The sequence below is a fragment of the Acomys minous genome (assembly GCF_964271855.1).
Source record: "Acomys minous genome assembly, chromosome: 9".
Classification (NCBI taxonomy): domain Eukaryota; kingdom Metazoa; phylum Chordata; class Mammalia; order Rodentia; family Muridae; genus Acomys; species Acomys minous.
Window position 1 is genome coordinate 62991509 of NC_140490.1, and position 144179 is coordinate 63135687.

At 43.9% G+C, this 144179-nt stretch overlaps 1 protein-coding gene across 3 annotated transcripts; it reads right to left on the reverse strand.

The window, feature by feature from the left end:
• Positions 1-8299: 8299 nt before the first annotated feature.
• Positions 8300-111970, reverse strand: MBOAT1 (membrane bound glycerophospholipid O-acyltransferase 1). 3 transcript variants are annotated; one of them, XM_084795099.1, is made up of 13 exons: positions 111694-111970; positions 57564-57709; positions 56440-56517; positions 50210-50305; positions 36450-36505; positions 33247-33301; positions 31432-31615; positions 29827-30019; positions 23695-23798; positions 20016-20080; positions 16960-17092; positions 14016-14167; positions 8300-9545 (listed from the first exon to the last, which is right to left on the reverse strand). In XM_084795099.1, exons 1-13 carry the CDS (start codon positions 111787-111789, stop codon positions 9407-9409), a joined length of 1497 nt encoding a protein of 498 aa, XP_084651225.1. In that variant the 5' UTR covers positions 111790-111970; the 3' UTR covers positions 8300-9406. The 3 variants fall into 3 exon arrangements, with proteins under 3 accessions (XP_084651225.1, XP_084651227.1, XP_084651226.1); XM_084795101.1 differs by lacking the exon at positions 111694-111970 and adding an exon at positions 87992-88012; XM_084795100.1 differs by lacking the exons at positions 56440-56517; positions 57564-57709 and having other exon boundaries at positions 111694-111969.
• Between the last annotated feature and the right edge of the window lie 32209 nt (positions 111971-144179).

Genomic DNA, 144179 nt, shown 5'->3' on the forward strand with positions numbered 1-144179 from the left:
AAAAAAAAATGCTGCTCTATCTAGAAGGCTGCCCCCTCCTCAGTGGTTGGCAGAACTCCCGCATGAGGCCAGGCTCCAGAGGCCAACCGAGACCTAAGGGATCACACACAAAGCCCTTTACACAGCCCACTGACCCAACACTCTTTTTTTTAAACGCAGTTTGTTTTTTTTTTAATCAACATATAATCTGCTAGGTACCATTATGACGTATTTTGTGATTCTCTCTTCATCTCCCCAATTCCCTCCTTCTGTTCCCTTCCCATAGCTCCGTCCCCCACCCTCTTTGCCTCCCCACCCCCATCCCCCACCCCCACAGTTTTTTTTCATTGTTTATGCCACCTGTGTCCTTTGCCTGCCCCTTATCCTACTTCGATCCTACGTCATCACCTAATATCACCCTCTCTTGATCACCTTTCCAGATTTTTAGACTTTACCCACAGTTACACTTGTTTACACAGATTATATGCATACATTACGGGCTAGGGTCCACCTGTGAGGGAGATGCACGTGGGGTGCCTCTCTATTGGAGTCGGTGTTTAAACTTGGTTTAGTGTTATACCTTCCACGTTTATCCATTTTCCTGAAAATTTGGTGATTTCATTTTTTTTCCCCACGGCTGAATGATAATCCATTAGTATAGACCATATTTTCATTATCCTATTCGACTGTTGACGGATCTCTATCTAGGCTGCCTTGACACCCCTTTATTGTAAATGCTGCAGTAATAATCACGGATGTGCAAGTGTTTATGTAAGATACAGCCTCCTTTGAGTATGCCCAGGAGTGGGATAACTGGGTAGTATGGTAGATCTATTTTTAGTTTTCTGGGGAACCTCCTCACTGATCTCCCTAATGTCTGTATCAATTTGCATGCAACCCTCCCCTACTCCGTGCATAAGGGGTCCTCTTTTCCCACATCTGCTCTAAGGAGTGTTGTCAGGTTTCTGGGCGCTAGTCATTCTGACTGGAGTGAGGCAGAATCTCAAAATAGCTTTAATTTGCATTTCCCCAGTGACGAGGGATGTTGAAAACATTTGTAAGTATTTATTGGCCATTTGTTTCTTCTTTTAAGAACTAGACAGTTCGTTTCGCTAGCTCATTGGTTGATGGGCAGTTTTGTATCTTGGCTCTTTCATGTCTGGGGTTCCTTGTAGATTCTCGGTATTTGCCCCTGTCTGAAGTCTGGCTCGCAAAGATTCTCTAACACTCTACAGGCTGTCTGCGCTGCTGACAGTTTCTTTCGCTGTGCAGAAACTTTTTAATTTTATGTAGCCCCATCTGTTGGCTCATGGGGCTAGCTCCTGTGCTACTGAAGTTCTGTTCAGAGAGTTCTTGCCTACACAGATATCTTGAAGAGCATGCCCTGTTTGCTTCTAGCAGTTTTTACCTTTTGGCATTGAGTTAATGTCTTTGATCCACTTCAAGTTGATTTTTGTTTGTTTGTTTGTTTTTATTTTGTTTTGTTTTTGCATAGGGTGAAAGATGTGGCTCTAGTTTCATTCTTCTACAGGTGGGGTCCAGTTTTGCCAGCTCCATTTGTTGATTAGGCTTTTTTCACTGGATGTTTTTGTTACCTTTGTAAAGAATTAGGTGGACATAGCTTTGAAGGTTTGTTTTCACATCCTGTCTTCTGTCCCATTGGTCTGCCTCTCTGTTTTAATACCAGGCTGTCTTTGTCACTATATTTCTGTCACATAATTTGAGGTCAAACCATAATGCTCATTTTAAACTTTTTTTTAATTTAAAGTGTTTTAAAGAATTTTTATACATAGATGCTGTACTTACATCGTTTCCACCCTTGCTGTCTCCCACTAGCTACTCCTGAGTGCCTCACCAATACACACACACATGCGTGCGCTGAGTCCATTTAATGTTGCTCATATGTATATGTGTTTAAGGCTGACCACTTGGGATTGGATGACCTGCCAGGGTGACTATATTAATTCTCCCTTTCTCAGCACCATTGGCTGCCTGTAGTTCCTCATATAAGGCAGAGACCCTGTAAGAGCTTCCCATCCATGTTGGCGTATCAATGGGTGCTGTCATAATACAGGTCGTGTTTACATAAACATCATGTTGAGATTTCATGGGTGCAGCTTGTCTGTCATAGCTAGAAGACATTGCCTCTCAGCACACTTCCTGGTCCTCTGACCCTTCCATGGTCTCCTCCTTCCATGATGCTCCCTGAGTCTTAGGTGTAGGGATTGTATTGTAACTGCATCAGTTGGGTTTGGGCAACAACTGGCAACAAATGCTATTGAGGATGCAAGGAAACGGGGACCCTCAAGTCACTAGTTCTCTGCATTTGCTCCGTTGTGGATTTCTGTAAGCCTCCATCTGTAGCAAAAAGAAGCATCTTCAGAAAGGGTGAAAGCTACGCTTGTCTAGGTATGCAGACAAATATTTAGAAAGCAGTTAAAACTTATACTGGTTTAGGAGAGTGACAGTAATAGGGTCTCCTCTAGGGTCCATGGCCTCACCAGCTGGGCTAGGTTCATAGCACTAGGCGGGAATTCCCTCCTATTGAGAGAGAGGGCCTTACATCCAGGTAAGAACACTACTGGCGATGGCAAAGATGAGCATGTCATTAATGTGCCATTAGGGATAGCATTAGGATGGCCATTGTTGTGTCTCGGGCTTTTTACAACTGGGGAGCCCAGCACCTTCAGGTACTATGAGAGCTAAGCCCTCAGGTGGGAGGCTTGCTGGTCAGTGCCAGCTCAGTTCCCCCGGTCCTGTGTCTGAAGTCTGTGGTGTCTCAGCAAAAGGGTCTTACCTTCAAGTTCCAGAAGGCAATCAGGGGGGTTAATTGCCTATATGGTTTGGGGAATCCCTCAGATGCCCTGACCAAGAACTCTAGGGGAGGCTCTCCATCCTATGTCTAGTTGTTTTAGTTTTACAAAATCTTGCTCATTAATTGTTGGCTTTAATTTCTAGGCAAACAAAGTCCTGTTCAGAAAGTTCTCTCCCGCACTTTATCTTGAAGCGGACTGCCTTTGCTTTTCTTCTGTGTTTCAGGTTTCACGTTGAGCAGACACTCATCCTTAAGGCTACAGGAGGGTAAAGAACAGAGAGTTCTTTTTTTTTTTTTTTTACAGAGAGTTTTTTTGGGGAACATTTGTCCCAGAATCAAGGATGTGTTAGGTGTTTTCTACAGAAAGAAAACATATCTGTGAACATATATTCCAGTGCATCAAAAGCCTATGCTTCCACTCTCATCTCAGGCATGAAGGAGCCTAGTGACGCATTTAGCTGGGCCCTAAAATGCCTGAGCATTTCCTTACATGCAAACATGCCATAATTTCTGGCCCTGATTACCCATCACATGCAGAATTATGTAGACAGAGAACTAATAATGCTAACTCTGTCATAGCCCCAGACTCACTCAACCATGTTATCTGCAGAGTGAGAACCTAGGATGTTTGTAACCAAGAATCCATGAAGGCACCTGTTAGGGAGATGATGAAATTGAGTGAATATGTGTGGATGGCATGAGCACGGCCATGTCAAGGACACCAATGCCTCAGACCCATGGGAGTGACAAAGCCTTCCCCAGGTCAGAAGCCAGCATGAGCCAAGGCCTTCCTCCGGTCCTTGTACGAATGCTTGGATCCACACATACTCCTCCCTGATGTTTACAACCTGCAACTGCTCCCCTAGAGAGATCTTCCACAGAGACTAGCTACCCCCTCCCCCCTTGTGCTGCTCATAACGAGCTTGCTGAGTTTCAGGGTTATGAAGTGGGTTCCCTGTCAGGGCAAGCACAGCCTATCCAATTCCAGGTTGTCTGTATGTGTGTCTGTCCTTTCTTCATCCATGGCTGCCCATGAAAGGGTTCCAGGACCAAAGAATGAAGGATGTGGCGGGCATCCATTACCTTCATATCCCAAGATCTCTTGCCTTATAGACATGCTTAGAAATGCAAACAATGGGTGCATAGCAACCTCCGAAACCAGACGATATCTTAGCCAGTATAACCTCAGATCCTTGCAGGAGTCTTAGCTAACTCTTAGAATATCTTGGTCCAATCTTTAGCTCCTTCTGTGTTCTCTGCCTTGTCCAGACTTTTCTCTTGCCAACGTTAAGCAAAACTGGAATGAAGTATATAGCCTTTTCTGGGATTAGGAACATTTCTAGTGATCTGTGGGTGTGGCTCAGGGATGGGGCACTTGCCTAGCAGGCATGAGGTTCCAGCACTGCAAACTGTCTCTCTAGCTAAAAGACAACCTGGTAACTTGTCACCTTCCTGTGCTTAAAGGTCACCAGACCAGTCTACCTACTACTTCCTTCTCCTTTGGACCTGAAACTTCTGCCATACCTTTGTTCTGCTCCTGGGTGCTCTGTGCTTAGACCTCCCATAGCGGCATCCATTTCTAGAAAAACAACTTGCTTTTCACAACAGGTTTCGAGTAGACAAAGTCCAGGCAAACCTTTGAACCTTTAACATATCTGAAAACAGATCAAGGACCTCATTAAATAAAATAAAAGGGGCCTCTAGGAGCAAAGGGGTTGGCATAAGGTCCACATCTGTAATTTCAGCTACCGGGCCAGCTGGGCTTCCACCCTCCTCCAGTACTCCTTAGCTCCTGGGCCCTGGGCAAGAGAGGTGAGGATTAGCTAGGGTTGCAAAACACGGCTCTCAGCCTAAGGGGAATATGAGAACAATGGTTCCGAGCCACACATGAGTGACGGCTGCCTTGAGTGACCTGCTCCCGAGAGTGACCTGCTCCAGTGTGGAAGTGGCTGCATGCCCTTCTGCAGCACATGTGTGTCCGCTCTTTGCACGTCCAGTGTGGCTGGGCCAGTCAGCCTGCATCTGGAAACCTCTGGGCCAGGTGAATGCTACAAGCAGAAGCCAATTGGCTCTCCAGCTGAATTTGTCATAATGTCGTCTTTTGACACCTGTAGTCTCTGAGCCTTGGCTTCCATCCCTCAAAGAGAAAGCCACTGCCAGCTTCCCAGAACTGTAGAAGGGAAAAACAAGAAGACAAAAAAAAAAAAAAAAAAAAAAAGCAGCTGTTCCTAGGTGCTTCTGTTCTTCATGTTTGGGAATAGGCAAGGTAAGAAAGTCTGACAAACCTCATGTGAGCTGGGACTTTCCTACAAAACTAACTTTCCTCATGGGTCCCATGAAGTCACTTGCAGAGCCCGTGGGCAACCATGCAAGCGGAGCACAGTTGATGCCCTGGCTGTTTGCTTGAGGTCGACATGTCTTCAGACAAGGACAGACTTAACTTTTCAGGACAGCAGGCTGGCAGATGGTGTAGTTGCTGGACTGGGTAGAGCATTAGCTCTAAGAAATAGACACTCTAACTTTGCAGGAAAACAGGGATAAGGCCACCAACCCAATTGCTTTCTGATTTGGGAGTGCTGTATACCCCCCAGGGCATCCTGGTCACACAGGGATCTGAACTACATCTTCCTAATATACTGTATAGGGCAGAGAACAGATCTCCAGCTTCTTTTATTTGCAATGTCTAAGAGTGGCAAGCCCACACCAAATGAAACACATCTGATAAGTAAGCAGTTTCAGACTATGTAAACTAGTTGTTTGCTTGTTACCCACACTCCCAGCCCAAGAACTCTCTGAAAACACAAGCCTTTACTACAAAAACTAATTTTGATAAGCAGGAACATTTCCCAGTGCAAACACAGCTCACTCAAAACTTTCAAGAGCAATGAAGCATTAAACTAATCCATTCAATCCTTCATTCACCCAACAAACACTTTCTCCACCTTCGTCACCGAGCAGGCACTATCCCAAGTACCATACACAATGGAAGAAAAAAAGGTGACATTTCAGCCAGGCATGGTGACATACCCCTGTAATCCCAGCATTCAGGGAGGCAGAGGCAGAGGCAGAGGCAGACGGATCTCTGTGAGTTTGAGGCCAGCCTGGTCTACAAAGCAAGTCCAGGACAGCCAAGGTGACACAGAGAAACCCTGTCTCGAAAAACCAAAAGGGGAAAAAGATGAAGCTTCTAGACCACCAAGGCACTTATTTTTTTTTTAAAGATTAAGTAGTTCAGATGTACAGAGGAGGAAAGAGAGCAAGTCACCTCCTCATTGCCCAGAGGATGATGAGACCCTTCCGAGAACTTACGGCTTGAGCACCGGCAGCTCTAAGAATGCCTGTCAACACCGATGTTCCTGTCCCAGTGCCTCCTGCTGCCTTCTCGTTTAACCAGTTGGAATCTCAGACTGAATTCCCTACTGCTTCTCTCAACTACCAGATAACAAGAACAGACCTGGCAGAGCTGCCACTTCTCCAATCCCATCACTGGGGAGGCAGAGGCAAGCAGATCTCTGAGTTCGAGGCCAACGCCCCCCCCAACCCCCCAACCCCCGACAGAAGTCAAGTACAGAAACCAAAACATTAAAATAGAATGTTTTACATTTGTCTTTTAAAAAAAATAAATAAATAAAACCAAGAACTGGGGAGATGGGTCAGTAGGTAAGAGCACTTGCTGTTCTTGCAGAGGACGCAGGTTCAATTTCTAGGACCCACCAATCATCAGTAACTCCAGTTCCAGAAAAAAAAATCCATGCCCTCTCTGGCCTCTGAGGGTACTAGGCACACACATGGTACAGATACATCCAGGCAAACACTCACACGTACAAACCTTTTTAATTTTTTAATCAGAAAATGTATTGATCTCAACCCAAACCTCCCCATCCAACTGGTTTGTATTAAACACATCTTCTCTCTCGATATAGCCTGGGAATCTAAGGCAATGAATATAGTTCTATGTACTAGTTTAAACCCTGGTTGTAAAGAGAAACCATTGGGGGAAAGGCTTATGGGGAGTAAGTCCAAGCTCCCCTGGGCTGTCCAATTAGAGCTGACAAAAAGCCTCACAGGAACAAGATGGTAGCCCAGCATGCACCTCCCATCACCAAGTTTCTTCTCTCGGAAGTGAAGACACATAGATACAGGAAAACCTGGTAAGACAGACCAACTCTGCAATGTGGACGACTCATGTGCCACGCCAACCCTGCTAGCTACCGCTCTCTTCAGCATGAAGTCTCTTTCATGTTGGTACCTCACGATATTCCTGCTGGAGGCTCGGGGGCATGTTAGGCACCTGTATCCATCTTCGATCACACTGGTTCTCAGCCTTCCTGACGCTGTGTGACCCTTTAACACTGTTCCTCACGGTGTGGTGACCCTCAACCATAAAATCACTTCGTTGCTAGTTCATAACTGTAATTTTGGTACTGTTGTGAATCACAGTGTAAGTATCTGATATGCAACCCCTGAGGGGGTCGTGATCCACAGGGCGAGAACCACTCATCTATCACAAACACTGTTCCCGTAGGGCCAGTATATTCTTTCTGGCCCTTGATGCTCAGCTGAAACCTGAAAGGCAGCTTCCCACTGGTGGTTGCCACCTTCCCAGCTGCTCCAGCTTCCATAGTTTTTTTTTTTTTCCTGGCCTCTATTTCCTCTGGCTTCCCACTGGCCCATTCATTCCCATTCCTGTTCCCGTTTCCATTATATTTGGAGGAGGTGGGGCATAGATATCTTTCTTCCTATTCCCTAAACATCACACAACAACAATAATTTACCCAGAATTTACACTGTATTACCTATTACAAGCAATCCACAGACTAGTTAAAATACACAAGAGATTACGCATATGTTTTATGCAAATTCTATGCCATTTTACATAAGGAAGTTGGTCATCATTAGGTTCTGGAATCTGAGAGTGGTTCTGGAACCAATCCCACTGATACCCCAGGGAGGAACCTCTGCCCTCTTCCCCAGCACCAAGACTGGATAAATGTTTTCAAAGTCAAGGTAAAAGACTCTCACTTCACTGTCTTAAGACACATGACCAGAGTACCTCATGGAAACTCCCATGGCTAGCAGCTCACCAAGAGTGCCCTGGATTTAAGTCTCAATTCTATCACTAATTCGACAACTCGGGGCCACTGCAAATGTCTGTCATCCAGGGTCCCTTCTTTTTGGGGAGAAATGAGCCATACCTACAAAGCTGTGAAGGAAGATAAGACATCACATAAAGAGGCCAAAACCACCCCGTTCCTGACATACATGGTGAGTCCTGACTATGCTACCATGCTGGAACTTAAAACAAACAAACAAACAAACAACCTTGAGCTTTGCACACATTTGTGAGAACACACACAAGTCTCGACACAAACAAAAACAATTCTTTCTTTCATAAGGAATCATTTCCTAAAATAGAAATGTATTATTTATTCAGTGAGAAGTTAATTTTTCTATCAGAAAAAAATTTTCTGATCAGAACAAATTTTCACCTCCCACACCATTCAGTTGAGGGCACATCACTGAAACATATATTTTATTATTATTATTTATATTATTATGATTTCCCACATTTTAAATATTATGTTTCCTTCTTTCACATAGATTATTTTACCCAAAGGAGCCACAGCACATTCATAATGAAGACAGAGCAGAGCACTGTCATTCAATTGCAGCCTCCCAACATGACAGTTCACCTAAAATAAAGCTGAATTTAATCCATTACAAAAGTCAACTTGTGTCTACACGTCAGCCATGATCATTGACACTTCCATGATATGCAGGGAGCACAGCATGCTGAAAGCAATTATTTCTTGAAAAGGCATCAGCCATCTTTGACAGTGTCAAAGTATCTGGGTACCTTCCCAGGGTCAACACAGGTTCAGCAGATCAAAGAAGATGAAATGGAAACCAGTAGCCCCCAACCCCTCACCAGTAGCCACTACTCCTTCCCCGGCTCCTTGGACATGCGGGCAGGAGACTTTCTGATGTCCAGTCTTGGCTCAATTCAGAAGGAAAAGGATATGGTACAATCCTGGGGCAAGGGGGGGGGGCAGGGGTGGATAATGCAGCCTGTTTGAGGGCACATTCATCCATTCAAGCATTCAGGGTTAATCTTCCCAGTTTGTGAGTTGTTTTTTTTTTTTTCCTACACCCTGGAAGCCTCCCTCCATAATCACTTTCTTTCCACCAAGGGCTTCTGAGAGTAGGAGTTGGGTCCACACAACCTGGTAAGTCACACATTCAAGGGTCTGGAGTTGCCAAGGAAAAGTGATGCCTGGGAATGTTCTGATTTCAGAAATCTCGGACCAGTCATCTCAGCAGACAGCTCCTAAGGAGGAGGCCACACTTGGATCCATGCTTCCAGATTTTAGTAGGCGGAAATGATTTCAGAAGAGCCAACCTAGTGGGCCTGTTCTCTACACTGTGTCACTGAAAGGCCCTGTAAAGTATGAAGATGAAACTAGACATGGTGATTTAACTGTACAAAAAATACCCATAAAAATATTCCCTGCAGTGAAAAAAAAAATGTATGTAAACATCTCCTCTAAGTCACTGTCCGTTTTGTCTTCCCAGTGTCCTGCAATTCTGTCGCTCAGCTTCTTTCCATGGTTATCAGTCCGCCTTCTTCTTTACAGAATTTGGACTGTACATTTGGACTTTACATTTGGATAGCGTTTGAGGCTGATGTGGTTTGATTGGCAGGAAAAGGATTATCAGCAGACATATGATGTGTAAGAAAAAGAACATGGACCTAGAAGTAAAAACACAAGCATTACCTTTCAAAGAAAAGCATACACAGAAAACATGTGTGATGACATCATTTTCAGCAGGGCAAGGGGAAGGCCCTGTGCTCAACAGTAGAGCAGTGAGCCCCAATGGCTCGGGATTGCCAGTACTTACTCTGCTTTGGTAGGCGAGTGGGCCACAAAGCTGGGTGAGGCAGAGATGGACAGACACAGTACTGCCCCATTGACATAAACAGACCAAGAGAATGAACCGTGTGAAAGCAGACATTTCTGCTGTTCAAAAGCTGTAGATGCACAGAGCACACCGAAGCTCATTCTGTCTTCTAAGCCTGATCTCCCATGTGCGTCTCAAGACTGAAGAGTTCTGGTCGACCTCAGGAACTGGAAGGATCCTGGTTTGTTTGTTTGTTTGTTTGTTTGTTCACTTTTATTTTGTGATTCGTTGGGAGAGAGGCTTGCAAAGAGATGCCACAGGGCACGTAGGGTCAGAGGACAATTTTTAGGAATCAATTCGCTCCTTCTAGCATGAGTTATGGGGATGGAACTCAGGCTGACAGGCTTGCCCACCAAGTGCTTTTAGGGGCTGAACCATTTCGTTGGAATTTGACTTTGAAAAGACCGTTTAGAGCCTTGAAAATAATTTTCAACCAAACCAAATAAGAAGCAAGTTTTACTTTTGAGAATTGCTGAGTGCCAATGGCAGGGTGTAAATGCCAGGTGAACTGTGCACAACCTGCTAATAAATACATGTAGCCAGAAGTTGCTTTTGTCAACATAACTCTTCCACATCTGTTGAAAAGGCTAAATTAATACTTTAATCCAATTCCCTCAACCTAGCTCGCCTGCTCTTTCCCCTCCCCCCCCCCTTTCTCCCTTCTCTTGATGGTTGATGGTTGGACTTAAACCTAGGGGTTTTGTGTTAGGCAAGTACCCCATCACTAAGCTGTTTCCCTGTATCCTCAATGACTCCAACGGTCTTGGAAGATCAAAGAAAAACAGTTCAAAGACAAGGGATTCATTCTCCAGTAAGGGCAAGGACAAGTGACTCAGATCTACCCTAAGCTGTTCCACCTTTAGCAAGAGGAATGGCTCACTAAAAAATGTTTATGGAGCAGTCAAGAGCGCAGCCGTATATTTTCATTTGCTCCTTTGTCCCTTAAACACCACCTGCTTACGATGGGTGAAGCATAGGGCCAGGGTGTGACTGAGTGAGCACGTGCTGGCATATGTGGAGCCCTGGCTTCAATTGTCAGCACTGAAAAAAAAAAAAAAGTACTAAACTGGGATTTCAAAAAAAGCCTGAGTTTCTGCCCTGTCCCCTGGGAGAAGAGCCACAGGAAGGGCACAATGGTCCTTCGGTACCCACAAGGGGGTTGGTCCCAGGACCCATGCTCGAACCAAATCTCAAGACACTCTGGAGAGGAAAGAGTATCATATGATGCTCCCCTGAGATTCCAACCATCTCTCCCTCCATGTCAACTATGCACAGGATATAAGATGGACAAAACTGCCGGGAAGGGGGGTTGCTTTTTAGTAGTGAAGGCAACGTGCAAATCATTGATGGTTTTGTAAACAACCACAATAAATTCATCTACTCCCCATCCAGACTGGAGGGGCCTTTCTTTGATCTGCCAGCTTCTTTTCTGTCTGGGGTGCAGATGTTTCTTTATATCTTCCAAGGAAAGTCACAAGAGAGACATCAATAAAGACACAGCTCATGGGACTGGCAAGATGGCTCAGTGGTTAAGAGCACTGCCTGCTCTTCCAAAGGACCCAGGTTCAATTCCCAGTACCCACATGGCAGCTCACAACTGTCTTTAACTCCAAGATCTGACACCCTCACACCAACGCACATAAATTAAAGTTAAAAAAAAAAAAGACACAGCTCATGGATTGGAGGATCCATTGTGTATAGTGAACAGCTATTAAAACAGCAAAGGAGTAGTAACCTAATTACCGTCTAACTTAGTGTATAAAGAACACCTAGAGTAGCTGTGTGTGGTGGCGCACGCCTTTAATCCCAGCACTGGGGAGGCAGAGGCAGGCGGGTCTCTGTGAGTTTGAGGCCAGCCTGGTCTACAAAGTGAATCTAGGACAGCCAAGGCTACACAGAGAAACCCTGTCTTGAAAAACAAACAAACAAACAAACAAAAAACTACTGAGAATGAAGGGGCCTCTTAAAATAAGCCCTGGGCTCTTAGAGGTCAGAGGCAGGGTTACAGTAAACTACAACTTTAAAGGGAATACACCTAAGATACTCTGTTCTTTTTACTTTGTCCTATTTCCCATGGGACATAAGACAATTAAGTTAAATTAAATCTAACTACACAATCAAAAAAAAGCAAACTTCAGTATCCTAGTAAAGTTCAGTGGCCTTTCCTGACAGACCACATCTCCTCTAAAACTTGATAGAATGTTCATCTTTCTATTATAAAAAGTCTCAGCAGCAGCCATTGAGTGAGCACACTCAGTATTAACTTTGGGACTCTAGATATTAGCGGTGTCTGTTCTCAAAGATCTGGCCATATATACAAGTTGTTTACAAATTTTAACCTTTTTATAATGCGATGCTTATGTGTACATCTGTGTGTGGAAGCCAGAGTTCAACTGTTTTCTTCAGAAATACTGCCCCTGAACTTAGATCCCAGCAAACATGTTTTTAAAAAGTGTTTAACAAGCTGGACATGTGAGTACGGCCTTATGTACCTGTCACCCCAGAACTGGGGCAGGGTTTTTGGCTGGGGGATGAATGCAGGCCTGCCTCAGAATGATCACATGGGCTTGCTAGCCAGCCAGCCTAGCCAAACCATGACCAGAAAAACGGATGGTCTGAGACACGTTCCACATGAGCTCGGGATGTGGTGTTAAATCTAGTCTTTCAATGTGAAAGTTGATCTTCTGGGACACTTGGACCTGAGAATGAGGACATACATCCAGCGTCAGCTCTGTCTTACACTTTGGAGAGTAAAAAGAGGAGCAGGGACTGGGAAACAGTCAGAGAGGTTTTGGTTCCTTTAGTTCAAAGCATCAACATGACTACACATCATGCCTGAGGTACTGTTCTCTGAGCACAGACAACTGCACTGTTTATTTCTAGGTCACTTTTTTATAACCAACTATGTTTTTTTTTTTTTAATTAACCTTGGGGCTGGGTAGATGGCTCAGTCACGTGCTCGCCACATTAGCAGGACCTGAGCTTGATGCTCAGAACACACGTGTGCTTGTTACTGCATGCTTGTCATCCTGTGTGAGGGAGGTGGAGATGGGAGGGTCTCTGGGGCTCACTGGCTACCCTGTTTGGTGAGCTTTAGTCCAAATGACAGACCCTGCCTCAGAAAGCAAGGTTGACAGGATGACCTCTGGTCCCCAAACACATCATACACACACACACACACACACACACACACACACACACACACACACCACAACCTCATGCACGCACACAAAAATTAACCTGGAAAGGCCTGTGTTAGCCACTAAGCAATTCATGTTACCGAGTAACAGTAACACTTTTACTAAGTAGAGGTCCTAGCCTGTGTCCCCTGCACGTTCCCCGCACAGTTCTCACACCCAGTCCTACTTGCTAACAGGGCTGCTTTGAGTCTATCTTAGTCTCCTTTCACGGTGAAGTTACACAACTTCCAGGCCAAAGGCCAAGCACTCCACGGTGGGAAGAAAAAAAAATTAAACATGAACATGAAATTAAAAAGCATACAACTACAGGTCGTAGTTATTGGAGCGCAGATTTTCAAATACAAGGCCTGATGGGTCTTTCCTTAAAACTTTCTGGTCCCCATCCTTGGCTCTCATATCCCCACCCACCATGCACATCTGTGGATATAAATCCCCACGCATATGCACCAGTATCACGTCTCAGTTAAAAAAAAAAAAAGCACAGAGTACTTCTACAAACTGTGCAAGTTGGACAGCCAGCAGCAACAACCTAGCACCTACTACCGCTGCATAGCCAACTCTCCAACACAGCCCAGTCCTCAGGGAGAGGAGCCAGGGCAGGGCACCCACCCTTTTGAGTTGGGGGCAGGCATAGGTATAGGCTCTTTTTTCACCCTTTGGTTGAGATAGGCGCTCACAGTCCAGGCTCAAGCTCAAGCTCCCCCTGCCTCTCCTTCCCGAGTGCTGGGATTACAGGTGTGTACTGCCAAATCCTCTGCACCTGAACTCCATATCTCACCCTTCCAAACGCACTGCCACAGAGCCCTTCACAGCACCAGGGACGATTCAGGGAACCTCGACAACCATCACTGTAGGTGTCGGTGCTCTCGGTGCTCTCGAGGGTTGGCATCTTTGGGACAGTCGTTACCTCGTAAAGCTCCTCTTAGCATTTTCACAGTCAGTCACATTTAGCAATTCTTAATATTCTATCCCTTAGAATGTTGATTCAGTTTACCAATTCCGAAGTTAAAAAAAAAAAAGGTAACCATACAAGGCATCAACCGAAAACAATGGAAACTTACTTGTATAAACTGACGGTTGGCTCAACTGCCAACATGACAAAGGGCGCTGCCGTGTAAGAGACAGCCAGCTGAGTGGCGGCCCAGGTAAGCACGTCGTAAGCAAACTTTTGGGCTTTGGAAGAAAGGAAGTGATGTCTGTAGTTGTTCCTCACCTGCACACCGAAAGGCAGAATTAAGAGGCAGGAGTGAAAACTGAACTAACTTCCGTTCAATCACATACAAAGAAGTAGGAACCGGAGGAGCACAGGCCGAGGAGCACGGCACAGGCTGAGGAGCACGGCACAGGCCGAGGAGCTCGGCCACCAGTTGAGTTCTAGTTTCAGCCAAAACCACACCGTGGTTTTCTTAACACACACACACACACACACACACACACACACACACACACACGTATTTGTATTATATATTTATATATTGTGTTACATACGTGTGCATTTATGTAATGTATATATTTATATCCTTTTTAACCACCCCCCCAAATTGTCACAGAGCCCTCCTAAGCCTTTTCTATTTATATGTACTTACATTTATATTCTTGATGGCACTAGTGTATTTTTTTTAGCCTATTTGATGTAATCTGTTAGAGATTTTTTTTTTGCCATGTCCATAAATATTAATCTTCAGTGTCATTTAAGGTCATTAGGGGAGCGTTAGCTTGTCTGTCCATCCCTTGTTTGGCTGTTACAATTTTGTGGTGCACACTTCCACTGTAAAGTCTCTATGCTTTGTCCTGTTTCCATGGCTACAGTAGTACAAGCATCCACTTATCATCACTACTGAAAGTAACTGCTATGCACTGTGCACCGTGTCTGTGCTAACACTTTACACAGATCGCATCTGTTGAGTCTTCTAGCAGGACACCCACACTACCTGGTGAAGCAAAAGACCTTCCTTAGGCTGGGGATGTGCTCGGTTGTTAAGTACTTGTCTACGACCCATACAACTCTCAGCTCAGTCCCCAGCACCTCTTAAAAACCAGTCACAATGGCATAGGCCTATGATCCCAGCACTCCAGAGGTCCAGACGTGGAGGCAGGGGTATCAGAAGTTCAGAGTCTTTTTTTTTTTTTTTTTTTTTTTGATACACAGGGAGTTCCAGGAGATAACAATTAACCAAAACAAAAACCCCAACAACAACAATGACTCATTTTGCCTGCTCACGCTCACCTTCTCAAGAACAGTCTGAGGTTCCACCCATTCAGAAATCCTGGCAACAGGTGTCAAGTTTTAACAGCAAAGGAGTTATTAAAGTCCAAAGCCAAGACTTAGTGACTGCTGAGTTCACTCTCTTATTAGAAAAAACTGGAAGCTCTGCTCCATCATTCCCTCTCTTTCCTCCCGCTCCCTCGCTTCCTTGGGAGAAGCTGTTTCCAAGGCTGCAATGGACAGGATCTGTATACATCACAGCCCATGCCAGCAGAGGCCACCGGGGCACAGATATTTTAAGGAGTGACACTCTGAGTGCATCAACAAAGCACGGCGCTGACCTTTATTCCTTCGTTTGTTCTGGCAATCTGTTCTTTAGTTGTGTCAGAATCTAAGTATATGAAAAGCAAATAAAAGGTCTTTCCTGTTTCTCATGTTCAAATATGTATTTAATTTTTAGAGTTTTTAAAACTATCCCGAATGGCAACTTTCTGCCTTGCTCATATGTAGAATTTAATATACTCTTTGCTCTGCGTAGTACGGGAACCTCATGGGGAGAGCTCTTGTGTGCTGGGATAAACAGATGCCTGTGTGCAGACTGGCCTGTGACAAGGCTACTGAAATAGTCGTAGAAAAGAACACCGAAGAATGCTTAAACAGCACGAGCTTGGAAGATAAGCTGGCTGTGAACTGAATACCCAGAACCCACTTTAAAAAAAAATAAAAGCAAAACAGCCAGGCATGGTGGCATCCACTTGTAGCCCTGACACCCGGGAGGTGGACACAGGCAGATCTCCCTGAGGCTCAGCAGCAACCAGCCTAGCCTGCTTTTGAGTTCCAGGCCACTGAGAGATCTGTCTCAAAAAAAAAAAAAAAAGTAGGGGTGCCATCTGAGAAACAACACCCAAAGCTGTCTTCTGTTGTCCACATACAAGTGTGCCTACACACACTGGCCAATTCACACCCCGACCTCGACCCCGACACACACAAAGCTCACAAAGTGAGTAAATAACAAAATTTACACATAGTACAACTAAGGCCATTGGAACCTCTTGGAACCTGAAATAAGAAATGCCGTAATCATGATCAAAGAATAAAATGGAGCCGAATATGAAAGTCTGTACTTAACACAGTTTTAAGCTTTGATTAGATCAGACAGATGGGGTGAGATCTGTCTCCAGTCAACTCAGCTCCCAGGCAGCTTTCTCACTGACTCTCAGAGCCACAGTGAATTACTTCTAGGCTTAGTAAAATGGCATGAGAATATTCAGCAGGGTATAAGCAAACTGAAGTCTGATAGGGCCTGCATTGATTAATAAACATCATCATCTGTACAAGTACATTCGATTTTAGTGACTAAAAATGTGTCCATTTCTCAAGGGAGGAATTTGTTGCTCATGAAATTCTTATTGTTCTACTCCCTGCATGTGAATCAGTTAGCCACTTTTACAATGACAAGTCCCTAAACATTATGTAAGTATGTCTGCAATAAGACAACTTTTTGTATATTATTTGATTTTTTCCAGATATCATCCCAGGGGGAAAAAAAAAAAGGATTATTCCAGGGAGGCACTCATTACTCTGCATTAAAAAGTCACTTCCAACTCCCCCAACTTAAACCAGAGCAATACATACACAAACACACATGCACACACACACACACACACACACACACACACACACACACATGCACACACATGCACACACACACACACACACACACACACACACACACACACACACACGCACGCACACGCCAGACTGCTAGAAAGAAGAGCCAACACCGGATATAAGCTTACCGCTCTAGCTGCCAATGTGACAGGGACTCCAGTTAGGAATGTGAAATAGTATCCAGGGTAGACGCCGTGCCACAGAGCAGACAGGACAAAGGTGAGCACGGTAGGGTACCAGGGAACACGCTCATAGCACACGCTGTGAAGAGAGGAAGAACCAGCAAAGCCCTGGTGAAAACACTGCATGCTGCCAGCGACACCTGCATCTCACGGAAGTCCTTAGCTCCGTTCTGAGAGATGCCTGCCTGCCTCTTAGCAGGAGCTTGCCATGAAAGCAGGCAGCCCGTGCTTCTTTGGCACCCTTGAGCACCATCAGACATGCAGTTCGTGGTCCTGCTATAAATTTTAACCTCATTAGGCTAAATCGTCTGGAACCCATCTTGTGGACACGTAAAGGTCTGGGTGGTCTCTTTCGACTCAACACAAGTTCTTGCCTTACACAAGCAGGTTTCACAAAAGGGCAAATCCACTAAGGGTACTGATACAAGAGTCAGCAGCATTCAGACACCTGGACTCCAGATTAACCAAGCATAGAAATTATCTGCATTTAGCCAGTATTAATTTAACTTTCCAGCAGGCCCTTATGCTATCTGACTAATTGACATGACAAGACTTTTCATCTTTCCGGCAGGGGCTCCAGGGAGAAATTAGTGTGCCAGTCAGACGACCTGCTCAGAGCCAATCAGATTTTTAAACAACCAAGACAGAGGCTGAGTGGCCCTTACCCCAAGTGCCTGAGGCAAGAAGCCTTTTTGATTTCTGATTTTTGTTTTCAGAGTTCAGAGTGTTTTCAAACATATGAATTACCGTGGAGATGAGACCCAGGTCTAAAACACAAAGCTCATTTGTGTATCATGCACACCTTCCGTGCACAGCTGGGATGCAGCTACACCCGACACTAGCATGTGTGTTCTAACTGCCATCTCTCAGGAGAGGTCAGATGTGGAATTTTCCGCTTAGGACATCATGATAGTGTTCAAAGGCTTCAGATATGGGGACATTTGCAGTTCCAGGTTTTCAGGTCTAAGTTGCTCAATGTGGGAACTATACTGTGAGAAGCAGGAAAAGTCAGCTGATTCTCTTGAGATCTTTGGCTCTCACTGATTACAATAAGTGACAGAAAGGGATGGAGGCTTTCTCCCCCAAACTCAGTCTATGCATTGCCAGTGGCAGTCAAAAGTGGCCACTACACACTTCAGTAAGTGACAGTGTCCTAATAGAAAATAAAATCGTAAGATCAAGAATCCATGTCGTGAATCTATTACTGGCGGTTCAAAAGTAACTGATATTATTATTATTAGTAGTAGTAGTAGCAGTAGCAGCAGCAGTATTATTATTGTTGTTGCTGCTGTTATTGTTGATATTATGGCTTTTTGAGACAGTGTTTCTGTGTAGCCTTGCCTGTCCTGGACTCACTTCGTAGACCAGGCTGGCCTCGAACTCACATCCATCTGCCTGCGTCTGCCTCCTGAGTGTTGGGATTAAAGGTGTGTGCCACCACTGCCTGGCAAAAGTAACTGATTTACACTCAGATTGAGGGTTCCATATCTCTTCTCATTAGAGGAAAACAAATACAATTGGGAAGAAAACCACGGGATTAAAACTCTATTCTCAGTAAGATTTATTTTTAATATGAGGACTAGGCACGTGCATTTTTTTTTAACATTCTCTGTATCTTTCTTGCATGAGTAAAGTATTTTATCTCTAAGATTTCTCATTTTCAGTCATCTTAGGCTGTGGATTCCTAATGGAGACTGTATGACTCCAGGGGACTATTTGGCATAAAGAAATAAATGCTGAGTCAGGCAGGGTGGCACACGCCTTTAATCCCAACACTCTGGAGGAGAGGCAAGGGGATCTTTGTGAATTTGAGGCCAGGCTAGTCTACAAAGAAAGTCTAGGACAGCCAAGGCTGTTATACAGAGAAACCGTGTCTCAAAAAAACAAAAACAAAAACAAAAGAAAAAATAAATAAATAAATGCTGGCATTAAAATGGCTTGCAATATTAATTTAAAGACAACTTTGCTCATATCAGAATTTAAAACTTGCAGGAGCAGGCAGTTTTTAGATAGCCACACATAAGCTTGATTTGAAGAATTTCTATATTGTGTCTCCTTTGCTTCAGTAGTTTTAAAGGCCTGTGTAATTTGTTTTAAATACTTTTTATTTTTAAATAAAAATGTGTTTTAAGATAGTTTTCAAGATATGTTTTATCTCGGGGGGGGGGGGGGGGCACATGAGTGAACATGCCTTGGAGACAAAAGGCACTGGATCGCCTACAGAGCTGGAATTACAGGTGGTTGTGAGACACCCATGTAAGTGATAGGAACTGAACTTGGGTCTTCTACAAGAGCTACACACTTAATACCCAAAAGAACCATCTCTTCAGCTCTGCCTCGGTGTGTTGATTTGTGAAAGACACCGCTCATCCAAAACAAAACTTGAAAAACCTTAATATTTCCATACTGTCTCTGCACTTATTTGAGGCACATTCACTGGGTGGAGTTTTCTGTATATTCAGAACCTCCCCAATAAGTAATCTTCTAAATGTATAACACACAGAAACAGGTCAGAGGCATGCCAACACAAATGCAGGCATGTGGGTACCATAAATGCTCTCAGATCTGGGACAAGCAGCAGCCCTTATCAGGGATTTCACATGCATAAAGACTTCCTAAGATCTGAAAACTAGACTCTCCAGGGTACCAAGCCTTACAGCAGAGAGGCCAAAAGCCTCGCTCTGGGAACAGACTTTTGGCCTTGTACCTGTCACTCACAGCTCTGTGACTTTGGGCATGTCATGTAACCCTTCTGTTTCCCTTCCCACGGCTATTCAATGGAGTGATAAAACTCGCAGGATTGTTACAAGGAAGAAACGAGTCAGTGGGACAGAGCAATGAGCATTATGAGATGAATCAGGCTCACCAAGGATCCTCTCAAGTCATTGTCCCTACAGTGGACATTAATGCCCAAGTGTCAGATGGCGTGACTGGCAGGCAGCTGTTGCTCACCTAGGAAGTCCCCAAGCACACACCTGCCCTGAGCAATAAGGTCCCCTTACCATTTCAGCCAAGCTGACGTCTGAATATTCCAGTTTGCTAAGTACATCTTGAAACTCGTGGCAGTCTAGAAACAAGAAAGTAACACCTACCATTAGCTTGAGAAATACCTGAGCAGTGCAAAGTCCTTCCCACAACTCCCTTGCTCTGAGATGGTGTGGATTTCAAGCGGGATTACTCATAGTTCAGTCAGGCAGCTGTTCCGACACAGGCAGTAACATTTTCTGGCATTTATAAGATTTACTTTGCAGCCAAACCATGGCTTGGAGACTTAAGCCTGCTCAGAACTTATTTTTACATTAGAGCAAAACTGAAGTGAAGTTCTGTCAATTCCCTCCCACTCTGTTGTTTTTTTTTTTTTTAAAGGAAGTCAAATGACTTAAAACTACTCTAAGAGGAGGCTTAGCACAAGGAAAGTTTAATCATCTGATTGTAGGGCTTTAGGAACAAGTTAAAAGAAACTGTTATCTTTGTACTATGTGACCATGTGCAAACTAGGTCAGCCTTTTACAGTCATTTCTATAAATAGCATCACAGTCCCAACTGTATCCAACTTGGCCTGGAATAGTAAGAGACTTCATGCATGAAGAGATCACAATGCAGAAAAGAAAATAAAGAAAGATCACCCATCTGGCAGTAGCGTAAGCCAGTCAACTGCCAAAAGAAGACAGCCCCAAATAAGACATGAACTATGTGTTCTCACTCGAAGAGTAACAAGAAATAGGGGTTTTCCCTGTGGAAAACCTTCAGCCGCAAGAAACCCTGTTTATAGAGGGAGACAAGGAGGAGAATCTGTAGTCAGAGAATAACACATGAGAGAAGGGGGCGGAGCGAGGGAGGGAGGGGAGAGGGAGGGACCTAGTTTATGAAAGGAGGAGAGGAGAGGAAACTGCCGTCAGAATGTAACATATGAGAGAAGAATGGAAAAAAAGGAAGAAAGAAATCCTGTTTCGGCCACACACTCGCCTAATGTGATATGCTTAAAAGGAAAGGGTAGAGCAATAGAGCTAAAAGATAGATGGAAGATGGCCTCACAGATGATAGGTAGATAATACAGATGACAGAGAACACAGGTTGGATAGGCAACAGATGATAATAGATAGATGATGTATAACAGATACATACATGTATGCTTCCTAGTTTTTTGTCCACTTGAAAGAAGCTAGAGATATTTGGGAAGAGGATCTTCAGTTGAGAAAATGACCCCAATAGATTGTCTGTAGGCAAGTCTGTAGGTCGCTTTCTTCAATAATGATTGGTGTAGGAAGGCCTAGCCCACTGTGGGCAGCACCATCCCTAGGCAAGTGGTCCTGAGATATGCACGGTAGCAGGCTGAAAAAGCCATTAGTGACCAAGCCAGTAACCAGCACTCTTCCTCTGGGTCAGCTCCTGCCTCCAGAGGTTCCTGTCCTGTTTGAGTTCCTGTCCTGACCTCTCTCAATGATGGACTGTGATGTGGAAATATAAGCCAAATAAACCCTTTCTTCCTCAAGTTGCTTTTGGTCATAGAGTTTTATCACAGCCACAGAAACTCTAAGACAGGTAGATAGATATGGATAGCTGATAAGTAGACAAATGATAGATAGTTGACTGAAAGATAAGAGGAAAATAGACAGATACACAGATGACAAATGGAAGGTAAATGGATAGTAGGATGATGTTTGATAGATTGTTAGATTTATTATTTATTGAGTCTTATTTTGAAATCCACTTTGTTTCTATTTACATAGCTAATGAATGCTATAAACATGGTCTTGAAGCAGTGTAACTAAACCAGATTCCCTTGTTGTTCCTTTGTTCTTGCCCCATACCAAATACAGTGGAAATCAGTATTCCCATTTTCTCTTCCAACAACTATATAACTTAATTTGACCCCAAGCACATGCCCATAATGAAAGAGTTCTGTCTTTTGGTGTATTGTTGGGGTGCATTCATGTGCAGCCAAAAACCAATGGGGTCAGCTCTGAAACTTGAAGCGAATGAAGTCCCCAAGCCCTAGGGCCTTGTCTGCCACCTGCATAGGGAAGAGAGGAACCCAGCCCAAATGTTTTCTGAGAATGGCAAAGGTGGTTGTGATGTCTGGAAACTTTCTATGGGGGGGGAGTGGTTTACTGTAACAGGGCAAAGTATCACCGCCTCCTCAGGACCAGTTCCAAATTTGGGCTTTTTTTTTTTTTAAAGCCATATTTGCCAGAGCTTCCTGACCCAAGGAGCCCTCAGATTGGCTAGAATCCAAATATCATCACTTCCCCCCATAGTGAGAACTGTTTATGCAACCTGGTCAGCTGGAGGCATCGAATAGCACCATGAATTTAAATTGAATATATGATGCAATCTAGTTAGGTAACAGGTACAAAGTGCTTCTACTTCTTTCTGTCCATTCTCCTTTTAAAGTAACAGTGGAAGAAGAAGGCGGGAGGAGGAAGGAGGAAGGAGAAGGAGGGTGAGAAAGGGAAGGAGGAGAAAGAAGAAGAGGAAGAGGAAAAGTGGGGAAAGGAAGGAAAGGATGGGGAAAGAGGAGAGCAGGAGGGGGAGGGGAAGATAGGGAAAAGATGAGGAATAAAATGGGGAGGAAGAGGAGGGATAAGAGGGGAGAGAGGGAGCAAGAGAGATAACAGGAAGAGGAGGGGGAAGAGGAGGACATCTTACCCTCCTCATAAATTTTTGTTAGGTGAAAGGCAGGCCACCTTCCCTCTGCAGGCCTTCTAAATGCAAAATTCCTCAGGCAGGAGATGGTGGAGGTTTCCTCAGTGGCTCCTTTTAGTCAGCCACACTCAATGTGGGGGGAAGGTGCTCAGTCTCCCAGGCTGCCTGTCCTCACACCTGCCCCAGGGTAGGTGGAAATCAAAAGCTAACAGCCACCCTGAGCAGGCTGGCTAGGGGACCAGTGCTCCTGCACGGTGAGAAGCTTGGCCTTCCTCCACTGCTGCAGGACAAAGGCTCTAGGTAGCCCTGTCCGTGCTAGAGTAAATAAGGCAAAATAAACTTTAATGATGTGGCCCAAAGGGAGCCATGTCTGTTTCCAATGACACAAAGAGAACTGTGATCCAAGAATAAAGACAGGGGAAGAGACACACTAACCCGGTGGCCTGAAACGTGTGCATTGAGATAGTTATTCTCAAAAAAAAAAAAATTAAAATTGTTTCCAAGAACCCACAGATAGCCAAGCATGTTGAAGTCTAAAGGCACAAACCTCTGGTCTACACACTGACCCAGAACCCAAGCCGGATGCAAACAAGAGAAAATTACATGTTCACTTTCTAGCTGGTAGAACAAGAGTTAAACAACAGAAAGATTTTCCTGGCTCCTTTTCAAAATTTTGGTGTCATTTTTCCTTGAGTAATTAAAAGTGTCAAGAACATCTATAATGTGATCTCATGCCCTCTTCTGGTGTGCAGGCATACATGCAGACAGAACACTATATATATATAATAAATAAATCTTTGTTTAAAAAAAAAAAAGAAAGTAGGTATCCTGAAAACAAGATAACGATAATGTGAAGGAGGAAGAGGAGGAGAAGAAAGAAATCGGAGAAACAAATGGTGAGGGCACTATGGGGCGGGGCATCCCTCAGAACAGCTTTCCCGGACACCCTGACGAAGAACATTGCAAATCCCACACTCGCAGCAACAGCTTGCTTTAGTCACTGTGGCCGTTTGTTCCAGAACCCGATATTCTCACCTCAATCTTCCAGATGTTCAGGTTAGACAGCAGATCCCAACGGGAATTCCCATCCGCATCCACGCCGCTGAACCCAAAGCCAGCTGCGTTGTGCACCGCGTCCGCTGTGGTTTGTAAGACAAAGCGTCAGGATCCAAGCAGAGGTCTTTAAAGGAGTGCAAACATTTGTCTAGTTCCAACAGCAGAAGCCTATTCGGTAACCTCTTGGAAAATGAACCAAAACACACATACACACACAAAGGTTTTGGCAGCATTATGAATCGGGCTGTTTGGTGACCTTGGTTTTTATTCATTTGCTATGGCCCTAAGTGAGTGCTTGCTAACGGGCACAGGACAGGATGTCCACAGAACGGAGAGGAGCATGAGGAGGAATTAAGAAATGAGATGGAGATGTTAGCAGGAAGATCCAGTGACTGGCAGGGTATTAGAAGATGAGAAGATATAATATACTATAATCTATAGAGAATATATAATATTCTATATAAGATATTGAAGGCAAAGTATACAACTGCTGAGATGCAGGCATCAATGAGGAACATGATAAAGGGCAAACATTATCACTAAAGATAAGAAGATGCTGGATTTGTTACTCTCCCCCTTGCTGTGACTAAGGTAATTTTCAGAAGAAAAGGCTTATTTTTACCTCTGAGGAGACATGGTGGTAGGGGTATGAGGCAGCTGGTCACACAGCACCCTCAGTGAGAAAGGAGAGAGAGGAATGCTGGCTCTCTATTCATCTTCTCCTTTTTACTCAATACAGGACTCCCGACTATGGACTCACACTCACGGCAGGCCTTCCTTCCTCAGTTAACCCCCCCTGGAAATACCTTCAGGCATACTCAGAGGCTTCCGACCCAGGTGATTTGAAATCCCACCGAGTTGACTATCAACCTTAACCAGCTCAAGTGTTAAAGGCCGGGTGTGTTGGATCAGGAAAGACCCAGTACCGCCAGGAACCAGTCGCCCTGGACAAGTTGAATACAAGGGGCTGAGAAGTTTAACACAAGATGCAATTGAGAAAAGTTTAAACCCACAGGGTAGAGTAGCCAAGCTGGGAACTGGGAACCAGCCTCACAAGTCAAACAAGGACACAGTGATCAACACCCTCCGCAGTGCGTTTTGGCAGAGCTTGCAAGGTAGGGGGCAGAAGGATTAAGATTCTGGGTTACATAGCAAGTATAAGGCTTGGATGACACAGAAAAACTCCATCTCAAAAAGAAAAGAAAAGAGGAAACCATCTTACCCACACAGTCATTCTGAAAGCCTCAGCTTCCATCTTTATTTACTTGACTAAACTATAAGAAAATGGTCCCCAAAGGAACAATTTACCTCAAATCAATGACTTAATGAGGTGTTTTGTAACCAACTAGAGTCCTGACAAGCTCCCACTGTTATGATAAAGACCAAGAGACTAATTTCCTCCTTTATCATATTCCGAGTTCTGTTAGAATATACTCTTCAAGAAAACAGTCATTAATGACTCAGACTAATTAAACCCCAGTGCTTTACAGTTCTAGATCTGGAAGGAGACCTCAGAGGCTTCACCTATAAAAGTCCAAGTCCAAATGCAGACAGCCTTCCAAACCCACCGGAAAGGAGCCCACCTACACACTACCATTCTACAGGAGTTGGCCTTCTCCAGGTGGGAGGGTGGCTCTGAGCTCAGTGGCCCGACACTTGGCCAGCACTCGCCTTGGATTTACTCCCCAGGACTGAGAGGGAGAAGGGGAGGGGGAGGGAAGGGGAGGAGGAGAGGGGCGAACGCAGTTCTATGTTTATCTCCTCTATTTTTAGAGTACTTGATGATTTAATGATGCTTATCTTAGACTTGGCTTCAGTTGAAAACTATCTGGTTTCTTATAGGAGGAAGGATTTAAGAGGACAGAGCCCCATGTCATCCTCTCTCCTCTAGAGGGAAACTCAGTAAAGAAAAGGAAAACAAAGAAACCAGATGCCAGGAAAGGAGCCTCATGGCTTCATATGAGTGAGAATAACCCTATGAATGACAGACATCAACTAGGTGACAATGAAAGTCACAGCTGGACGGCCCAGAGCAAGGGTGGCAACAGCAATTCTTACCTTTCCATCTCCACCCTTAACTATGTGCCCACCACACAGAGCCGAAAGAGCCAAGCAACGAACATGGGCATGAATGTGTGTTTTCTGTGGTCATCATCTGTGACAGTCAGATAGTCACAAAACACCAGAAAAAGGCCACTTAAGGCCAGAGACAGGTCTACTTCAGCTCAGCCCCAGATGTTCCAATCTATCACTGTAGGGAAGGGTGTGTGAGTGTGTGTGTGTGTGTGTGTGTGTGTGTGTGTGTGTGTGTGTGTGTGTGTGTCAGAGACGTCACATCATGGAGCCCAGGAAGCAGAAAGAGCAAAAATGCCCACGTTCCCGTCTTTTTCCTTCTTCCCTGTCTTGTCCAACCGGAGGCCTCAGCTTATAGGTGGTGCTGGCAGCGGCGTGCAGAACTGGAATTCCCTCTCAGCTACTGATCTCTGGAGAGGCCTGCACAGACACACCCAAACGTGTACTCCAATAATAGCTTATATGCTTCTGGACGTCAGAAAGCTGGCCATCACAGTAAGCCTTCATACAACTTCCTGGGTCTCTGCACCCAACACCTTACAGGAAACTCCTATTTACGCTCGCAACAGCGTGATGAGGTTCACTAAGGGTAGGCTCAATAGCACACACAGGCTAGAGGATGTGACCAACTTGTAGAAACCTATTCCCTAAGGATAAAAGGGATATAACAATGGCACCCAAGCTAAAGAGCTCTTCAGCCGGGCGTGGTGGCGCACGCCTTTAATACCAGCACTTGGGAGGCAGAGGCAGGCGGATCTCTGTGAGTTCAAGGCCAGCCTGGTCTACAAAGCGAGTCCAGGACAGCCAAGGTTACACAGAGAAACTCTGTCTCAAAAAACCCAAAAACAAAAACAAAACCAAAAAACAAACAAACAAACAAAAAGAGCTGTTCAAATGTGTATAAAGCACACAGCACAGGGCCCATCAAAGGAAGCACTCAAGAAAAGATGGCGGTGGCCATTTTTATTACAATGGCCTCTGCTGCTAATGTGAGGGAAGCCAAGATTGGAGGTGTTTTTTTCAATTCACATGCAGACCATTCCAGTGTAGGCAGCACTGAATGCGAAGGCTGGGGCAAGTCCACATCCTTAAGGGTTAAGAGCTCCTTTGGAAGATAGCTGGCTCCCAGAATGACCCTATTTGGAGAGGCAGGATTCCCTGTTCTGCACCGGGCTTTCTGCAGAGATTTATCTAGGATTTCATCATGACCCAGAGCAGCCAGAGTGAGATGCTGACTCATAGCCCCAGACTGGCTGCCCTTTCCCCGTGCATGGTGTAACTTGCTATGGCAGAGAAGCTGAGTTGAATAACCCTTTCTTGGAGTTTGTGGTCCTCAGGACACAGCCTACACTACAGTTGAGTGTGCTGAATTAGTGCCAGTTAGTTGGGGGCGGGAGGAATCAGAGCTGGATGTTAAATCCAAAGGAAATTGTTTTGCCATTTCAATATAAACAGTAACTAGAGCAAACCTAACATGGTGCAGTGCAGCGCAGCAGAGATCCAGGAGAGGCCAGCTTTGAGGATTAAACTGATAATAATTTATAATTAGTACATCAATTATATGTAAATGGCATTTTAAAGGGCTAGATAAAACAACTATTCGGGTCCGCAATTTAAATGTTTCCTAATGGACTGTTCATTGCTTCTTTATTCATAAATAATACAAAGGCTCACTTCAGACTAGCCCACGTAATCTAAACTGGAAAAACTTCAAATCAAACCTATATGACTTAATAAAGTGTTTCCACCAACCAACCAGGTAAACATGAAGGCAGGGCAGAGGGGATGGGGAGAAAAACAAACCCAGTGCATGACAAAGCTGTCCAAAAAAAATGGCACCTGCATTCCAAAGAGGACAAAATGACGTCCTGTTCCCTATCACCCTTCCCACCCAGACCCGGTCAGCACAACCCACCTTGCGTCAGACTCTCCCCAGGAGGCCAGGGAATGGCCTTTTTTCCTCCTTAAATCTGTGGCTGATACAGTCCAAAGTCAGCCCTTAAGCCCTGAGATACAAATGTGGGAGCAGGAAGGGTAAGGAGAGAAGAGAGAAAGCAAAGTGAAAATAGAGAACGCAGTTAAAGAGAGGGCGCCATTTTCATTCTCTCTCTCTCTCTCTCTCTCTCTCTTTCTCTCTCTCTCTCTCTCTCTCTCTCTCTCTCTCTCTCTCTCTCTCTCTCTCTTTCTCTCTCTCCATAAACACACACACACACCTGCACACATCCATACACAGGTTAGAGTAAAGAGAAAGCATTAACTATTTTGCATGGGAAAACATATAAATGCAGGGATCCAAGTAGATTCCCAGGTACACAAGACAGAACTGCCTAGCTCCTAAGGAAATAAAGAAGGCAGCTTTTTTTTTAAAACTAGCAAAGCAACAGCAGAATCAGGAAGGAGGGGAAGGGGCTGTTGAAACACATTTTTTTCCCTCCATCTTATGGCCACTGAGGCGGCTCTTGACACCTCTTGCCCAGTTAATGGAGAGGTCTGTTTTCCCACAAAATGTCACAGTCTTGAGATGCAGAAGATATTTCCCAGCACAACGCCTGGTGGTCAACAAACACCTCTAAACTAAACTTAATGGAAGTGTGACCGAAACACAGCACACCACAAATTCTAAAACAGCTCTAATGTTAGGTGTGGTAGTTTACAACTTTAAGTCCAGGCACTGGCAGGCGGATCCGGATGTCTGAACCAGCCTGGTCTACAGAGCGAGCCCCAGGCCAGCGGGACTACATAGGACGATCCTGTCTCAAACATAACAAAATAAACAGCTCAAAGTCTGATGTCACCGGCCTGTCATTAGGGAAATACTGCATTTGCGCTGAACTTATGCATACCTATTTTGGCAACTAAAAATAACCTGGCCCCAGGAAGAATTGCTTAATGGGCACAAAATTTGTGCTTGGGGCAATGACAGTTTCTGTCTCTTGACATACACACTGTCATTAAACAAACAGCAGCAGCAGCAACAACAACAAAAACATACCAATGCTGGAGTACATACCTAAATGCCCAAAATAGTCTATTTCGTATAACAAATACTTGACTAAAAAGAAAATAATTTTGCTTCTGCAAAGAGTAATTTACAACTTAAGACACAAGGCACAAACTAAGAAGAGGACCTGAGTCATGTCCTGTTTCTTAATCTGCAGTCTGGGGGCAAATCACCAGGAACTGTTGAATGACAAATTTAACTTAGGAAGCCAAGTACCCAATCACTCTGACCTTCCTGTCTTAAATCACAACCCTTAACTAGCCTTGGTAAGTGCATAAATTCTCTTAGCAAAGTGTTATAGCACTCTATCTCACATTCTTTCAAAGGAAAGAGATAAAACCTAGAGATTAGCTAGCACTCCCCACCCCTTGCAAAAAGAAGTGTGATAGAAATCAAAGGAAGCTGACCTTTTTTTTTTTTTACCAGAAAGAGGAAAGCCTTGAACTCAGCTTCCTTCTGAAGTGGCAAGCTCAACCAGCATTTCCTTCAAGATGTACTACCCAAATAGGTGTGTGTGCTAGTAAAAGTCACTGTACATACATACAACCCAGAAAAATGAAAAGAAAGCCAGGCTGTTACTGGAATAGTTTGGTTTTTCTGTTGAGACGGTGTTTCTCTGTGTAGCTTTGGCTGTCCTAGAACCCGTTCTGTAGACCAGATTGCCCTTGAACTTCTAAAGATCCACTTGCCTCTGCCCCCTAAATGCTGGGATTAAAGGTGTGTACCACCATCCCTGGCTTGTACTGGAATTTTCTCTTAACTTTGCACTGCACTCAGTGGCCAAGTTCAGTGGTCGGAAGCTGTTATGAACATTGGCTTTAAACACCAACCCAGACATCTTCTCACCGATAGCTGAGGTTAAGGAGGGTAGAAGAGAGAAGTGTAATGTCAAGGGTGAAAACTGGCACTGGCCTCACTACCACCCACGAAGGACTGGACTTTATTATGACTCAATGATGCAAACGATATTCTGGCCAAGCCGTCCGTGGAGGACCATTTCATTCCTCATTCATCTGCGGCCTCTCCGTCAAACTTACCTAATGTCCATGCAAAGTAATACTTGGGCTTTGCGGCTTGCATGACGACATATAAGTACCAGAGACGACCCAGAAAGTTGGCTTTATGTACAAACCAGTCATCGGTAAGGAAGGTGACGGGAAAGGACTTAGACAGTGTCAAAAACAACAGGAGAGACATCAAGGTCATGCACAACTTCTGTATCACAGCTCCCTAAAAAAATGGGAGGGAAAATCCATGTAACTGCTCAGGTATGGGGACCACAGTTTTGGCAAGAGCATCTGAAGAGCATGGCTACCAATTGCTTCCCTAGAAGGAAAAGCAATGAGTGTGGGTTTTCTTCCTCCAGACACAAATCTGACAGCATTAGGTGGAGTGCTGTACTTAGATGCAGAACGCACAGGTAACCCTGAAGACAAGGGGTAGTCACTCTAAACATAGGACATATCTGAATGTTGTTGTCTAAAACATAAGGGAAATGAGTACCATTATAGGGTAGCGATTTTCCACCACAAAACAATAACTATTTACTTTCCACTAGCACAGCCTGCAGAGCCAGGAAAACATGTTTGTGTCACCAGCCAGGAGGTAGAGACTTCCAGTATAATGGATTCTTCGCTGGCAAGTGAACATCTGAGGAGACAGTTCACAGGCAGATAATGGAGAGCCTTAGCTTCCAAAGATGACTCAAATGTTTAATCTGGTATCATTGTTAGCTGTCACTTTGGAATAAACCAACATTTACCAGGAAATGGGGAAGCTCAGCTGATGAAATGCTTCCACCGGGTTGGCCTGTGGCATGTCTGCGGGGCCTTCTCCTAATTGCTAATTGATGCTGAGGGCCCAGGGCCACTAGGCACTTGCACCTGGGCGGTAGGAAGAAAGGCAGCTGATCAAGGAGCCTGCAAGCAAGCCAGGAAGCAGATCTGCTGTGGTCTCTGCTTCAGTCGGTCCCCAGGTTCTAGCCTGCAGCTACTACCCTGGCTTCTCTCAACTGTGGACTCCACCCTGCAAGCTAAATAAGCCCTTTCCCCCTCCAGATGTTCTTGATCATGGTTTTATCACAGCAACAGAGACACAAAATAGAACATCTGGGATTAGGAAGTGCTGAGCTTTCAGTTCGTCAGGATTCAGTCATTGTGCCCAGTTCCTCTGACTTTCCAGGAAATGTCATCCTACGTGTCTGTAGTTTCCGGCTTCCTAAGAGTTGGCACTTTGCAATATGGCACAGCAATGGCGTCCTTCCCAGAGGGCATTGGGCATTACGTGACTGGACACGACAAGGAACTAAGAACAGTGCCTGACTCCAAACTAAGTGATCTTGTTCAGAGAACGGCTTAAATAATTGCCTGTATTTGATTTTAAGCAAGTAGGACAGGGATCTCTGTTAAGAGATCGTGCCATGTTCTCCATTAAGCTGCTTGACATTCGGTTGTGACTGTTTCCTTTTTCCGCTCTGGAGCTCAGCCTCAGGATCGCAAGCATGCTGGGCAAGCGTTCTATCACCAAGCTACACTCTCAGCTATGACATTTTCATTAGAATGCCTATTAGCAAGGAGACAGCCCTGAGAATGAAACCCACTTTTTGAAACTCCAGAAAAATATAGTGAGTACTAAAAACTTACAGTGGGGGAAGGCTCTGGCAAACCGTGGAGACCTCTTTGCTTCCAGTTCACTTCCAGCAACTTCATGTGTACATGTCTCCCTTCAATGAAGGCTACATAGTCCTTGAAGTTGTTACAAGGGCCAGCTATGACACTCATAAAGTTGAGATGGTAACTCAAGTACTGCAGAAGCGAGGGCTTCTCCCTGTGAATACAAGCAAAGTTTAAAACGAGTATTCATCTACATTCAATTCTTCATCAGAACACGCCCATACACCTGAACATTACTATTCATGCCAAGACCTTTAAATTCTGTTTTCTCTAAAATCTGGCCAAGACATCTTTAAGGCAGGAACTGTGGGTGAGATAGGCCATTGAGATGGTCACAGTCACCCTCTGCTGGCGGGGACCACGAACACTGAGGGAGGGATCTTGGGCTATTCTGAGGCTTGGAGCTGCTCTTCTCTCATTTCCTCTGTCTGCCTGCATCACGAAGTGAAGGTATGAACAAAGGCAGGGTGAGAATCTGACCTAGTGTCAGCTGCTCAGTTGCTCCAGACAGGGGAAATTCTCTCCTGACTGCCAACATAAATACAAAGTAAATGGTGGGAAGACCCGGCCGGTTTCCACTTGGAAGCCACACAAAACCAACTGTGACAATCTATTGTCTGCTTCGGTGTCTAGGTCCTGAAAAAGGGAGCAGGGGAAACCTGGAGTGCGAGACTCTGCTCAATGCTTCAAGGGCACGCCATCCAAGTAGGGTGTTATCTTAGGGAGGGAGCACTTGAAACACTCATCAGACAGTGCCTTAAGCTGTTAATAGCCACAGAGCATTGAGCAAGAGACCGGGGACTTATGAGAATCCTCCAGAGCTTCACAACTGTTTCCAAGTCTCAGCTCCTTAGTGAAGGCACCACCTGGGACTCCTTAGGGATGCCAGCTAGCTCTCTGTACCCTCTAGCAGGAACCCATCCCCCAGCTGTGAGCCACCCCAGCGGCCTTTCCATGCCAGCAATGCTTTTCTCCTGGTCCTTTAGGGAGCCTCCCCTTTCTCTCTAACAACATTCCTTTCTTCTGCCCACCCACACTACCCAAAGACCATCTTCGGACTCCCTGCAACTCCTCAACCTGGATTCTCTTCTGTCCTTCTTATTATCATTCCTATTCCCCGTACTGGGCATCTCATCATACTACAGGCATTGGTAATTACTATTTCGTAAAGGCCCCAGACACAAGTCCTGTAAAAATAATTCTTCAGTAGACACGCATGCACGCACGCGCGCGCGCGCGCGCGCGCACACACACACACACACACACACACACACACACACACACACATCCTCAGAAAGGTGTATCTCACAGGACTGACAAAATTAGAGACAAGATCCAACTTCCCTTGACCTCTGCCCTACAGCAGACCCAAACACACACAGAAATAGTATATATGCAAGGTTAACCATTGCTTATCATGGCCCAAAGGCAAGGATTAGTAGACAGAGAAGAGCCCATCAATAACAGATTGAGTAGTAGTATCATAGCCATATAATGAGATTAATGCATGAGTATTGTTAAAATGAAGAAACTTTAGACCAGCATTTCTCAACCTGTGTGTCATGACCCCATTGGTGAGTTGCACATCAGACATTTATATTACAATTCATAGCAGTAGCAAAAAATTAAAGTTTTTGAAGTAGCAAAGAAAACGTTTTTTTTATGGCTGAGGGTCACCACAACATGAGGAACTGTATTAAAGGGTTGCAGCATTAGGAAGGTTGAGAACCACTGGGCTAGACACATGCACAGGGCTTGAGAATGTTCTGCTAATCGCTAACTTACTTCACAGCAAGGCGGTGTTGCTCGGCAGAAAGGTCTTCAGCTTTTCGACCTAATCCTAAGAAAATGAAATGAAATTAGGAATAACATGTTTAAGGAGAAATAAGGAACTGATCCCAAAATCATCTTCCCAAATTCATTTGGGGGGAAAGCCGACTATTTTTCGCTTAATCTGCTATAGTCTCTGGTTTTCATTTTTCAAAAGCCCTGCCAGAGGAAGGCATTGGTTGACAATGAGCTTAGCACCCACGAGGCCCTGGATTCCATCTTTATGATGGGTGTGAAGTTATTCTGGATCAGTTACCCATGAGTCCACATGAAGAGGGAAAGTCTCCATAGGTTTGTATGAACAAGAGGACATTCAAGGTCACTTGTATTTCATTTATTTAGTAGGATGTTAGCTCCAGAGAGCCTTGCCCATTCCTTACGACATGACAATCCAGTGCCCTAGCAGCTGTATGAGTGCCTATCATGGGCTGAGCCAACCCAAATGTCTCCCTCATGATGCCAAGTGGGAAACGGAGTGATGTCAAGAGTAACTGTCCCCTGGACAGGTCCTAGAATCACCCAGGAGATGAGCCTCTGGGCACGCTTGTGAAGGACTGTCTAGAAGTGGTTAACTGAGGCAGGGAAAGCCACCTTAGCTATAGGCAGCACCACTCCAAGGGCTGGGCTCTTGGGCTTGCTAAAAAAAAAAGAAAACATGAGCTGGGCACCGGCGTGCATCCCTCTCTGCCTCCTGACCTCAGATGCAATGTGACAATGCACTCATGTGCCAGCTGCCATGGCCCCCTTCCCCAACCATGATGGACCACATCTCTAACCGTGAGCCAAACTAAACCCTTTGTCATAGCAACGGGGAAAAAGAACAATTACACCAGAGAACTGGGACAGGCTGTAACAGGGAAGCTGAGGGGACCGGGATGAGATACAATGAGGAAGAAACAAGAACTTTCTTCTTCAAAACAGCAGAAGGGATATAACCCTAACTGCAGCGAAAACACAAAGGATTGTCAGATTTTTCTTCTCCTTTCTTCAGACTCATCCACAGCAGAAAAACTTCCAAGCACAAGCAATGTTTGCTTCCCATAAATGTGCTTGCTACCTTGGAGCAAAGAAACTTTGTGGATTTGTCCCCCTTTTGTTTTTGTGAGATAGGATCTTACTATGAGGCCCAGGCTGGCCTTGAACACGCAGCCCTCCTGTGTATGGTGTCCAAGTGCTGGGAGTACAGAAATGAGCCACATATCAGCTCTGAAGCACAGTAAACAACATAGGAGTCTAATTCTGCCTAGCAACTGTGAAGGCAATTCCACAAAGCACTTAAACTAGGTGTGGTGGCTCAGGCCTGTAATCATAGCCTGTGGAAGGCAGAGACAGGGGGATCAGGTTTCAGGACAGCTAGGAAACATAATAAGATCCTGTCAAAAGAAAATGCCTAAGAAAAGACAGAGTGTTTCTGGAATTCCCTCATTCCTCCCACACACGAAGTGGAGAAAAAGAAAAGAAAAAAGTAAATAAACACTTTCCTTCGTGCTAGGAATATTCCAGGAAATGTGGTAAAGGGAGCATGCTTTAAAATGTAAATTTAAGCCCAAAGTTTATTTCAAAATGAAGAAGGAGGAGGAGGAGGAGGAAGAAGGGGAGGAGGAGGAGAAGATGGAGAAGAGGAGGAGGAGCCTGTGTCAAAAACAAAAAACAAAAACCTCTACTCACTCCAGCCTAGTATGGCAGCACATGGGAGAAAGTAGGAGGGTTCCACGTTCAAGACTAAACTGTGATGTACATTGAGGCCATGTCTACACACACACACACACACACACACACACACACACACACACACACACACTGGGTGGTAGGTGAGGGAGAGAGGGAGGGAGGAAAGAAGCCAACAATAAAACCCTACTGTGTTTCCTTGAGATCTCAGTAAGTAATACACTCGTGACAATTTGCAGAATTGACTTTGACAATTGGTTACGTTGCTTCTGTACACTGGTAGGCATGTCCAGCCTTTTGACATGGCGTCATAAAGTTGTCATGTATAAAGTTTACGCTCAAGAACAGAACAGCATAGCTAACCCCTACCCCACGCCATCAAATCTTATGTTTTAGGTAAGTTAATAATTTGGGGCAGGGTTATATTCAAAGCTATCTTGGGCTTCCTCAGGCCCATGGGCCATAGGGTAGGTAGACATTCCTGGCAGCTACTACCAAGCAGGGTTTCCATTTTCCTGGGACTTTCTGATTTTGACAATGAAAGTCCTATTTTGGGATGTGTCTGGGTCCTGAGCAAATCAGGATGGTTGGTAACTCTACAAACACCCCATTCTTGCTATGAAAGACCCCCTATTTCCTGCTATCAGTGACCCAGCTAAAGGCAGAGTAGCTAAAGCCCTATGTAGAAATGAAACACACTAGGTCAAATGACTCACAATCTGTTCCCATTAATAAAATAAGGAAACTAGTTGTTGGAGAGAAATCTTCGCAACCTGTCCACCATAAAGACATGGCAACAGCTGACATTGGTCCTTGAGCAGCATAAACCACAGAGCACCTGCCCATTGCCCCTCTTAACCCTGCCCTGGAATCTTCCACCTGGCTGCAAGCCTTTCTCCCTGCCATGGAAAACCACCCTAAGGATGTAAATCACATGGTCTGAGCATTGTTAGGAAGAAGCTAAGTGAAAAAAAAACAAAAAACAAACCTTGTTTTACCCAAGCAAAAGGCTCTTTCTTCTCCTAGCTTTTTATAGGTCAGGCTAATCTTATCAGATGATTTTTTCCAAGCATACACCTCCCCCATGGGGCTAAAAACTAGCATTAAAAACCAATTAACCAGCCAATGCTGTTAAATTTTTTATTACCCTCTAAGTTTTTCAGAGATGAAATCAAAGCAAAAAGGAAGCCATTGTCTTAATAAATTTGGAAAAGGTCAGAGGGCATCATGAATTAACTTTAAAATGTAAACAAAAGCTCGCTGTTCTTGGAGCCAACGGTTTTAGCAAATGTAGACTCTAGATTCAAAGAGGGAATGGGGAGTGATGGCCCAAAAAGTAGAAGGGTGTGACTGAGGAGGCCTGGAAACTTTGAACAAGAGAGCAAGGCCTTTGGTGTTCACGTAAAGCTTGGGCTGTGTGAAGCTTGGGCAAAGCATGCATGGGAGATCCGGACACCTGGCTGAAACCAATGGGAAGACTGTTTTCTCACCATCATGAACTTGGAAAGCCAAGGTTGTGATCTTCTGAGTGACAATCATCAGGGGCCTAGAAAAATGACAGAAAACCAAAACTGATTTAAAAAAGAAAGAAAGAAAGAAAGAAAGAAAGAAAGAGACTTTTATTTCTTTGCATGGCAGTTTTCACCCTGAAGTTTACTGAATTAAATGCAGAAATAACAAATCCAAAATATTCACTTTTATCCCCTTGCAAGTTGCTCTACATAAGCAGACATAGCACTACTTGCTGTGACCCTTTGTCCTTTGGGCAGTTCACATGAGACCTGTACACAGGTCAATCTGCACCGCATCACGGAAAGGGGTAAAGGACGGCCAACAAGATGGACCATTCTTCTCCATGTGTCTAGCCTGAGAGCTAGCCCACACAGTTTAGATGGTTGGTACCATTTCCATCTGTATTAGTGCACTCTGGGATGTTCAAATAATGACAAAATTAGCCAGTAATACCTTTCTCAAATCATGTTCTCAATGCTAAGAGACATGGAACTGCTATCAGCTTCTTCATCCGCATCTGCTACCGTCTGTTTTGTCTGGTTAAAGGGAAACTTGCATGCCCACACAATGAGACATATTTTTAAAATACAGCTGTCTGTAAATAGGTAACTTTAACTTGGTAAACCACTGGGACCTTTCCTGGGGGACATGAACAAACTTTTATTCATCCCGGATGGGGCGCCAATGAAAGTAAAAAAAAAAAAAAAAAAAGAATTCTCTCAGGTCTAGCTTGGTGAACCGGTGAGTTTAACTAACATTACTCAAAGGGTTATGGATGAAGAATTACCAATTGGAGTGCAGGCTTCTCACAGGCAGCTACTAACTGCACCAAAGAGAACCCTTCTCTGCCTCCGTCTCCCCTACCAAATGTCGATCCCTTGTATATGCTTGAGGAGGGGTGAGATCTCCAGGGCTTTAAGGGCCATCTTGGGAGGAACCTCACACACCTTGTTAGCAGACCTTGTCATGTGAGAGATTTGTGGGCATAACTGCAACAGCTCTAATTTGAAAACGGCAACAGCCACGTCAAGCACAAAGGATAGAGTCTCACAGTGTGGCCCAAAATAAAAATGCACCTGGAAAAGAAAAAAGCTAGGAACATTAGATGAGGGTATAGGTCATCGGTTTGACATTTAGCTACATCTATCATACACCTGGAATCCCATCTCTTAGGAAACTAAGGCAGGAAGGGCAAGAGCTGGGGGCTAACGCGGGTTATCTAGAGAGAACCTGTCACAAAAGAAAAAAATAAATGTTTGTGCTTCAATGTGAAAATATTTGTAAGTCATGTATTTTATAACTTAATAACAGTTAAATTTAAAAGTAAGCACAGAATCTCAACAAATAACTGTGTGTGTGTGTGTGTGTGTGTGTGTGTGTGTGTGTGTGTGTGCAAATGGATAATAAGCACATGAAGGATAGCAGTTAGTAATTAGCAGTCATAGAAATTCAAGTGGGGACCACAGCGAGGCATCTTTCCCAAGCACCAGTACAGCTGTACTTAAAATGATGGACAATGACAAGTGTTTGCAAGGATACAGGGAAATCAGCACCCTTAAAGACTGCTGGTACGTGATGGTTAATTTTGATCATCGACTTGATTTGATTAAGGAGCACATAGGAAATTAACGAAGCACACTTTTGGCTGTGTCTGTGAGTGCATTTCGAGAGCTTTAACTAACGAGGGAAGATTCACACTAAATGCAGATAGCATCACAGCACCGTAGCATCACAGCATCATAGCATAGGCTAGAGCACCAGACTGAGTAAAAAGGGAGCTGGAGCTGGAGAGATGGCTCAGAAAAACAACAACTACTTTTTTAAATCCTCCCACACCTAATGTTGTGTTTGCAGGCACCCAATAGCCAACAGGCAGGACCTAAAACAATATCATGGTGTGCTACAGGTCTGGCCAGAAGAGGGGGCAGGGGCTCTGTGCTCTTGAAGAACAGGTACCAAGAAGGAGGTCACCAGGTCAGCCTCTCTAGGGCAGCAAGCCATGCCACACTCCCTTATGTTGAAAATAATTGAACTTCCTGGTTTTAGTCCTTGTACTAAGGGCTACCTCCACGCTTCTAGAATGCCAACTTGGTCAAACAGATCCATGCAGCTTTGTAGCTCACCCGCTTGATGTTCGACACGACCTCTGACCCACAATGTACAACAAAGGCTGCAAGCTATTTTTCTTAAAAGAGGTTCGCTATATATAGGAATGGCACTGAAGGTGGTTTCTAAATATGGCCTTCAAAGCATCATAGTTTTCTTTCCGAAGCCTTTCTGTCTGCCTTGGCTTTATTCTTGAAGCCTGGAAATGCTAAGGATCAAGCTTCCTATGCAAATCCGAGCATATGTTTTTTAACTGTGTGTGCCTCATTCTGCATTTTTGCAAGCCATGTAAGGCTTCGGGGTCAATTTAACTCATACATTTGCCAGAGGGTCTGAACACAGGCATATCAGTAAAGTGATAAAAAAAAAAAAAAGATAGGCAGGCGGATCGCTGTGAGTTCAAGGCCAGCCTGGTCTACAAAGTCAGTCCAGGATGGCCAAGGCTACACAGAGAAACCCTGTCTCGAAAAAAAAAAAAAAAAGATATGGAGTTAGGCTAGATTTCCATCTCTGTTTAAAAAAAAAAAAAAAAATATATATATATATATATATATATATATATATATATATATATATATATATATATAAAACATTTGTTTTCATTAACCAAGGGGCTACAGTAAATTTATTCCATTGCACAAACACTTAATAGTCTAATATGCACAAGTATCTCCCTGCCCCACCCTCATATTACTGGGGATTAAACGCAGGGTCTTAAGTACCCTAGAGCAGCACTCTATCACTGAGCTATATTCCCAGTTCTTTCTTAAGAGTGTCATTTAGTTGCACAAGTTTGCTTTGAATTTATTATGAAACTTAGGCAGGCCTTGAGATGCTCCTGCCTCAGCCTCCTGAGCAGCTGGGCTGGTGGGCCTGGTTTAAGTGCCTATCTTATTTGAGACACTATTTACCCACATCAGCATCTTCCCTGTGTAGGACGAGAAAAAACATCTCTCCCCCCAAAATCTCCTGTACATCTGTTTCCATTTGAGCATCGGCTTCTCACAGGATGCAGCACAGAAAGAACAAAGGAGAGCAAATGGTTTCCCCATGCAGCTGGTGTGCCTCCTCACCACAGCGAGGCTTCTGACCTTCAGCATCAGCACTCAGCTACATCCTCAGATTTGCACACATTCATCCATCTCAGGTTGTGCCCTTGGGCCCTGTAGGAGCCTCTGAAATCAAAAGCCCAGCAGCGGCAGCGGCGGCATCTCCTTTTTGTGCCATTTTTATTCCATGATTAAAACAAAAAACAAGTAAAATCACACTTTTCCTTCTTGAATTTAATATGATTGGCCTAATTTGGATAAAGAAATATAAGTAAGAAAAAAGAAACATAAGCACAGAAATGGAGTAAGAAAAAAACCAGGCAGGTAAGTATAAGTTTGGGGCAAGAAAATCCCCAACCACCACCACCACCACCACCATCACCACCACAACCACCACCACCACCACACACACACACACACACACACACACACACACACACACACACCTCTTTTCAATGATTAAACTCCATTCTTTGGCACTGACAAAGAACACAGTCACCATTTCTCATTTCAACAGGGCATTGGACAAATGGAAATGGCATGACTTTTGTCTGCAGAATTAAATTTTAAACTCCAAATGACTGTACTTAAGACTGACAACCTAGCAATAGCCAGAAAGAGAAAGATGTGACAAAAAGCTGTCCTTGAAATCTCTTTGCATATGCTTTCTCTTTCCAGGTCATAGAGGCCAATTATGTGGACGCTGGGTTGAACATCAGATGGAGTGGCCAGATGTCATAAAGCAACAGAGGAGAACTCTGCCCAGGGACAATGGGGTGGTGGGTGGCCGCCCCCAGGAGGGGGAGCAAAGTCATAGTTCTAATGTGCACTCCTGAGATAGCCCCGGACACAAATGGTGTCTCTTCCAAATGTCAACTATTAATCTCCACGATCTTGTAATACACATTTAAATATATTTAAATGCACTCCAGGAGCTTCCATTAGGATGCTAATAAAAACAAATATAACATCACTAGTAGTGGTCTTCCTAGGAAAAGCTGTCTGACACTTTATTTCTTTCCGTTCCTTTTCTATAGATATCTACATTCAGAGAAAGAGGCAGAATTCTGGCACAGATTCATTTTATGTGCCTTAAAAATATTTTCCTCTTCCTCTGCTTTTTCTTTCTTTCTTTCTTTTTCTTTTTTTAATCTTCCTTTCCTTTGTGTTGGAGTCTTCAGATAGGGTCTCACCCTGTAGCCTACGCTGCCCTCCAATACAAGCCAGTCCCCCTGCGCTAGGATTGCAGAAGTGAGCCATTACAGCCAGCTCAAAAACCTCACTGCCAATGGCAGCATTAATTAGCTCTTTGATTTAATGGTTCACATTTTCTTAGACCATTTAGGATACTGCCAGTTTTTCACTATTGATGATAATAGCTAAAACTCCTTGTGAATAAACTTATTTCCTTACAGTAATTCAATTCCTATTAATTTAGTTTATAATAGAATATACATTTTAAAAGTCTTTTTTTTTTTTTTTACTTGTGGGAAAATTGCCTTTGAGAGGGTTGTAAGTATTTATACTCCCACCGGCAGTGTGTGAGCGCTCTCATTCCATGTTTTCAAAAACCACTTGGGTGACCTGAATTGTCAACATCAGGGGGAAAATTATCTGCCTGGATCTGGCCCAGACTGGAAAAAAAGAAGTAAGACGTTTGGCTGCTGCCGCTGGAAAAAATAACTTCATTTGCGCCTTTCTGTGAGTGGAAATTTAAGAATCAATTTGCTATAATAAACCCTATTTAAAAAAAAAAACAAACAATTTTTTTATTGTAGTTACTGAGCTTCCCCAGGGAAAGAGGTGCATATTTTAATGCCTTCTGCAACCACATCCACAGAGAAAACACAAAGACGTTCATAGCCATTAATACGCATCTCCATTTAAACTGCATTAGCAGAACTGACAAAGTGCTTCCTGGGTGTTTTCTTTACTGGTCCAGCCCATGGCAACTTGATTACTTTTGAATGATAAATAAAATTTTAAGTCCTGAAATAACCTAAAGTCCAAGTGCATATGTTCTCCCAAATTAAAGATATCCATATATGTTACAAATAAACACCAAACACACTCGAATCAACTAAACGTCTGTCTGTGTTCTTAGACTAAAGTATTAAAGAGTATTAAGCGTTAAGATTTGCACACGTGCTCAAAAGACTGATGCTCCCACACCGGGCTGCTTTGTGACACTGCATTCCACTCCGAAAGCAGTTTATGTCTTGACAAAATCTGAAACACATTTCAGTTGAAAGAAATAGCAAGGTTAAGTCAATTCTGTTCTGAAAGAAATCTTGTGGCTGCCGCATGCTTTTAGTAAAAACCCGCATTCTGGGCCAGTGAGATGGATCAGACAGTAAAGGTGACTTCCACCAAGTCTGATGACCTGAGTTCGTTCCTCAGAACTTACATAGTGGAAGAGGAGAACTGGCTCACACAAATTAGCTTCTGACCTCCAACATGGGTGCCGTGTCACTCACACATGCATGTGAACATACATGAGCACACACATACACAAACTAAATAAGTGCAAAATATTTTTAATGTTTAAGAAATAATAACAACAATGATAATTTTTTAAAAGAATCAACATTGGTGAAGATGCCCTGTAATTGCCAATTTGTGATTTAAACACCTTGCAGGGGTGATGGCTACTGACATTAGCCAGGAAGATAGGTTTATATCTGCCATTTTCATTTAAAAATAAAATAAAATAAATGCAAAATAAAAAGGAAGAGTGGTGGTCTTACGGAGCGAGTTTCAGGACAGCCAGGGCTACACAGAGAAACCCTGTCTCTAAATAAATAAATAAATAAATAAATAAATAAATAAGAAGGGGGGAGAAACAAACCCCCATGTAGTAGATAGCATTGCCACTTAGTCATCAGAAAACTAAGTCACGTACAGCTTCCAAGTACCAGGCCATGCCTTTGTTTCTGCTCCCTAACCATGCCCTTGCAGGCCGGAACAGTTTTGCATGTAACCTCCAGAGATTTCTTACAGGAAATTTTTTAAAGCCACAAAATACACAACCACTTGAGGAAATTCACCAAGACTCAGCTTCAGAAAGTGATGAAGACGGGAGCTGATACGAACCTTCCTTGTAGGCAAACACAGCATCCGCCATGGGGTGCAGGCACGTGACTGTTTTCCCCAAATGCCCTTGAACTTTCCCTTCTGGTAACTTTCCACGATCTTGAACATGGAACTACAAACGATGCAAAATCTAGCATACATCTGAGAGGCTGGACTGAGAGTGCAAGCCAGCTTGTGCTATGGAGAACAGACCAGTCTGGAACACACAAACAAGACTATCTGAAGTGGGGTACAGTGGGGTGAAGAAAGGAAGAAAAAGAATAAAGGGAGAACATGTATGGTGTTAACAAGACAAACGGAGGTGGAGGAGGAGGGATAGCAAGAGCACCCAAGACATGAATAGTGGGGTGCTCTTAGCCCACACGGTCAGGAACAGGAGAGGCGTGTTGGCCCATCAAAAGATAAAGAATCACGGGTCAATGCGTATGAGCTACTTGAAGCTGCTACAACAAAGCTGTCACACTCCAGACGGCTAATGACGACGTAATTTGGGTTCTGATTTTTAAATTCACAGCAAAGTCCAACGCCAATCACATGTGCACGGTGGTGGCTCTTTGTGGATGCTCAGCAGGGCAATCTGCCCTGATTGATTCTTCCTGGCGTCTGCTCGCTGACAAATCTCACCATGGCTGGCTGGGCCCAGGCTGCACCCCTAATTTCTCCCACCATCTTCCTTCTATGTGCGGCTTGGGTCCATCTATCCAGACCTTCCTGTAAAGACGCCGGTCAGACTGCATCTAAAGCACATCTTTTAGTTCAGGGTCACCTCGTCTTCACTAAGTACACCTGCAAGTGGAAATGAGGCAGCCTGAGGCTGGGGTGGCCACGCGTTTGGGAAGGGCACATGGAACCCTGGACACGATATGGAACATGTTAGCTTTCTATGTGATCTAGAAATGCGAGCGCACATACACTCTGCGGCTGTGTTCATCCCTGTCCGTTTCATCCGTGCCTGCTGTCCGTTCCCAGGCTGTGTCTGCTGACTAGCGAGCGAGAGCCTTTGATGCAGGCCTTTCCTTGGAGTGTAGTCCCCTTGCGCAATGGCAGGTCTTGCATAAACCCCACCTGATATCGCTAAGGTCATTTCCTCTAGCATAAAATAGTGGTAGAGGGAGGTTTTAAAAAAAGGTGCTTGCAATGTAATCTGAGCAAAGAAACCTTGATATTTGCACTGCTCTCTCATGCTGCCAGCAGCCTCACCCACATTTAATCCAACAGTCATTTTTAATGTACTAAACTTCCTTCAATGGCTTTCCAGAGCCCCTAAGCTGGCCTTAGACAAACTACTATCTTTCTTTTCATATCTATATATCCATATTTATATATTTACATTTAGACACACACACATGGGTATTCAGCGTCTGTATAAGCTGAGATAATTAATTTTTGGTGTCAACTTGATTAGATTAAAGAATGCCCAGACAACTGGTAAACCTTCTTTGGGGCTATGCGTATGAAGAGGTGCTGAGATTCAGTAGCGTAAGTGAAGACTCCCTGGCCTCACTGATGGAGGTGTGGTCTAGTCCACCGCAGGCCTGGGTAGAACAAACAGGCAAGGCTAGTGCGAATTCACCTTCAGGTTCGGTGCTGCAACCTCCTATCATCTTCTCCCGTCAGACATCTGAACTAGACTCCTGGGCCATAGGCTCAGACTCTGAGAGTTTCTGTTGCCGTGACAGAACTGCGTGACCAAGAACAACTTGGGGAGGAAGAGTTTATTCAGCTTACACTTCCATATCTGCTCATCATCAAAGGAAGTCAGGACAGGAAGTCAAACAGGGCAGGAACCTGGGGGCAGGAGCTGATACAGAAGTCATGGAGGGGTGCTGCTCACTGCCTTGTTCTCCATGCCTTCTTCGGTGGTCTGCTTTCTTATGGAACACAGGACCAGCTGCCCAGGCAGGGCACCGCCCACAGTGGGCTGGACCCTCCCCCACTGATCCCTAAGAAGAAAATGCCCTATAGACATTCTTATTGAGGCATTTTTCTCAGTCGAAGCTTTCTCCTTTCCACTGACTCTAGCTTGTGTCAAGTGGCCATAAAACTAGGCAGCACAGGCTCTGAGATGCAAGAGCAGCCCCCAAGCCTCATTACCATCAGCCCAGGTTGGGAGTTTTAGCATCAGGGAGTGGGTGGGCTCCTTGGTCTCCACACTCACATGAGACAATTCTCTTAAAAATCCCTTAATATGCATGTGTGTGTGCGTGCACACACGTTCAGGCACACAGTTATCTCATGTTGTTCAATTTCTTTGGAGAGCTCTAACAAATATACATAAGCACAACCGGAATAAACCAGGGCAGAAATCACAGAAGACACACATAACTTAGCTGATAAAAGATGTACCCACAGCTGTCAGCTCCAGCACTTGCTGTCTATATAAATGGACTTTATTGACAGGCAATGGCAACCTGTGACACCCAGGTGACAATTCTCTTGCTGCCCAGGGTAAAACTGCATGACAGTGTCAAGGGTCAGGTGGGGAAGATATACAGGGTGGCCATCAGGGCATGGAAGCGAAGAACTGGCCTTCGGTTAGATATTTTTAAATAACCAAGTTCCAAGGCTGCTCAAGACAGGAAAGGGCCTTCTACCCGGATTCTTCCAAGCCTGGAGGAGTGAACTAGACCAGCATATGCAGCATATGTTTCTAAGTCAAATGGTATGGGTGGGAGATGGCAGCAAGGAAGTGAAGAGGGTGGCAGTTCCTCATCACTGTCAGCTTTAAAGGAGACCATCTCTCAGGTGATCTAGGACCTCACATGTGCCTCTCTCACACTCTGTGCTCTTACAGAGCATTTTCCTCTGTCTGGATATCCTCCCTGTTGCCTCGTGCAGAGGGTCTCTGCAGTGCCTGCTATGTTGGTGGCACTAAATTGCTGCACAAATCAATGCACAAGTATTTCCTGACTAAAACAGGAAATGGGTAATATATATTTTGAAGTAAAAAAAATATTTGATCTCCATCAAATCCTCGGGGCTCAGGGAATAACTGTGAAAGAGGCAGTGTCCTCTGCATATGCTCTATGGCTTCTAGTTTAGTGTTTTTATGGGACCCCTGAGTGTATGAACAAGTTGATCTCTATTTCTTGTGCCTTCTCTTGGGATCTTTTGTTTCTGTTTGTTTGTTTTGTCCAATTCTAATGGGTTGCTTGTTGTTTTTTGTTTTATTATTTTTTTTATATTTTAGTTTGTTTTGCTGTTATCCATTGGAAGTCTGTTTGTTTTCTAGTGAGAAACAGAAAGAGGATGATGGGTCTGGATCAGAGGAGAGGCCAGGGGGACTGGGAGGAGTAGAGGAAAAGGAAGATGTAATCAGGATGTATTGTATTTTGAGAGAAGCCTATTTTCAATAAAAGGAAAAAATTGGTCACTCCCAACCACTAATATCTGAATAGGGCTATCTATTAATCTCCCAAAACATTGAAAAACAAGCTGAGGGGTTTTTATTTTGTTTGTTCTTCTTTTTTCAAGGCTGAGTTTCTCTGTGAAGCCCAGGATATCCTGGCATTCACTTTGTAGACAAGGCTGGCTTCAAACTCACAGAAATGCACCTGCCTCTGCCCTCTGAGTGCTGAGACTAAAGGCATGTGCCACCAAGCCCAGAAAACTGAAATTTTGTTTTTGGGATATATAGCCAGCACTGGGTGCACACACAAGAGTTAAACCAAAACGTGATTAAACTCTACAGGCAGTTGTCATTCCCGCTAAAAGCTTAATTTTTAAAAAAGATTTATTCATTTTTATTTTTTATGTGTATGTGTGTTTTGCCTACATGTATATCTGTACACCACATGTGTGCCTATGGCCTAAAAGCCAGAAGAGAGCATCAGATTCCCTGGAACTGGAGTTACAGATGGTTGTTAGCTGCTTTATGGGTGCCAGTAATCAAACCTGGTCCTCTGAAAGAGCCGTTGGTGCTCTCAATCACTGAGCCATCTCTCCAGCCTTCAAAGGCTACCTTTATTTTTTTTTAAGATTTATTTATTTGTTTATTTATTATACAGTGTTCTACCTATGTACACATTAACACCAGAAGAGGGTATCACATCTCATTATAGATGGTTGTGAGCCACCATGTGGTTGCTGGGAATTGAACTCAGGACCTTTGGAAGAGCATCCTAGCTATTTTGTTGTCTTCGTTCCTTCTCTATTGTCCATGGTTTACACATCATTAAAGAATAAAATTAAGTGTGTGTACTGGTTTCAGAATAATTGAGGGAACATTTCATGATGTGAGGACAAGATGTTGACAGGTGAGACAGGAAGCTGTCTCCAGCCTGTCAGGGGCCCAGAGGTAGGAAAAAGTGACGATCAGAAAGACAGTCGGCGACCAGACAGTGATCATGAAGATTTAAATAGAGCAGTTCCTTAAAGAATGCACTTTTGCCTTCCAGAGCCTTTTCTACTGGGACAGCTTTGTGACCCAACTTATAAGTTCCCAGGAACGATCCACAATATTTTATAGGACTGTGTCACTAAAACCTCAAGCAAAACAGGACTGTTGATTGGTATTTTGGACATCACCTGGCCTAGCCCCCTTCCATGCTTGAACACACATGTTTTCATGAAAACTGTACCATTCATATGCTCCAAATGCCCAGGTTTTTCAAAAGGCAGCATGCTTACCCAAGGCTGCAGCCTTTCCACTCCTTTACTACTAACTGCAAGCCTGGCACTCAGGGGCACACCTGTCTTTACAGGCTTTTCATTGAGCCCACAAACAAGTCATAGTCCAGCACCCCAGCCCTACTGATTCAGTTACCGTTTCCTGATGCTGTGACCAAATACCCAATGGAAACAACCTTCAGGGAGGAAGAATTAACTTGCTCAAGGCACAGAGGAGACCGCTAGCTCATCACAGCAGGAAGGACTCGGTGGGGCAGCTCACCTCTTGGAGGACTCAATGACTCGAAAGCAGAGAGAGCAAATGTGAGTGTCAGCTGACTTTCTCCTTTCTCCCATTATTTTGTGAGGGTCCCCATCCCATATTCAGGGTGGGTCCTAGCCCATTGGTTTTCTGCAAACACACTCATAGACATACACGTCAAGAGGTGTACCTCACCAATCTCCTGAAACTAATCAGTTTCACAAAGGAGCTTGACCATCATAGTTGCTCATCACAGGCATCATCATTTCCCTTATGGCTGTTTACAGCACAAGCACCACTTATTTCACACATTTAGGCCAGTCCCAATTTTTAACCTTATTTAACATCAATGAAATAACCCTCTTTTAGTTAATGTTGTTAAGCACCTCATACTTGGTGGAATAGCCAGTCATTATGGTCTATATTACTTTACTTATCCCCTCTTCCCTTAGAGCAAGGCCTATTCACCAAGGATTCACTGAACAAGATGCAATCTAGCTGGAGGGGAGAACTCGGGGGCTCCTGATCCATGATGCTTGTGAGGCCAAGCTCCTGGGGAATTCCTATCGGAGGGCATAGAGTCACCAGGAACAACTCTGCTTTCTTTCTGTAAGAGTCATAAAAAGCTGCTCTTGAACTAACATGAACAGGAGAGAGAGAGGCCAAGGAGAGAGAGAGAGAGAGAGAGAGAGAGAGAGAGAGAGAGAGAGAGAGAGAGAGAGACAGAGAGACAGAGAGAGAGGCAGAGAGAGACAGAGAGAGAGACAGAGACAGAGAGAGAGAGAGAGAGAGAGAGACAGAGAGACAGAGAGACAGAGAGACAGAGAGACAGAGAGACAGAGAGAGACAGAGACAGAGAAAGAGACGGAGACAGAGGGGGGGAGGGAGACAGAGATGGAGGTGTTGTGTGTGGAATGAATGCAGGCTTAAGTGGAGGCCAGAGGACAACACTGGGTATTGCTCCTCAATTACTATCCTAGTTATTTGAGATGGGTTTTCTCACAGCCTGGAACTCTTCAAGTAGCCTAGGCTGTCTGGCCAGGGAGCCCCAGGAATCCACTTGTCTCCATCTCCCCAGCATTGGAACACACTCACAGGTCACCATACTTGGCTTTTGATACGGGTACTGGGGATACACTCTGGTCCTCATGCTTGCAGGCAAGGAATTTACTGACTGTGCTATCTCCCCGATGCCATGACATAGAATTAGTAGTGGCTTTTACCAGAGGGCCAATATGGAGAGAGGTGGCCCACCAAGTCACAAGTCACCGGCTATACTGAGGACTTCCATTGGAGTTGACAGAAGTCAAAAGAATCTGGGAATAGAAGCATAGGTTCAGTACAGCCAAAGGATGCTAAAAGCAACCAGGGTACCACCTTTTTATTGGCTACTATGTATTATTAACTAGTAAGAGATAAAATGCAGGAGACTAGAGAGGTGACTCGGCAGTTAAAATGCTTGCTGTTCTTCCAGAGGATGCAAGTTCAGATCCTCTGGCTGGCCCCATCTATAACACCTGCTCCAGGGACCCACTGTCTGCTTCTGGCTTCCAACAGCACTGCACTCAAGTGACATACACTTACTTAAACACACACACACGTCTCTCACTCACTCACTCACACACACAAATAAATTTTAAAAATCGTTTAAGAAGAGATAAAATACATAAAGAAAGTATGCTAGAAAGTTTCATGTCAACTTGCCGTAGCTAAAGTCATCTGAGAGAAGAAACCTCAATTAAGAAAAAATTCCCGTAATAGCCAGCTGTAGGGCATTTCTTAATTAGCAGTTGATAGGGGAGGGCCCAGCCCCATTGTGAGTGGTGCCATCCTTGGGCTCCCAGTCCTGTTTCTCTGTGAAAGCAGGCTGAGGGAGCCAGTAAGCAGCACCCCTCCATGGCCCCTGTATCAGCTCCTGCCTCCAGGTTCCTGCCCTGCTTTAGTTCCTGTCCTGACTTCCACCAACGATAAACTGTGGTTTGGAAGTGTCAGCCGAATAAACCCTTCCCTCAGTAGCCTGCTGTTTGGTCATGGTGTTTCATAGCAGCAATGGAAACCCGAACTGAGACAGAAAACACAGTGTACACTTCAGTGTTTGCAGGCTGCCACTGTAGTACATATTCGAATGCCGAACTGTGCTCAATAAGACTAAATAAGAAAACGAGAAGGTCAGGAGGCAGAGGCAGGCGGATCACTGAGTTCAAGGCCAACCTGGTCTACAAAAGTAAGTCCAGGACAGCCAAGGCTACACAGAGAAACCCTGTCTCGGAAAAAAAAAAAAAACAAAACCAACAACAACAACAAAAACCTAAAGGGATGAGACTCCTGGATTGTATTTTCTTGCTACTTTCTGTGATCTCCTCCTTTTCCTCCTCCTCCTCCTCCTCCTCTTCCTCCTCCTCCTCCTCCTCACAACATTCAGAGTTAAAGGTTGCACAGAGCAAGCATATTTTTAACCTCCCCCTCATTAGCACCGTGTCTCGCTGTGATTTAGCTGGTCATGATAATCCTTAGTGCGTACTCGGTGTTTATAGACCCTCAGAGACTTAGTCAAGGTCATTAGTCAAACACTCCCCACTCCAATTAAGATACTCACCCAGAAAAAAATATATATACTCACCCAGAGAAATCTGTAGTGAGAATCCCATAGTGGAAGATGTATATTCGGCTGATGTGGCATATCGTAAGGTAGCCCATCGCTACCAAAAAGGAATACCTGGAACCCAAAACACAGGGGACCAGATTAATGCACGCGACAGTGAGATACTCAGTAAATGCTCTCCTTGTCCCCTCTCTCCCCTCTGCAAATGCCTGGTCACAAAGTCACGAATGTTCCAGCTACATCCTAGTCCATCCCGTCCTCTGAGCCCCTTCATCTTGTCTTACCCAGTCTACAGCTTTGGCAGGAAAAAGGCATCAACTGGAAGCTTTACAAACTGCAAACCCCTGGGCTCTTCCTCTAGCTATTCTGGTTTAATTGTTACCAGCTACGCCTGAGCATGTTCTCACTCATTCTCAGCACAAACCATTACATTTATGTGACAAATGTCAGTCACTACATACCTCTCAATCACCACTATAAGCACTGACCACTCCCCCAATGACCACTCCCCCAATGACCACTCCCCCAATGACCACTCCCCCAATGACCACTCCCCCAATGACTACTTCCCACTGACCACTCCCCACTGACCACTCCCCACTGACCACTCCCCACTGACCACTCCCCACTGACCACTCCTCCAGTCCTCTGCTCAGGACTCTCCCTCAGGCATCCATTACCATTCATGCACACTCCTTTGTGTTTTTCAGAGAGATGCCACAAATGATATGACATATGAACTAGCAATACCCACCTATAGCACATACACACACACACAACACACACACACAACACACACACATATACGCACACGCACGCACATGCACACACCAACTGCCTCTGCCTCTGCCAAGGGCTGGGATTAGAGTCATACCCCACATATGTGGATATGTATGCATATTCTATTGGTCTTGCTTCTCTAGAATATTCTACCTGTTACCCCAGCCCTGTCCCCCAAGGCCAGCATCCACCACTGCTCAGCTGCTTGAAGTCTTCTAAACTCATCCATACGAACATCTGCTCTCCCAACTCACTGGAACCCCGAGCATCACAGCCCTGCCTGACACATGGGTGGAAGTAGGGAGGGCCTCGGTGACTATTAGTAGAAATGAACACACTTAACATTTTAAATGTCTCGGGAACCCAACAGACAGAGGCGTAAATCCAAAAGCTGTAACTTCTGACACATGTCATAAACGAGGGAAGATGAATATTCTGACATTAAATTGTGCTGAAACTCATGTATTCGCATTAAAATAACTCGTGGATCCTAGGTCAGCCCAGGGAGCAGTAAAGACGATGACCAGACAGGGAGCATAAAGAGTTCTATAAAGCATCACGCAACATTAGGTTCTCCTGGATCTTAGTTGTGGAGGACGATGTTACAGCTGAAGGGCTGTGTGTGGGCATCTGGCTCCTGTGCACAGAGACCTGCGCCTGCTACTCAGCATCGGTAAGAAGTAGAAGAGAAAACAGTAAGAGTCAAAAAGTTCAAAGCCGGAAGTGTTCTAAAATGAAAAGTACTCCATAATAACATTAAAAAAAAAAAAGAGTGCTGCCATGTCGGCCCTCAAAAACATTCAGAATATAAGATTTCCTATCTTAAGGTTTCAGATTCAGACAGTCAAACCATTGAGTTCTATGCTCATGTTTCAAAATCTTAAAGCCTTCAAAACTAGAAACACTTCTGTCCAAAACACATTAGGTAAAGAAAAGTCAACCTACCCCACACAGAAAGGCTCCCTTTGCCTTGAATCCCTCCTAAATCCCTTCCAACCATGAAGACGCTCAACAAAGCCAAGGACCAAGAACAAGTGCCCTGAGGAGCTGGAGCAATGGGGGAGGGAGGAAGCCTGGTGCCCTGGCTTCCACTCACTTTCTCCAGAAAGTTCATGAACTCCAGACAGAAGTACAAAGCAGATTCAGCAGAAAATAGATTCTTCTAGAACCGGGTTAACTATAGCTACACTTGTTTCTTCCCTGGCTTACAAGGTAAACAGATTCAATGCTGTGGTTATAATTAAACCACAGCTGTCAATAACAGGCATAAGCACCGAATCCTAGTGCAACAGGGCAGGGCATTCTTGTCCTGGATGGATCTGAATTCCTTAGTGGTGCATAAAACATATTGTGAAGACAAAATAATACAAATGCAAACCCTAGCACTCGTTAAAGTAATCCTTGGTATGAATACCTGGCAGGGTGGCTATTTCTGGAAAAAAGCGTATGACATGGGGACAGGATAGTTAGTAGTGTTTTCTTATTGACATGGCTGGGTGTCATGTGTGTGTGTGTGTGTGTGTGTGTGTGTGTGTGTGTGTGTGTGTGTGTGTGTGTGTACCTGCACTTCTTTACATAAGCACTCAATTCCTCAATTCAAAAACGGAAAGAATATCTATACTCTACACACTTGCTTTAGAAGGACGGTATTATCAATTATGAACTCAAAAATCAACTGATATATTAATCATTATGTACTGAGAATAATGCAGTACATTAAAAAGAGCTTAGCCTAGGATGCAGCACAAAGCAAGGGCTCCCAGAATCAATTAAGTACATCACCAGTTGTCACAAAAGGCCCCCTTCCTGGAAGATACGAACCAGGTCTGCTTCAGCTGGTCCCTGACATCTGTGCTACCTCCCTAATACTGAGACTTGGGATGCAGACAGATGTGGTACCCCTAAGAACTCTCTCAAAATGTCCTGAGTAACACCTAGGCCAGAAATGGGCTCATTGCAGACAGCAGCCAACACTACCTCTCTGTACCTCTTCTCAACCACAAGGTGGGAACTCTCAACACGGGACATGAAAAGGAGAGCAATACAAATGGGATCATAAAATCACAGTCCTCGGAGTCTGCATTCGAGGGAACTGAGAGGATGGCTCGGTCGGTAAGAATGCTTGTCTGCAAGCATGAGGCCTTGAGTTCAAAACCCCAGCACCCATGTAAAAAGCTGGTCATAGCTGCATTTGTCCATAATCCTACCAGTCGTCAGTGGCAGAGAGATGATCCTGGAAGCTTGCTAGACAGCCATCCTAGACAAAAAAAAAAAAAAAAAAAAAAAAAAAAAAAAAAGCAAAAACAAAAACAAAAAAAAAGTGAGCTACCAGTTTCAGTCAGAGACAGCGTTTCAAAACAATGAGGTCTCCAGCAATGAGACAGAGAAAGAGAGAGAGAGAGAGAGAGAGAGAGAGAGAGAGAGAGAGAGAGAGAGAGAGAGAGAGAGAGAGAGAAAGAGAGATCCATAACCATCCAGAAATAGTCACACACTTTTCTTTAATTAAATAAAAAAAAAAAAAAGGAACTGTCATTAACACTTTTACAAACTCCACACCTCACAGGAGTAAGGGAAAGCTCATACACAGAAAAGCTACCCCACCTACCTGTATTTGATATTTTCTAACCTCAGCCTCAGAGGAAACAACTTGGAGACATGCTTTAGCGTCGAGTTCTTCCTTTGGGAACTAGACCATTCCCTGCGTCTGCAAACTGGCAACCATTCAAACAAACAGAAAGAGGAAGAACGAGTTTGGGCATCTTCCATTTTCACTCTCACAGGAGAGCTTTCTGCTACCACACCACTGTGGTGATGAAAGTCATTGTCTGTCTATGAACCACTCAGCCCCACATCCAGCTTGGAGTATCCCGTTCCCAGACTACAGAATGGAATATGGAAACCTAGGCCAGCCATGGAGCAAGGGCTCATATAAGTTTTGGACCCCCTGAAATCCAGAGTGCACCCCCATCAGTGTCATGTAAGTATGGGGAAGAGCGGACAGATTATCAAGGGGAGGTAACTGGCAAAGTCCCACCGCTAAACAAGCTATTTGCAGTTGTTAACTGGTGGGAGAGAGAAAACCAGTTTTCTTCAATGAAGTGACACTGGGTATTGTATCAACCACACACTTAGGGCAGGCAGACTGTGTACTCCTGACCAGTTGGCTAACACTAAACAGAATCTATGTGCTGTTTTGTTTGATTTTTTGTTTTGTTTTGTTCCTGCTGTGTTTGTTCAAGGAAAAAATATGAAGGCAGGTAGGGGCAGAGATCTAGGAAGAGCTGGGGCACAGGAAGAATATGACCAAAATATGTTGCATGAAAATTTTTTAGAAATAAAGAATAATAATAAAAGAAAAAACAATGTGACAAACTGGAAAAGAGGAAAAGAAATGTACTATAAAATGTAACATCATTATTCATTTAAAACCATGTTTAAGAAAAGGCAAGGAAACACACACACACATGCACACACTGCAACATAACCTCTTCAAGGCTCCTATAAGCATCATACATATTATATACAAAGAAGTTGTCAGAATCATCCTCAAATTAGTAAACGGGCTTCCTAATATTCTTCCAAAAGAAATGATACTATCTTTTCAAGTAGAAAAGAGAGGAGGGAGAGATTAGAAATCACATTTCCACAGCTCGTTTGGATACAAAGTTGAAAGACTATGAACTTTACAAGCATGTAAAAAGACTTTCCTCCAAAAATGAAAAATGTATTGAAACTGCAAAGTTATATATTGAAAAGTTACATTTCAGTGTTTTTAATAGATGTGGTAATGGCCTCACTAGTCAAGGGGCTTCCTGAAGCCAGAGGAGGCTTTCCAGAGAAGCCATGAACAAAGAAACAGTAAACACAAGTGTCCTTTTTCTTTCTTTCTTTCTTTCTTTTCTTTCTTTCTTTCTTTTTTTTTTTTTTTTTTTTGAAACAGTCTCTCTGAATAGCCCTGGCTGTCCTAGAACTCCTTATGTAGACCAGGCAGGCCTCAAACTCACAGAGATCTGCCTGCTTCTGCCTCTCCAGTGCTGGGATTAAAGCTGTGCATCACCATACCTGACCTGCACCCCATCCATTTCTTCCACAAATATTTACTGAGCCTTCCCTCTTGCCTGAATCTTTCTAAATGCTGAAAATGCAACAAAAGCAACTAAAATGTTTTTATATTTATAAAATACCCTAGAGGCTGAATTGGTGCCTCAGCAATTAAGATCCCTTATTGCTCTGACAGAAGACCCCAATTTGATTCCCAGAATCTACATCGTGGGGCTTATGACCTCCTGTAACCCTATTCCCAGAGGATCCAGTGCCTTCCTCAGGCACCTGTACACACATGGGGCACATAAATTCACACAGGCACATGCTTTCATATAAATAAAAGTAAATCCTTAAAATTTTCTTTATTTTTAATTGTATGTGCACATTAAGTATGTGCACATGAATGCAGGTGCCCATGGAGACCAGAAGAGGGAGCTAGAGTCTCTGAAGCTTGAGTTACAGGCAGATGTGAGCACCATGCATAGGAAATAGGAATTGAATTTGGATCTTCTGGAAGAGCAGTGTATATTTTTAACCAGTCAGCCTTTTCTCCAGCCCCCCAAATAAATTTCTTAATTGAAAAAAAAAAAAACTACAAAGTCACAAAAGATGGAGTCCACAAAAAGCAGAATCAATACTGAGTTTTCAGACAGACCACAGGAAAGACACTGTAAAGCACACACACACATACACACACACACACACACACACACACACACACACACACACATTTATCTGCTGATCATGTGATCACACAGACTTCAAGGAAGAATTAAAGTACTTCGGTGTCATAAAAGCAAACATCACAGCAAAACATAGCCCTTTCTTGCTGATTAGTTTTCTTATATATTATTCATTTACATATCCAAAGTATACAATTAATGAGGTTTGATATATGCAAGCACTCAAAAAACTATATCCAAATATGAGATTGGACTTTGCCTCACCCCTGCAGCCACACGTGCGTCTTTTCCTAACCCTTGGTCCATCTCCTGGCACCACCTAATACCAGTCACTTCCCATTCTCTTGCCACCATAGATTAGTTTGCATTTTTAAAACCACAATCTAGGTACCTTCTTTCACTCAACACATTTCTCTTGAGATGGGAACACGTCATTCTGTATCCCCGGTGCTTTCTACAGCTGCAATGCACTCCACTGTGGTAACTGTGTAAGTTGTGCCCAGCTTGAGGCTCCTGATAAGTGGATGAACCTTCTTTCAACTGCATCCCACTTTGTACATTTTTTCATAAAGATTTTAAAAATCTTTCTTCTGCTTCTCTTTTCCTGAAGATCCCTATCGTCCCCACTCCCTGACATCCTGGAGGCACTCAGACATATCACTTATGGGGGAAAAGCAAAACACATCTCCTCCAGGAGACCACAGAATTCCTGCTGAACCCTGCTCAGTCCCAGGATCTTACCTGTGAACGCTGGATGCACTTGCTGTGACCAGGACCCCATAACACATCAGCACCAGCACAAAGAGATGAACAGAATACCTTCAAGATATAAGAAAAGGGGACAGGAGATGCCGAAAACATTCTGACCTGCTCACTGGATCCCCACCCTCACCCATTCCATGAGAGAACATAAGTCAAATTGCTGCTCTACAGAATCAAAACACTGCATCTTAAAAAGACTCTGGGAAACTTAGGCACTGTTTGCAATTAAAGCCCTAGAAATGTCCGGAATCGGTAAGTGGGGAAGTTCACGGCTGTTTTACATCCATATAAAATTGAAAGGCCAAAGAGAATTCTTTTGGATGGACTTTATGTTTTTAAGTCTCAAAGCTATTTTTGTAAGTTTCAAAGTACCAGTACCAAAATCCCACTCCTGATCCCACTCCTGATGTACAAGGCTTTTTTTTTCTTTTTTTCTTTTTTTTTCTTTTCTTTTTTTTTTTTTTTACACAGTGGCTGATTCAAAATATGAGTCTTTACCAATGGTTTGTGGGAAAATTAGAGCAGTAACCTGGTACCTTCACCAAAGTCACAAATTTCTTGTAAGAGTCACTTCTGGATATGTTAGTGTCTATAGCATGAGGCCTAAGAAGAGCCACTCTCTAGGTATTCTCGATCTTGGAGTGACAGCAGGTGTCTACACTAGGCTAAGTCTTCCATCTGATGGAGAATGACTCAGATCCCTAATGCCTGCACTGAAACCTTCACATTAACACCGAGCCTCCAACAAGAAGACAAGAAACATCTGTGAAGGATAAGGAGGGTCCCCTGTGGGGAAGAATTAAACCTTATAGCAGTCCATCTATATGACTCAAGGAAGTCTGTAAAGATTTCACCTTAAGGGGGGGAAAAAAAACCAGACAGCACTCTCAGTGGTCAGTCTCTTTGTTGGTTCCCGTCTATGACATGAGTGAAGGCTCCCACAGCATCCCCATTAGTTTACAATAAGGTTCGTACAACATTTACAATCTCACCGGGCTTTTCAATACACGAAGGATTTCACAATGCCATGTATTTCTTACCAAAGAATCTCATCACAAAACATCCAAGCAATAAGCTCTAGACTTTATGAGGCTCATACTCACCAGCCAAAACAAAACACAACAAAATAAATGCCCAAAATGGTGGCCAGCAGGTGCCGGACCTCAGGGCTGGCTTTACCGGGATGTAAGTAGATCCTGAACCAGAAAGCGGCCGACAAGGCGAAAAGCTGGCAAGCCACAAAGTTAACCTATGGAGAAGAGAATAAAGACCTTTTCAGTGCTTTGCCTATGTATAAATCTGCTTCTGGTTTTTCAGGTATCTATACCAAGATGCATCTGAAACTTATACTTTTACCCTCTCAGGTGAGTGTCTGTATGGAGGAGGGCCGAGCAACAGAAAAAGAACACTACCTTCACATGGTGTAATAAGCCTAGGGCTGGAGCAGTGGCTTGGAGGTTATCAAGACTTGTTCAGTTCCCAGAACACACTGGGTGAGACATGGAGGCTCTGAAGCATCAGAAAGTCCATTCCCAGGGGATCTGATACTCTCTTCTGGCCTCCTTGGGTACCAGACATGCATTTGGTGTACAAACTTACATGCAGGCAAAAGGGGGGGGGGAGAGAGAGAGGGAGAGGGAGAGGGAGAGGGAGAGGGAGAGGGAGAGGGAGAGAGAGAGAGAGGAGAAAAAACCGAGTCTCTTCTCCAGCCCCTTCAAATCTTCGAATGTTCTCAACCTTTCTAAGGCTGAAACTCTTTGATACAGTTCCTCATGGTGTGGTGATCCTTGACCATAAAATTATTTCATTTCCACTTTATAACTGTAATTTTGCTACTATTATGAATCACAATATACACATCTGATATGCAGGACATCTGATAGGTGGCCCCCATAGGGGTCGCAACCCACAGGTTCTGCATGTATGAGGTCCTGGACTTGAACCCCAGTATAACAAAAAGGGGGGAGTAAGGCAGAGAGGAAGAAGATGAACAAGAGAAGGAAAAATGAAAATAGAAGAAGAAGCCGGGCGTGGTGGCGCACGCCTTTAATCCCAGCACTTGGGAGGCAGAGGCAGGTGGATCGCTGTGAGTTCAAGGCCAGCCTGGTCTGCAGAGCGAGTCCAGGACAGCCAAGGATACACAGAGAAACCCTGTCTCAAAAAACCAAAAAAAAAAAAAAAAAAATAGAAGAAGAGATGGGGGTTTTACCTAAAACATTAAAAGCTGGGTATTGTGGCTTATGCCTATGACCTCAGCACTCCGGAGTCAAAGCAGAAAGATCAGGAGCTCAAGGTCATCACCGGGCTGCATATGTGAGTCCAAGGAAAGCCTCGGCTATAGATGCAAGCCAAGGAAAAAAGGGAGGGAGGAAAAATATATAAAAAACAATTCCTCAAAACTCATGGGAAAGATCAGCTAATTTTTGAAAGAGAATTAACACATGTCTTTGCAGGTTAAACTTAAGGCAAATCACATTGCAAACATGTTGAGCGGTTTAACCATTATCAAAAGCTAGAAAAGTAACGTAAATTCTTCAGAGCATTGAAGATAAAGATCAGTCACTTTGAGGAGGAGGAGGAAGAAGAGGAGGAGAAGAAGAAGAGGAAGAAGAAGAAGAGGAAGAAGAAGAGGAAGAAGAAGAGGAAGAAGAAGAAGAAGAAGAAGAAGAAGAAGAAGAAGAAGAAGAAAGACGAATAAAACCACAGGATTTCATCAGCACTTGTTCAAGCCTCAAAGAAGGGCAGCTGTTTTGAGGTTCATTCATTATGTACTGGGATGGAGGAGAAGGAAGGAGAATGCGAGGGGAGAGGGAGGGGAGAGGGAGGGGAGAGGGAGGGGAGAGGGAGGGGAGAGGGAGGGGAGAGGGAGGGGAGAGGGAGGGGAGAGGGAAGGAGGGGCACCATCTCCACTTGAGTTCATTTTGTTTTCTCAATACAAAGCAGCAATACTTTAAATCCCTTATAGAAAATTTATAAAATGGAACTCTCTGGAACTTTGTGTTCTTTGATGAGGCTGAATGGTGTTTCCTCTCTGTTTAAAAGATTATATCACCAGACACCCAAATGCACCTGTTCCCACTAAACGCCACCTTTACTTATTACCTTAAAAGACGCAGAAAAAAAGGGCTTAAGAGCCTACTATGAAAGTTTTGATCCTCTTTTAATCTAGGCTAAATGAACAACCAACAAATGGCATGTACACACACAACACAGAGTAAGGATCTGGTAACCTTGTAATCCCAGCAGAGGGGAATATGGCAGTGGGATGGCTAGTTTAAGGCCAGCCTCAGAGTACATAATGATATCCTGTTTTAAAAAATAAAAAGGAGTGTGTGTGTGTGTGTGTGTGAGGGGGGAGGGAGGGAGAGGGAGGGGGGGAGGGAGGGAGATACATCCTCTCCTCTCTACCCAGTGAGTAGTCAAAGTAGGGCATATTTAATCAGGAAAGTGATCAGAGGGGAATTTACTCCACTCTTTCTGTTTGGCCAGGAAATATGGAACATTTGGGGATTTTTGTTTGGTTGGTTGGTTGGTTGAATTAAGAAAAATCTCTTTAATGACAGCATGCACTCTGCTCTAGCTAATGCTCAATACTGCCACCCTTAAGTCTCTTTCAGGCTCAGGCCCAAGTTATGTTTTGTACAATTTTTTTCTTTTTTAATAATTTTTTTATTTAATTAGTTTATTCAGATTACAACTCAATTGCTATCCCATCGCTTGTATCCTCCTGTTCCTCCCTCCCTCCCACTTTCACCCCATTTCCCTCCCCTAGGTCTATGACTAAGGGGGACCTCCTCCCCCACTATATGGTCATAGGCTATCAAGTCTCATCTTGGTAGCCTGCTTATTCTTTCTCTGAGTGCCACCAGGCCTCCTCACCAAGGGGAGGTAGTCAAATATGGAGCACCAAAGTTCATGTCAGAGTCAGTCCCCGCTCTCCACATAACTGTGGAGAATGTCCTGTCCATTGGCTAGATCAGAGTAGGGATTCAATGTTTACTACTTGGATTGTCCTTGGTTGGTGCAATAGTTTGAGCACACCCCCTTGGGCCCTGAGTCACCCGTCATGATGTTCTTCTTCTAGGTTTATGGACCCTCTGGATCCTTCTATTTCCTAACATTTGTTCAGGAGAACTGATCCTGGCGATACAGCAGTATTCTTTAGAAAACTGTTGGGACAGTAGCAACAGCACTGCCTGTTGGAAATGCACCTAGACCTCTGAGTCGGGACACTTGATGAGTGAGAACCAGTAACACATGTTTGTGTCCTTCTTCACTCCATCAAAATCCACTTTGAAACACTAGTATGAGCCAAATGATAGTGATGTATGCCTTTAATCCCAGAACTTGGGAGGCAGAGGCAGGCGGAATATGGCTGTGAGTTCGAGGCCAGCCTGGTCTACAGAGTGAGTTCTAGGGCAGCCAGGGCTGTTATACAGAGAAACCCTGTCTTGAAAAACCAAAAGAAAAAGAAAAAAGAAAGAATGAATGGAAAGAAAGAAGGAAGGAAGGAAGGAAGGAAGGAAAGAAAGAAAAAGACTGTTATGAAATAGAAAGAAAGCTTTCAATGGGCTAAATATTAAACAACACAATCTTGCCAGGCATAGTGGTGTGTGCTTATAATTCCAGCATTTGGGCGGCAGAGGCTGAAGGATTATCACAACTTTGAAGGTTGTCTAGTATTTTTTAGGCCAACCACGCTACATAGCAAGACCCTATCTCAAAACCAAACCAAAAGGAAACAAAACAAAAAGAATACAGCCTAAAAGTGAGTGTAAGGTATTGTCTGAACTGACAACGATCCCTCGCTTGCCCAAACTTCACTGAGGTTGCCGAATCTCCAGATCTACCTAGTTTTAGCAAGAACCACACCCCACCCTCCATGCCTGATCACCCTCAGTGTTTGATCAGTCTCCGGCTCCACCATCACCTAGGGTTGTCTTTGGACTGAAGAAGCTAACTTCTATGACCTCTTGAAGCAGTGCGTGTGCTCTCTGTCAGTCTACGTTCCCAAAGTTAACATGTGCCCAAGTCGAGCACAGGATGAGTTCACCAGCTACTGTGGGATTGTTTCAAACTGACCTCTCTCCGCAGCCTCTTTCTGCCTGCTCTATACCCAGTCTCTCTCCCATCCAACATCCATTCACATGGCAGCCCAAGTCACCTTCGTCTTTTCCTTCTGTAGGGACAGGCAGTACAGCCCTGAACCCAGTCAGCCTCTGGGTTCTCAGCGCCTATGGTGCATTTTACAAACCTACAGTAGAGGCAGACCTGAAAGAAGAAAGTTGTTTTTTTTTTTCTTTTTCCTTTTCATTCTAAAAACTTGTCTTGTGAAAAGGGTTCATCATACACCAAATCCCCCAAAAGGTTAAACCCTGCCCTTTAGAGGACGCACGGATGAAGACAATAGTGGTCTCGCATGGTGCTTTCCTTTATTAAAGCCTTCGCAATTACAAAGAACACTAGCAGGATAGATAGTTCCTTTTCCAATGCTGTGGCCTCCAGAGGCATGCTGGGGGCCGCAGTTTCATTCCCGAGTTCTAATGGCACTGCACCCACAATTACAGTATTGTATGGACCCCGCTGTACAAAGGCGAAGCAGAGGGCAGCTCTGTTGCTAGTCAGATTCCAAACACAAGCTAGCCTGGCATAACTCAGATCCCGCACAGTCTCGATTTCCACAGCCTTTGCAAGCTTCCAAAGGCACTTGGCGAAATCCAAACACGCCCTCAAAGCATGTGCTCTTAGCCCACCAGCCCAGGGTGCTGCTGTGCTGCCATTTCAAATGTGGCTCGTGAATAACCCCCACTGCCCTCACACTCCGCTAGGAAGGGGATTCCTGTCTCATGGCCTTCATGGCTTTCAACTAAAAGCAAACTGTGTCAAAACCTAAAAATATTGCCTTCCTCCTAATTGAAGAGAGGCAAGCACACTATTTTTAACAGATAGCCGATATCAACAGTCCAAAATGATTCCGCCTCCTCCAGCAGTGTGCCGAGGAGGGGCGGGCAACGGGGCAGGCCTGGACCATTCTTCCTCAGCAAAGCCGATTTATATGCAGCAAAGACAAAACCAACATGATTAAATGGCCCCTGCCTGACTCACTGACTCAAAGGAAAGTCATTCTTTCACCACAAACAGTACTCTCTTGCCTTGCACGCCCTCCCGCCTCAAAAAAAAAAAAAAAAAAAGGAACTCAAACTCCTATTCCCTACTGTTCCACAGAACAAAAAGTGACTGTCCCACACCCTGTAGCTACTTTTCACTTTCAAAGAGATCCTTATTCCAAGCACCTTGTGGAATGTCAGCGAGGCATGTTTTTAAATCTCCAACAAGGCTATTTTTCCCCAGCCCTTGGATAAGCAAGTGTTATTAAAGACAGATAATCGGTGTGCATAATTTTACAACCCAGCAAAGTTTCATTTGCTATCTCCTCTCATCCTGAACATAAACGTCTTTTATTGAATGCTTACAATGGGTGGAGGACAATGACAAACTTCACGCTAATGATTCTGACATTCGGACAGGTTTATGCAGTAGCCTGCCTCCCTAGACACATGGAGACAATTAGGAATGCCACCATGAAGTGCAAAGGCTGAAGTCACAGCGAAGTCCATGACGGTCACTCACGGGCTCAGTCCCTCGCATTCTCTGCCACGCACACCACCTGGGAAAATTTGCTGGCTGCCTATATTCACTTCTGCTGCTGCCATAACAAAGTACCACAGACCAAGTGCTAAACAATAGAGACATCTTAGCTCCTGATTCTGGAAGGTGAAAGGCTGGGACCAAGATGTGAGCAAGACTCGCTTCTCCGGAGCCTCTCCTTACTTAGCTTTATATCTCGCTCTGTGTCCTTACATAATCCTCTCTGTGTATTGGTGTCTTGGTGTTCCATATAAGGACACCAGCTATATTAAATTCCATATGGCCCACCCTCATCACTGCCTCTTTAAAAGACCCTCACCAAACATGGTCACATTCTGAGACCCTGGGGTTTATGACTTGACTTCAGCATGTGACTCTAACCTGTAACATGCCCAATAAAAACCCTCTTCTCAAGCCTATGGGCTGAAGCGGACGTTACTGTCCTTACCCTAGAAGGTGGAGAGCAGGCAGAACCCAAAGCCAACACGGCTATAGGTCTCATTATAACCTGCAGCCAGCTACCTAGAGGCTACCAATGGGGCACCCAGCTGCAGGCCCTGTTTAGGTTTTTACTGACAGGCGTTGCATCCATACAATACACAAGATATTCTTGGGGCAGCCCATGCCGTCGAACACTTGATAGTTCATCCTAGGTTTGCACATGTTGGGAAAGTCCACTGTCCTATGACCTTTGTTTCTAACACAGAAGCTTAAAAAACAGTGACCAAATAAATAAATAAATAAATAAAAGGCACTTTGTAAAACTATGTGCATTCATGTACACGTGCATGCACTGGTGCCCGTCTAGCACTTTCCTCTGTCCATCCCTACCTCATCCTTCCGGACAGACTCTCTGGCTAAACCCGGAACTCACCAATTTGGCTAAGCAGCCTGGCCAGGAATCCTACCTATCTCAGTGGCCAGCACTGAGATTACAGGTGAGCGCCGCTCACACCTGGAGTTCTGACGTGAGCTCTGGAAGACAGAAGCCGGCGCTCCATGCTGACGTGGCAAGCAGTTTCCCTACTGAGCCATCCCACCAACCTGGCGATCAGCATTTATTAGAACATATTACGCGTCAGGGGCTCAACAACTGTCAGCTGTCACTCAAAGCAATTGGCATCTATTATCCTATTACGTCGTCTCAAAGACCATCGGTAACTGCCGAGGGAACTAAACTGCCAATTCCTTAATACACTCGGCCATGTGGCAGCTCTCTGAGGTAAGCCAAGGCTGCTCCTCATCACCTGGCAAGACACTAGTGTTGTCCAGGGGCATCTGAAGTAACAATACCAGGGCTAATAGCCCCTGCTAATGACTGGTTTTTTTGAGGAAAACTCTCCAAATCTCCAGAGACTGTATTCTCACATACCAAGCCTCCTTCAGCAGTTCTGAGTAAAATGAGATTATCCCTCTTAATTCCTTTAGAAACAACCTGCATGTACTTGGTTACAGTTTAAATTGCCCTCTCCTGATAATATCACGGCACATTGTATTAGTTACAACTCAGAGTGAAAACCATTTAATAGCTGACGTTATGGGGGAGAGGGGGCTCAGCAGCAAATGATTGCGGGGTCTATTTAGCCACTACAAGGATAATCTACCCAGAAGTCGTATGTTTATAATCCTTGGCTTAGTAGACAGAGAAAAATGAACAGAATTCAGGACCATGTAAGAACTGGCAAACCCTGTCTTCAAACACGCTCTCACCCACCTCCTCTGAAAATAAAGCTCAGGGCTGCTGTTTGCTAGTGTGAGAGGCCAGGAACAATGACGGTGTGGCTAGCACTGATGTCACCGAGCACACGGCCAGAGCCTGCCTAACTCCTCTTTCCTATCTAGATAAGACCTTGCACCTTCACAACTCTAAGGATATATGAAGTACGTGGTAAACGAGGAAATTAAGTTACAAAGGGGTTTAGAAATTTATCAAAAGTTCGCATACCAGAAAGTCAGTGGCCATGCTGGATTTGAATTCAAGGAGTGTACGGCTAAGAATGTGGCTCATTTGGTACGGTGCCTGCCTAGCTCGCACAGAGCCTGGGTTTAGTCCCTAGCACTGCATAGCACCAGGTGTGATGGCACACACCTGTAATCCCTGTACTGAGGAGGTAGAGGCAAGAAGACTGGGGTTCGGAGCTATCCCCAGGTATTGGCCAGCCTGGGCTATGGGAAAGCTTGTCTTAAAGAAAAACAGCCCAAGGAATCTGGCTCCTGAGTCCACCAATGGGCATGTTTAACTCAATCTCACTCAATTCCAATACCTCATTTTCCAGATGAAGAAACTCGAGCCTGGTAAGTGTTCTGGGTCACATAGCTGCGAGCCTCAGAGTTGGGACTAGAACCCAGGCATCCTGTGTGAAGTCGGCTTCCTGTGGCTATAACACAGACCTGGAAGAAACCATTTACAAAGAAGAAAGGGATACTTTGGCTCACGTTTTCAGCCCTTGGACAGTGAGCCTTGCTGCCTCAGGCACAGGATGGCACAGAACATCACAGCAGGGGCTTGGAGTAAAGGAGCTCTGCTCACCACATGAGGTCCAGGACACAGACAGGGAGGGGCAGAGCTCTCAACATTCCCTCCAAGGGCATGCTCCCAGTAATGTAGCTTCCTCCAACTACGACTCACACCTTAACACATGGGTGTTTGGAAGACATTTTGGGTCCATATACAGCTTCCTCACTCACAGCCCAAAAGCCTTCCTATGGTTCCCCACAGCCTTGGATATGGGTGGAAATAAAACACAGTTGGGAGTCAGAGAGGCCCATGTAGGAATAGGGACTTATCAAAGACCTCTGGACATCTGGAAGGAGGGATGCTGAAGAGGCCTGGAAGAGAATGTGGAACATTTGTGGATGATGTTATGAGCTTGAATGTGTCAAGAGAAAAAGATCCCTACCACTAACAGGGATGTATATGAGTGTGTGTGTGTATGTGTGTGTGTGTTTGTGTGTGTAGTACATATAGATAATAAACACTTGTATAATGTCTAATATAAAACATTAGCATTATGCATGTTAATATAAAATGTACATGTATACACATATGTTGCATAAAAGTGTATTTTTATGTGTAGTATATATTTTTATGAAATCGGAAATTTTCCACGTGACTCAGTTCCACCCAGCTGGGAGAAGCTGAAGTATTCAACTTCTCTCAATCTGGTTGACTAATGAAAAACAACATCCAGTAGAGAACCGCTGCTATATTCTTGGTCATATGAGAAAATAACATCCACCCACAGAATTGTAATGGGTATTAACTGGAAAGTTCTAGCACTTTCTGAGTGATAAAATTCCACATGAATTAGCTGAGCTACAAACTGTAACGTTAGCTGGGCAGTGGTGGTACACACCTTTAAGTCCTAGCACTTGGGAGGCAGAGGCAGGAGGATCATTCTGAGTTCGAGGTCAGTCAGTTCTATAGAGTAAGTTCTAGGACAGCCAAGGCCACACAGAGAAACCCTGTCATGAAAAACCAAACAAAAATAAACAAGCTTATAAAGTAAACTAAATAGCAAAACCACCGTAAGATAAAGACTCTCAACTGATCACTAAAAGGAATGTTAAACGAAAAGTTTAAATAAAAAAAAATGTTTTAAATTAAGCTAGGCATGGTGATACAAGCCTGTAATCCCAGCACTTAGGGAAGCACAGGCAGGCAGATCTCTGTGAGGTGGAGGCCAGCCTGGTCTACAAAGTGAGTCCAGAACAGCCAAGGCTACATAGAGAAACCCTGTCTTGAAAAAAAAAAGTCCCCCAAAACAAAATTGAAAATGACTGTTGCTTGGGCCAGAAATGACTCATCAGGTAAATGCGCTGACGGCCAAACCTGATGATATGAGTTCAAGTCCCCAGGTCCCATGTGGTGGATGGTGAGAACCAATTCCAGAAAGTTCTTCTTTGACTTTCCAAAGCCATGTGCCAGTGCACATGCTTAAGAGTACACTGGAGCACCCACCCACTCACTCACACATGCATACACACACACACACACACACACACACACACACACACACACACACATGAGCGTAGATGAGAAGAGATAGGAGTATATGCTACAGTGATTGAAGACATTACAAAAACATATCAGACTCTTCATTGATTTGGTCCAAACCCTTCAAGCAGTCCCCAGAGGGATGTGGGGACCATGGCTACACTCTCTACAGAAGGAAGTGGAGTCTCCTGGCAGCCACATCTACTTTGACTGCCTGGCCAATGGGAACTATGACGTCACTGAGACCTTTCCGTCATGGCACTCCTATGTGCTGGCTGAAATCCTGAGTGCCTTTGGTTAGCTTTCCCTTCTCCTCCACATCCCCTGCTATACATATTGCAAGAAGGTACAAGGAAGACGCAGAACATTATGGACCTAAGTTTTTACAAAAGGCTTAAAAACACACAGGGAACTTCCTGTCTCAGCCCCTCAACAGCACTGGGTTGCAGGCCAGGAAGGCCATCCCTGCCTTATTACGTGAGGGCTAAGATTTGAACTTAGGCTCTTGTGCTTTCATAGCAAGTACACTTACCTTTCTAAAGGTTTGGTTTTTAAATACTGTTATAGCTGAAGATGTCTTTAAATATCCTAAACTCTGTATGAAAGAAGTGTTTCTAGGTTGTTCTGAATAAAATCGTAATATGATTTGAAAGTTTAAAAATGAACAAATAGAGAGATGCTGTTGGGGGAGGCAGTTCAATTGATAAAGTACCAGCTATGAAAGATAAGGTCTGAGTTTGGACTCCCAGGAGATGTGTGTGGCATTATAGAAGACATCTGGTGTCAACCTCTGGCCTCTACATATAAACACAGATACATATACACACAGAGGCATATATATATAAACATGTATAAACACAGAGAGAGAGAGAGAGAGAGAGAGGAGAGAGAGAGAGAGAGAGAGAGAGAGAGAGAGAGAGAGAGAGAGAGAGAGAGAGAGAGAGAAAGCAAATTGTTCCATATGGAGTGTATGAGGACATTCAGACAAATTAAAACTATTATTCTGTCTTCCAGGAACATACTGTGGGGACGCCACACTCTTTCCTTCTTCTATGCATCAAATAAAACTGCATTGAAATGAAGTTCATCGTAAGAAGCCATGTGAATTTTCATTGGTTTCACTTTATCATAAAATCCATAAATGTTCACATTAAATAAAATGACAGGAATCTATATTAAATAAAAGATGTAAAAAAATTAAATGAAGAGATAATCTCACCAACCACCTTTCTCCTTGCATGAACTGAGAACATTCCTTAATACGTTTTCTATATTTGATTTAACTATGAAGAGGTAGTTTCGATTCACAGGCATTGGTTTCTCCTTTGGCCTCACACACTCATGGTAGAATGACTACCCTGTGATGTGGTTTTCCACTCAGCTATGAAGACAGGCATCTTTCTCATTGTGTTGATTAATTCTGTCAAGTTGATTGCATTAGTAAATGCCTAGGGCATTAGTCAAGCACTCTTCTGGGTATGCCTGTGAGGGTGCTTCCAAAGAAGATTGGCTGAGAGGGAAAGACCCATCCTGAATGTGTGGCAGCGTGCCATGGACTGGGATCCAGACAGAAGAAAAAGAGAAAGGGGTAAGTCAACTGAGCTCTTGTCTCTGCTTTCTGATCCACCATGATGTGAGCCAGTGGCCTTCTGCCATCACAGGCAGGGCTGGCTCCACAGCCACTATTCTCCTCTAGGCTAGACTGTATCTCCTGGATTGTGAGCCTGGGTGAGCATCCCTTCTTCAAGTAATTCCTCTACAGCAATGGGAAAAGCAACTAACACAGGAAATCCACTCATCTCGAGTAAACCTGTGCTTTTTATAGCTAAAGGCTTAATGAATATTCTTCACTCCTTAGATTTTTACAGATAGCCTGTCATTTCCACTTCATTTTGAGCAAGGTATATCAGCCAGCTTTGGGTTGCTGTGACAATATACTTGGGGTAAGCCATCTTAAAGGAGGAAAGGTTTTGTGGCTCACAGCCTCAGGTTTCCATCTGTGGCCACTTGGTTCTGTAGCTGTGGTCCTGTAGCAGGGCAGACCACCATGGTGGAAAATGCATGAAGTTTGTTCACCCAGTAAAAGCTGGGAAGCAAAGTGGAAGAGAGGAAGGGCCAAGGTCTCCATTAGCCCTTCAAGGCTAAACAAAACCCCCAACCCTTTCACCAGTCCCCAGTCTTGCAAAAGGTTCCATCTGACAGTGCCAATGGTTGACAACCAAGCCCTCAACACAACAGCCTTTGAAGGATGTTTAAGATCCAAACCATAACAAGGAAAATGCATTTCACTTCCTGTCCATCCTGAGGTATCCCCAGAGAAGGGGGAATGACTTAACAAAGGGAAACACTGAGCATGCCCAGTCCAGGCCCCGAGAGCTTCCCTCATCCAGAACCAGCCTGCCTACCTGAGGCATTCTCAATTCTGTGCTCCCTAGGCATTAACCCACCCCAGGAGCCTTGCTGCTCAGCAGTAACAGTATGTAGGGACAGGAAGTCGGTTTCTTTCAAGAGTAATGACATATGGCCTAGAGGTGTGGAGGCAAAAGGATCATAAGTTCAAGGCCTGCCTGAACTACATAGTGAATGCAAGGCTAGCCTGGGGAACTTGGAGAGGTACTGTTTCCAAGTAAAAAGTGAAGAAAGGGGCAAGGCTAGATATTGACTTCAGTGGTAAGAATGCTAGCTCCATATGCATAAGGTCCCAGGTTCAATTCCTCAATACTCCAGCAACAATAATAACTAATAATAGTAAGCCCATTGTCATCAGCTAGTTCCATCCTTATTAAAGTAATGTTTTAATCACTAGTGGTAGTTTCCAAATCGGTCCTATATCTAGGAGAAAAAGCAAAGCACACTGTGTATCAATTGCCTTGGATGCCATGTACATGGCGGAATTCATTCAACCAACCAGTCTACAAACTCTCATTTACTTAACAGCTTTTGTTCTTGTAGACTGTCCCATACAGAACACTTTTCTACAAATAACTACTCGCTGGGGAATTCATGGCTGTAAGACAACGCCCTGGCTTCACCAAGTGATAGTTACTCAAAATCTAAAGTCCTGCTAGTTCTGTTTTCTAAACATTGAAGCCAGTCCCAGCTTCTACTAGCCACATATAAGGCTGCTTCTTGCCCCACCCCCACCCTCTCCTGTGACTGGCATCGGATGGAGAACTCTGCCCAGTTTGTTTGTGTTGTTGTTGTTGTTGTTGTTGTTGTTGTTGTTTTCCCAATCAGGTGGTTAGAAACTGAAATGCACTCCTTTCACTTTCCCAATTAGTGGCTGAGCACATGTTCATGCCCAGTTGGCCATCGGCCAGGGAGTTTCGTGGTCTCTAGACTAACATCTTCAAGTATTCGCTACAGAGGGATCATCACCCAGATCAGCAGAGGGAGCCCAGTTCCTCAGTCAGCAGGAACTAGGTAGGAGATGGTAAAACAACGGCCCAAGTGTAAAAGTGGCTTTGTGAAACAGAAGCCATCTTGTCCCCTGGAACAACCTCAGCTAAATCATAATAGCCAGTGTCTCTATCAAGTGAGAGTAGGGCTGGCAAGATGGCTTAGCAGGTGTTTAAAAAACAACAACAACAAAAGCCTAAGATCTGAGTTCAATCCCCAGGACCCATGTAGTGTAGGAACCCACCCACACAAACACACATGCGCAGATAAACAATAAATGTAAATACATAAGATGTATGTACACAAAAGTTGGAATAGTGTAGCTGCTCTCACAGAATGGAATTAACACATGGCAGGTGGTGAACACAGCATCTGGTACAGCCTTAAGTGGGCGGGCAACCCATGCTAGGTATTACAACTTACGCAGTTTTTGCTCCTTTGAATTGTTTTTCTGACACAGAACAGGAAGGACACTCAGAGGCACTATTTAGAGGCCATCAGTTTCTCTAAACAACCCTCAGTAGGAATCACGCACAGAATGAAGAGACTGCCCCCAAGTCACAGCACCCTAACAAAGAATAAACTCCTATACAGTTTAGTAACGGATATGGTCTATGTGTAAAAAGGTAATCGGACTGCCCACCAGCTTTCCCAAATGACATTCGGGTTCATAACTGTGCTTTTAAAAGACAACATTCACAATTCAATTCCTAATCTCCTCTTTAGTTTAAAATTTTTAAGTATTTATATTTATGTTTGAAGTATAAAAATTAATTTTAAAAATGGGTCCAACCAGCATCAATAATGTGATAGAGTAGTGCCCTATAAAAACCAAAATGTGAGCTCTCTCTCTCTGTCTCTGTTTCTCTCCGTTTACACACACACACACACACACACACACAGAGTGTTTAGCTGTTTCCTGTCACTAACAAGGCAATCAGGAAAGCTATCATCCCACTGGGTAAAATGAAGGTTAAATAAGGTAAAGAAAAAGAAAAACAAACTCCCAAGTGGCTTCTTTGCCCCATAACCTGTTGTCTCCTAAACAAGCAAACCAAAACTAACTATGAACAATCTTTTTCTCGGTGAATTTAAGATAAAACTTTAATACTTCAAAATAAGTTTCTCCACAGTAATACCACCAATAAAATAATAATAATAATACTAACAGCAACAACAACATAATTGCTACTTAAGAGCTTACCATGAGTGAGATCTTTGGGGACAAAGGAAAAGCCAAGGGAGGGCTGTTGTCTTATGCAATACACAGGGGCAAAACCAATTATCTCAGAATATGTTGTGAAATTCTCAAAAGTCCCAAAACAAAATTAATTTTAATTTGGTTTAATTTGAAAGTAAAATACTCTGCCATTTAAGTTTTGATAAAAACAAAGCTCTCGTGGGGGCAGCTAGAAAACAGCACAAATGTCATTTCTCCAAAGGTGGAGGGACTCGAAGGCTCGGTGGCCACTGTGGAATGGAGGAGGATGGCTGTCAGAAGAGAGATGCTGGGACTGTGTGCATTCCCTAGGACCTATGCTATTCTGGGCTCTCGTTACATCATCACCTGCTCCAAAATAGTATGTATAATAAAAAGGAAATCAACACAGACCAAGAGGCAAAGCAGCTGCCTGGACCTAAGAAGCATCCCGTCCTCAGATGCAAAGACACAATTGCCAACTATGGGCTGAGTTTATTCTCAATAGCAAGCAAGCTTTTCTTTAGTGTGCATTAATTTTTCCAACCTTCTTAGCTCTTGATTGGTCAAAGGAAAAAGGGAATTATTTGAAGTTTTTTGTTGTTGTTGTTTTATTGTGACAGGGTCTTGGTAGCCCAGGCTGGCCCAAAACTTTCAGTCTTCCTGCCTCAGCCCACCAAAGGCTGTGATTACAGGCATGTAACACCACACTCAGTATGCATTTACATTTTAAAAATCAGACCCTATTATTGACCCCTGCCCTTTCACTCACAAACTATAGAATGTTCATAACCTCGCACGCCTGCCTTGGCCAAGGCCCAGATCCGCTTCCTTCACTAAAGCTGGTGAGTGCCAAGGCTTCTCAGCATTGCTTGTCCTCACATGACTGTGCTCTTTGCTCTTGACATCAGAGCCACCCTCTCCTGCTCCTCTCTCTTGCCGTTCTGGTCACTGCTATTTCCTCTTCTTTGAGGATGCTGCCTCTCAGAGCTCATGCCAGGCCAGGCCTTCCTTTTGCCACACTGTAAAAGCAAAGTGATCGTCCTATGCCACCAAAACCCAGCTGCCACTTTCAAATTACCTTCCCTTATACACCTAAATTTTTGCAAAGAAAATTCCAACAAGAACTACAGTGAAAAGCAACATAAGCGTAAAAATAACATGCATCCTCACTCAATACACCAACTGACACTGCTAGACCTCTACGTCATAAAGGGGAAAAAACCCCTCCTTATAATAAATCTAAGATTTAATTCTCAAACTTCCATAAAAAGTCATAGGTTAAACAAGTTTTGAACAATACCACAATCTCATGGAAATCTTTCCTTAGAAATGATGAATTCCTCGTGCTAGAAAAAAAAAATACCATAAACTAAGTCCAAATGCATTTGTCTGCTTGCAAACTGGAGCACACAAAAGACTGTTTGAATGTGTTTGACTGAAGAAGAGGTAGACCAGAGATCAGACAACTCCTCAAAAATCTGAGAACTGCATGTAGAATTGGGCCATACAGGTAAATATTTGGAAATACAGAGTTTAAAGGATGGAGGATGGAAAGGTGTAAATGTTTGGGAAGGAAAAGAAATAAAAAGCAGATGGGGGGGGGAAAGAATGTGGAAACAGCCCATCTTCTCAAGATAGTTGTAAAGCTCAGATGAGATGCTAGCACGCACAGAATGATGAAAGCAATAAAAACTCTAGACAAAGTCAGAACACACTCCAGGTAGAACCGGGTGGGGTGCACTTCCTCCAAACCAAAGCGCTTCCTCCTGGAGCCAGGATGGGGCTCCATGAGACTCAGAAAGCTAATGAGACTTCTGAGGATTGGGAAACCCACGAAAGCTACAGGATCCACAAGACTCCATCCGAAGGCTGCAAAAGCCATGGGCCATTGCTGGAGAGAGGAGACTGTGTCGCAGCTGGCTGAGATGGAGGGAACTGGGAAGGGAGCCCCAGAGACGCAACTCTTGTGAGCCATTACCCATACGGTGACGTTCGCAGTGCTGCAGATATCTTTGAGTAATTCCAACAAACCCGCTGGTTCGCCATGCTGTACTTGGGAGCGGTGGTTGCTGTGTTCTGTCAAAGCTGCCCTATCTAAGGTGAGCAGATGTTAGTTTGTACCTTCTTAGCAAAAGTCGCACAACAGTCTCATTCATATGAACCTAGCAGCTTGTTATTCTGTGGATCTGCATACTTTCACAAAGAAGAAAGCTAAAGGAAATCCGGGAGAAAGAAAATCAGAGTATTAAGATGAGCCCAACAGGTATCGATGGCTCCCATAACTAGATAACTAGTGGCTCCAAGGACAAAGCCCTTCTCCTTTTTGACTTGGCCTTTCATAAGCCATAGACTCAACCATGAAAGGCAGTCATTCTGCTTCAATGAACGGGAAGACCAGCTTTCTTTTATCTTCTTTAGAGCTGAGAAGCAAGGGGAAACCTAGCTCACTGTTCACAGCACCTCACTCACCTCTTCTCACTTCTCAAAGGTTCAATAATGCCGCAGGGAAGCAGTACAGATGAGAGAGAGAGACAGACAGAGAGAGAGAAAGAGAGCAGCTCCCCCACACAAGTTTACACGCTACATGAGAGAAGACAGTAACACAAGCCAGCCACTTTTTATAGCATGTAGCCTCAAATGAAAAATGGGGCTAATAACCGTTGGGTCTTCTGAAGAATTTGTGTGCTTTAAATAAAAGGATTCGAAGGAAAGCTAAAAATAGCAGTACACCGAACAAATCCAGCACTAATCACAATCCCAGTGGTACATTCTGGATTCACTAGTGTCTAAAGAGAACATATATACATAAAATTTCAATGGATACTAGGGTCCCCATGTCCACCTTCTAGATAGTGGTGATGTACGTTTTATTTTTCATAGCGAAAAACAGAGATTTATAATACAGTTGTTATTATGGCTTGAATGCAATGTGGCTCCCAAAGGCTCATGTGCTGGAAGACGTGGTCCCCAGTGCTGGGGCATCAGGAGGATGTACACCTTTTGGAAGTGGGACCTAGCAGAAGTTGGTTAGATCATGGTGGGAGGGGAAAGGACCCTCTTTAGAATGGATTAATAGAGTTCTCATGAGACCCAAGACTATCTTTAGAAAGTAAATGATCAATTGAGGCCACCTAAGCACTTTCAACCTTCTGCAAACAGCTGCTTCCTTTTCCACCTCCCTGCCATGTTATGTCCCACACAAAGGGACCCTCCTCACCAGAGGCCAACAGATGTGGCTACCCGGTTTTGAACTTTTATCTCCAAATCAGTGAAGGCATCTCGGTAGATAAGGCTGCCTGCTGATGACCTGAATTCAATCCCCAAGATCTCACACAGTGGAAAAAGAAACAAATATGAAAAATATTGTGGAAAACATTCAAGAAATCAAATCACCTTTAGCACAGACATTGCTTTTTTTTTTTTAATTAATTTATTCATATTACATCTTGATTGTTAGCCCTTCCCCTGTTTCCTCCCATTCCTCCCTCCCTCCCACTTCCCCCCTTCTCCCCTCCCCTATGTCTGTGATTGAGGGAGACTTCTTCCCCCTATGTATGCTCTAAGATTATTGAGTCTCTTCTTGGTAACTTGCTATCCTTCTTCTGAGTGCCACCAGGCCTCCCCATCCAGGGGACATGGTCAGAAAAGGGGCACCAGAGTTCACGTGAGAATCAGATCTCACTCTCCACTCAACAGTGGAGAATATTGTGTTCGTCGGCTAGGTCTTGGTAGGGGTTCGAAGTTTACTGCCTATTTCTCCTTGGCTGGTGCCTTAGTTTGAGGAGGACCCCAGGACCCAGATCTGCCTGTCATAAAGTTCTTCTTGTAGGTTTCCAGGACCCTGTGGGTCCTGTTATTTCCCCATTCTTCCATGCTACTCTCGCCTAAAGTCTCAATAGGATGTCCTCTCCTCTGACCCACTTTCTTGGTAAGTAAGGTTTTTCATGGGACGTATCCCTTGGACTAGTGTTTTGATATAAGTGAGTATATACCGTTTGTCTCTTTTTGCTTCTGGGTGAACTCACTCATTATGATAATTTCTAGGTCAATCCATTTGTCCACAAATTTCGGGAATTCCTCGTTTTTAATAGCTGAGTAATACTCCATAGTGTAAATGTACCATAGTTTCTTAGTCCATTCTTCTACTGAGGGACACTTAGGCTGTTTCCATGTTCTGGCTATTGTGTATAAAGCAGCTATGAACATGGTTGAGCATATGTCCCTGTTGTGTGTTCGAGCATTTTCTGGGTATATTCCAAGGAGTGGGATAGCTGGGTCTTGAGGAAGCCCTATTCCCATTTTTCTGAGAAAACGCCAGATAGCTTTCCAAAGTGGTTGTACTAGTTTGCATTCCCACCAGCAGTGAAGGAGTGTTCCTCTCTCTCCACATCCTCGCCAACATGTGGTGTCATTTGAGTTTTTGATCTTAGCCATTCTGATGGGTGTAAGATGGAATCTCAGTGTCGTTTTGATTTGCATTTCTCTGATGCCTAACGAGGATGAGCATTTCTTTAAGTGTTTCTCAGCCATTTGATATTCCTCTGTTGAGAATTCTCTGTTTAGTTCTAAGCCCCATTTTGCAATTGGGTTGTTTGGTTTTGTGGTGTTTAATTTCTTGAGTTCTTTATATATTTTGGATATTAAACCTTTCAGACATTGCTTTTTAAGTACAGTACTGGAGCTTAAGTTCTCAAAACAAATCTTTTTTTTTTTCCCTTGAAGAGAAACTGAAGGCACAATACCATCTGTTGAAAACAGTGATTGTGATGTGTCATGTAGCCCTAGGGCATCTTTACAAGTGTCTGCAAGGAGTGACTGAGAGCCTGACCGTGAAGTGAGCCTTGTTTTTGTCTCTGTTTTAAAATAAATGAAGTGTAGGGGCTGTGAGCACTGAATCTGGAGCCTACTTGGATCCTCACCTGGTACTCACCGGCTACACAGCACACTCTCCCACATTCAGAGGAAGTGAGGTTTCACCACACTAAGGTACATAAAATAGTAATAGATCAGTGCCGTCAAGGACTCAGTTGATAACGAAAATGACGATATTTTATTTCAAAACCAGCTAAGTGTTTTAGACTGAGCCTTTTTAAGTTTTTATTACATTTTTAATTGTTTGTGTATGTGTATGTGTGTGCGTGTGTATGTGTGTGCGTGCATGTGTGCCTGTGTGGAAGTCAGAGGATAACTTCTTAGAGTCAGTTGTTTCCTTCCACCGTGTGAGCGCTGCTGATCAAACTCTGGCTGTCAAGTTTGATGGCAAGCGCCTTTACCTGCCGAGCTATCTCACCAGCCCTTAAATCTGGACCCATTATATGATTCCAAAAGTACTTACTTTTCAATTCCATGACAAAGATTATGAAGAGGTGTGTATTCATAATTACAATGATAATTATAAGGAGAACTCGACCACTTAAGAAGGTGCTTCACACAGAGAAGAAACCTCACATCCCTTAGCAGTCGAACTCGCCCATCAAGGATAACAAGCTACCCTCCCTCATAACTCAGAAGAACACACTAACAAAGACCTTGCTGGGGAGGAGGTTCAGCAGTGAAAACCAGGCCGATATTGGCCATTTTCTGCCAACAATCCAGTCTTTGATCTTCAGGAAGTTTCATCTTTTCCTGTTTCTTAAGCAGCAAACAAAAGGCCTCTGATCGACCCGCAGATGCTGTGATAACAAATATGACTATTTTTAAAACCCACCAAGAAACGCAGCTATGCACAGCAAGTGCAGCGGATATCCAGATGTCTCCTAGAATCTGGTGGTTTTGACAGAGCCATTTCCTAAGAGGCCAGCTTGGTCTGACGCTTTTTTTTTCCCTTTTCTTTTCTCATTTCTGTTCCTTTCCTCGAATCTCAAGCTGTGTGGTTCTACCCCTAACGGCTTCACTTCCCTTGTCCCTTGACCTCTAGGACAGTTCCACCAAGTCCTGGTGGCACAACTGAGCAAGCATCACTTGAGAGACTCACACCCTGTGGCTGTTGAAAAGGTCCTTGAACTGAGCTGACATCAGGGCTACTCCCACCAAGAGCAACGGTGCACACCTCTAACCCTGGCACTTGAGAGCCTGAGGCAGGCAGAGGATATGTATAAGGCCAGCCCACTACATGTTGAGTCCAAGGGCTACCATGGTGGGACGCTATCTCAACAAACGGTACTCACTCCTCCAGAACCCTTCGAAGCCAATTTGTAACTTCCGGTCTCCCATGCTAGCTCTCCTCACTCTGTTTAACCTTTGAACTAGCTCATTTCACACTACAAGCAAAGCTGCTGACTGCTGCTGCTAGCTAGTTCCCAGGAACGCAAATGCTATCAGGAAGGAGATAGTGTTGGGCAGTGGGGACACTTGGATACTGGGAAAGAGGACATGAAGGTCCCTGTAAATCTTGTTTGGGATGTGACCTGCCCTGCCCCCCACTTCCTTCTGAGCAGAAGCTAGGCTTGTTAGAGCGACCGAGTAAAATGAAGACTCGTCGACACAATCCTCATCAAATGGCTAATGCCCTAGAAACATGCCAGTGTGAAGACTCATGGGAAATAAATATGTTAAAATTGAGAGTTGCTGCTGGGATCTGGACAGATAGGCCAGCAGTTAAGGGCACTTGCTCTCTAGGAAGGAGCTCAGTTCTCAATTGTCTCTTACTCTGGCCTGACACCCTCTTCTGGTCTTCTCGGGCACCTGCACAAACATGGTGTACATGTACTACACACTCAGGTACATACACATAAAATAAATAAATATTTCTTAAGAGTTACTACTATTTTAACAGGATGGTCCTTTCAAGCATATTTAGTGTTACAATGAGGTCACTGGTTCCCTGGTTATCAAACTGCCACTAACTAGCTCTTTGACAGAAGCATGAAGAGTTGCTGTCAATGTCTGGTATGAATTTCATTAGACAGCCTTTAATGGAGATGCGACACACACGGGTGCAACAATGCTGACTTTTGTTTTTTTTTTTGTTTGTTTGTTTTTGTTTTTTTGGGGGGGGGTTGTTGTTGTTGTTGTTGTTGTTGTTTTGGTTGTTTTTTTTTTTTTTTGGCATCAAAAAGAGGTAAAGGCTGAGGGCTTGCCTCTCTCCATCTTAACCTTCAGTGTCAAAACGCTCTGAACAGGAAAATCTGGATCTCAGAAGAATAATCTATAAGGTTTCCATTGACCTTAAAAACACCCTATAAAAGTGTTTAGTAATTTTGTTGAGGTAAAGTGACTTATCTAGGAAAGTGGGTTCATGGCCACTCTGACAGCAGATGATGAGCTGACTAGCCACACAATCAGTGTATTATCAGATCTACTGTGTGCAGACTCCATGGAGTAGGAGCAAGGTCATCCAGTCAAACATCTTCTCACCAGTCACGATCATGTAAGCAGTTTCTAGCATGTAAGAATTCCCAGCACAAAGATAAATGAAATAGAAATTTCCACACAAGATCTGGGAGAGAGGAAAGTATCCAACCTTTGCCTCCTTCCAATGATTGCAATAACTGACATATGCCAATTTTATTGTGCCTGGGACATCCAGTCTGGGACATTAAGCACCTCCATTAATAGACTGTGTGATGGTTAATTCTGACTGTCAGCTTGATTGGAGGCACATTTTTGGGGGTATGTCTGTGGAAACTTTTCCAAAGAGGGTTAACTGAAGAGGGAAGATGCACCCTGAGTGTGGGCAGCACCTTTCCATGGGCTGGGGTCCCAGAGGAAATAAAAGGGGGAAATGGGGACCTAGCATGGTGGCTCATGCCTTTAATCCCAGCACTCAGGAGGCAGAGGAAGGCGGATTGCTGTGAGTTTAAGGCCAGTCTGGTCTACAAAGCGAGTCTAGGTCTACAAAACGAGTCCTGGACAGCCAAGGCTAACACAGAGAAACCCTGTCTCAAAAAAGGGGGAGAGGGGATGGAAAAAAGTGTGCCGAGTGCTGGCTTGCCTTCCTCTACTTCCTGATCCATCATGATGTGACAAGTCTCAGCACTATGCCCCCCTTCAAGATGAGCTCCACCATGAATGCATGCACACACAGAGACACACTCAGACACAGAAATGCACACACACACACACACAATGACTATACTCTTTTAAGCTATGAGCTAAAAATAAAAAACAAATCCTTCTTTCCTTAAGTTGCTTCTGTAAAGAACTTTTGTCACAGCATCAGGAAGTCACTCATACAGACTATACCGTCCCCGAAGAAAGTCTTACTTGGCTGCTTTTAATGTCATCCAGGAAGTACACATTTTCATGTGCTATATACAGCAATTCAAGACATCTTCATCTCCTCCCACCTGCCCTAAGGACTCCTTTCTCCAACCACGCCCACTTACCCTGCCCTCAACACATCATACAGTCTCCAGGGCTACTCTCCTTCTCTTCCAGCCCATAACTTGCCAAGTCCTCACAGTTGCCCCCCACCACTTCCTCCTAAGAGTATCCCCAGTGTGCACTCTCAGGACTCTGGCTGCTCACTCCAATAAATCCCAGCTCAGGCTACCCCACATCCTACTTTCTGACCCTTCCAGAAACATCTGCTTCAGTATTCTGCTAACGAAGCTTAAGACCCATCAACACTTTGAAAGCTGCCAGCGAAAATCCACCTTGGGCTGCCCTTGGCGCCATGGACTTGGAAATAGAATTCTGACTTCTAAATAGGACCCCAACTCTTCCTTCTGCCACTTAAACACCAATTACTTGTGACTTCTTTTTCTAATCCAAACAGATAATTTATCCATGCGTAAATGAATTTGATTAGAAAGTTCATTTACTAACCGGCCTCTCTTAAGGAAACTTGCAAGCTGCTTTAAATTGGAGGTATACAAAAGCTTAATTAGAATTTAAAAATTGAGAACAAAAGAAAATGAGCTAACCAGAAAGCAGTTGGATGGAGCCCAAACTGACTTTTAATGAGACACGTAATTAAAATAGATATGCCATCGACTAGAAATGCTCTCAATTTAGCTAGCCTGGCTGGCCAGTAAACTGCAGAGATCAGCCTGTCTCTGCACTATCCAGTCCTGGGATTACAGAGATGTGTACTGTGCCCAGTTTTATAGATAAATGTTGGGAATCTGTGGTGGTTTGAATAGGTATAGCCTCCACAGACTCAGGTGTATTGCTTGGCTCAGAGTTGGCACTATTAGGAGTTGTGGCCTTGTTGGACTAGGTGTGGCCTTGTTTAAGGAAATGTGTCACTATGGGGCAGGCTTCAAGGTCTCAAATGCTCAAGTTATGCCCAGTGTGGCATGCAGTCTCCTCCTGCTGTCTGCCTACCAAGATACAGAACTCTCAGCTCCTTCTCCAGCACCATGTCTGCCTGTATTCCAGCAGGTTTCCCACTATGATGATAATGGACTAAACCGATAAAACAGCAAGCCAGCCCCAATTGAATGTTGTCATGGTTATGGCATCTCTTCCCAGCAACAGAAAATCTAAGACAGGATCTGGACCCGGGTCTTCAACTTAAACAGCTAGCACTTTGCTGCCTAAGCCATCTCCACAGCCCCTGCTTTCTTCTTTCCTAAATTCTAAAGTGAAAGAGCAGTAGTCATGGGTCTACTGAATAAAGTCAGGATCCCACAGAGCTCAGCGCTGGGTTCAGGACACACTGTGCATGTTACAAAATGGCAGGAGCTTAAGTACCACCTTCTAGAAGAAGGGATACAGTGAACACCATGGGCCACTAATAGGAGAGTCATCCTCAGTGCCCAGCACATGAGGTCCAACCCATGCAATGTTCATGTCTCCATGGAGATGCAAGATAAAGAAAGAATTGCCTAAAATGGAGACTCTGTGTGGTAGTTTGAATGAAAATGACCCCCCTATGTGCATATATTTGAATTTTTAACCCCTAGTTGGTGGAACTGTTTGGAAAGGATTAGGAGGTGTAGCCTTGAAAAAGATGTGTCACTGGGCCTAAGCTCTGAGACTTCAAAAGTCAACATGCCTCCTAGTTAGCACTCTCCCCGCCACCCCTGCCTGCTCTCTCTCTGCCTATGTGTGAACTGGGATGTAAGTTCTCTGCCACTGCTCCTGCCCCATGCCTGCCTGCCACCGTGCTCCCTGCCATGATCGTCATAGACTAACCCTCTGGAACTGTAGGTTCCTAATAAAGCCCTCTTCTAATAAATTGCCCTGGTTGTGGTGTCTTATTAGAGCAGCAGTAAAGTAGCTAAGATACCATGTTTCCAACAGCAAACACTAAGGAGAGTTGTCTAACGGTCTAATGCCTCAGGTGACTGATGCCTACCTCGCATCTGCAGTGAATTCAAGGCAGCATGCTATCAGGAGATGACGTAGGCTAGACAGTCAGAGTACTTGTGCTTAAGTCTTTGTTCCCCTACGTAGATGGCCAGTGACTCAAGACACACTGCTCAAATTCCTTAGCTATAAAACGCAATGATAAATCGAGCTTGGTGATATACACTTTTATTCCCAGCAGAGGAAGATGAATCCCTGTAAGTTTGAGGCTAGCCTGGTCTAGGCAGCAAGCTCCAGGACTGCTGAGGATACAGATAGACCTTGTCTCAAAGAACAAAAACAAAACAGACTAAAAATAAGGATGATGATGATGATGATGATGATGATGATGATGATGATGATTAGACAGAAATATAAATACCCCCATGGTTACAGAATTATATGAAAAGTACCTGACAGTTATCTTGGTTGTTTGTGCTAGTATAACAACTCGCCTTGAGTTAGGTAATTGATAAACAATAAAAACAGTTCTAGAGACTGGAAAGACCAAGGTCAAGTTGCCAGTAAGCTTTGTGTCTCCTCCACAGAGCCTCCTCTACTTGACAGGAGTTCCTTCCACTTCCTATTATAGGGACATGAATTTCCTCCAGTAGAGCAGCTCTCTCTCTCGATACTACTGCATTGATCATGTGGTTTCATTACATCAATTCCAGAGAAGACTCAAGTGTTCATACCACCAGTAAAATCAAGCAGGCTATCAATCTTTCTACCTGGGTCTATACGTTAGCAGGCGTACTCCATTTCCAGAACCCTGAAAAGTGCCCTTCTCCCATTCTCCCTGTCTTCAGTCACCTCAACTGGGGGAAGGGAAGGATTAATATGAGGACACTCTTCCTTCCTCTGGGAAGACCAGTGTACCAAGGACTCACCCTCTGACCCTCACTCCTACTTCCAGCCAACAGGCTGCTATCACCCTCCTTTTGAGCGAGCACTTACGCACGCATGCGCACACACGCACAGGAACACACACACACACACACACACACACACACACACACGCACACGCACACGCACACGCACATTCACATGTTAAGCTCCCTGAACCACTCCAGTAGCATTACTTGCAACTGAGACAGATTAGCTTATCCCAGCATGCAGAAGCATCTACTTAATCCCTGGGTCCATATTGACACCTCTGTTAGCTTTGCTGGGATGTGGAGGACTGATGAGGTAACACAGTGGTTAAAAGCATTGGATGCTCTTCCAGAAAACTCAGGTTCAACTCCCAGCACCCACATGGCAACTAACACCATCTATTACTTCAGTCCTAGGAGATCCAGTGTCCTCTTCTGACCTCTGCAGGGACTCTACATACCTGGAACACAGACACACCATCATGGGTAACTTAGTGTGTCCGTGGATCAATTTGTAAAGGATTAGAGAGATGGCTTGGTGTTGCCAAGCCTGATAACGATTTTTTTAAAGCTACATCCCTGGCACTCACTGCTCATCTTGCAGGTAGCTTCGCTAGGGGATCTTCTCTTCTCCAGCAATCATTGACTGCTTATATAACCTTGGGGAGGGTCTGTGAATCCCGTAACTTTCTGGGTTTCCTGAGCCTTGCAATGTGTCATTAGATTTCCGACTCTTGTGAGCCTATCCTCCTCCCTCCAGGACGGAGAGTTTCAACTTAGAGGAAATGGTTATACAACCCCTGGTACTAAAAGAAAAAGAGCTGACTGTGTGGAGATGACCCACTGTGCTTAGGCTGAACAGGAGCCACAACCCCATGAGCCAATTATCAGCTGGGGTGAGAGAACAAAGGAAAAGAAAGTATGGTCCTAGCTAAGGTGATGTCATGTGATAATCAGTGGACAGAAATAATCATCCAATGTGACTATGCTGGGAGGTCACACAGGGCTACAGGTATTCAAGGGACAGGCAATGACTCTCAACAGAGAGAGCTCTAGTGCCAGCATCAAGGCTGAGGGCTACGCCCCCTGCCAAGAAGGATGACCTTCCCTCTGTCTATCAGTCTCTCCCGCTTTCATGGTGGTCAGTCTGCACATCCCCACACCATCCTCTACCAGATGGACTACAGAGCACTCTGGCCTACCTTTTCTCTTCTGGACTTAAAAGCCTTTCAGGTATCTCCCCATAATCTACAGAGGGAAATTCTGCCATCATTTCACCATCTGGCTGCCTCCTTGATCCCCAGGCAACACAACACCTGCAAGGCTAAATGTCCACTAATCCTACCTCTACACTGTCTGTGTGGATTCATTCTCTGCCTCTCTGTCTGTCTGTCTGTCTGTCTGTCTGTCTGTCTGTCTGTCTCTCTCTCTCTCTCTCTCTCTCTCTCTCTCTCTCTCTCTCTCTCTCTCTCTCTCTCTCTCTCTCTCCTCTGTGTGTGTGTGTGTGTGTGTCTGTCTGTCTGTCTCTCTCTCTCTCTCTCTGTCTCTCTTTCTCTCCCTCTCTCTCTCTCTCTCTCTCTCCCTGTCTCTCTCTCTCTCTCACTCACACATGCACACACACACACACACACACACACACACACAGCAAGTGCATGGTTGCTAGATTTGAGTTCTCTGTAGGCAGCGAACACATTTTGGTCATCTTTGTGAATGTGGTGGCTTATTTTATATGACAATGTGTCTAAACCAAATTCTGGTTAATTAATTTTGTTGCAGGAGTATATGTTTTCTGTCATGTGCAGCTCTCCTAAATCACTCAGGTATCACTTCAGTGTTATTTAGATGCTTCTTTGAAGGCATATTTTAGACAAGATTAACATTTAAATGGATGAAATGAAACAGCTTGCCTTACTAAAATTAGTCTATTAAAAAACTTTTTTTAAAAAGGGGGTGGGCCTCACCCAACAAGGACAGAGGCTCCTACCAGCAGCAGTCCTCCTTTGAGCCTGAACTACAGCTCTTCCTTGGGTCTCCACCCTGCCAGCCTTGCTGTAAATTTTTGGACTAACCAGACATCAACATCATATGGGCCAATTCTTTAAAATTAACCCAGATGGACAGATGGAGGGATAAGCAGATAATCAACTATAGGAATATGCACTCGAATCTCACAATTTCTCACTAATACAAGTCACAACGTGCATAGCGATACAAATTAATCTGATTCTTGAAGGCTGGCAAGATGGTGCAACGATTTTTGCTGCTGAGCTAGTGTGGTGGCGCATCCCGGAGAAAGAGGCAGGTGACCTTCTCTGTTGAATCTGAGGCCAATCTGGTCTAGCAAGCAAGTTCCAGGCTAGCCAGGGCTATGGCAGACTATCTAAAAACAAACAAACAAACAAACAAACAAGCAAACAAAAAACAACTAGCCAACCCCCCCCAAAAAATCAGTCAGTTCCCAGCACCACCCACACAGGTGGCAGGTGGCTCCTCTGACCTCCACAGGCACAGGCAGGCATGTGGTACACATACATACACTCAGGCCCAGATACAAACAATAAAAATAAGTAAATGAAGTATTTCTGAACACAGTGATTTCATTCTTTAGGATCCAAGGGCTTTCACCGTTTTTTTTTTTTTCATTCCATCACATGAACCTACGAAGTAACTGTCACCTCCTTTCAAAAGATGAAGGCTAAGACTTAAGGACTGGCTTCATGGCCAAAGCCTCACCAGTTCTGATACCATTCCAGCTGCTTCTGACTCAAAGCTTCAGATCACTGTGTGATTAGGGGGAAGGAAAAGAACTCAAATTCACTGCTGGCACGAACTTGCTTGCAGGCACTGGTCATAGACAGAGAGGATGCAGCCTCCTCTGCTGCGTGTATCCACAGTGCTGCATATGGCAAGCCCTCACTGCGTCTTCTGCCTCTACTCCTCCTCCCAGTCCAAGCACTTGAAGACCCATGCAGATGAGGACTTGAGAAAAAAACAGAGAGAGAGAGGCCAAGTAGGGTCCTAGGTAGAATGGGAGGCGGCCGGCTTAAAGTGAATGACTTGAGACCCTGGCTGGCTGCGAGGCTCTGAATCAGGAGGGTCCTCAGAAGGCCAGCCTGAAATTCCATCACTCCCGGGCAGAGCCCATGGGGGAACCCTTCAAGATGTGGCACATGTTGAGGTCACAGTGTAAAGGGGTGACAACTGTGTCTGGCTGTGGGATTTGGAAGAGCTACACAGGAAAGAAAACATACTCTCCTGAATGGAAATTAACTAAGCAGAAAGTCAGAGGGAAAAACCACACCACAGCATCTGGGCTCAGTCACAATGATCAGGTCTCACTCATTTCACAGCTCCAGTCTCTGCCTTCCAAGGAGCAAAGCAGAAACTTGTTGGCATGGTGACCTGTTCAGCTTTGGGCAAAAGCTAAAGCTTGTAAACACAGTTATAAACTACTTACCAAGCTGGTTGGAAATGTTTATGACAAATTTAAAAGTCTTTAGGGTAAAAATAGCTTTGCATATTTATTCCTCTAAGCCATCGGCAACTCGTTCATTCAGATATTAAAATAAAGTCTTTCCAAGAACACCAGAGAGAATTCCTAAGATGCCTGTAATGTTAACACCAATCAACAACTCCATTTTCAGGAGCCTAATTTGGTTGTTTAACCTTCTCTTTTATTTTCCTTTTAAATTTTTACTTACTTACTTATTTATTTACTTACCTATTTGAGACAGGGTTTCACTGGCTGACCTGGAACTCACTGTGAAGACCAGGCTAGCCTCACACTTACAGAGATCCATCCTCCTGCCTCTGCCTCCCCAGTGCTGAGTTTAAAAGTATGCACCACCACCACCACCCCAGCCTAACCTTCTTAGTGTGGCACCATTTTCCTCCTTCTGAAGAGATGAACAGAATAGAAAGCATGCAAAATTGGAAAGAATGTGACTTCTGTGTCAAAAAAAACCAACAACAACAAAAAATAAAAAATAAAAAATAAAAAAACCACACAGCTAGCTGGGTGTGTTTGGGCAAGGTATCAAACTATGATGAGCCTGGATGTCTGATTTCTCAACTATAAACAGAACTAAGTTGTAAGAGTTTTTAAGCTTCTTAATAAAAAACAAACAAGACATGACACACACACACACAAACACACACACACACACCCCTAATGACCCATCCACAGCACACTGAACAAGGTGTGGTCACCCAGGCACCCAGGCGAGAATGCTAGGCTTCCCAAGCATTTCCATGCCTCTTCCCATAGGCTGTCTGAAAAGTTTCAAGTTCTCGTTTTACAAATTGAAGACAATTTGTAGAGCCAGAGAGATAGCTTGGTCATTAAGACTGCTTGAAGCCAGCCTGGTGTACAAAGTGAGTCCAGAACAGCCAAGACTACAAGAGGAACCCTGTCTCAAAAAAACAAACAAACAAAACAAAACAAAACAAGACTGCTGGAAGCTCTTACAGAGAAACTGCATTAAGTTCCCAGCCCCTACATCAGGCAGCTCACAGCCACCCGTGACTCTCGCTCGGGAGAACCCAGTGCCCTCTCCTGGCCTCCAAAGACAACCCACGTGTACATACCCCAGCACAGGCGTGTAACACATACACACAATTTCTTAAATGCTTAAAAATTATAAAACCAAGAATTCAGCAATCTCTGCTTTCAACAGTGAAAGGCGAGGGGGGCGTGACTCTGGACTCATTTGTGAGTAAAGTACGAAAAGGATAATGCCCTTGGGCTTTCTCCTTACAGTTCTGATCCAAGTCCGGTGGTGCGCATCTGAGGTCACAGCACTTGGGGCATGAAGGCAGGAAGGACAGAAAATGAAGGGCAGCCTTAACTACTTGGCAAGTTTGGTGTCAGCCTGACCTACATTGTTGAAAAGAGAGAAGAGGAAAAAAAGAATGGGAAAGGCAGTGGGAATAAGGGATGAGCTGGCACGCGGTGTGGAAGGACAGGAAAGCATTCAAGCTAGAGGAGGACTCGAGGGTGTGCACGGGTGAAATGGCAGCCGACGACAGTAAAGAAAACCAAACACAGACCTACAGTGCAGAGGCTGGTTTTCGCCGTGGAAAAGAGTAAGCTGCCTAATTACTATGGCAGACAGGAAATTTCCAAGTGAGTAAAAATTTAGAACAAACCCCTACAGGGGTAAAAGCTCAAATTACCCTTTGTACAAAGCTCAGACTTTGTTTGTGTCCTGGAAAATCCTGCTTCCTCTTTCAGCCCCTCAGAGCTCCCCAGGCAGCCCCAAAGCCTCTCAGGAAGATGAGATGCAGACAGTGGTGTGAGAAGGTCCTGGGTCACTGTGGTGGCGAGCAGCACTGCGGGCTGGACTTTACACTGAGGAAAGGCTCCAGCCCCTGAGAGGCCCCAGTTCCTTCTGGCTTTGGGCCCCACCTCATCATCTGACTACTTCTATTTGGTTCTTTCTTAAGGAAATGTATAAACATAGATTTTAAAAAGGGGGGCACTTCAGTGCTCTTCCGGTGTGTACCTGGAAGTGACTCTAACTCACCACCGACCCCAACCTCCTCCCAATGTGTTCAGTCCATCAAACTCCATATCCAGCCTTTTTCACATTAGCTTCATTTTGTCTCTTACAGCTTCTAGGGGTTTGTAGTTTCTTCGCCTCTGTCTTCCAATATAGCCAGTTCCTTTCTCTCTTTAAAAACATTAAACAAAATATTCTTGCCCTCTCTGCCATCTTCACCTCTCTTCTTTGAGGCCAGGCCTCCCTGTGATCAGTCCACAATACACAATGGTCATTTCCTCTCACCTCATCCCTCCAAAACTCGGCTCCCAGCTATCCTCACAAAGCTCCCTTCTCTACTGACCCCAACAACTTTTGTTTTAGAAAACTTTAACTTTGCCCTTCTGGACTGTAACATCCATTTTCTTGCTAAACGGCCTCTATGGCTCTCGCTCTCTCTCTCTCTCTCTCTCTCTCTCTCTCTCTCTCTCTCTCTCTCCCTCCCTCCCTCCCTCTCTCCCTCCCTCTCTTCTTCTCTTCCTCCCTCTCCTTCTCCCCTCTCTCTCTCTCCTCTCTCTCCTCCTCTTGCCCTCCTTCCCTCCCTCCCTCTTTCCCTTCTTCTTCTTCCTCTCTCCCTCTCTTCCTCTCTCTCCCTCTCCCCTCCCCTCCCCCCTCCCTTCCTCTCCCTCCCCCATCATCCTCCGTTGCTGTGACAATACCTGCTCTAAGATATAGGTTCAAGGTCCAAGGCTTTGCTGTCCACTCTCCTTCAGCTACATCTCGGTGAGCTAATGTCCTTCTCAAACTCCCATGACCCACCTTACAGAAGAACACGACTTGACTTGCGTGGCCCAAACACTGTTACCCACCTGCCCAGCTACCGTATAACCTTCAAGGAACAATGGTGCAGAGCAAGTCCCCTGGTCATTGCACAAGACAAAGCAGGGAGTTACCTGGCTGCTGAGTGTTCGTTCTGGTGTCTCCAGGCATCCAGGCTTTGAAGCATAGAAATCAGTGAGTACGTTAGAATGGAGGTTTGGAATCCACGTGGCCTGGGTCAAAATTCTGGCTACACTGCTGGTCATTGATGGAGCCAACACAAGTCATCTGCCCAATGGGGCTTTTATGGATGAATGTTATTTCTTACCACATAAAGATGCTTTGCAGCTCAAAAGAGCTACAGATACAGTAGTATAGGAAGCCCCTAATTTGAAAGTCTTACTCACAGCTCTGTTAGCAATACATCCAGAAGCTGAAGGCAATATGCTCCCATGTGATGGAGTGAATAAGGGTACCTCAGCCCAGACCTTTTCAGGAAGTAAATGTATGTCCAGACCTGGGCATGGTGGCCCACACCTGTGACCCCAGGAACTGGGAGGCTGAGACCAAAAGGAAAACGCTTGGAGATCAAGGTCAACCCAAGCTAAATAAGTGTGCAAGGTAGCGTGGACTACACAGCGAGACTCCACCTAAAAAGACAAAAATCAGTTTCTTTTCATTAGAAGAGGCAGAAATTACATCTTTTTATGTATCCAGGTGGCTAGAGGGAAAGAAAAACTGGTGATTCAACGGCTCAATGTCTGTTTCAGAAGACACTGACTTCTCTTCCTCAGAATTTCCACAGGCATAGCCACTGGGGAGGTGAGGACTATGAACCCACTACACTGACAACCCCACCATCTCAGAGATAAGAAACAATCTTTATCTAACAAAAAGAGCCATTACTTTGAGAAGCTTTGGTACCTCCTGCATATACCAAACTTCCTTGAATTCTGATCATAAATCCATTCTCCAATTTCACTATAATCCAAACCTTCTTTTTCTTCCAATTCGTCATTCATATACCTTTCCCTATTCCTTCTCTTGCCCTACCCCCCTTTTTTGCCTTAAAGGACCTTAAATCCTTTTATCTAGTCATTAGCCCTAAGTTGCATTTTCTTTTTCTTCTAAAAACACCCAGACACCTCTCTCACTGCCTCCCTGCCCCTGTATCCCAGACATTCAGTAAGGAAGCTCCAAGGACAGGATGAAATCTAAGGTGATGCAATGGAGTTGTCCAGCCTAGACCACTTAAAAGTAAGCACATGGGGGCGCAGGTATAGCTCAGTGATAGAACATTTACCCAGCATGCACAAAGCCCTAGCTTCTGACCCCAGAAGCACCAAAATAACTATAAGCAAACTCTTGAAAGATAAGATGCATGGCAACATCTGCCAGAAGGCTGAGGGTCCAGAGCTGGTGAGGCAGCTCAGCAGTGAGGATCATATCCAGAGGATCTGAGTTTGGGTCCCGCATGCATATCAGTAGCTCATGGCTACCTGCCACTCCAGCCAAGGGGGAACCCGATGCCTCTGGTCTCCACAGGCACCTGCACTCACAAGGAGCTCGCAGAAAGTCCCGTGATACCAAAGAAAGCTACACTGAATTCTAGGATTATGCAGCTAGCATTCATTAGAGACTTAGAGAGAGGTGGGTCTCTGCACCTCAGGGCAGAAGGTAGGGGCTCAGATGCAAGACTACACAGAACCACAGAACGGAGCTCAAGCCAATCAGAACGCTCTGACTTCTCGCCTCTCTCAAACCCTAGCAACATGTCAGTGTCAGGTAAGAAACAGGGTCAATGGCTGTCATGAAAGTCTTGGCTATCTTAGTAACTTTGTCCTTCAAGGGTCGGGACACTTGCCAAAGTCACCTAGCTGGCCTGATGGTGCTTACAAGTAAGAGAGCTGTAATTATCTCAAGGCAGATACCTGCATCCCTTCCAAGTACAATACGCCCCCAGACTCCTGTTGTTTGCACAGCATGCACTAAGAGGGCTCTCTATAATAATGGAGAAGGGGTAGGGGCCACATTTAAAAATCATTTCCAAAGTCAAAACTTAAGGAGAGACTTGTGAACAGTGGCAAATGCATAAAGGGTTATCTGGGAAGGTCTCTGTTGTTGCCAGATAGAGAAAGAGCAGTGGTTTCCTTATTTGACAACTGTTCATTCCTAAAGCTAACCCATTCGGGAGCCTGAAGATATAAGATGAGCTAAAGGCCTTTCGTTATCACAGAAACGACTTAAGATGTATACAGAGAATGTAATAAACCAACTGTAAGATGAAAGTAAGACTAAGCACAATCACATAGTGATGCAACTGCATATTACCATTCTAATCTTTTAAGTGGAAAATGCACAGGAAGCTGGGGATATAGCTGCTCAGTTGAACAGCACTGCCCAGTGTGTGCCCTGAGCTCGATCCCCAGCAGTAGGGAAAACAGGAAAAGGAGAAGGGGAAGAAAAATAGAGGTGGATGGGAGGAAGAAGGAAGGAAGGAAATAAAAAAGAGAAAGAAGCAGGGAGGGGAGGGTAGGAAAGGAGAAAAGAGAGGAGAGGGAAAAAGGAAGCCCCCCCCCCCAAATACTGGTCCTAATTCCATTTCCGTCATTATGGAAGATAGGATGTTCATCAGTAGAATTTAACTAAGGATCCTAGGTTATAGTTAGAAGGCATCAGGATGGGCTTCATGCAAGAGTCTCAGAATAACAAGATGTGTATCACAGTGGTAGAGTTCCCACACTTGCTCTATCAACATCTCCCACTAGTTGATGGTCCAGTCAATGAACGGTCTTGACACACTGTTGCAATCAGATGAAAGTTAGAGGCTCGCCATTTTAGATTAGTCTCCTGCATTGGATCCAAACAGAACAGGCTAAAAATCAAAAACAAAGTCACTGTGGAAGATCTCTACCACTGCATTCCTCATCTGCACTAATGCTGGTTTCAAGAGGCACCATAATGAAATTCTCTCTACCACCATAATCCTTACACACACACACACACACACACACACACACACACACACACACAAATCTGATACTAATTAATTAGCTATTTTCCTAGCATTTTATCTTCTACAGTTTCCATCTTAAATGTATCCCAAGGGCCCATGTGGCCAGTGGCATTATGGGATGGTTGTTGAGCCGTTAGAGGTGGAGCCTGATGGAAGGAAGTTAGGTCATTGGGGCTATACTCTTGAAGACGATATGGAGACCTCAGACCCTTCCTGCCTCTCTTTGTTTCCTGGCAGAAACTCCTCTGCCACATGCCCAGTGGGTTAGACTATGACACAACACCCCAAAAGCAACATGACCAGAGGACCTGAGTCCTCTGAAGGCAAGATTCATAACAAGTCTTTGTGTTTTGTGAAAGTCTCAGCAGGACCCACAAGCAGACAAACAGCCGCTCGTGGGTCCTGCCTTACAAGACAAGAGGCTAAAGTGACCCTTCTATGCTTTTGGGTTTGTTTCTGCACAGTTAAAGAGTTCTGCCCCCAAAAAATCAAAACCCTTTCTCAAAATCACAGAAATACTTATTCACTTTTATGGCATTAGATGTTGCCTTGCTCTACAATTGAAAACAAAACCAAAAATAAGTAGATACATAGGAAGGTAGATGGACAGACATAATAAATAGCAGACATAAAAGATTATAGATAGATGATAGAAATATGGATTTGTAGAGATAGATAGATAGATAGATAGATAGATAGATAGATAGATAGGCAGATGATGGATCGATAGAGAGATGATAGATAGTTTTAAGGAAGTAAAACACCAAACAACTTTAAAAGGACGAAAAAAGATAAACCCATTTAAGCCCCTTAAATTGTTTAACAGGAACCTTTTGCATGAGTAACTAACATTCATACTTTATTCTGATTCCTGATTTCCCTGATGTCCTTCTCTGCTGAAGGATGCCAGAGCACCACATGTAGCTTATTGACATTTGCGACTCCACTGATGTGATGGTATCTCAAATCTTCCTTGGTTTTGATTATTACGACAGTTGTATTCACTTGTGCGTTAGGTGTACTACATTTACACTACACAGAGCCCTGTGCGTTAACTTTAACATACTACATACTGCCTGGTGTGTTATAACATGTATGCTGTATACCACCGATGTGCGAAGTTTATCACATGCACACTACACACCATCCCATGTGCTAAGTTTAACACAAGCACACTGCACACCATTCCACGTGTTAAGTTTGAGATAAGCACACTCCACACCACAGGCTCGCTTTGGTCGGTTCTTACGAATCCAGAGCTGGAGGTACACACAATATTGTGCTGAAAACTGCATGGTCTCTGTCTCTTTCTCAAGGTAAAGCTTGCTTAACTTTTTCATTCTAAAAAAAACAAAAAAACAAAAAAAAACCTCACACTTACATAGAACTTATGCTTTATCCATGTCCCCCAAGAGGAACACCTTACATGACCATGTTCAAGGCCATGGAGTTAACTCTGGCTAAACAGTGTCCTTAGGTACCAGTCTGAACTTACAGACACTCAGTATACATATGCATAGTGTGCAGTGGGATGTTTCAATATAGGTAGACAATATGTAACAATTAAGTTTGAGTAATTAGCATATCTGTCCACTCACATTTATTATTCCCTGAAGGAAGAATGTCAAAAATCTATCCCCGCTTTGAAATATACAACATATTATTGTTTACCCCTGAAAGCTTCAGAAAATCTTCATAGAAACTCTCAATTCGTCTGGGTGTGAGTGTGCAGCCTCTGATCCCAGCACTTAGCATGTAGAGACGGGGGAACTGAGCTGAAAACAAAGCCCAGCTACATAAAGTCTGAGGTCCGCCTGAGCTACACCAGACTCTATCTCAAAAAATAAAACAAAGTCAGAAACTCAGCTTAGTAACTGGCCTGATACTTTGCTCATAATTACACAGGATTTCGGGGTTCAGGGTTTTGGCAAGGAAGGTCAGAGCATTAAGTGTCACTTGTACATGTTGACAGTGACCTGCTGTGGGCACAGCCACCGCACCCGGTGTGAGCACTGGCTAAGATGATGCCTACCTGGCTCACGGGCACAGCCACCGCACCCGGTGTGAGCACTGGCTAAGATGATGCCTACCTGGCTCACGGGCACAGCCACCGCACCTGGTGTGAGCACTGGCTAAGATGATGCCTACCTGGCTCGTGGGCATAGCCACCGCACCTGGTGTGAGCACTGGCTAAGATGATGCCTACCTGGCTCGTGGGCACAGCCACCGCACTCGGTGTGAGCACTGGCTAAGATGATGCCTACCTGGCTCGTGGGCACAGCCACCGCACCCGGTGTGAGCACTGGCTAAGTTGATGCCTACCTGGCTTGTGGGCACAGCCACCGGGTGCCTACCTGGCTCACGGGCACAGCCACCGCACCTGGTGTGAGCACTGGCTAAGATGATGCCTACCTGGCTCGTGGGCACAGCCAGCGCACCTGGTGTGAGCACTGGTTAAGATGATGCCTACCTGGCTCATGGGCACAGCCACCGCACTCGGTGTGAGCACTGGCTAAGATGATGCCTACCTGGCTCGTGGGCACAGCCACCGCACCCGGTGTGAGCACTGGCTAAGTTGATGCCTACCTGGCTCGTGGGCACAGCCACCGCACTCGGTGTGAGCACTGGCTAAGATGATGCCTACCTGGCTTGTCCACTGTAGGGTTACTTGCCCCATCCTGTTCCCACACTATACTCTTCAGAGCTGTAATGGGGGGGAGGTTATAAATTTATAAACTAACTAGTGCTCTATAGAACATCCTAGATGTTCTGTATAAAAGGCATGGTATTCTATAGATCTCTTCTGTGCTTAGTTCTCAGCTGCCCTCCACTTAGTTATCTAGGCATTTATCTGTGCAGTCTCACTTCCTAGTGTGACCATACAGAATGTTTACTATATACTTTTTTTTTTCCTTTTTCAAGACAGGGTTTCTCTGTGTAGCCCCGGCTGTCCTGGACTCACTTTGTAGACCAGGCTGGCCTCGAACTCACAGCGCTCCGCCTGCCTCTGTCTCCTGAGTGCTGAATTAAAGGCATGCGCCACCACCGCCCAGCCAGCTATATACTTTAAGGTATACTGTGGAATGTCTATCATCTGTATGTATGCCTGTGTTGTTTACTTCCTTAATATAGCCTCCCCTTCTCTTATATTTGTTGCTTTATTAGTTGCTCACTTTGTTTCAGGAATCCCCATTTGCAACTGGCTCCTGCAACCATCTGACAGACCACTGTCATGTATGACTTTTTTATTTTTTCTTATTTTATTTTATTTTTTTTTTATTTTGGTTTTGCTTTTGGGTACTTCTATATTTCCAGAACTACAAAAAGAAAAAGAAAAAAAAATCCAGGTTTATAGGTTTCAGTTGAGTGCTACAAGTATTTCTCCAAGGACTCCAGTTCCTTGAGATGAAGAACAACGTTAGTAACCATGATCTAGGCTTAGGCTCAGCCTCCAACACAACGGAATATGTGTGCTAACCTTTGAATCTTCAAATATCTACAATAACTTTCTGTATTTAAATCAAGATAAGCATGGGTGTATAGTGACAGATTGGTCATTTTCATGTACACCTGATCTAGTCAAATGGAGAATTCCTGGGGCGAGTGAGATGGCTCGGTGGGTAAAGGCACTTGCACCAAGTCTGATGACCTTAGTTCAATCCCAGGATTGACATGGTGGAGGGAGAGAACCGACTCCCACATATGCATATGCAGGCAGAGACAACAATGCAAAGACGCCCTGAGGACAACAGTTAACTTCACATGTAGGAAATGCTGTTTAAATGAGCCGATTTTAAGGGATTGATTCCCTGCGTATTTGGCAGGAGTAAAGCCAAATTCTGTCAAAAGGTTTGCCCTGTGTGCCCGGGTCTCAAAACGTTCCCATAGAAGAACTCAGACATAGCATAAGGACCCAGGCAAAAAACCACCAAAGACCCTGGGTGTGAAGAGGCCAGTCACAAAGAATCACACACGGCAGAAGTCCATTTAGAGGCAGCGTCCACAACTGGCAAAGTTATGTGGCCGCTTTCCCTGGGCTAGCAGGAGAGGAAGGGCAGAGGTAGGGTGTACTAGGATGAAGAAACTACTAATGAAATGGGTCTTCTTTTTAGAAGGGATGGAATGTTCCAGAATTAGATTGTGACAATGGTTGGGCAACTTTATGAGTACATTAAAAAATATAAAATAAGTGAATTATGAGGTATGGAATACTAGACCAAGTTCGAGGCCAGCCTCGTCTACAGAGTGAGTACCAGGACAGCCAAGGGCTAAAACAGAGAAATCCTGTCTTGAAAAACCAAAACCAAAACATAAAATAAAATATAACTAAATAAATAGGACAATAATAGAGAAATTAGTACAAATCAAAAACTCTGGGGTTATTTAATCCTTATGTCATAATGTTGATGGGTTTTAGTTTTTATAAATATAGTAACGATGATAGAACATTCTTAGGAGCTGAAGAGTGTTCCTTAAAAATTAGTGGAACAAAGATGCTGCTCTTCATGTTCAAGGTCCTCTTCAGGAAATGACCCTCACTGACACCCCACCCTACCCCATTGATACCCAACCCCGCCCCATTGATACCCAACCCTACCCAGTTGCCTAAAGACCATGTTGAGGTTCTTCCTGACCCTGACCTTCCTGGGTCCTTCCTGATAGTGTTCCATGATCATGTCGCTTTGCATCCTTTTTAGTCAACCCATCTTCTTCCTTCAGTTCGCTTCCTTCAGTTTAGCAGTCTTTAGCCAGTCTGGTTTTCTAAGAGCCATTTTCCTTGCTCTTTTCTAACATCTCCCATTCTTCTAGAAACTACCATATGGAACCAAACATAGACAAGCATGCCTCTAAAGATGTTTGACGCTTGCCAAGTACACAAAATGTGGCTTTACAACTCTGATAAGGCCATGAGTATTTTATTTCTAAATTGTTTTATAACTCACTGCTTCCCTTCAAATTTCCTATGGAACTTCAACTACCTAAGACACACAATCATAGTTCATTATTCACTTTCATGAGTCAGGGCCCCACCTTGTATCTTGACGAAATGGCTGTTTTTCATTTACAACCTCATTATCTTATAAACTAAGACAACAAAAAGCAGGCAAAACAAAGCCATCTCTAAAGAGGCTCCAAATACTTAAGTGGAAACATGAGAAATACAGCAAATTAAGTTTTGTAAAGTGGAAAATTAATCATAAAACTGAGAATCCGGCCTAGGGGGGTAGCTTGCTTGGTTGGTAGAGTGCCTGCCTACCACACATAAGGCTCTGATTTTGAGCCCCAACACTGCATAAGGCAAGTGTGGTGTGGCATGCCTGTAATCTCGGGACTGAAGAGGTGGAACAGGAAGATCAGAAGTTCAAGGCTATCTCTCCCACACATAGGGAGTTTGGGGTGGGTTTAGGATACATGAGACTCTATTTTAAAAAAAAGAAAAAGAAAAAAGACTGTCCAAAGCATTTACAAGGCAGAAAGAGAGAGCAGATAAGGTTGGCTTCTGCGACCTTTGTGAAGTCCACACAATAAAATAATTTCAGAAAAAAAATTACATTTTATTTCCCCTACACAATCTACCCACATCAGTTTGCTTCCTTTTCGTTAAATAACCTATAGGTAAATTGACAACTATTAAGCAAAGTCCACTGAAAAGACGAAGACTCTTAGTTTGTGGCCCTTACTCTTAAAAGGCCCTCCTTTATTATAATCTAAAGCCAAGCCAACCTTGACACCATCAGAGGTACTGAAATCACACAGCTGAGTGGGCCTGAGAGAGCCTAGTTCCAATAGGCTCTCAGCTTTTGGCTGAGAACACATGTGTACTGTGTGTTCTTATCAGTTTAATATCTGCTGTGTCCTCTATCCAACAACAATATATTCAATAGATCTTTTTTTTAAACCAAAAGAAAGATTCTTCTCCATCTACTCCACGCCTCTGAGAATGATGCATGTCATCAAATAATAATAATTGAAAAGAGTATCATTTCAAGTGGATGAGATCAAGACTTCCAAGCTGGGGCCATGGTCAGTAGGTTAGTTACAGGCAGAGCCATTTTTCACTCTGACACACAGGGATGCTTGAATCCATGTCCTCCGGCATATGCCTCACTTTGCTCATCTGTCTGAGGGGAACAGTGAAAATATTGCTCTTCTCTCCTAGCTCCTATGTGAAGAGCAATCGGGGACCCTCACCATTCCTGGGCCAGGTGACCAGAGACCCTGCCCCAGCCCTCTTATCCCCAAGCAGACAGGAGGTCAGTGTCATCTGCGAAAGGCCATGGCTGTGTCTGAAAGACTAGAGATGGAACAGAAAGATCAGAAAGGAGATCGGGTATCTTCAAAGCTCCGTGTGCTGACATGAATCAGTTTCTAAGAAATAAGGGCAAGTGGGGGAGGAGCACAAAGTGGAAGTGGAATGGAAAAGCAAGCTGAAGAATTGTGGGCCGTCACGTGTGCAAAAAGCAGGTGAAAAGATCCCGGGTGTACATAAACGCAGACTACTAGGAAATGGGCCAGTAGACTCTGTCCACGCGTTCGCTACAAAGCATATATGCTACCAGTCTAAAACTGATTTTTTGTTTGATTGCGCTTTTTTTGAGACATGGTCTTACTCTATACCAAGGCTGGCCTGGAACTCAACTATGTAACCCAGGCTGGCATCAAACTCATAGTGATCCTCCGGCCTCAGCCTCATGAGTATGCCTGACTGAATGGTGAATTTTCAGAAATCATCTACAACAACAACAAAACAGACAAGAAAATTGATAATGATAAAACATTTATATGCTAGAAAGATACATGCCACATTCCCATCGTCGTTCAGTAATAAATAAAACAGAACAAAACAAACAAAATACCTGTGAGAAGACCAAAGTCTTAGAAACAAAGAAGCTTTGTCTGGGAGACGTGACCCTTGGATGCTGCGAGTTCCTCTTTGCAACCCTGCTCTGGGCCCCTGGGCTGAGTCATCCCCCTGAGTCACCTGCCACAGGTTGGAACTGCAAACTGATCAAGAAGGACCAAGCAGAGAAGGAAAAAAAAAAAAAGCCAGAGAGAGCATTTTTAACCTTAACCCCTGGTGGGAAATGAGAATTCAAAGCAAGCTGAAAGCAAGTGCACCACATCACTTGCCCTCTTGTTCTTTTCCAATCTGGACCAGAACCTGAGCTCAGACTTCTGCTTTGTCTTAGTAACTAAACCTGAAGATGGAAGATGGTGTTAACAGTGATGGGAGGTCCCCGCAGCTCAGCCCAGAAATCTGAAATCAGTATTGGTTTGTTTGGTTTGTTGGCTTTTCGAAACAGGGTTTCTCCCTATAGCCTTGGCTATCCTGAACTCAATTTGTAGACCAAGCTAGCCTTGAACTCACAGAGATATACCTGCCTTTGCCTCCTTGAGTGCTGGATTACAGACAGGTGTGGCCTGAATTCAGTATTTTAAGCTGTGTTAATGCTAAACCTGGACTTTCAAATCCAAACCTAAGTCAGAGCGGATCACAAACACATAAAAGATTAACCACTGAAAACTTCAGCAATGCTACAAAGAGAGTGCAGCTATTACAAGGAAGTTGGTCAATGATTCACCAAGCCCACATTTTTTTTTTTTTTGAGAACTAAAATGCACATTAGAAACGGATTAATGAGTTCAGGCGGCTGGGGGTAATCAAAGTTCAGCCTGGGGGATGGCAGTCTTTTAATGAAACACATTTTTACTCGAAGTCTAGTCTTTTGCTCCTGGCAAAAATTTCTAGAAGTTGACATTAGAGTGAAAGGTTTCCCTGTATCTTATCTACTCAAAGGCCTGGGTTGCTTAAATAGATGTACAAAATACAGAGCTGCTTTTCTGAATGGCACACTGAATTTGTACAACTTGCTGCCACCAAAGCTGTGTCCAGATAGCACCTCATCAAGTATAACCTTCCCCTACAGTTATTTCTAGAGTTCAAGGACCATGTTACAGCATATTGGAGAGAAGTTTTTATTGACTTTAGACAGAAAAGAGAAAAGCGTTACACACATCACACGCGCCAACTGGGGACAACTTATCCAGAAACAGCACAGAAATCAACAGTAACATCCAGATATGGTACTCCGAGTCCACACCATGCGCACAGGAACGCAGTATGTTATAGTTAAGCAGAATTAAATTATCAGTAATGGAGCTAGAAACTAGAACCAGATCTAATCAGTGTGAAAATCGGGCTCTAAGTAACACATAGACCTAACTCCCTTGGCAAGAAAGAAAAAGGAAAAAGCCCTGTTTCCCAAATTTATCTCAACTTAGCCATTCATTCCAGACTAAGAATGCAAATAAAATTCCATCACAGCTCAATGAACTTATATTTAGCTCCTACTTTGTTGGAAGCGTACAAAGGTGCCTCACACTCACTCTTGCTGACGTTAATTTTAAAAATGTACTGGAGGCCTTTGCTGAGGCTCATCTCCTACTCTCAGGAGCAGCATTTTAGAAGCCAGGAGGACCACCGGTGTGATGTGCCACACACACAAATATCAACGTCAAGGTGACCCAGTGGGTATTTGTTTGTTTGTTTGTTTGTTTGTTTGTTAGATGAGGGCTAGCAGCAAGTAATGCTATAAAGGTCCCCAGGGGTTGGGAGTGTAGCTTAATTGATAAAATACTTGTCTGGTGTGCATGAAGCCCTGGGTTTGATTCCTAGCAACCACCCTGTTAAATGAGGCTTCTTAAAGAAAAAAAAACCAGACCTCCCAACCCAGAAGTCCAAGCTACAGGCAAGGACATCCCACAGTTTTTTAAACCTTGTATGTAAAGTAATTTGGAGTTTACTATTTGGTTGTGTGTGTGTGTGTGTGTGTGTGTGTGTGTGTGTGTGTGTGTGATCAGACAGTCAGGCTTGGTGACAAGCACCTTTACCTGCTGAGCCATCTCACTGGCCCTAAAAAGCAGCTCTGACATTCTGACATGACGGGCCTGCTTTTGTTTCTTGTGTCTGCTCTCCTCTTGGCCTCTCTGCCTATAGAGCCACCTCCTCTGTACAAACTCAGATTCCTAAAGCACTAATAACACACAATCAGGTCTTTAAATTCAGCTTGCTGGCATTCTGCTCTGTGACTGTGATCACAACCTCACTGCTTGTACTGAAACAGCTTCTTTCTGGCATATTCTACTTGTCCCACCTAGCCCAAACACACACACACACACACACACTCTCTCTCTCTCTCTCTCTCTCTCTCTCTCTCTCTCTCTCTTCTTTTCTTTTTTTTTTTCTTTTTTTTTTTCCTCCTCCTATAGCATTCCTTCTGGCACTGGGGGACAGTCAGCAGTTCTGAGACCTCAAGGTCTAAGGAGTGGAGCGCACACATATTGATTGCTGACACACCAAGAGAGCGGTTTAACAGGCAGCTACAGATACTCCCGGAAGGCACAGACCATGTCAATCCCATGCCTCACACTAGGCCAACACCTGGCCATAAAGCACCTGGGGTACTCGATGCGTAAATTTTAAAATAGACCTTTCAGTGCTGGGCAGGGCAGAAAACACTGAATAATAAATGCATGCCTAAGACATGAGGGAAGTGGCAAGAAAGGGGGTGCCTGAAGAATCAAGACGGGACGCTAGAGGTGTGGCTCCGCCCTGGGTTCAATCCCCAGCACAGGAAACAAAATACTGACTTCATAAGTGGGAACATTCACGGGAAATTATTCCTAGGGCTTAGTGCTATCGCTTTATGTGAATTACAAAAAAAAAATCAGCAGCAACAGTATCGCCATTTGTTGGGAATACCAACAAAATGTAAACCAGGGACAAGATAATAATTGTTGTTGTTCTGGTTTTAGATTTTTGTTTGTTTGTTTGTTTGTTTGTTTGAGGTAGAGAGGTGCCTCTCCACATAGACCTGGCTGTCCTGGACCTCACTATGTAAACTAGGCTGGCCTTAAACTCACAGAGATCAACTGCCTCTGCTTTCCAAGTGCTGAGGTTAAAGGCGTGTGACACCATGCCTGGCATAATTTTCTTTTTAGAAAGCCAAATGCACCTTAGGCATGAATGCAGCCATTTATATAGAATGACAAATTCTGTTTACTCCTTTATCTGTTCAGGAGACTGTATTCTCATTTAGACTTAGCTTTTTTTTTTTTTCCCAAACTCAAAATGCTGTGTCCAGCTGAACAGTCCTAGGATATGTTTTAAAATACAATAATCATAACAGTCACAAAAAAAGAAGAACCGTGGGACAAAACAAGAGCTCTCCCAGGCCATGGGGGGTGGGGGGAGGAGAGCGGAGGACAGGGGACAGCAGACAGACAGGAAGGCACAGACTAGGAATAACGTGTCAGAGGAGGAAGTGTGGGCCCAGAGGCAGGAGGCTGTGAGGACACTGGAGAGCCAGGATATCAACCAGCCGCTGTGGTGAGAGGATGGCTCAGTGTGCTGGGACACCAAGTGGTGAGGACACAGACACAGAGCTGTTAGCCACTGTGGTGGGTTCAAAGCCTGCCCCTTGCCTTTCTTCCTGAGGACCTACAGACAAGTCCCACAAATCCTGGGGATTTGTTGCTTGATTTGAAATATGAGGAATGCCTGTGAAGAGAGTGTGTGTGTGTGTGTGTGTGTGTGTGTGTGTGTGTACATGCATGTGCAGGTGTACATTCATGTTCCTGTGTACATGTACAGGTATGCATGTGGAGGCCAAGCATCAACTCTGGGTGTTATATATAAAAATTAAAGATAAATGTTAAAAATACAAGGTAGCAGGCAGATGTTATGTTATACAGAGTTTATTAGATGAGCATGGGGGGGGAGGAAAGGGTGAGGGAGTACCCCAAAGAGAGGGAGAGAGAGAGAAGAGAGAGAGATAAAGGTAGAGAAGTAGAGAGGAAGAGAGATAGAGAAGTAGAAAGAGAGCCACGTGGAGAGCCTGTTCTTTTATAAGGTCCAGGTCAGGGCCACACCCCTGTGGCAGGTAAGCAGTGACATCACAGATAGGCAGACCAACGCAGAATCCTAACACTGGGTCTGTATTGTTTCTTAAGAGCTGTTCTGCTTATTGAGAGTGGGTCTCTTGCTAGCACCTGGGACTTGCCCAGTGGACTAGTCTGGCTAGTAAGCTCCACCTCCCTTACTCTGAGATTACAAGTGTGCCCAGCTGTTAACAAGAGTTCTGGAGCTCTATCTCAGGTCCAGGTTTTCACAACAAACACTTCACCAAATGAGCTATCTTCCCCAGCCCCTGCTTTTTTATTATTTAGTTTCGCAGGTCAATGGATTGAGATGGTGTATCCGGAACAGTTGGCCAATAGCATACGCCTTCAATATGTGAAGTTGATAGTGTCCTTAAGCCAGACAGGTGAGTTGAAGTCAGAATGTAAAGACCACTTCTTGGTCACAACAGGAAAGTTATAAAGTCCCAGGGTCTCTGCTTCAAATCCTAGAGAGTACACAGTCACATAGACAATCTAACACCCTTACCTTCAGGCCACCACACTGTGACATAAACCAATATTCTGCATGAGGGATATCCTGGAGACCCCAGGATAAGGGCTGTTCATCTAACTGTGCCATGTGTACCGGTCCTTGTCTAAAAGAGGAGGGCTGGAGTGAGGAGTACCCCCACCCCACCAGCCTTGGCACTGCCCTCTCCAACAGTGTGGAACATAAAGCCTATGTGGCCCTAACATATCCACGTGAGGTTCTCCAGCCGCTCCCGGAAGCCACCTTCTACCTCCCCGTTGTTATCTCCTCAGAAGCACAAAGGGACATTCCACCACAGCCATATACTGCTCAAAGAAAGACTGCAGCCTTAGAGGGAGGTCACTGGACTCACTGGATTCCGGGGTTTCAGGCACCTGTACCTCTCTAAGCCCAGGTCACCACCCTGACCTCATGCAAGCTCCACTTCTCGACTTTCACCCACTGTGCCGCTCCTGACTTCCGCTCCGTGACTCATCTTTCCACCAGCCTCCTCCCTCCCACTGCTAACCTCACTTTGCTCCCATTTTACCACTAAAACTGCAAAGTCAATGTGGACAGAAAGCGGCCAGTGCTTTTCCAAAACCCCTACTGCTGCCCGGGATCATCTTGCTTCCGGAAGTCTGCAAAACCTCTCCTCCTTGCAGACTCCTCCCACTGCTAGCACTCAATGAGATAACGCATGCAGGAAGGCTGGCACAGTCAGTCATATACCCTCCTCTGCCCTTTCTTCCTGCTGCCAAAAACCTTCCACAGTCCTAAGACCTTACATACCTCGGGATCGGCTCCTTCTCAAAGCCCCAAAATACACCTGAGCGGCTTCAACCGTGAGGGCACCCCAGCAGCACCCAAGTCCCTCTGGCTTGTGCAGATGGACTGATTTTTACCCTGACCCCATATCTACACCCTGCCCTGCATGGTAGCCCAGAAATCCTCCTCTCAAGAATCTCAGCCCCCAGCTTGATCTTGCTCTGTCCTTAATCCTTCAAGTCCCTCAGGTCTCTATCTCTCTTTTCACTGTTATAACTTGTCAGCACCGTCAACACCCCTGCTTAACTTTGCAACAGCCTTCTCTGAAAACTTCATCTGTTCTATATTGTGCCTGGAAGGAGCTGTTGGAAAGATTAAAACACCTGTGATCCGTGCTCTCAACTTTAGACGGCCAGAGGAAAGGGCTCAGTCACTAAAGCGCATGCTTCACAATCCTTCGGCCCTAAATTTGATTCCCAGCACCCTTGTCAAAATTCTTGAAGTGGTGGCACATTATAAGTGCAGCCTTGGTGATGCAGAGGCAAAAGGATGTCTAGGCTGGCTGGTCAGCTGGCCTTGACGGCTTGGTGACAGGCCCTGTCTCAAAGGAGGCGGATGATGACCCTGAGAATGACACATATACACACGCAAGATAAACAACTAAAAATATAATTTCCGGTGAGTCGATTATATGCCCACTAAGTTGACCTCTCTCTCCAATTCCCCTGTTATAATTTAATGGACAATGCCCTGTACAGACTCCTGTGACGGAATGCTTGGTCTCTAGCAGGTGTCCCTGGTTGGAAATCTTAGTGGGGTAAGGTTTCACTAGAGAAAATGGGATGCTGAATAGCAGGCCCTAAGTTGACAGTCTGGCATCACTTCTTGTTCTCTCTCTCTCTCTCTCTCTCTCTCTCTCTCTCTCTCTGTGTATGTGTGTGTGTGTGTGTGTGTGTGTGTGTGTGTGTGTGTCTATCTGTCTGTCTCTCTTTCTCTCTCTCTCTCTCTCTCTCTCTCTCTCTCTCTCTGTCTCTCTGTCTCTGTCTCTATCTCTGTCTTTCTCTGTCTCTCCCCTTTCCAAATCCCTATGGAAGTGAAGAAACAACAACCACAAGCTCCTGCTTCCACAGAGGCTCCCCCACCATCTGCCTGCCCTGCCTTGATGGGCTGGACCTAATGCTTCCACAGAGGCTCCCCCACCACTATGCTTTTCGCACCATGACAGACTATACCTTCATATTATGGGCAAAAACACGTCCTTACTCTCACGAGCTGCTTTTTTTCAGGTATTTAGTCACAGAGAAAAGTAACTAATACACCCCTTTAATGATCTCACTAAACGATGGGTGACGACCCATCATCAAAGCCCTTGCTCCACCCTGCATCCTTGCCTCCATCAGCAATGATCTCCTATATCATAATTATGACCATCTTTTTATACTTTAAACCCTTCAGTGTCTTCCCTCAGATTCTATCTATGGACCAGATAGACTTTGGAGGTCTCAGAAATCCTACTGCCTTCGCCTCTAACTGCCACCACACCTGGCTTAGATGGGTCATTGCTAACAAGCTCTGAGGAGAGCTCTGTTAGTCCAGGCAGCACCCAGGAAACGCCTTACCCAAAATGAGCTTTCATGGTCAGCATCATCACTTTGCCCATGCCTGAAGCACTGCTCCTATGACTCTGGAAACCCTCGGAACACAGCAGAATCTTGACCATTGTGCTCTGTGGTCTACCTAGATTAATTTCCTCCTATATCGCAATCGTTTTGGGCATCCAACAATGACAGGAATACTACCTGGGAAGAGATTTGACTCTGCAAAAATGACTGAAGCCAAAGAAGGAAGATGGGAGGGAGAAGGCGGGAGAGGATGGGGCAGGTGGGGGCGGGGGGAAGTAGGGGGGACTGCAGTGGAGAGACTCTCTCAGCTGATGCTATGTCCTGATGGCTGTTCACACCCAGGTCACAGTCTGGAGGCTGCAGGTAATAACAGCATTAGAATGAGGCACGTCGGGCTGGAGAGATGGCTTAGTGGTTAAGAGCACCGCCTGCTCTTCCAGAGGTCCTGAGTTCAATTCCCAGCAACCACATGTTGGCTCACAACCATCTATAATGTGATCTGATACCCTCTTCTGCAGATAAAGCACTCATATGTAATAAATAAAATAAATAAATCTTAAAAGAAGAAGAAGGAGGAGGAGGAGGAGGAAGAGGAGGAGGAGGAGGAGGAGGAGGCACGTCTTCCAAAAGGTCAACCCCCTGTCCCCTTTGAAAACAAGGCTCCTGGGCTAGGAATGTCTCTCTGGTAGAGATTGTGCCCTGGTGTTTTCAAGGCCTTAGGTTCAATCCCTGGGACCAAAAATGACAAAATGGAAATACTGTTCTCTGCATGGAACTTTAATAACTGACAACACTGGCAACTACTGTTATGAACAACAGGCACTTATTGGGCACTAAAACCCCCTAGGAAGAAGGACAAAGTCTGAAACCATGGGGAAAAAAAAAGAAACCTGAATTTGAAATCGGCTCTGCAAACCTAGCAAGGTCACAACATAAGGTGACTTTCACCCGGTGTCTTGTTTGTACACAGTAAATCCTACAGGAGTTAAATGTGTCCTGGGCCCTTCCCTTCCTGTTCCCCTGAGGTGCCAGTCACACACACTTTGTAGAGTACACTGCCTATTTCCTTGTCTGGGCCTTGCCTCTATTGGTACAGAGACTCTTCTAGGATGGAGACCTTGACTTCACTCCACCACATAGCCAAGTGCCTGGTACTAACATGATTAAATAAATATATTGAATGGATTTAACAATGGCTGTGGAATGTGAACCGAGATTTTAGCTTCGGGCAAGATGTAGATAAGAACAGAACTGAAGGCTGGATTTCCCAAGCATGGCCAAGGACTTCAGCCATGTGATAGAAAGCTCCAGGAAACCTGAAGTCACAGACCTGGGTAATAACTTTCTGCTGTGTCACCATAAGCTTAGTGCCGGGTCTCCAAAGATGGTCTTAATGAGTGCATTTACAAAGAAAAATTCATATTTATTTTCATATGTAAGAGTGTTTTGCCTGTATGTACAAATGTCTATGTGTATGTCTGTCTGAATGTGTAGCACATGTGTGCCCTGTACCCTCAGAGGTCAAAAGAGAAGGCCAGATTCCCATTGAACTGGAGTTACAGACGCCTATAAAAGCCACTGCATGGGAGTTGGAACCAAACCCAGGTCCTCTGCTAAGGTAGCGAGGGCTCTTAACCACTGAGCCATCGCTCCAGCCCCATGAGTTCACAGGCCTTAAACCCTAACTGCTTTAATCTCAGAATCATTTCCCTGGATTCAGATTCTAATCTGTCTTTTTTTCAGCAGATGATAAACTGAGACAAAGGAATAAGAGGAAGGAAGGAAGGAAAGAAGGAAGGAAGGAAGCAAGGAAGGAAGGAAACAACCCTGGACAAAGTTCCAGGGTCTATGACTGAATTGACCCTTGATAACAACATATAAAGCTTGGGGATACCATTAGACACGTATGGAAGTCCCTCAAAATCTGAAAGAAAAAAAAAGTTTTCTATGAGCACTGTTCCCAAGCTACAGCCACACACCACATAATGAATAATGTCAGAACTCCTGACTCCATTCAGGTGGCTGAGGCTGCAGTTCATTTAAAAGCTCCCCATGGGGGGGGGGGGGCTGGAGAGATGGCTCAGTGCTTAAGAGGACCCAGGTTCAATTCCTAGCATGCACACAGCAGCTCACAACTGTCTCCGACTCCAGTTCTGGGGAATCTGACAACCTCACAGTGACATGCAACACCAGCGCACGTAATTAATTAACTAATTAATTTCGTGTCACACTTCAAAGCCGAATCTCACTGTGAAGCTTGGTGTCCAGGTCCACACAGACAAAGGCTCACTTAAAAGTACAGTTTTAATCTTTGGGGTTTTATATTTTATTCATTGCAGAAGCAGAGGACATCTTGCAGAAGTCGGTTTTTCCCCTCTCATCACATGAGTCCCTGGGACTGAACTCAAGTCATCAGGCTAGCCTCAAGCGCCTTTACCCACTGAGCCATCTCTCTGGACCTCATAATACAGCAAACATATATACCCACGCTGCGGAAGCCCTGAGACCTCTCCATTTCCTCTACTTCATTTGAGTTGCAGTGTCTCTCATTAAAGGAGAGTTTGACACTGTTCAGCTACAGGATCATGTCGGGCTAGCCAAGTACCCGATGGGGGGAAAGCTATAGACGCCCATCATAGGCATAACAGCATACTGTGTTCCTATTTCAGACTGCCCAGAAGAACAGGTGCATCGGTGAGCAACTATAAAGCCTTCCTCTCCCAAGCCAGGACACGGAGAACAGCACAGGGTTTTGTAGACAATAGACATTTTTCAAGATTTACTTTCTTTTGACGTCTGTGTGTGTGTGTGTGTGTGTGTGTGTGTGTGTGTGTGTGTGTGTCTGTATATGGTTGTGTGCAGACTCATGCATGTAAGTGACCATGGAGAAAAGGGCACAGAGTCCTCTAGAGCTGGCGTTAGCTGCCTGCTGTGGGTGAAGGAAATCCAATTCAGGTCCTCTGGAAGAGCAGCAAGCACTGGCAACATCTGAGCCATCTCTCCAACCCCCTAAGAAACCTCCTGGTGCAGGGAAACCCACAGACCGAAGGCAAGCACAGAAATTCAATTTCTTAGAAATTATGAACAGGAACATGAAATATATTAAGACACTGAGAAAAGGCTTCAGAGACAAACCTACTGCCATAGTTTGGCCTGACATCATACTATTTATGGCTCAGGATTTCCCCCAGGCTGAAAACAAGTGATTTGGGGTGTCACATGATTAGCATTTCTTCCACCAAGTTGCTCAGACTGACCCAGGACCTCAGAGATGCCCCGTGTTCCTTATGATTTTCCATTCATCCCGTGGTGGTCTGAGTTGATTTGTGGACCGAGCTAAAATCAATCAAACCTTTAATTCTCTTTTCTTCCTTTTCATAAATTAAAAACAGGGTTGCTTTGGGGGATCAATAGATGGCTCAGAGGTTAAAAGCAAAGACTGCTTTTTCAGAAGACCCAGTTCAGTCCCCAGCACGTATATCCAGCAGCTCACAATCACTCGTAATTCCACTTCCCAGGGGATCCAAATGCTGGTACCTCGGTGGGTACCAGCATTCAGGTACACATACCCACACATGGGCTTGAGAGTGTGCGATCGCTCGTATGCACGCAAGCGCATGCGTACACATACACACACACACACACACACACACACACACACACACACACTATTTAAAGTAATAAAATGTCTCTTCTTAAAACCAGAGTAAGTTTTATAAAAACTCTGGAGCTTGAGGATGGAGATGGGTGCAGCCAGAAGTGTTATTAATAACACACAAGCACCTTCCCTCTCAACTTGCCCCAATCCTTCTCCAACCCCCTGCATTCTGTACAAAGCAGAGGAGCCACCCTCTGTAAAATAGACTGCTGTATTACTTTCTATTATTGTAAAATAGAAAATGTAATTATAATGGGTTCTGGTAGGAATTAGCGAGGTCAACGCAGAACAAGCTCATTCTATGAAAATTCAGCAACAAACACATTTAATTTCCGAGTGAAAGAATTTGCTGGTGTGGCCGCCCCTGCCTCGGTCTCCTGGACTCCTGGTCTCTACTACAAAGTGAAGGGTAATTGACTTAACATCTGATACTTCTACCAAGTTCCTGCTTCTCTGGGTTTTGCAACTGATGAGAAGGCAGTAGGCAGAACCTAAGAGTTAGGATAAGGGTGGCCTTGTGAGTAAGCAAACTACCAGGTCCAACTTCCTCATTGTCAGAGGAAATGCCAACAGAAGGGCCAGTAAGTACAGGTAGCTCTGGAATGAAGAGAAAAAGGGGGCACAGGCAGCTTTAGAGTTGTGTTTTGACTGGCATTCTTGAGACAGGGTTTTACTACATAGCCCAGGCTGACATGGGACTGTCCACATGGCCTAGGCTCGTCTCCAACTTGAAGCATCTTCTGGCCTGTCTCCCACGTACTGGAGATACAAGCATGCACCACAATACCCAGCAAAAGACGGGGAAAATAAACTGGGCAAACTCAGCAGAAACAAAGTAGTAAGGAGAGCAGCAGGACTCATTTCAACCTGTCCTGCCTGATTCCGTTTAAATCAATAGGGATCTTACACAGGGGACATAGCCTGAAGTGCCTAAGCAAGCAAGGGAGCTAGCAAGCAAGAATACACCTCCAGAAGATTTTACTTTTAGTGCTGGGGCCAGCCCCCAGCCCCTCCCAGATACTACAAGCTCTACCACCAAGGTTGCAAGATTTCTTACCAAGTTACTGTTGCCAATTTTGCCTGTAATGTAGCAGGCAATCCCTCAACAGTTCAAAAGACTACAGGGTGCCAGTCTCCTCCCAGGAATCCTGCCCTACAGTCCTCAGCTTCTCACAGCAGGGATGAATGAAGACTGATTAACAAAGGCCTTCTAGGTCTGAGAAGCATCTCAACACTGTGGCAAGAGGTTCGCTGCAAGTTCTAGCCCAGCCTAGGCAAAATAGAGACTTCGATGCCAGCCTGAACTACAGAGTGAGTGCCAAGGCAGTCTGGGCTACATGGCCAGATGCTGTCTCAATAAATAAAACAAAAAGTCACCACCATATACCTACACACCTGGTTAGTCGGGCTTTTTACTTTTTGTTGTTGTTTGGTTTTGTTTTGGGATTCAGGAGTCGACTAACCTAGACAGTAACCTACTCTGTCAGTAACCTAGACAGAGTAGACTGGAACTCCAAGCAATTTTCCTGCCCCAGGCTCTGAATATCCACCACACCCAGCTTAATCACTTGTTAAAGTAGGATCGCTTAAATTTAAACATCACGAAGTGGGGAAAATGCTGGATTCGTAAACCGCACCACCAAAGAATTCGATCACAGACCAAAACTTGGGTTCAGTACAACTTGCTAGTTTAGATGAACTGATTTAGGCTTTCACACATAAACAGCAACCCTCTCTCTCTCTCTCTCTCTCTCTCTCTCTCTCTCTCTCTCTCTCTTACACACACACACACACACACACACACACACACACACACACACACACACACACACACACACACACACACACACACACACACACACACACACACACACACACACACACACACACACACACACACACACACACACACACACACACACACACACACACACACACACACACACACACACACACACACACACACACACACACACACACACACACACACACACACACACACACACACACACCTCGCATCTTTGGGGCTCGCGCATCTCTCGCCCTAAAGGGAGGGCTAGGGTCACGAACGGGAGGCTGTTACCTGATCTAGCGGGATGCCAAGGAGCTGGCTGAGTGGGTGCAGGCAGGTGGAGCCAGTGGTGCGGTAGGAGAAGCTGGTGGGTGGCCGAGCTGCCATCCTGCATCTTCGGGGTGCTCTGTCACCCAGACGCTACACACTGGCCACCTCAAGGGCTCGCTACGACGGCGCAGGAACCCAGCGCCAACTTCAGAGTGCAGACCTGGCGCTGCGGGCCCCCACGCCTAGGAGGGCAGGGCCCCCGCGCTCTGCTTCCCGCTCCGCGCCGCCCAACGCCCATTGGCCGGCAGCCTGAGACGCCCCGGAGGAGGAGCCTAGCAGAGAGGGGCGCGGATCCCCAGGAACCCGGCCCCAGGGCAGCCAGGAGACGCCCTGCCTGTTCCCTAGCTCGCCTGCGGTCCCCGGGAGCACAGCGGGCCAGATTTCGGTTCCTATCACCTTTTCCTTGGCGGCTGAGGTGTATTACGCTGTCTTTTCAGGTCCGGCTCCTGCTGCCACTCCGGAAGCCAGAAGAGACTTTTGAGCTAGCCAACAATCTAATTCTCTCACTTTTAAAGATGTATTTAGTTGCTATTTAAAGGCAGGATCTCCTATACCCCAAACTGGCCCTGAATCCCCAACTACTGGAATTACAGGTGTGCACCAATCATAAAACTTCACCCAAGATTGCTTCCTCCTCCTCCTCCTCCTCCTCCTCCTCCTCTTTCTCCTCCTCCTCTTCCCCCTCCTCCTCCTTCCTCTTTCTCTCTCACTGTTTTGTTAGTAGTGAGAACCCTTGGTTCTCCTATCTGAACCTCTCCAGTGAGGGATAACATGTTCCACACACAAACATACACTCATGACTTATTTTCCTTTACATGTATGTGTGTCCTCTTGAGTGGATGCCTCTGGAAGGCCAGAAGAGACCACAGAGTTACAGGTAATTGTGAGCCACCATGTGAGTGCTGGAAACTGAGCTCGGGTCCTCTGCAACAGGAGCAGTTGCTCTTAGGTCCTGAACCATCTCTCCAGCACCCAAGGCTCCTCTTTCTTTATCCTCTCTGATCCAGCCAGTTTCCAGCACCCTGGTCCACATGCCCAGCTTCATACAGGCAGATACGAGAAACTGCTAGCTTCTGTGACTTTACTCTCTCTCTCTCTGATTGGGAGTTTTTTCTCTCCTGTAAGCTTTGTTTACTACTCTTATGGTGACAGGTCTTCGCTTGTTAAAACAGCTCTGTATCACTATTGCTTAGGAAATCCTTTTCAACTTCTTGATACATATTTTAAAACGTCAGAGAGACCCTTTCAGCATCCCAGATAGCATCCCTGCATCTGGCCAGATGTCAACGTAGCTGTTCAAATTAGAAGTCTGAGAGATTTCCAGGAATCTGTTAAACCTATGGTGCTGTGGAGAGATGTGTGCAGAATTCCAGGACACAGACACAAGAAGAATGACTCCTGTCTGGGATGACACTGCTGACCTCCTACCTCCCAGATGCTCTTCACCTCCAGTGTTCCCGGCGCGTCTGTGTCCCTCCAGCTTCTCCGCCCCCCACCACGATCTGTGTCCCTCCCACCTCCATATACCAGCTTCAGGATTATGGCATCCCTGCTCCATCTAGGAAGTTTCAGTGCCCCCCCTCCCATCACCCATGATGCATCATGGGGTGGGAGGGGTCTTCTAACACCTGGAGGAGGCCTTGAAACATGAGCCCTTCATGGGTAATTCTTTCTTCTTGACATTAGCCTAGGAAAGCCCAGCCCCAAAGCAGTAGTCTCTGCCCGTCCAGACCTGCAATGAAGACAAAGGAAATACCCTTGTTTTCTGAAGAGCTGCAGAACTGTACAGTTTCATTGATTATGGTTCCTTTCTTCACTTACTATGAGAGTGAAATGTGAAAATAAAGAAACATCAACATCGTGACTCCGGCACGGTGCCACACGTCTGTAGTCCCTGCTCTTTGGAAGGCTGAGGCCACAGGAGCCTGAAGCTGGTGACGGGCCTGAGCAATATCCTGAGACTCCATTTTTTTCTAAAACATTGTAAACATCCTTTCCAGGAAACAGTAAATGTTAGCTAATGAAGAGGCTTTTAGGAACATGGGGTGCTGGGCTGACGTGTAGAAAGTAAAACAACAAAACAAAAACAAAAACAATTTTTGTGGGCCCACAGCAAAGCACCTGGCAGCTGCCAGTCGAGGATTGGATGCAGAATATCCAACCAGAGATACAGTCGGTAACTCTGGCTGCATTTTATGAATGTGGACTGACAACGACTTCTTCCCAAAGAGGCTTAACTGTTGATGTTTACAAATGGCATCCCCAGAAAGATACAGCCTGTTGTTTTTAACAAAATCTCAATCCTTTGGTTTTACCGATAAAGACTCAGGAGCTACATGCTGGGGTGAAAACCTGCTAGCTCAGACAGGCAGAGAAAGCACCCAGTTGACCTTCCTCCTCAGCTGATATCCCAAATGGAATGATCCTTCCACACACTGTCTCAAAAATCCCAAACTGAATGCCCCTCCCCTTTACCTTCTGTGCATCTCTCAATCCCTTCTCCTGATTTCCTCTTACTCTCTATGGCTTTTTTCTTAATAACCCTATGTTTACTTCCTGTCAACTAGCTGCTTGCTCCATCTACGGTCAACTTTATTTAATCTTGTTTACAATATTCAAGCAGAAAGCTCTTGGATTAAAGACATGTGCTAGGGCTTAGCCACACCACAACTAGAAACAAGTTTTTCCAGAAAACAACATAATCTAGGGGTTCGGAGTGTGATCAAATATCCTTAAACATTTCCCCCTTTTTGTCTAAATAAAAACAATAGATTTTAACCCCAGTGCAGTAAAAACGACTTACAACAATGAAGCTACTTCTACCTACCTTTCCACAATGTACAGCTTAGTTGGGGTAATCTTAGGAGTAAGTATTTTTTCAGTTTAAAGTTCTGTTAAATGTTCAGGTTAGTCTCATATGAACTCTGCAATCTGAATGTCCTGAGAAGTTTGTAGCCCAAAGATGATGTTTGGGTGGTGTTTGTCAGCTTAGGGCAATCCTGGCTAGGTAGAACACAGCAGTCAACCCAAAGATGTCCACTGTTTATGAATAATATAGCAACAGAAGAGACATGGGGCTGTTTTTCCTAGTGGTTAGCATTACCACAATCCAGGTAGATTCCTCACCGAAGGGCCTCATCATCATCATCTTAGAGACCTCATAGGTTGCTGCCAGGAATGGTGGAAAACATAAACATTTTAAACGCCATTTTCAGCGGATCTCCAAAACGTTTGAGGACCACAATCTGTTAATTAGCTCTGAGGTACACAACCTTTGTTCCTTGTTAATTGCTTCAGATTTGAACCTGCAAACACATACAGGAAGCTACAGGAAGCTTCTAGAGTTAGTTAGTATTCTGTATGACTACTAGTATCATGACAGAAAGTTTACACATACATAAGAATCGTATAGGTTTGTGTACCTTTAGAAAAGTTATCCAGAGTCTAATGAAAACCAAAAGAGTATGAGATTAGTGGCAACAGAACAGTCCCTTATTGCTTTCCTCCGTTCCTTACCAGGGGGCTCGTTTGACATGAGACAGAGATTTTGGATTTTCCTTTAACTGAGTTTAGAGAAGGAGAGAGACACACTCCAAACCCAAAGCCAGCTTCAATTTTTAACTGAGTTGGGACCACATAAAGACCATGTGGTGCTTATGTCTATAGAAGGCAACAGAGACAAGCTGGAGGTTGGCAAAACCGCTTGGCCAATTTACTCTTTTTCTTGGGACATTTTCCCTTGATGATCCATCTTCGTTCTCAGATGTTTCACTCATCCAGTGATCTCCAGATTCCTTACTAGGATGCTTTTATTCTTCTGCACAGATAATAGCAAAACCCTGCCCCAACACTAACTCAAGGGGGTTGGGGGGTGATCCTTTTTTAACTGGTTACATCTTTGCTAGGGCAAAACTTTTTTGGCCACAGAAAAAGTATTATCTTTCTTTTGAAATTTTAAAAAAATCTTTTAAATTTTTGAAACTAACTATACCTTAGTATGTGTGGATAAGTATGCCTATATTCCTCTCTCTCTTTATACATATAAATTCAAGATTTAAGTGTATTTATTTTTAGATCACAAAGGACATTCACTTTGAATTTCAGCCAGCCTTTTGCAAGCAGCTTTTACGTTTAAATCACTGTAATTCTTATGTGCCTGCCTCTGCCTTCCAAGTGTTGAGATTAAAGGCTTGTGCCTCCAAAGTACTGGGATTAAAGGTGTGAACCACTGCCTGGCTATGGCTTCCTTTAATACTGAGTCTCACAAGACTGTCCTGGTTTAGTTTTCCATTTCCTCTTATTTTTTAGTGTTGGGGTAAATTCTCAAGTTTTTTAAAAATGTGTAGTCTATCATTCTTGCTGATTTATTATGAATTTGTTCCCTGGAAAATTTTAATATTCTAGTCTTAATTAAACATGATGCCAATTAGTCCACTGTTTCATTATTTTCAGACATATTTTTTGCCCCGCCTGTATGAGCTACATAAAATTTGATATCTTTGCTAAGTTTTCTTGGTTTTGCCATTTCCATTCATATGTCCCATTACCAGGTATCTTTGCCATTTATCTGCCAGTTAGTGGTTTTCCATTTTGATGACCATATAGCTATACCATTGCACACACACCATGAATAGGAGAAGACAGAGACTGTCCTTTTGCTTTCCTAGTTGTTTGTCTTATAGCCAATAGTGCTGTGCTGATTCTTCCTTCCTAAGTATTTGCCGTTCCATCCCCAGATCTATAAGCTGCCATTTTTTCATTAATTTTGGATCTATCAGTGGTTGATGAACCATCAGTAAATTATGCAAATGGTGCAGCCATTCTGTTGGCCCCCACAGCTCAATAGGTGTCTATTTGCGGGGAAGGGTGAGCAGTTTAGGGATGGGGATTATAGGCAACTGAGCTACTTCCTTGGTATGGGAAGGCACAGACTCTTTGATACCAAATCCTGGTCAAAAAGGAATTCAGACAGGTACCAGTTCCACTGTAATTAAAACCTTTCCTTCTATGGCTAAGCCTATGAGGGGTTCTTCATTCAAATGGATCCAATCCATCATTGTAAGGGGCACCCTTGTGACCAAAGAGTGGTTGACAATGACTGAGTATAAAGTTCTCCATGCCTATAAAATACCCAGATTTGCTTCTCAAAGAGAAAATATTTATTCCCAGTATATGGAAAGCATTTGCAATAGAAGCCAACAGGCAAATGTTGGTGGACTCCTTTTTACTTTGAGAGTCCCCAGCTGCCAATTCGCCAATAAATATGATATCCATAATTAGGGTATCATCTGGGTCAATACTGGTCAGGGTTGCATGCATGGAGATGAGTTTACTGGTGGCCACAAGAGCTGCTCTTGCTGTCCCCATTGGAAATTAGCTTGCCTTTCTAGTAACATTGTAGAAGGTTTTTAAAAATAATAATCTGTAAATATATGTGATTTCTCTAGTGTGCAAACATGCCAATTAGGAGCTATATCTGAGTTTTGTCCTTGGGTGGTAAAATTAAAGGCATGCACCACCACCACCCTGTTCGTTGTAACTCTAGAATTTAGAAAACAACTAATTTATAGGGATCCATCTGTCTCTGCTGGGATTAAAGGCATGGGTTACCACCGCCCTGCTCGAATATTTTATCTTAGCTTCAAATCACTCCAACTCTTAGAGATTTAGAAAACAAGTTTGAACTATAGTAACCCTTTGCATTTACTTAAAATGTTTTAAATCTCTTAATTGTACTTCTAATATCAAACAACAAAAATATCCTTTTTGTTTAAGAAGAAAATTCAAAAGCTGATGGCATGGGCCACATGGCAATCTACAGTTTAACATTCTAACATGGAGTTAAGACACATGGTTTAGGAAAACCCATTTTCCATTTCATGCCAAGAAAGCAACTGCGCCTTTGGTAAAGTATCATTCCAAAGTATTGTTACTTTTTATTTTTATTGTTTTTATGCCTGATCAAATAAAAGGCATCTGTTAGTCTACATAAGTTAGTTTGGACTGGATGACAAAGCTCTCTCCTGTTCGAATCTAATCTTTATCAATTCTGATGGAATCCACACAGCTTTTTTTTTTCTCTTGTGGAAACAAAGGCAAAGCCTCTTGCTTATTGTAACATATTCTGAGGCCAACACATCTTTAAAATATACAGGCTGATTTAATTCAGCTTTTTCCTACTATCTAATGTTTCTTCTCCTCAACTGCTGTTCCTTTCACATTAGCACTTCAGTTTTTAAAGGTAGTAAAGCATTGTGTAATCTCTCTCTGGGGATCTTTATTACCCCTTTCTGTTTATTAAGCATTTCTTTTAAGTGCATTAAGTTCTTTCTATAACTGCTTGTCCTATAGGTTTGTGTAGTATGCCTATGATAGGCTTTATAAAAAACTTCTTTCGTTATGCTAGAGACACATGCTGGAGCATTGTAGCTTTAATTTGCACAGGTATCCCCAAAATAGCCATAACTTCTAACAAATGTGTAATTACAGAATCAGCCTTTTCAGAGCATAAAGCAGTTGCCATTGAATTCCTGAATATGTATCTACGGTATGGTACGCATACTTAAATTTTCCAAACTCTGCACAACTGAACATTTCCATTTGCCAAATGTCATTAATTTGGGTACCTTTTGGGTTACTTCCTGCAGGTAATGGAGGATGGTTATGCAAATAGCAAGTAGAACATTGCCTTATAATTTTCTTCGCTTGTTGCCAAGTGACAGAAAAATCTTTGCTGTTAACATGGTGTTTCTTATGAAATTCTGAGGCTTCTGTCACACTTCCTATTAATAGCTAGTCAATATCAATTTCATCACTACCTTGTAGTAGAAGGCTTGGCAGACCCATATGGGATCTGGTATGTGTTATATACAATGGATGATTTCTATTTCTGATTACTTTTTGTAGTTCAATAAATAGCAAAGTTAATTCTGAATCATCCAGAATAAGCTCAGCAGCTTCAATACGTAAAGCAATTCTTTCTGCATATTGCGAGTCAGGAGATTTGGGAGATTCAGAAAATCTAGTAATCCATAATGGCATACACCTTTGGTTTTTTTGTTTGTTTGTTTGTTTGTTTGTTTTTGTTTTTGTTTTTGTTTTTTATCAAAAAGGCTTTGGTCCAATTTAATTATTTTTCCTGACTTTTAACCTGCCTTTCCTGGTTTATTTGCATCAGTATAGAAAGTAGGGGCTCCAGAAATTGGTGTCTCTTTTACTATATGAGGGAGAATCCAATTAGTTCTTTTTTTATATAAAGTCAAATCTCTTGCTTTGGGGGATATTTGTTGTTAATCTCTCCCCAAAAATTACTGCAATCTCTTTGGCAGTGTTCATTTTCTCCCCATAATGAGACAATTTCAGCATTAGTAAAAGGCACCACAATTACTGCTGGGTCTATCCCTGCTAATTGACGAAGTCTCATTTTTCCTTTCAAAGTCAATTCAGAAACCCTTTCTACATAGTCTTTTTCTTTTTTCTCTCTCTCTCTATTTTTGTGCTAAAAATATTCATTCTAAGATTTATGTTCTCTCTGCATAAGAATTCCTGTGGGAAAATGAGTAGAGGGCAAACTAACTAAAATACAATCAAGCTTTGGTTCCAAGTGATCTAAACGTGCATCTTGCAATTTCTTTTATACCAGGGACAACTCTCTCTCAGCCTCAGCTGATAATTTTCTTGGACTAATTAAGTCATTATCACTTTGTAAGGTTTGAAATAAATTACTTATCTCTTGAGTTGTTAATCCAATTATGGTCTGTAGCCAGTTAATATCTCCCAGCAATTTTTGAAAATTATTAAGAATTTGTAACTTGTCTCTCCTGAGACAAACACAGTACACTTTCTGTGGTTGAATTTTCTGTAAATCTAACTTATATTCTAGATAATTGCTAGAATCTTCTCTTTGTATTTTCTTTTCAGGAGCAATTTGTAATCCCTAGCAAAGCAAAATTCTCTTTATTTCATCAAACATATTTTCTAAGGTACCCTCATTTGAATCAGCCAGTAAGATGTTATCCATATAATGATATCTTATAAATTGAGGAAACTGTTTACAGATCATTTCTAACAGCTGTTGTACAAAATGTTGGCACAAGGCAGGGCCGTTTAAAATTCCTATTGGTAAGACTCTTCAATGGTGTCTCTTTATTGGATAACTATTATTGAAAGCAGGAACTGAGAAAGCAAATCTTTCCATATCATGATCATGCAAAGGGATTGTGAAAAAAAAAGCCATCTTTTAAAGCAATTACTATCAAAAGCCATGACTTAAGTAATAAAAATAGGCAATGGGATTCCAGGCTGTAAAGAGCCATTGACTGAATCATATTATTTATGGCTCTTAAACATGTCACCATCCTCCGTTTTCCTGATTTCTTTTTTATAACAAACACAGGGAAATTCCTTGAGCTGGTAGATTTCTCATTGTGTTAAGCATTTAGCTCTTCCTGTACCAGCTGTTCTATTACCTGTAAATTTTCTTTCATTGTAGGCCATTGTTCCACTCACACAGGTTTGTCAGTTACACATTTAAAAGTTAGGGTGGTTGGTACTTTTGAAAGATCAACAGCTGTTGTGTCCTACTTAAGTACAAACTGAACAGTTTGTGGCTGTTCTTGATAATAGCTTTTAATTTTTTCTCAGAAACATTCCTTATTTCGTGGTTTGTTTCTGAGATTTGGAGGAATGTTAGTCTGTATTTTCCATTGCTGCAATAAATCACATTCCCATAAATTTATGGCGATATTAGCCACATATGGCTTTAATTTTCCTGTTTGTCCTTGTGGCCCTGTACACTTGACTCATCTTGCACTTTATTTTACCTGAGATAAAGTTCCAATCCCTAGAAGCTGAATATTTACCTCCTGATAATGCCAATCTGGATGCCAAGGCTTTGGTGAAAGTACTGTTAAAACTGCTACTGTGTCTATTAAACCTTCTATTTCAATGGCATTTATTTGTACTTTTAGCTTTGGTCTCTGATCATTTATAGCAGTTGGCCAAAATGCTTGTTTTCTGATCTCTTGTGATTTTTTTTTTAATTTACTGAAGCTGTTTTGTCCTTGATTATATTCAGATCAGTGTCGTTTTTAACGACAGGCATTAAATCTTTTGATTGTTCTGTGGATGAGTTTCTCCTATGCTGACAGGAAACAACTGAGTCAAATGTGATACTGGGGTATTCAGGAGGCCCCCTCAGGCATTTCCCAATGGCAAAGGGTTACCTTGTATGTCCTTTATTGATCTGCATTCATTAGTCCAATGCCTGCCCTTTGCCACACCTTCTGTATACTCCAAAACACTGAGGCCTTCTTTTTTAATTAACTCTAGGAAAAACATTGTTTCTCTGAATGCCTTGTCTACACTCCCTTTTTTAATAATCTAGCTTGCCACAATTAAAACATCTGACATTTTGATTTTTCTTAAAACCTTTAGAAATTACTTCTCCTGTCAGAGTAGCATCCTAAACAGGAGATCCAGTGTCAGTCGTATTTCTAATCCATCCACCTATGGGTGCTGATCTTGCCTTGAAAAGTCTAATAAGCACTTTGCATTCTAAATTAACATTTTCAAAAGTCAAAGATTCAATTAGTATTTGTCTGACTTGTGCATCTGATGCTATTCTATTTCCAGCTGAAGTCAATGCTTGCAAAAAAATCAGTGAAGGCTTCTTATGGGCCTTGAATAATTTTAGCAAGTAACTCAAACCTTTTTCCTGATTCTTCAACCTTGTCCTCAGTATTTAAATCTGCTACACAACATGGTGCCACAGTGTGATTATCAAATTCAAGCTGCCTTTGTAACTCAGCATGTTGACCTTCACTTAGCAACTGACCTTGGTAAATATTAATACCTCCATCCTTATTTAATTGTTCTATGGCCCTAACTTCCTCTTGCTACCGTGTTTGCCATTGTAACAGAGGACCAGCTTCCAATATTGTTATTGACAAATCTTTCCAATCTTGGGGGATAATTCTGTTCTGAGTCACTCATGAATGTAGTACTTGCTTCACATAGGGTAAATGTATAGCTTATGAAACGATCACTTTCTTAAATCTCCTCAAATCTAATATGTCTATAGGATTACATTTAACTTCTTAATAACCTAAGAGTGCCTATCATCTGCTGGTAGGTCTTTTATAATAATTGGATAAACTAAGGTTGATTTTCTAACAACCTTGGGCAGCCCCTCTTCATTTTCATCATGCAGTGGTGTGGTAGGTTCTTGTCTAAATTCCTCTGTCTGTGTCTGAGTATTTTTCTTATTTTTATTTGTAAGTCTTTCTAAGGCTTGTATCTTATCAATATTCTTTTCATATTTGGCACAAACATAACAATATATTTACAAAGTATAAAATATGAATTACCAGACTGATAGTAATTATAATCCATATCAGGTCAATCTCAGCCATTTCATTTCCTGCTTCAATTTCAAGACATCTACAATAGCACTATACATGGTTCTAACATCTTGTATTTACCATCTTTAACTCTCTCCTTGAAGATTTCCCACGTGCCTTACCAAATCTGAAGGCTTCTCAGTTTTCAAAAGCTGGTATTTCTCTGTCCATGTGGTCATGCCATGCACTAGATTGCCAAATACTGTTTTTAATTTAAGAAATCTCAATTGTTTGATTTTACTAATAAATACTCGGGAGCCATATGTTGTGGTGAAAGCCTGCTAGCTCAGTAAGGCAGTGAAAGCATCCAGCTGACCTTCCTCCTCAACTGACATTCCAAAAGGAATGCTCCTTCCCTACACCATCTCAAAAACCCCAAAGTAAATATCTATCCCGTCTACTTCCTGTGTGTCTCTCTATCCACAATCCTGACTTCCTCTTAGTCTGTGTTTTTTTTCCCTCTATTCATTTCCTGTCAACTGGTTACTTGTTCCACCTCTAGACCTATTGTTGACTTTATTTAATCCTGTTTACAATATTCAAGCAGAAAACTCTTAGATTAAAGGTGTGTACTAGGGTTGAGCCACACCACATCTAAAAACAATTTTTTCCCAGCAAACAACATAATATCAGAGTTGACAGTATGATCAATATATCCTGCAACAACAGCCAACATTAAACTAATAGGCCATAGTTTTTAGACTTTTGTCTTCTGTCAAGGAGCATGGGGGAAAGGAAAGTCTCCACAATGCTATTCATAAGCAGACTTTCAGCACAAGCACATGCACACACATACATGTATACAGAAAAGTGCGCTTGCATACACATAAACACACATACATATACACATAAACATAGGGATGAGTTTGAGACTAATGAGGCTAGACAGACTCACCAAGCACCAACCCTGGAAAATAAGCTGAAATAATACTCATCTTAAGTGAGATGAACACTTAAATGTGGCATTGAAATCAGATAGGGGCTGCAAGAATTTATTCAAAAATGAAAAGGAAAGCACAGTAGCGTACCTGCAGTCCTAGCTACTGGGAAGGATGGCAGGATCATACTTGAGCCCAGAAGTTTGGAGGTAGGGTAGGATACATCTAGACCTTGTCTAAAGAAAGGGAAAGAAACTCATAGATGGAAATAGACAGAACAGAAGTGGGCTGCTGCAAATATTTTCCATAAATAAGGCTAGGCTCCTTAGATTTCTAGAAATTGTCCTCTAGAATGAGGGGGCTGCAGAGGTGGTTCAGTCCAGAGCACTTGCTGCTCTTCCAGAGTTGCTGAAGACCTGAGTTTGTTTCCATGCACCCAGGTCAGTGGTTCAATTACTGCTTATAACTCCAGCTCCAGGAGATCTGACTCTTCTGGCTTCCAAGGGCACCTGACCTCAAAATCATTAACAAACCTACAAGCAAACAAAAACAAGGAGATGGGGGGGGGATCTCCATGAAAATGAATGTTATCTGCCACAGCACACAATGATTAAAAACTAAAGGTCAGATACAAAAAGCTCTGATAAAGACTATGGCCTATTCTAGAAAGGCATATGCAACTGTTGTTGGAGGGGCCACACCAGTGACACCGGACTATAATCCCAACACCCAGTGGGCTAAGGCAAAAGAGAATCATGAGTTCTAGGCCAGATGGGGCTGCAAAGCAAGTCCCACAATCTTTCCTCCTACCCACACTCTCCCCAAGTACACACACACACACACACACACACACACACACACACACACACACACAGACACACATAAATAACACCATAAATATGTGGAGGAATGTCTTGATTGGATATAACAACTTTCAATAAAGTGCTGTTTAGCCAATCAGCTGGGCAGAAAGACAGGAAGTGGAAAGCGGGACTTCCTGGGAGGGGGAGAAGCCAAGGATTGACAGAAGATTGACAGATTGGAGAGAAGATGGTTGACAGGACTGGAAAAGGAGTGAAGTCTCCGAGGATCAGATTGGCAAGTGCTTGGGATATATGTAGGTTATGAGGTTTAGAGTAGGTTTAGTTTATGAGTAGATTAGTATCAGTTTAGATTCTTCTCAGAGTAATGCTTGCAGCTTTAAAGTATGTTTCAATCTCTGGGTCAGTTATCAGATTCCTAGGCCAAACAGATAAAGTTCTTGTAATAAATATATACTACACACACACACACACACACACACACACACACACACACACACACAAATACACACACAATTAAAACCCTTGTCAATATGAACTCCTAAGAGGACAGTGAAAACTATCTTCATATTGTATGTCAAGCTAAACTTGCCTCTTAATGATATGTCTAGTCAGCGGTACCACAGCTCACAGAGCACTAGCATTTGTACAGACTTTTTTTCCCCTTCCAACAATTCTAGGAAAGTGGAAGGCCACACTTCTATTGTTATGTCATTTCCATTTTTATTCATAAGAATACTGAGTTACCAGTGACTTTCAGATGTCACCAGGCTTATTCAGCTAGTACACCACAAAGGTACAAATAACATTCATAATCCCATCTCTATTTTTAATTATCCAGAGATCTTTTTATTATACTAGGAGTCCACCTTCAGGAAAAAGCAGAAACTGTTTGCGTAATGTGTTAAACCAGAGGTTCTACCTCTAAGAACTGATCTGGGGAGGGTGGAGCATTGTCTTTGGGTTTTGAGTGGTTTCAACACTACCCACAAAGCAATAAGGAACTTACATTTTGCAATCTGGGCTCCAGTTTCTTCATGTTTTAGCTCAACTGATAGAGGTATGTTTGCATATATATTATTGTCTCTTGACCAACCATGTTTTCCAGGCTTGATATCAAAGGTAAACACCATTTTTTATTTTTAGATGTTCAGAAAATGAAGAAACTAAAAAAGATGAAAAGCTATTCGATGTACTGCTGCCACAGTTACCACATTTTTCCCCTTAAGGGTACTTTATATATGTAGGCATTTGAGAAATAGTGACACCAGTTATCTCAGTAAGCTAGCTTATGACATCGATGGGATACTGATACATCCAAAGACAACAGAATCTATAATAAGATCAAAGAAATCAGGCATGAGAAATGCAAAGCAGAAAGCCAGACGCAGACAGCAAGCCTGCTAAAAACACTCTCAATTAGAATACTCAGAACAGCGTTTTAAGACTGATTTTGTGTATCTGAGTTGTCATCGTTTGAGCCCAAATGTACTAAGGAAGATAGGTAATAAATCCCTCCAACCCCGGGGGCCTTGGGGAGGCAACCGGCATCTCAAGCCTCAGCTAACTCCATTACAAAGTAGGCATTAGAAGCCGCAGGGGGCGGTGGGGGGGGGGGTGGCACGTGGTGTATACCTATAATCCTCTGGGAGGCAAAGGCAGGTGGATCTCTGAGTTCAAGGCCAGCCTGGTGTACAAAGCAAGTTCAGAACAGCCAAGGCTACACAGAGAAATCCTGTCTCAAAACAAGCAAGCAAACAAACAAAAAAGCAAAGGTAAAGAGCACCTGAGAAACAATAGTCAAAGTTCTTTGCCGGTCTCCATATGTGTGAATGCGTGCGCACGCGCTCGCACGCGCACACACACACGCACACGCACACGCGCGCGCACACACACACCAAAGATGAAAAACTATCATGCCTGGGATGAGAAGTGAAGGAAAGATTATGTAAAATAACATGGAAAATGATGATTGTTCAATATCAACCCTGCTTAATTGATGCTCACCCTTGGCGAACTTTGTTTACCATATGTATACCATATGTACCATGTATATACCTGATGCCTGCAACGTCAGAAGAGGCCACCACGTGGGTGATAGGAATTAAACCTCCAGCCCTGAGATCTATCTTTGTTATCTTTAGTCTTTGAGGAAAGGGATGCTTCTCATGCCTTCCCATGCTTGAATAGAGCTATTGACCATAACTGAGTTATCATTAATAAGTTGGGTGTTGATGGGACGAAAAACTCAGTCTTCAGTCCAGGGACATCTTGGAAACCAGTGACATGTTAAGTTTGTCCTTGTACCACCTGGCCCAGGAAGGTCAACATTCTCAACACCTCTGCTCTCTCTTGCCCTCATCTTTTCTTCCTCACTCTTAAGTTGTCACTGCCTGACTGCTCTTTCGGGTTCTGCCACCTGGGGAACCCTACAGATTACTACTGAGTCGCTAGCATTAGTTGAGCATCTAGTGGCTTACTGGATTATTGGAGAAAGTGTTCCATTTCAAGATTAACCCCACCCTGTCCTGTGTCACATATCCTGCTGGTTTGGCAGGATCCCAGATAATTTCTATTGGAAAAAAAATTCCTGTGAATGATAAAGTGTGATTACAGGTAATGCTTCAGACTTTAGAGGTAGAAACTGATGCAACCAAAATCTGGGCTGGACTGCAGCAGGAGGTGGGGAGGGGGGCTTTTTTTTTTATTGCTTGGAAGGAGGGGGTTATTGTTGACTTTGTTGTTGTTGTTTATAGGAAGAATTCACAAAGGGTCTTGCTGTATGCTTCAGGCTGACAATGAACTATTTGCAATTCCCCTGCATCAGGCTTCTCAGATGTTAAGATTAAAAGCATGAACCACCACACATGGCTTCGGTTCAGCTTTAGAAATCAGCTAGATCTCTACTAACGCCCCTGAAGCTTTTCCGTATCCTAGGATAGTTGGACCTGACATGGCCCATTCTTACTTCCCTCTCATGCCTCCAGGGATGTTGGTGGTGAAGCCACTGCTGTCTTAAGCTTTACAGAGCTCTACAGAATAAACCCTTCGATCCCAGACTGTGTTCTTGGAGGCTAATCAGCTTCGACTCCTCTATTTTACACTAGTCTTCATTTCCTGCTCAGCAACCTCACTTCCCAGAGCCAATGCTAAGACCAAGCATAGCAGTGTCGTGGCACAGATCCATGGATGCTTCCTGAAAATCAACCCGGCCAACTAGACTCATGACTGCCGTTTCCATTGTTCACCAAAATCCTCATGACCTAACTCATTGTTCTAAGCCTGCATTGCGGTCAGTCAGCACATTAGACTGGCCAGTACAGGCATTCCATGTTTGGGAAAGCCCTGTCTATAAGACTGGCATGCAAACACCCCAACCCCTGGCTCTTTTCATGTACCCTTAATGTGCCATATCTTAATCTTTCATTTTATTTTGGGGTTTTCAATCATTCAAACATCAATCAATATTCTGACTATCTTTTGTTTGCTTGTTTGTTATTGCTGTATTTTGTGGTTGTTTCATTTTTTTTTTCTGTTTGTACCAGGCTCTCCTCTCTAACCCAGACTGTCCTTTAAATCAGCATCCTCCTGCCTCCACTTTCCCAAGTGTTAGGGACACAGGCATGCACCATCATGGGTGATACCCAGGAAGCACTCCTTGTGTTTCCAAGAAGAGCCTTCAAGATTATCTGACCACAGCCTTGTCTGCAAGTCTTGCTTCAGGATGCACATCCCATACATCACACTTGGAGGATCCTGATTTCTTTTGTGAACACTGATTTAGCAAGCATTTATTTTTTATTTTAAGAGGCCATGGCTTGTTTTCATTGGTTGGTTGGTTTTGGTGGGCGGGTTTGTCTGCTTGTTTGTTTGTTTGTTTGTTTGTTTGTTTTAGAAACAAGGTCTTACATTGTAGCCCTATCCAACCTGGAACCCACAGTGGAGACCAGGCCAGCCTCCTACTCAGAGTTTCCTTTCTCTATGTGCTAAGTACTGGGATTAAAAGCCTATGCTGCTCCTCTGGGCAGGGCTATGATTTGTAACCTCTGTTGTCTGTGCTCCAGATACACAGAATACAACCACCACCACTACCCATAAAATGCCTCCCCTCATGCAGCCTCCAAACAACCAACAAACCACTTAAAACCAGTGCTAGTTATTAGACAACAGTAAGTACATATGAAAGAAGACAGGAACAAGCAGTGGTGGGTGACAGGGCAGTGCAGAGACAGCTATAATCGCCAAGGAATAAGAGACTGTTCATTCTATAACTGAATACAATCATAGCCTACAAAAACAGATACTAGTTAACCCATGTACCCTGGTCCAACGTGGTAAGTTTCAGGATGATTTTACAGTTTTCACTGTTGTAGAACAAGAGAAGATCATGAGTCCAGGCACTTTCAAAAAATGGTGGTAGAATCATCAGGCAAGCAGGCAAGAGCTAAGTGAATAAAACTCTACTTTAGGCCTCCAGGGCTATCACATGGCATGCTTACCTCTTGAACTGATGGAAGCTAGTGGACTGTTAAGTTCATAGGTTCCAAAATGTCTCCCATGATAGTCATAGAGGTGTTAGATCTCACAGAGGTGGACAAGGAATAGCTATTAAAAGGGCTTACGATGGTCAAGACTATTTGGTTCTGGAACATTTCACTTGCAGTGCTCCAACTCTCCATAACAACGTCATTCTTTTTATATATATATTTTATTAATTTATTAATATTACATCTCAGTTGTTAGCCCATCCTCCCATTCTTCCCTCCCTCCCGCTTTCCCCCTACTCCCCTCCCCTATGACTGTTACTGAGGGGGAACTTTTCCCCCTGTATAAGCTCATAGGTTATACAAGTCTCTTCTTGGTAACCTGCTATCCTTCCTCTGAGTGTCACCAGGTCTCGCCATCCAGGGGACGTGGTCAAATATGAGGCATCAGAGTACATGTGAAAGTCAGACCCCAATATCCACTCAACTGTAGAGAATGTCCTGTCCATTGGCTAGATCTGGGAATGCAAACTAGTACAGCCACTTTGGAAATGTATCTGGGAAATCCCAGAAAACTGGGAATAGGGCTTCCTCAAGACCCAGCTATTCCACTCTTTGGAATATACCCAGAAGATGCTCCAGCACACAAGAAATTTTGCTCAACCATGTTCATAGCAGCTTTATTCATAATAGCCAGATCATGGAAACAGCCTAAGTGTCCCTCAGTAGAAGAATGGATAAAGAAGCTGTGGTACATTTACACTATGGAATACTACTAAGCTATTAAAAACAAGGAATTCCAGACATTTGTGGACAAATGGATTGAACTAGAAATGATCATAATGAGTGTGTTAACCCAGAAGCAGAAAGAGTTAAATGGTATATACTCATTTATATCTGGACACTAGCCCACGGGGCATGTCCCATGAAACTCTTCCCTTACCAGGAAAGTGCGACAGAGGGGAGGACATCCTATTGGGACTCTAGCTTAGAAAACCAAGGGAGAATGGGAAAATAGAAGGATCTAGAGGGTCCTAGAAACCTACAAGAACAATGTCATTCGAGTCAGTCAACCTTGTAGCATCTTTAACACAGGCCGGTGTTTTGACTGTGAACTTCAACTCATATATACATGGCAGTGGTTAGCAGAGTCATTATGATTGGTCTCAATGAACAAGACATGTAGGAAGTAAATGATTGACCCAAAATATTTCTCTTCTTTTTTCAGTAGACGAGGCAGCTAGTATTGTGGCCACATTGATCCATGGACAGAAAGCAGAGAAAGAGAAAACATTATCACTCAGTTGGCTTTGTCCCTTTGCCCTTTCTGAGTGCTGTGACAAGACACTTGTCAAAAGTAATTCAGAGAGTAATGGTTTTTGGTTTACAGTTTGAAGTGGTAGTCCATGGCAGTGAGGAAGGCATGGTGTAGGAAGTTGAGGAAGCCTGTTACCATGCACCGACAGTTGGAGAGAGAAGAATGCTGGTGATCAGTTCATTTGCTTCTTATTGTTCAATTTTGGACCCCCAGTCCATGGGTTTTCCAGTTAAGGGGTGTTTTTTTTCACCTTAGTTAACCCACTCTAGAAATTCTCTCACAGCCAGGCGGTGGTGGTGCATGCCTTTAATCCCAGCACTCTGGAGGCAGAGGCAGGTAGATCGCTGTGAGATCGAGGCCAGCCTGGCCTACAAAGCAAGTCCAGGACAGCCAAGGCTACACAGAGAGACCCTGTCTCAAAAAAACCAAAAAAAGAAAAGAAAAGAAAGAAAGAAAAATTCTGTCACAAATAGAACCAAAGGTGTGTTTCCTAGGAACTCTGGATCCTGACAGGTTAACAATAATATTAACCATTTCGGCTACTAAGTAAATTTTTTAAAAAGCTATAAAAAAAAAAACAGTGCCTATAAGCTGTGTGTCTGGAATAATCTAACTTGATATGACTGTTGCCATCTTGACTATAACCTTCATTTTATATGACACATGGCCCTGGTGTGTGTCAGAAACCCTATAGGTCAACATTGTTAAGCAGTCAGCCCCGTGGTGCTGGCCACTGATAGCTGGACTGTAATGGACCTTGAAAATTCTCACGGTGTTTTAGAAAGGCCAGGCACATTCCAGCTAGCTTTGCCCCAGATCTGTTTAACTCAGGATATAAATCACCTCCTCCTGCTTTGGAGTTCTGGGACCCATGACTTGATTCTGTCCATAGGTTCCTTATAAAATCAGCTTGTGTGATCCTGGATCTGCTACCTCTGTCTTTGGTTCTTTCACATACTCTGCCTTTGGTGGAAAGTTCTCATAGCCAGGACCAGATCCTTTTTGAACATTATTTCATTAAATAATACACAGCAATAACGGCAGAGGGTGGGGGTGAGGTGAGTGTGGTTTCCCTTCACTGTCAGCTTGGCTGGATTTAAATCACTTAGGAAATGTACCTTGGGTGTACCTGTGAGTGCATTCCCAGAGAGTCAGAGGAGAGACGGCTCATCCTGAGTGTGGGTGGCATTATCCCGCAGGCTGGGGTCCGAGACTGAATACTAAGAAGCAAAGGAACCAAGTGACAACATTCATCTTCATCTCTCTCTGCTTTCTGGTGTTGGTGCAGTAGGACCAGCTGCCTCAAGCTCCATGCCCTCCCCACTGTGATGGAGCCTATTGTAAAGCTGGGAACCAAGATAAGCCCATCCCGCATCCCTCAAGTGGCTTCTGTCAAAGAAGTCAGAAAAAAAAAATAGCTAAGTCCAGAGCTAGCAAGGCAGCCCCATGGGTAAAAGAGCCTGCTACCTAAGCCTGGTGTCCTGAGTTTAGTCCCCAGAAGCCACATAAAAGACTCAGATCCATCCACAGTCTCTGTAGCTTGAAGACTGGTGGTTGGCCATCTTGACTATTGAGTTCTTCTGTGAAGGTTTCATTCTCCTGTCCTCCCTCTTTCGGCTGACAAGATTGCCTAACATTCTAGCCTAGTTTGATTTCTTGGGGCTGTGATAAAAACATTCTGAGCAATAGCGACTTAAACTATATCCTCCTGCATGTTCGAGTCTGTCAGTGAAGGGGACCAAAGCAGGAATCCAACCAGGAACTTACAGGCGGCTACTCACTATTCCACACAGCACTACCTCTGTAATGGACCAAGGAATCACTTCACAGTCAGAAAGGTACATTGGGATGCATGGATGCTGGATGCTAGCTGGATCACAGACTGGCTTCCACTCAGCTTACATTCTTGTTCTGTCCAGGGAATAGTACTGTCCACAGCGGGCTGGACTCGGCTATATCCATTGACAATCAAGACAACCCCCAGCAAGTGCCCACAAGACAACCTACTTTAGACAGCTTCTCTCAGATGACTCTAGGCTGTGTCAAAGTGACAATTTAAGCTAACCAAGAATCAGATTTGCTCTGTGCTCACAAGTGAAAAAGTCGGATGGGAACTCTCTCTCTCTCTCTCTCTCTCTCTCTCTCTCTCTCTCATTTATTTATTTATTTATTTATGTATATGAATACTCTTTCTGCATTTACACCTGCATGCCAGAAAAAGGCATCAGATCCCTGTGTAGATGGTTATGAGCCACCATGTGGTTTCCAGGAATTTAACTGAGGACCTCTTGAAGAGCAGCCAGTGCTCTTAACCACTGAGCCATCGCTCCAGCACCCAGATGCACCGCTCTTAATTTATACCATGACCTCTTCTGTAGGGGCCAAAGATGGAACTGGATCCTTTTAGGCTGAAAATAGGAGAGGGGCACTAAGTAAGACTCTGTAATGAAAAGACGGGAGACAAACAGCAAGCTTTCCATAAAAACAGACATCAACCTCAGCTCTCAACTTTGTATGTGTTAATCCCTCTTCTGATTCCATTGATATCTTCAATAGTTCCCTCTCTGGTTTTGGCTAAATTAGTTACTCTCTTTGAATTAATTTACTCACTGTAGCTTGGAGGAAAAAGTGAAATAATTACCAAAGCTATCTCCATTCTTAATTCACTCACTTTGTGATATACATGTTAAATGAGTAGAGAGAGGGAAAACTTTGAAATGTAGTCTCAACAGAAAGCAGTGATAAAATTAAAATTCCTGTAGCTGTAAACTTTATCAAGTATACCAGCTCCCCAAGAACCCCTAAATTAAATTCTAGCAATAAATACCTATGGTCAATTAGTGGGCAAGCTCTTACAGATGAAAAAGACTCTCAGAAAATACTCAGGAGAAAAAAAAAACTAATTTAATAATTATAAGAGAACCCATAAGGGTAAGAGGAGACAATGACCAAAGAGATAGATTTAATTACAGGCTCTTCATAAAGCACTTTTAATTTTTTTAGTGAGTTCATGAGTTCATATGTGTGTGGCTACACACGTGCTAAAGTGCACATGTGGAGGAAGGAAGGTAGTTGTGGGAGTTAGGTCTCTTGTCCACCATCTGGGCCCTGGTGGAGCCCAGGTTATCTGGCTTACAGGGCAAGAGCCATTACCTGCTGAGCCACCTCACTGGATCTTAATTCAGATTTTTAATGGGGAAGCCTGGTGGCACTCAGAGGAAGGATAGCAGGGTACCAAGAAGAGACTTGATACCCTATGAGCATATAAAGGGGGAGAAAGTCCCCCTCAGTCACAGTCATGGGGGAGGGGAGTAAGGGGAAAATGGGAGAAAGGGAGGAATGGGAGGATACAAGGGATGGGTTAACAACTGAGATGTAATATGAATAAATCAATAAAATATATTTTAAAAGATACTCATTAATCAAAGAAGACCAAACACATCAGGTGTGTGTGCACGCATGCATGTTATAATTTGAAGTGTGAAATGCATGTATAGGTTCATGTATTTAAAAACTTCATCTCCAGCCATTTAGGGTGGTTGTGGGGCCCCTGGGATGTAGGGTATTGGTGGGACCCCTGTGGTGTAGGGTGGTTGTGAGGTCCCTGGGGTGTAGGTTGGTTTGGGGACCCCTGGGGTATATAGGGTGGTTGTGGAACCCCTATTTCAGTGAACAAGCATGGTTGACAGAGGAGAATCACGAGGACCTTTGAAGGTTACAGCTGAGCGTGCTTTCAGCCCAAGTGCTCTCTGCTTCCTGTCTGCCACCATTTAACTAACTGCTTCATGCCCCACCTCACCCCCTGTGTGAGGAGAGTTCCTGCAGCCACCATGGCTTCCCCACCATAAGCCAAAACCAAATCTCTCCCCCTCTTTTTTTTTTAAGATTTATTTATTTATTGCATATGAGTGCTTTATCTGCAGAAGAGGGCATCATATCACATTATAGATGGTTGTGGGCCACCATGTGGTTGCTGGGAATTGAACTCAGGACCTCTGGAAGAGCAGGTGGCGCTCTTAACCACTGAGCCATCTCTCCAACCCCTCTCCCCCTCTTAAGTTGCTTCTGTTAAGCATTTTATTATAGAAATGGGAATAGTAGCTAATACAGGGTATAAGATACAGCAGGAAGTCCACAACCCAGTTATCTGAGTCACCCAGGAGACATGGAATGACGTGTCTGAGAGGAAACAGAGCCCATTTGCAGGCTGTAGAACTGAAGCAAACTTCCAACCCACCTCATTTCTCTGCTCTCGTGCAGAAAGGGCACATTTATCTCAAGAGAATGAGAGAATATAGTCAGTGACCTTCAGGAGATCCCCATCTTCAGCCAACAGACCTGACTTGATAACCGTTCCCATCAACGGCCCGACTGAAATTAGCCATTTGATACCAGGATGTCAGCGTGGGCGACAAACACAGCTCCCGTGCGTGCTGTCACCTGTAGCAGCCTGAGGCTCGTTTTTCATAATTCCCTTCTCAGGTGAAGATCGGATTCTTGACTGGACCACAGAAAAGAATCTGAGAACCTGCCTGTACAAAAAAAAAAAAGAGCTGGGAATTATTAAGGAGAGATTTTAACAGGGATCGAAGAGAGGGGGTTAAGCAAGAGACGCTCAAAAAAACAACAAAAACAAAAACAAAACAAAAAAACAAACCACAATCCAGGCTTGTGGACGTGGCTTCTCAAGTGAGGGTTGTTCTTGGTGCCGTGGCTGGAAGAGGAATTTCAAGTCTTTACATTTCCAAAGACTTTCTTGAAAGCCCCGATCCTTTTAACTCCTCTTTGTTCCAGTTTTTGATAAATGAGATTACAGAAGAGCTCTGCCTTAGACGGAATTACAATATGAGACTGTTAAATCATGAGCCGCAAAGGTAGGACAAGGAGATGAAAAGTGCCTTTTACCGTAAATGGGGGTCCTTGGACAATTCCTAGAAACGAACAGCTTTACAGCTGCGCCAGGGAAAGGGACATACGCGCTTAGGCCTTAGGCATGATTTCATTGCCGTCTCAACAGTCTTACCTGAGAATCCACATAGAAGGAGTGTTGTCTACACACAGCCAGCCTGCACAGCGAGTGTTCACTGTGCTGGATTTTTTTTTTTTTTTTTTTTTTTTTTTTTTTTGCCTCTGAGATGGGAAGAGTTGGCACTCAGACTCCAGGCGAGGGGCACCTTTCCTTCCTATACAACACCTGTCCTCGTATTTCTATCTGCCTCATGGTGGCATGAGACAATGGCACCGGGTGGGCGAGGTGGCTCAGCAGGTAAAGGTGCTTGCTACCAAGCCTGAAGACCTGTGCTTGATCCCTAGGCCCCACATAGTAGAAACAAACAAACAAACAATTCTTACAAGCTGTTCTCTGACCTCTGCACACACAGCAAAGCACACAAACATTCACAAATTAGTTAACTAACCAATTTCACTGTCTGGTCCATTTTCTTATATACCACCTGCTCTTTCGATTTGATTTCTTCCCTTGAAAGGGTTTTAGTTTGTTTTAAATGTGTGCCTGTGGGGAGATACGTATTCATGAGTGCAGTGCTCCCAAAAGCCAGAAGGCGATGGGTTGCTGGAGCTGCAGCTACAGACAGTTTTGAGCTGCCCTATGTGCGTGCTGGAAACTGATACGGTAGCTCAATCCTCATTGCTAAAGAGTAAAAAAGTACATAGGAGAGCAAAGTGCTCACTTCACTGACCAGGAAGAGGAAGAGAAAAATGAGGAGGAAAAAGAAAGTCATCCTGAGAAAGGAAGGAGAAAGAGGGGAGCATGAAAAATGGAGAGGAAAGGAGAGGACAAAGGAGGAGAGAAGGAAGAGAAGAGGAAGAAGAATAGTAAATAGGGAAGTAGAGAGGCGGGAAGAAAGGGGTGAATAGGAAGCAGAGGAGGAGGAGACAGGTTCTACCACCTCCAAGTTGGACCATACTAGAGACCAAACTTTTAGCACGTGGACCTTTGAAGGACCTGGCCATGCAGGAACTGACTATAAGAAAGCAATGGGATAGGCTGCCTTCAAACAGTAGGACCTGTGCCATCAGACGTACAATCTTCAAACCATGGCTCCATTGTTCACTCACTGGGTAATTTTTGTAAAGCAGTCTGAAGCATGCACGTGCTGAGTGTGTGTGTGTGTGTGTGTGTGTACACTAGGGGCTCAGAGTTAGAGCTATGTTGAATGTTATTTTATTATAGTTTAAATAAGGAAGAGTCTGTGTTTAAGTGTAGTTTGAGAATTAAACAAGATAATGCACACAAAGAAATCCCCTAAGACATAGGGAACATTGTGGAGGTACTGAGAAGGCATAATGGGAAAATAAAACAGAACAAAATAGAATTTATATGTGTGTGTGTGTGTGTGTGTGTGTGTGTGTGTGTGTGTGTGTGTGAAAACACCAAAGAATTAAAAAAAAAAATCAAGAAAGTAATCTCATTTACAACAGCTATTAAAAATATCTAAGGATGAGCTAATTGTGGTGCCTCTAATCCCAGCACTCACGGAGGCACAGGCAGGAGGATCTCTGTGAGTTCAAGGCCAGCCTAGACTACAAAATGAGTCCAGGACAGCCAAGGCTACACAGAGAAACCTTGACTCAGAAAAACAAAAAAACAAAACAAAACAAAAATAAATATTTAGGGATAAATTTAACTGAGGAGGTAAAAGATTTATCCACTGAAAACTATAAAATTTTGATGATATAAATAGATGAAGATACAAATAAATGGAAAGATAACCCATATTTGTAACTTAAACAGTTAATATTAGGAAATTTATGCTACCCAAAGCAATCTACAGATTCAGTGCAAACTTCATCAAAATTCCAATTACATTTTTCACAGAAATACAAAAGATGTTTCTAAATGTCATCTGGAAACCACAAAACAAAAATCAATACATCAGGCAATCTTGTGCAAAAAGAACAAAGCCAGAGTCATCATACTTACTGATTTCAAACTATACTACAAAGCTATAATAACCAAAATGACACAGAAATGACACAAAAATACATACTACAGCCAGAGAAACACAGTGGATTGCCAAGAAATGACCCCTCAGCATTTGTGGTCTATTGACATAATGGGGAAAAGACTGTCTCTGTAATAAAGAAAACCGGGTACATGCAAAAGAATGAAATTGGACCTCAACCTTATCCATATGAAAAATAATACAAATTAAAGCTGGGTATAGTGGTGTGTGTGTTTAATCCTAGCATTTGGGTCAGATCTGTGAGTTCAAGGCCAGCCTGGCCTACACTGTAAGTTCCAGGACAGCCAACATCACATAGAGACCCTTTCTCAAAACAACAACAAATTAGTTTTAAGTTAAGCATAAGATATGAAACTATAAAATTACTAGAAGAATACAGGAAGAATTGCCCCACACTGATCTGCGCAAAGGATTATAATTTGACCCCCAAAGCTTAGGCAACAAAAGAAAAACAGACACACATTTACAACACCCTGGCAAGCTCCTGTGCAGCAAAGGACAGGACAGGAAGGAGGCAACCTGCAGATGAGCAGACAGCTCTGAGTCATGAGGCGGGTAAAGGGTCAGTGTTTACAATGGTTGTGGAACTGAAATTACTCAATAGTAAGAAAAAGAAATAAACTGATTTTTTCAGAAATGACCAAAGCCCTTGAGCAGACATTGCTTTAAAAAAGACTATGAATGGTTGGTTTTCATGAAAAACTTCTCAAAATCACTGATTAGTAGGGAAATGAAAGTTAGACGTGTAGCAAGATTGCATTTATTATTTATTAAAAAAAAAAAAGGCAGCCGTCAGCAAACCAGAACAAAACAAAGTGGTGATAACAAGTAACTCTCAAACATTCAGCCTTAAATTGGACATCTCTCTCCTACTTCCAAGACTCAGGAACAGGGAGGGTAAGAGCAGGAAGATACAAGTAAGGGGATAACAATCCGGATGTAATATTAATAAGTTATAAATAAATAAATAGCAAAAATACTCAGGAACATCACAGAAGACAGGAGGAAAACTGTAAGAGTCAGAGTCTGGGAAGGATGCTGTAAGATCTGTCTTCGGGACATGAAATGGCAGTCACACTTATGAGCTCACCCTGCCGAGGGTGAGGCCCATCAATCTTCCATCAGAGACGGAAGGGACGCGCTCATATAGGCCCACCTTTCTGTGAGGAATGCTGCCGCTCATGGTTTCTGGGGAAGGGGAATTTTTTTTTCTGCCCATGTGGCTTTGTTATTTGCAACACAGGGGAAATGTGGGGAAAAAAATGTCGTAATACGGAGCACCAGGTGTCATGTATAAGTACTGCACTTCCTCACTTACGCATGGAATGCAAAGAGCAAACTCACAGGAGAAAACAGACGAGAAGTCATCAGAAGCTTGTGGACAGGAGGGATGTGGAGGTGCTGGTCAAAGGGCATCGAGTGTCATATAACCCAAAGAAACAGAAATAAGTCTCAAAATTAATTATAAGGGGTAACATTAGTTAACAATACTGTAGTTCATATTCAAAATTGCTAATGAGTAAAATTCAGATGCCCTAACCACAGAAAATGATAAGTACTTTTGGTGTCAGATATGCTATTTAGCTTGATTTAGTCATCCCACATTATACATATAAATTTTACAGCAAATTATTATTTGACAAACCATTACAGTCGTTCTCTATGTGGAAAAATCACATAAATGTCAAAGAGGAAAAATAACCCATAATCTTTCTGATATATTTTCTTCCCAGAGTTCTTAAACCCTCTAAATTATACAAAATGTTTCTACTTTTCTTAATAGTGGCATCCGTGTAGCATTTCCTTCTTCTTTTGTTGCCAATTTCTATCTTCTATTTTATCTATAAGTAAAGGAGTCCTGCGTCATCCTTTGATACTGAGTATCAGAGGGGCTGATTATTTCATATGCCCACGCCACTTTCTAAAACTCTTTATAATTCAATACTTTGAACAGAGGAGAATGAATGAAAGAAAGTTTGAATGGGAACATTACCCTGGGCAGTCCCAAGTCTCCTTGGTTATTTGAGAAAAATGACAGTGCTCATCAACGTACTCAAAGGGTAGGGGTGGGGGCTACATGCTTAGATCTTAAAAATCAAAGTGAGAGAGGGGGGGTACACATGTGTGTTTCTGCTTGTGAAGGCCAGAGGTCATCATCTGGTATCTTCTATTATTCTCCACCTTGGTTTTGGTTTTTGTTTTGGTTTTTTGTTGTTGTTTTTATTTTTGTTTTTTGGTTTTGAAACAGGGTCTTTCACTAAATCCAAAGCTTACCAGCTGGTTAGCCTGGCTATTCAGTGAACTGCAAACATCTGTCCATCTCTGCCCTCTCAGCGCTCAGGTTACAGATGCCCCACTATGCCTGGCTTTTATGTGGGTACATTGGGATCTGAACACAGTCCACATACTGGTGCAGCAGGACTCTGTCTCCCCGGCCCCAAGGGATCAGATCCCTGCCTTTTGTAATCTCAGAAAATCTTTGGCTAAAGGGCTTCTTTCTCGTAGCTTTGACATCTTTTCCTCTAAGGAAAATGGATGTGGAGAGCAAGTAGTGTGGCATTTAAAAAAGTATCCATGCACAAAGGAGCAATACTAGTTGGATTCAGTTTGTTAAAATAAAGAAGACATGAGTTGGAAGAAGGACGTGCTGGGGCGGAAGGAGTTGGGGGGGGCGGGTACAGTAGGGTGAGTAAGCTCAAAATATGTTGTATACGTGTATGAAATTCTCAGAGAATGAATTTTAAAGGATTTTAATGTCCTGTCTTCATAGTATATAAAAATAACCTTTTCTTTTAAAAGCTATCATGATTTTTTTAAGTACATGGAGCAGGCACTTTTTCACAGAATCATCAAAGCTCTGACTCCAGGCCTGGCTTTGCCCTCGTGTGCAACCCGTGAGCCAGTTGTTCTCAGGTCTGCGGCTCCCTCTCACTGTGATTGAGATTGAAGAATCAATCGCCCCTCCTGTCTTTAACATCCCTGCCAGACCTCATGTTTGGGTCAAAGAGCTGTTATTCTTTCTCTTTCCTCTCTCTTTTTGAAACTATAATATAATTACATTTCTCCCTTCTCTTTCCTACAGACCCCCTTGCTCTCCTTCAAATTCCTGGCCACTTTTTCCATTAGCTGTTGATATATGTACAATGCTCTGCCTGCAGGCCAGAAGAGGGCACCAGATCTCATTATAGATGGTTGTGAGCCACCATGTGGTTCCTGGGAATTGAACTCAGGACCTCTGGAAGAGCATCTCTCTAGCCCCCTGGCTGTGATTCTTATTCTAGGGATAGGTCCTCATGGGGTTTCTTCTTCCACATTGGCATGTCTATTATCGCCCTTGTTCAGTTCAAGCTTAGGCGGTCATTTGGGTGAGATTTGTAGGTGTAACATCTGACGTTTCTATGAGACACAATCTCAAAGCAAACTCACTGTTCCTCCGGCTCTTATACTCTTTCTGCCTCTCTTCCGCAATGACGCCCGAGCCCTAGACACAGGAGTCGTGTTGTAGCTGTTATCAGTTTGCACTGGGCTCCACAGCTCTACATTTTCATTGGTTTTAGTTTTGCTGTCGTGGTCTCCGTCTGTCGCAGAGAAATGTTTCCTTGCTTTATGGTGAAGACTACACTTACGGGCGGCCCGGGGTTAAGGACAACTATTTAGGATGTAGTCAGGGGGTTATGTTGGTTTAGTAAAATGGAAGTTCTCGTCCATGATCCATGACTCCACTAACCCTGGGTAGGTGAGTAGATGTCCAATCAGAGAGGTGTTGGTTAACACTAAGGTATGCGCGACACTACTGCACCTTTAGAGTTACCGTGCCATGCTGGCCATTGCTGTGGTGTGTAGGCATCATGGCCGGGCTGGACTATTAGTTGTTTGCCTCCTGTGGTACCTTCTGTTTTCATGGCCCTTCCGGTACCATGAAAGCCTGTCCTCAAAGAGCAGGCTTTCAGGTCAGTTCCAGCTCAAGGGCCTCTCGGCTCTGTGCCTGAGGGGCTTGGTGTCTTCAGCAATAGAGACTTACCTTCCACCTAGCAATAAAGGGCTACAGCAAGCTCCTGTAATGTTTGGGGGCCGGGGCGTCTCCTGGACAACCCTGACCAACAACTCAAGAGGGCTTCTCCTGTCTGGTTTGAGGGTTTTTGTCGGATGGCCTTTGGCGCTTGGGGGCAGCATTGTCAGCCCAGATGTAAAAATTTCATTTAACATCTACTTGTATGTTTATATACAGACTTATGTATTATAGGTATGATAGTTAAATAGTTTCTTATAACTTTTCCAGGCATGCTTACTGTTATTTTACCCTCTTCTCTCCTTTTGCATTTATCTCCCTCCCAAGCCTTCCCTAATTAGACACTCTACCCTGCTTTTCCCCCTCCCCCATCAGATCACTTATGCCTTACTGTTCCCTTCTCTGTTGCCCCACCCCCAAGCCAGCAATGGTCCCTTTTTACTTTCCTGGTTTCTGCAGTTACTTCAAGGAGGTGCTCACATCTGAAGATTTGGAACTAGGAGCCTCAGAGGAGAGAAAACATGTGACATTTGTCTTTTGGGGTCTAGTTTACCTCTCACAATGTGATATTTTCTAGTTCCATCTATTTTGCTGCAAATTTTACGATTTTCTTTTCCTTTTGTCTTTTATTGAAAATAGTTTTTTCCCTCACATAATATATATTGTTTACGATTTCTCCTTCTCCCCTCCCCTTCCCATCTGGATCCACTCCCTTTCTGTTTCTCATTAGAAAGCAAGCAGGCTTTTAAGAGATAATTAAATCAAATAGGCTGAGTGGTGGTGGTGCACGCCTTTAATCTCAGCACTCAGAAGGTAGAGGCAGGCAATCTCTGAGTTTAAGGCCAGCCTGGTCTACAGAGCAAGTTCCAGGATAGCTAGGGCTACACAAAGAAATCCTGTCTCAATAAAACAAAAATAAAATATAATTAAGATTAAAGCAAACATAAACACATTGGAATAGGACAAAACAAATAGAAGGAAAAGAGTGCAAGAAAAGGCCCCCCAAAAAACAGGTACAGACAGACTCACTCACCTGCACTTAGCAGTCCCATAAAAACACAAAACTGGAAGCCATAATATATATGCGAACAACTTGTATAAAAATAATTTTAATTTTTTTGTTTTTTGGGGGGTTTTTTGTTTGTTTGTTTGTTTGTTTTTTTGAGACAGGGTTTCTCTGTGTAGCCTTAGCTGTCCTGGACTCACTTTGTAGACCAGGCTGGCCTCGAACTCACAGCGATCCGCCTGCCTCTGCCTCCAGAGTGCTGGGATTAAAGGCGTGCATACACCACGCCCGGCTTTAAAAATAATTTTTAAAAAGATTTTTAAAATTTTAAAGCTCTGGCATATGACATTATGAGACAAGGAAACTCCATAGATGCCATTGCGTTTATTTTTCAGTTGGGCGTCTACTGCTGGGCACCGGGCCTACCCTGAAGAGTGGAGTGTGTCTCCTTCTCACTTCAGCTCTAGGACCCCATTTGGTGCAGATCTGGGCAGGCCCTGTGCATGCCACCTCCGTTTCTGTGAGTTCGTATGTGTGTTGGTCCTGCTGTGTTTTGGAGGCCTTGTTTTCTTGGTGTTCCCCATCCCCTCTGGCCTCCTCTTCTTCAGGGTTCATTGAGCCCTGAAGGATAATGACACTTGATAGAGATATCCCACTTAGGGCTGAGTGTCCCAAGGTCTTTCTCCACATAGTGTCCGGCTGTGGGTCTCAGTATTTGTTCCCATCTGCTGCAGGAGGAAGCTTCTCTGATGAGCAAGGCACTGACCTATGAGTATAGCAGGGGGTCATTAGGAGTCATTTTATTGCTACATTCTTTTAGCAGAACAGTAGTATTTGGTTTTACTCTATGTCCCCGAGCTATCTGGTTTCAGGTTCTTGGTCATCCAAGCAGTGTTGGGTATGGCTTCTAACTCATGGAGTAGGCCTTAGGTCAAATCAGATGTTGGTTGGTTACTCCTACAAGCTTTGTGCCACCATTGCACTAACATATAATGTAGACAGGACGCCATTTTAGATTGAAGGGTTTGCAGTTGGTCTTTACTTCTCTGCTTTGGTAGTGTGCAAAGTACCTTCCATTGCCAAGAACACTTACCCATGTGGATGAAGGCTCGAGGTGGGCACCAGCTCCACTTCTCTGTGTTCAGTGAGTTGTGTAAGTGTTGTCTTCAGCAATAGGGCCTTGCTATCAGTGTATACAGAATAAGCTATAGCTTTGGCAACAGCCTGGTAGTATAGAGGTTCCCATGAGACCCCTTTGACCAACAAAACAACTATGTGGAACTCATTCCTACCACTGGAAGCTTCATTTGGTGACAAGAGATGTCCAGCTGGGACTCTGTCTCCCCCATTAGTTGGCAATTTCATTTAAATCACCTTCATATATGTATATTAAACTCCTACTGAACTAAATTTCCATATAGTCCCTGAAATGGCCCTTAATTTTAGTTGCTTCTCCCCATATTCCTTCTCTTGTCCCTCTATTCCTTCCCCCTCTCCACTTGATCCTCCAGTCCCAGCCCACTCTCTGCTTGATCCTCCAGTTCCAGATAAGTGAATAAATACATATCATATTTGATATCTTTTTGTCTTTCTGGGTATGGGTTACCTAACTCAGGATAATTTTTTTTCTAAATCCATCCATGATCTCACTTCCCTTTACAACTGAATAGTATTCCACAGTGCATATGTGCCACAATGTCATTATCCATTCATCAGTTGGAGTATATTTGTATTTGGGTTATATCCTTTTCTTACCTATTGTGACTAGAGCAGCAATGAACACGGCTGAGCATGTTTCTGAAGTAAGATGTCCAGCCTGGAATTTGGGTATGACCAGACTGGCCTCACAGAGACCTGGCTGCCTCTGCCTCCTAAGTCCTGGGATTAAAAGCATATGTCACCATGCCAGGTCCTCTCTTGACTGGTTAATGGTATGCAGTAAGTTTAAATCTGGTTCCACTCTGTGTGTATGTGTGTACGTGCATGCATGTGTGTGTGTGTGTGTGTGTGTGTGTGTGTGTGTGTAATCTAGATTATATATATATATATAATTTTTAAAGGCAACCTATTGCCATTCTGATAAAAGCATTTAATTGCCATTATATAAAACTGCCTTTATATACAGTGCCATTGAGTATGCCCACAACATATCTTTGCTGAATGAATGAATAAATAACAAGTTAGTGGGCATTTGTCAAGGCTTCTGGAGAATAATAACCAATATCCCTTTCTGGGTTTGATTTCTTATAGAAGTTTAGTGGGGTTTTTTTCCACCCAAATTGCCTTTGAGTCACTGATATGATTCATAAACTTAAAACAGGTTGAACTTGAAATCACTCTGCAGGAAATGAGTTAAGGAACATAGATTGAGTGAAAGGGAGAGGCTGGGGGGGGGGGTGGAGGGGAGAGAGAGAGAGAGAGAGAGAGAGGACTCTTGTAAGTCCCCGGTGTGATATGAGGAAATGTCAACAAGAGTTTTGTTCTCATTACCCTAATTATGTTGTTTGACATAGTTAAGTCAAATGCAAAACACAGAGTAATTCAG

Bases quoted from the DNA above. Each gene is read 5' to 3' on its own strand.
- MBOAT1 (XM_084795099.1), bottom strand. From the start codon at position 111,789: ATGGCAGCTCGGCCACCCACCAGCTTCTCCTACCGCACCACTGGCTCC. The intron at 31,616-33,246 runs GTAAGTTAGCGA...TTGTATTCACAG, and splicing joins CAACACCGCCTTGCTGTGAA to GGAGAAGCCCTCGCTTCTGC. The intron at 23,799-29,826 runs GTAAGTTTGACG...TACAAACCACAG, and splicing joins TTACTTTGCATGGACATTAG to CGGACGCGGTGCACAACGCA.